Source organism: Nuphar pumila, chromosome 5 (genome assembly GCF_984573655.1).
Source record: "Nuphar pumila chromosome 5, dmNupPumi1.hap1.1, whole genome shotgun sequence".
Lineage (NCBI taxonomy): Eukaryota > Viridiplantae > Streptophyta > Magnoliopsida > Nymphaeales > Nymphaeaceae > Nuphar > Nuphar pumila.
In genome coordinates, this window is record NC_143253.1 from 41976772 (window position 1) to 42120950 (window position 144179).

At 35.9% G+C, this 144179-nt stretch overlaps 3 protein-coding genes and 1 pseudogene across 5 annotated transcripts; 1 reads left to right on the top strand and 3 right to left on the bottom strand.

Moving 5' to 3' along the window:
- Positions 1-1725: 1725 nt before the first annotated feature.
- On the bottom strand, positions 1726-34043 carry LOC149837446 (uncharacterized; annotated as a pseudogene). The gene is made up of 9 exons (XR_016431909.1): positions 33646-34043; positions 24362-24664; positions 23475-24179; positions 23108-23386; positions 22818-22979; positions 21754-22687; positions 21442-21657; positions 14211-14471; positions 1726-2275 (listed from the first exon to the last, which is right to left on the bottom strand). The product of XR_016431909.1 is annotated as an uncharacterized LOC149837446 (transcript).
- An 11384-nt stretch (positions 34044-45427) lies between these two features.
- LOC149837447 (Pentatricopeptide repeat (PPR) superfamily protein) lies at positions 45428-47887 on the bottom strand. The gene has a single exon (XM_090006050.1). It carries the CDS (start codon positions 47879-47881, stop codon positions 45485-45487), a length of 2397 nt encoding a protein of 798 aa, XP_089862176.1. The 5' UTR covers positions 47882-47887; the 3' UTR covers positions 45428-45484.
- Positions 47888-81434: 33547 nt separating this feature from the next.
- Positions 81435-101287, bottom strand: LOC149837448 (putative transporter C405.03c). 2 transcript variants are annotated; one of them, XM_090007380.1, is made up of 8 exons: positions 101059-101287; positions 99361-99762; positions 98940-99157; positions 98621-98691; positions 98418-98519; positions 82143-82260; positions 81929-82064; positions 81435-81702 (listed from the first exon to the last, which is right to left on the bottom strand). In XM_090007380.1, the coding sequence occupies exons 1-8, from the start codon at positions 101137-101139 to the stop codon at positions 81640-81642; spliced, it is 1191 nt and encodes a 396-aa protein (XP_089863506.1). In that variant the 5' UTR covers positions 101140-101287; the 3' UTR covers positions 81435-81639. The 2 variants fall into 2 exon arrangements, with proteins under 2 accessions (XP_089863506.1, XP_089863507.1); XM_090007381.1 differs by lacking the exon at positions 101059-101287 and adding an exon at positions 100475-100612.
- A 24707-nt stretch (positions 101288-125994) lies between these two features.
- On the top strand, positions 125995-132536 carry LOC149837449 (pyrophosphate-energized vacuolar membrane proton pump). The gene is made up of 8 exons (XM_090006051.1): positions 125995-126412; positions 128772-129346; positions 129469-129852; positions 129953-130035; positions 130135-130465; positions 131137-131547; positions 131623-131682; positions 132042-132536. Exons 1-8 carry the CDS (start codon positions 126163-126165, stop codon positions 132243-132245), a joined length of 2298 nt encoding a protein of 765 aa, XP_089862177.1. The 5' UTR covers positions 125995-126162; the 3' UTR covers positions 132246-132536.
- Positions 132537-144179: the final 11643 nt, after the last annotated feature.

A 144179-nucleotide genomic window follows, 5' to 3' on the forward strand; every position in this document is an offset into this window, starting at 1 on the left:
AAAAGGATATTCTCAGGAATATGGAGTAGATTATGAAGAAACCTTTGCCCCTGTTGCTAGGATGACAACTGTTAGAATCCTTGTAGCTATTGTGACTGTTAAAAATTAAAATATATTTCAAATGGAGGTTAAGAATGTCTTTCTAAATGACAACCTTAATGAAGAAGTATATATGGATGTTCCACTCGGGTTGATAATTTCTAAAAGCAAAGTGTTTCGATTAAGAAAAGCCCTGTATAAGCTCAAACAAGCACCTAAAGCCTACTTTGATACATTTAACAATGTTATTACTAAATATGGTTTCAAACCATGTTATACTGACACATCTTTGTTTGTCAAGAATTCTTCTGCAAGTATTGTAATTCTTCTTCTATACGTTGATGACATGTTGATTAAAGGAAGTGACAAAGAAAGAATTAAAAAAGTAAAACAATTTTTGAAAAACACTTTTGAAATGACTGATCTTGGTTTTCTAATATACTTTTTTGGAATAGAAGTGATATTCTAACAGAAGATATATATTGTCACAAACAAAGTTTGCTTTAGACATCATTGACATGTCAAGATTATCAGATAACAAAGTCGTTGATACTCCAGAGATTGTTGAAACGAAGATGCAAACTGAAAATGGGGTTCATTTGGACAATCCAACTGGTTAGATCTCTTATGTATCTAAGTATTACAAAACCTGATATAGCTTATGTTGTCCATATGGCCAGCTAGTTTCAGCATACTCCAACATCAGCTCATACGGGTGCAATCATGAGAATCATTAAATACATTAAAAGCACCATCATTAAGAGAGTCTTTATATTATCTTCTTCTTCCTCATTAGACCTCATCACTTACTCATATGCTAATTGGAAAGGGGATCTGAATAATAAGCGTTCAACAACTGTTTTTGTGTATTTTTAGAGGTACTTCGTGAAAGTGCAAAAAGCAACAAAAAGTGTCGTTATCATCTACAGAAACTGAGTATAGAACAATGGCCACCACCACCATGAAGATCGTGTGGCTCAAACAACTAATTTCAGTTATAAAAGTTCATCTTTAGAATCCTACGAGATTATGTTGTGACAATAAGAGTTCCATATACATTACTTGGAATCACACATTTCATGAACGGACTAAGCATATAAAAATAGGCTACCACTTTGTTCGTGAAGAATACTTAAAGAAGACTATTGATCTTCTATATGTGACATCAGAAATATCAACTTATTGATTTCTTCACCAAGGCTATGTGCTCGCCAAGATTCAACTTTCTTCTTGACACACTTTCGGTGATTGCACCATAAAGTTTGAAGGAAACTTTTAGAAATTCATGTCTTGTACTATATACATGTATGCTTGACTATATATATATATATATATATATGGATTTTCTTTTGTAATTTTTTATTTTATTTTTATTTCTTTTTTAACTTGTTGACTAGCCGTTAGGCAGCTCCCGACTGCTAATCCCCTTTCTCTTGTGTATATACATTGGGGTAAATGCCCCACTGTAAAATATGGATTTTAGTGAGGATTTCTCTTAATAAAGATTGATATTTTGTATAAGTGCCTTGGTGAATTTTGTGACATTTAAGTGCCTTGGTGCATCTCATGAGTGAATATTCTTTATCATAGTACTTAGTAGACTTTTGTGTGCTTCTTTACATTTGCAACTATTGGAAGAATGTACAAGATCATGGTTGGTTAGGTAAAAATTGCAAAAACACTCAATTTCCTTCGTTTCAAAATCTTGTATATTTCCTTATTTTATTATTTATTTGACAGTCTTCACCTGTACGATGATCAAAGCAGTTACCAACAGTTGTACGAGATATCAATACCCTCATTATATGAAAACGACCATATGAATCATGGCTTCATGTAAAACAGAGGCCTGGACAATGAAAAGAAGCCGTCACTTACATGGGACATATACAGCTGCGCTTTTCACGTGGGGGGGAACCATGGGCTTCCTAGGACACAATTTAGATGACCATTGTTGTGGATTCCAACTCCATTTGGTGGAATTGGCGGTGGTAGTCCAACAACCATTGAAGGGTCAACATATTGACTCAGGGGAGGAGGGAGTTGATAGTTGGTTGCAAGAGAATTGCAGCTTCCATTGTGTTGTTGGAGAACATGTATTTGCCAAAGCCCTTCCTCATGGATGTGTGACAATGTCTCCAGCTCTTGCATCGAAAGAGCTTCCAAGCCTGCACCATACAGAGGGGCATGGCGAGACATCTCTTCCTGTAGTGAGGCTTCAAGACTGGATATATTGCTGCATGGGCAAATTATGCAGTCAGTACCACAATCAGAAGAGAGAACAAGGACTTCCAGAGAGGCCTCCACTTTCTTCGCAATTTAATATCTGGTAAGAATAATGTAATCTCAAGCATCCCACATCTACATCACAACTCACTGGGTAAGACCCAACAGAAGTTTATGGCATTCATGTTGCAACCCAAGTCATTCAGATAAGGTAATATCAAGTTTTCATTGAACGCTACAGTAAATACTGACCAGAGCAACCTTCCAACATGTAAGGTAGAAAATATAAACATAAAAGTCTTCACTGTACAACAGAAAAGAATTCAAATCAATTTCCTTGAACAAAAGTATCAGAGAGAGAGAGAGAGAGAGGAAAAAAACATAGTGAATGAAAGAAAGCAATTATAACAATTTTCTATTCATTCCATATCCCAAAACCTTCTCTTTCTCGACCTCTAGCATATTCTTGCACGTTTGCAATGTGCATAGGCCACAACAATTTGATAGTTTCCAGAACACGGATGTATGCTATAATTAGAAATGGCAGTGGAACGGGGGATACCGGGGCCCCGCCTCGCCCCGTTGGGACCGGGGATGAAGGGCATGAAACAGGGATGGAGGCGGGGATGAAGGTTAAAATCTATCCCCGTGCGGGGATGGAGGCGGGGATGGACTTACGCTTTCCCCCGCCCCATCCCGTCCCCGTCTCAATCCCCGCCTTTCCCCGCCCCGTCCCCAATCCTTTAAGGAATGATTATAGACCGAGGGGAAATGGGGCCCCACCCCGCCTCACCCCCGTTTGGACCGGGGATGGAGGACATGAAACGGGGATGGAGGCGGGGGTGGAGGTTAAAATCCATCCCCGTGCGGGGATGGAGGTGGGGATGAAGGTTCAGATTTTGAAACGGGGCGGGGGTGGAGACCTTGTCCCCCGCCCCGGTCCACTGCCATCCCTAGCTATAATGAAGTCCATCTAGACAACAGCTAGATCATAACTTATCAATCTCCAAAAGGATTAAAGAGAAACTAAAAAAAAAGTAATGTTTAAGAAAGGCTCACAAAAAAGACAAGTATGACACTGACTGGATAGGAGAGTCAAAATTATATCTGAACGCATCACACACCGTCATAATGGCTATGATTAACTGTATGACATGTTCTTGAACTTGTCCTCAAAATCCTAAATAGATTCAATATTCGACCTTCTCAAACCAGGAATCACCTATCATGTTAATGAAGAGGGTCAAATAACGCATGACCCAATGAAGAACAAGTTGAAGCCACAAAAGATTCTTAGACACATCAATGCTCTAATGATAGACTTGCACACATGAAGAACATTCAATTTTCTTTTCTAAAGCAAAGGACCTTTCTGTTTTTGAGGTCAAACATAGAAATATGCAGCCATCATGTTGATATTACATGGATTAGGTTTTTTTTTCCATAGCAAAATGTGCAGCAAAGCAGCCTACTAGACTTTGTTGAGTGCCTCTAGCCTCCATGTCAGAAGAAAGAATAATAGAGATATATGATTGCCTCATTCACTGGAAAGATGAAGATGGAGATATTGAAGAGAATTTGTCTAGCCAATATCTTAACCGGCCTCATTCACAAGAAGATTAAAGATGGATCAAAAGCAAGAAGCCAATCATATACATCTATGCACAACTTCTCAAGAGCCTGTCAAGAAGGATATTCTAGTGACACATCTTTATCAAGTCAGCATTTAGACATTATTATGACGACACACTGACATTATGCTCGTCATCACTACAGGTTCCACGATCAGCCATTCTTTGAGCCACCATCGTTGTAACATTATAACTCTGTATTCCTACACTTCTATTGACATGCTTTCTTACCTCACACAGGTATCTAAGAAACTCATACATCTGCCTAATGTTTTAATACAAGTAAGGATGCACAACGAGCCGAGCTAGCTCCGGCTCGACCTGTTTAAGCTCGGCTCAAACTCGTTTGAAAAAATAAATGAGCTGATCATGAACAAGGGTTCAGACTCGGTACAAGTAAATGAGTCGAGCTTGAATAGGCAGTTCAGCTCGGTAAGCCCGATTAAGCTCAGCTCACATATTTATATAAAGAAATTAGATTTTATATATGTATGCACTTTGTTCATAATAGGGTCACAAAGAGAAGTCTTACCTTAGTGGGTAAGTCATTGGTCTTCTTCGGAAGTGGCATGGGTTCAAATCCCACCATCTTCCTCCCTTTCAAAAAGGCTTTTGACACAAATTTCAAAAACTTTGAAAACCATTTTAAATCAAAGGTGTTCAGCTCGAACCAAATCGAGCTCGACTCAAGCCAATCCCGGGCAATGGTTGTTTAAGCTCGGCTCGAGCAACCAGATTTTCTGATCGAGCCGAGCTGAGCTGAGCCCAAGCTCTGCTGGAACCCGGCTCATGTGCATCCCTAAATACAAGTCAATTTCTCCTTTGAATGAAAACAATTGCATCTCTCTTATACTTCCACGTAACTTTCTGTCAGTTGAAAGACCTCTATTTTGTCATCCTAGATTACAGCCATACACATCTGATATGAACAGGTAAAAGGAAAAGAAAAACAGATGTATGAGTAATCTATGGCAAGCTATGTCACACTGACACTTAATGTGTGTATCCCATGTTGACACGATATGACTCTAGCACTCTCCAAGACACTTCATGGACACAGTCAAACCAGTGCCAGACACAATCAACATGGTATCTTTAACTTTATCCATTTCCTTATGTGATCTTGATTATTTGTTTGTATTTGTTTTTTTTCCTTTAAATTTTTTTCATCAATAATATTATATTTCAATTTTAATTTAGTTTTATTATTTGATATTCTTCATTAGGGATTGTTTCATTTATTTTAGCATTAAAAAATCAGTTTTTATTTTGGTTAAAATCTGTTTTTGAAAACCGGCAGTTAGGGCAGCCAGTCCGCCCAACCTAATCTGCCGGCTAGGGCTGATCAGTCACAAACGGTTGGCCAGACTTACTTTATATCTCTCAATGCTTCCATCTGATTTATATTTAATTTTGTACACCTACTTCAACCCAACAACATTCTTATCCCTTGGATTTTTTACAATCTCTATGTTTGACACTCATTCAAGGCTCTTAATTCTTCATCCATGGCTTCCATCCATCTTGCATTCTTGCAGGCTTCGATAAAACTTCATGTTTCTCAATCTCTACAACAAATATTAGATGTTACAAATTGATTATTTTTCATAGCTCACCCATCGATCAATAGGATGGCGTGACAAAACGTGATTAGGGATTCATGACCTGATGTAGAAGATGGCGACATAGAAAGGAGAGGAGAGAGAAGGTTAGGAGGCAAAACACGTCCAGCCTTTCTATTCTTTATTGGAGTCTTATATATATTAACTTTTTAATATTACATGGAGGGTGCTACACATTTTTATTTTACACATGAGTCCTTATAACTCAAGGTACCAAACAACCCCTGCACAATATTACAAATACATTACCTTGATTAACAAATTTGGATCTGATCTCAAAGATCCAAATCCATGTATAGGTTTCAATTTGTTGAGATATCCTAGAACACTCATTGATCCTTTCTTCAAATTTTAACGCCTTCAAATACATAATCTGGGGCTCTGGCCTCTAAAATCTATGAATATGTTTGAACCAATTTATTCCATAATTCCATTGTCATGCAGTCATTTGGGATGCCTATGAGCACCTCCGGGGATTATGTGGAGGTGATGTAAGCAATCAGGGTTCACATAATTTGAATTTCTTGTATGAGTGATGGAAATGGCAACCCCTTTGTCATCATTTTCTTCATGCACAAGCTACTCGTGGGATATGAATTAACCTGTCCAAGTGTCTGACAAGATCTTGGCTCCTGATAAAAAGCATCATTTGCCACTTCCAAGTGAGATAATTAGAATTTAGAACCAATGTTGTTTGTATTGTACAGTATTGTACAATAGGTATTGTATCAATGCAAGAGATCGATACGATACACACCTATATTTCAATATGGGTGTGTATCGTACGATATGGTGCCTGCGGACTTAAAAATGGGCAAAACTATGTTTTTATGTTTTTGGGTTTTAAAGAGCTTTTGAGGGGCGAAACCCTCGCTTGTATAAAACATACGAAGAGTTTCCCACACACCCTAGGAATCGTGAGACCGTTTTGGAGGCCGATCTTTGCATCGGGGAGAGGGCTTTCGTGATTTCGTCAAGAGTGCATTTCCACCATTTTTTCACCCAAAGAAGTGGGTTAAGGTAAAAAAAGTGCATTTTCGCCATTTTCCTACTTAAGAAAATAGGTTAAGTTAAAAAATCTTTATTATAAGTAAAATTACAAAACTGCTCTCCAAAAAAAAATCTACCTCGGGGGGAGCGCTGCCCCCTACAACCCCCTATCAATTTACTGTGAAGTTGGATCCGCAAAAATTAAAGATTTATATCAAGATAGAAATCAAACTCCATACTCCAGCAAAGATGGAGTCATATGATCTGGCATGACAATGGGGCACTCAAGTAATGAGTAGAAACCGATTGAAAATTGAGTGTAACTATTGCTATAATATTTTTGCTTATGTAATATGAAAGTATGAGTCTTGTGGCATATTCTTAATTGCAAGATATTTAATATTTTGCATTGTTCTCGTGAGATAGTTGATGTTTGTTGATGTCTTATGCAACTCATAGAGACATAAATGCTTCATATGTGATTTTATGGTTTCATTTTGTGCATTTTATCATTGTTTCATGTGTTATGATTTTTTAGAATTTTTGTTATTTTTTCTAATTTTTTTAGAATTATTTATTTTTTCAAAATTTATGATTTTTTACGATAATGATATGTATCTTATTTTGGGCTCTACCGATTCGGGTTACGATACAATACTTACAACCTTGATTAGAATGATTTAATTTTTCTGAAACTAATAGAGAAAGGAAAGTGGAGGACAAAGGCGCAAGAGTATATTAGGAGAAAATAGAAGAAACAGAAAGTGACAAAGAAACAGTAATGAGAGAGCCACAAAAAGAAAACATGCACCGCAATAACACCAAAGTAATAATCAGCAAACATCGCTCGGTGGGGCAAAACAATAAATCTGATTCTTTCTTTCTTTCTTTTTGTAGATTAGACCCAACAATAGATTATGAAGGGTTGCATTTTATCCTCCTGGTTCCCACCTCAATGTGTATTATATTTGTGAGGTATAACACAAAATATGGTGCCAAAGAGCCCTAGATGATTTGTCTAGGGTATTGTGCCACACAAGGGAAACAACCAGAATAAAATATGAAGAAAGAAACTAGAAGATAAGAAACCCAAGGAGATCATGATACCTTGTATCAAGCAGCAGAAGAAAAGAAACAATATGATGAAAACGATTTTACTTTTTCCTCCTTTTTTAGTAACACAACAAGATAAGAAACAATGGAATAGATGAAGGAACAATATGCAGCCAATAAGAAACAGTATGCAGCCAAAGAAATAGATTAAGAGAGAGAGGTGTACGATGAAACAAAACAAGAAATGTGAGACACAAATTCAAAAGAAAAGAAGACTAGAAGAGGATTGAAAGAAAGGGAAAGGAACAAGAAATCTTTGGCCTTACCTGAACTCTTCAATTCGCATTTGCTCTGATACCATGTAAACCTTTGGTATCTTAGGGTTGAAATCCAATGAATCATGTGTAATGAAATAAAGTGCTCTCTACACACCTCAAACAAGAGGCCAATACAAAGCCCACGCAAGGAGCGAAAAAACAACAGTCACTTAGGGGCTTAGAGGAATACACAACACTAAAAAATATAATATTTATTTCATTCACAATGCACACAAAATGCATGGCTTTACAAGGGGACTAAGCCCCATATTTATAGGCAAAAAGAGGAGTGAGGCTCCCCAAAACATAGCTGTTGGGGCTCCCCAACTGCTAGAAATCTAGTCGTTGAGAGCTCCAACAACTATATTGATGTTATATTGTCAAGGACAAAAATACCCTTAACAATATAACATATAATAATATTAAATAAAAACAGCCCGTATTGGGCAACACCTATTACAGAAAATTATATTCATCAAAAGACCAAAATACCCCTAGATGATAATACATATTACACACACACACACACACACACACACACACACATATATATATATATATATATATATATTCAAACACCTCTCCTCAAACTCACAAAATGACAACCGAGAGTTTGCCAAGAAGAAAGTAAAATTTGAGGGATGGTAACGCCTTAGTGAAAAAGTCTGCCAGTTGATACTCTGATGGCACATATAATAGAGTGATGGTTTTAAGAACTCTAATGACAATCCATTTTGATATGCTTCGTTCGCTCATGAAATGTATGGTTGCTTGTGATATAGATGGCATTTTTGTTATGGCAACATAATCTTGAGGGTGTAGATATGAAAACCCCAAAGTCTTCAAATAACTATCGCAACCACACCAATTCAGAAGTCGCACTGGCCATTGCACGATACTCGGCTTCTGTGGAAGACAGGGACACCTTCTGTTTTTTTTTATATCTCCAAGATATCAAGGAATCACCTACAAAAATAAAAAAACTAGTGGTTGAGCGACAATCATTTATATTTTCTCCCCAATCAGAGTCAGTATATGCAATAACATCTAATGAGGAAGAAGATAAAAACAAACAATGATTGATAGTATTCTTAACATATGTAATTATTCTCATTTCAGCACTCATATGTACTGTAGTGGGAGAATGTTGAAATTGATTATCAGTATGAACAACATGAGCAATATCAGGACGAGTAGTATAAAGGAAAGTTAAGGTGCCAATCATTTGGCGATATGTTGTTGGATCTTTCAGAGGTTCTCCATCATCTTTCTTTATTTTTACATTGATGACCTCTGTCGTGTTCCCTCTCTTTTCATACATAAGACCTGACCTTTAAATTATCTCAACTGCATTGAGACAAAAAATACCCTTGGGGTGAGTAAGCAACTTCTATCTCAAGAAAATATCGAAGAAAGCCAAGATCTGTCATATCAAAATATTTTTTTAAAACATCCTTGATATGACTAATTCCCTGTTTATCACCTCTTGTGATAATCATATCGTCCACATAAAGGAGCAAAATAAATATACCTGCATCAAAGGACAAACAAGCCAGTATCAGTATAACAAGATCTAAATCCTAATTGAACCATCACATTACTAAAACGATCATACCAAGCTTTAAGAGTTTGTTTTAGACTATACAAAGTCTTTCGTAAACAAAGAACTTTTTCATATGCCAAATCTAACCCGGGTGGAGGTTTCATATAGACTTCTTCATTAAGAGTTTAATTTAAAAAGACATTTTTAACATCCATTTGAAAGATAGACTATCATCTAATAGAGGTGATGGAGAGTTCGAACTGTAGTCATCCTAACTACTGGGGCAAAGGTTTCCTCATAATTTATCCTATATTCTTGACTTTACCCTTTGGCGACTAACATAGCTTTGTATCTTTCTAATGTTCCATCACTTTTGATTTTAATTTTATAGACTCATCTACATCTTATGATTTTCCTTTCTTATAGGTAATGATTGAATCTCTCAAATTTTGGCTTTTTTTAAGGCTTTTAATTCATTATTCATGTCCTCTCCATTCATGATGATCTTTAGCCTCATTATAGGAGGAGGGTTCGATATAGGAGTGCATGGCCATAAGGCAAGCTCTATAGTGGAGTTCAAACGACTCATATGATACAAACCTACTAGGTGTTTGGGATATTCTCGTAGATCTTCTAACACTAGATTGATCTATGTCTTGACTTTGAATATGCCTTTCTAATGCACATGGTGGTTGGCCTTGTGTACGACGAGAGTATGAAGTTCATTGTGAGGTTCAACAATAGTCATATCACCTTCATGTGCATCATGAATCTTACCATCGATACTCTCATGCACATCATGAATATCATTACTTTAATTCATATTAATATCAATAATTATTACTTTCATTAATAGTATTATGCTCACGCATTAGATCAAACAAAAATGAACGCATGGTTTCTTAGACTCAATTTTTCCAAAACCATCTTCTTTTTAAAGAAAAGTTACATTCTTTGAAACATAAAGTTTGTCTTTCTCAATATTATAACATCTAAATCATTTTTGGTTTTCGGCATATCCTAAGAAAACACAAGGAATAGCCTTAGCAGAAAGCTTATCGTTTTTGTTGGAAAGAACAAAACATTTACAACCAAAAATTCTTAATCTTGAATAATTGAGAGAGATTTTAAATAATTTTTCAATGGGAGAAGTATTTTCAAGAATAGTATAAGGCATTTTATTAATTAAATAAATTGTTATAAGAGTGACTTTGGTTCTAAATTTTTTTGGATATTAGAAGAGTCTCAGTGCTTTCATTAATGTGTTGATGTTTTCTTTCGGCCAATGCATTTTGTTGTGGGGTTTAAGGGCAAGATTCTTTATGAGTAACCCTTTGTTGATCGAGAAAACCTTTAAAATCTTTTGACAAAAACTCTCTCCTCAGAATCAGATCTAAATATCTTGATGGAGGTTTTGAATTGATTTGTAATACAATTATGAAAGTTTTGAAAACACTCAAATACTTCGGATTTGTGCTTAAGAAAATAAATCCATGTGTGCCTACTATAGTCATCCACAAAAATTACATAATAAGAAATTCCTCCTTTAGACATAACCGGTGTTGGTCCCCATACATCCGAATGAATTAACTTATAAGGTTCTTTAAATATAAATTGGTTATTTCCAAAAAGTAAAGATTTCATTTTTTCGAGTATGCAATCTTCACAAATAAAACACTTTTCATTACAACTTTCAAGAAAAAGGGAATAAATACATTTTTGATATACTTGGATGTTCTAATCTCCTATGTCAATGTTCAATACTTTTCTTCTCAACAAAATTACAAAAATTTTGATTTGATAGTTTCAAATCGTCCATGTAGTAAAGGTCACCTCTTCTATAGTCTCGCCTAATAAGCTTTTCGGATTGGAGATCCTGTACCAAGCAATCATTAGATGAAAAAATGATCTTACATCCATGGTCGGTAATTTGAGAAATGGATAAAAGGTTGAGGTTAACTTTCGATACTACTACAATATTTGGGACATAAAAATTTTGATTATTTTTAGAAGAATTTTGTAAAGTACCCAAGATTTTAATTTTTAAAGATGTTCCATCGGCGGTTGAAACATAAGAATCATTAGAGTTAATGGGACATTTGGATAGTATAGACTCATTAGGAGTCATATGGAAAGAGGCACCATAATCAAAAATCCAAGAGTACTTACCGGGGTCAATGCATGTTGATACGGCCACACCAAAGAGAGAGAAAGATTGGCCTTTGATTAGTGATTGAAGGATTTCCATGAGTTGAGCAAATGAAACATTCTTGGAGCCTTCATCTACACCATCTCTTTCACTTGATGATACCATAGAGGTCGCTTTCTTTTCATTTCTCTTTTTTGGGCAAAATGGCTTGATGCGACCCGATTATATGTAAAAGTAGCATATTATCATACCACTTTTTTTGTATTCATACTCACTTGGATTTCTTTCATAGTCATTTAAGCTCTTCCCACAGTCATTTAAGCTCCTTCCATAGTCATTTTGGTCTCTTCCAAAGTGAGGAGGCCTATGTGCTTTGGTGTGATTTTTGGGTCTTGATATAGCAAGTATTGATAAATCATCTTTGGTAGAAGAGGATTTCTTTAATCTATTCAAACTCCATAGTTAGTTTTTCTAAAGTTTCTACTATGGAAGGAACACCATCTCTACGAAGGAACGGCTTTGTTCCTTTAAATTCGAGCTTAAGCCCATTTATGAAATGGTAGAAGTGCTCTGAGTTTGTTTTTCTTGAAGCTCTATGTCAAGTGGACAATGCCACTTAGGCTCTAAGAGAGCTACTTCATCCCAAAAAGAGATAGAGCATTATAATATTCTCTTATGCTCATATCTCCTTGAGTCGTCATTCTTTTTTTTTTTTATATTACATACATGAAGTATATCCTTTAAAGAATACATATCTTGGAGATATTTTCAAGCATCACTAGTAAATTCGAACTTTGCTAAGCTAGAACATTTTTTTATTTCAACACTATTAATGATCCATCCCATGATTTTGGAATGACACATCCTTCACTCTTTCCATCTCTTTTCATAGTCATCAATGACTATTTATCTCTTCTCCTTGAAGTGCAATTTCTTTATTGTTTTCACTTTTGGTGAGCGTAAGCTTTGGTTCTTTCTTGGATCCATCTACCAAACCCCATAGATCATTTTCCCAAATTTTGTGCTTCATTGTGGATGCCCACAATACATAGTTTGTCATTGAGTCTCATGGGTATAGTGACAACCACTTCTCCTTATCCTCCATAGATACAAGAAGAGAAAGAGAGAAAATGATAGACATAGAGAGAAAGAAGGAAAATATAAAAGCGGAAAACTTTTGGGCACCATGAGTCCATGATTTAACGTCCACACGAGCAAGTTTTACCACGATCAAGGTCACAATGACTCTGATACCATGTAAGAAAACAAAGTGCTCTCCACATACCTAAAACAAGAGGCCAATACAAAGTCCACACAAGGGGCAAAACCACAACAGCCATTTAGAGGCTTAGAGGAACACACAACACTAAAAAATATAATCTTTATTTCATTCACAATGCACACAAAATGCATAAGGGGTATAAGCCCCATAATTTGTAAGAAAAAAGGGGAGAGAGGCTCCCCAACGGCTAGAAATCTAGCCGTTGGGAGCGCCAACAGCTATATTGTTGTTATATTGTCAAGGACAGAAATGCCATTGAAAATATAACATATTACAATATTAAATAAAAACAACCCCTATTGGGCGACACCTATTACAGCCAAAATACCCTTGGAGGGTAATATATATTACAACCACACACACACACACACACACATATATATATATATATATATGCTTATACAACCTATATTCTAACATCATGCACTTGAGAGAAAAATAAGACAAGAAGAATAGAGGCTGCAATCCCACACGTCCCAAAGATGGAAAATGTGTGCTTTTCTATATCTTTTATAATACTTTACTTGATAAATTATAAAACTGCCCTCATGAATACAATACAACATGAGAAAATATCAAGGACAGAACAGGAACAAATAATAAAAGATAAAACGGAAATAAACAACAATACAACACGGATCTGGGTTTCAGAACCAGATCCAAACCAATATCACATCCCAACAGGTTTGAGGTTGCAATAATATTGCGAAATATTCAAGCTAAGCAAGATTTTGAAATCTTGCAAAATAATTAGAATAATCACGGCTTGTGATTATATCATGAGATTTTCAAAATCTTGGCAATATTTATGATTAGTGTAGAGAACTAATCAAATAGCTCAAGCTATTAAGTCGTAGCAACATCTTAGCAAAACATATTGATAAACATTTGGACAAAAAGAGAGTTTATAAACATCCAATTACTGGTTAGAACTGGTCACCAGAATCTCAAAGCAAGATGTAAGTGAAATGGTTACAAATTTTGCAAGACCCTGCAATATGATGCTGCATGGACATGTACATAAGCATAGTCATCCAATAAGAATGGAAGGTATCAGAAGAAGTTCTAACTTGATCCTTATTTTATTTAGGTCAAAAGCTGGAAAATGTTCTGATAACGAACTCCATGTCAACATAAGAACTGATCAAGGAATTTCATATTTTAATCAACTGTCTTAACTCAGAAACCTAAAGCATTTACAAGATTATATTAAACAGTCAGATTAGAAAGCACAGCCAATCAATTATACTGCCATCAAGGTACACCCTTGGTCCATTATTTCTTTTCTGGGGCATACTCCTAATTGCATTGTTAAGGAACTGAAGTACAAAATTTCAAGGAAAAAAAAGGAAACAAACCTGACAAGTGTTTAATTTTTTTTCCATTGCATCAATATAGGCTTCGCATCTGGCAATTTGTTCTTCCTTTTCCCTTTTTTTGCCCTCAGTTTGTCCAATAGTTTGTGTCAACCTCCGGACTTCATCTTCAAGTGACTGCTTTGCTTCCTCCCATGTGACTGTCTTTGTAGCAAAGAGCTTCAACTCCTCATCAAACCTTGTCCGTGCAGCTTCTGCAGTCTTTATCTGTTCAGCCAGTGCGTTCTTTTCCTTCACTACTCTCTGAAACATTAGAATCCAAATTTAGTTAAAATCAAAACATGCATTGATCATGCAACATATACTGCAATTAATAATATATTAAGTAATGTGGAGTTCCAAACAATGGTTAAATGAGAGCATTAAGAGCACAACCCAAAATTCCAAGAGAAAAATACTTAACATAAACTTTACATTCTAAAAGCTACAGTATGACTACTTTTTCAATAAGCCAGTGTAGTGCGACGGTCCTTCCTTACCGCCGCAAGCCTTTCTATCGCTCTGTCACGGACATAGAATGTTTCGCAAACCCGCGACGCGCCAAGCTAGCCAGCCTAACGGCCAAAGACAACATACCAACACCTTTTCATGTGCTGAATCATTTTCATTGGCCCTGCGCAATTGCCTAGTGGAAGTTGATCAAGCGCATTTCCAAATGCGCATTCCATGTAGTTCATGTCGCTTAGTGCATAGTCGTCCCATACTAGCTATCACTTCCGAAAGAGGCACAAACTTTGCCTTACCCTTGTGTGTCATGAAGCGTATTGCAACTCCATGCACACGACATAGCAAAACCTCACCACCGAAGGAACAAGACCTTGCAGCCCCCAGTCCGAAGACCAGTTGATGATTGAACACCATAGCGAAGAGCACCACCCAAACTCATTCGTTGGCGCCTAGGCATTCACTCGCCTAGCCCCGAGTCACCATACTCGTTTGAAATCACCTAATATGATCCCTGGGAAAATTAGCCCTAACCCACACGCACCCCCGTACGTCTAACCGCTATGCGTGAGACCTCTTGCAAGCTGAAAGGTCCTTAACCAAATCTCCAAAGGCAACATCCTCTGATCTGCTGGCACTGCTTAACCAAACAACGCTCCACGTCTGTGCCGCCACAGAGCGATGCACTAACGACGATATTGATGTTTATCACATGTCGTGCTACCACCGCACATTACCCATCAAGCAAACGCATACCGCGCGTTCCTACACTCGATGCATTTTTCACTCAGTAGAGCTCCACACTGCACATGTCCTATTCTGAAAGATCGGCCTGAGACATTCTCCCCCACCCAAAACCATTGTCGTCCTCAACAATGCTGGTGTAGGTAAGAACACGCCTTCAGTGATATGCCAGTTTCCCTTTGTACTTATCTATGGTTTACTATTTTTCTTCAGCCTACTCAACTTGTTCTGGATTACATCCACCATCGTGGCAACCTTTACCACGTCAAGTTTCATTCCTTAACGCATCTCTGATCACTTAGACAACAGTCTTCTGCTTTATCAACATCGAGCATTCTCTACTCGTGAGACCCCAATGCAGTCTCAAATACAAACGAGTCATCCTCACCGGCACGACAAACTTGTCGTCTTTATGCATATTGCTGGGGTGCCTTCCAACCCCAGCAAGGGCAATTCTAAACCCTTCGTGGTCCTCGCAGAGAAAGACGACCACTAATGCGAGCCTCAGGGATATCAACTCTCTTAAGCACAAACTTACGGTTTTCCAATGGTTCAAACTAGTCCTTAAGTGGGAGACACCTTCTTACGTATCACCTCAAAGTGGTCCTTCAAAGCGTCTTCCTGGGCACTCATCCTTACATAGGCACCTTTGGCCCAACGCTGAAACTCCCCTCCGGAAGCCAGCATGCAGTAACTCTCGCTTAGGGTCAGCAAAACGTTCACGTAGGAACCAACAAGCCACGAACAACAACTTTTTCCACACACAATCCATTGAGGATCTGCCAACTCAAGGGACCAACAAAACAATGAGCATTTGCTCAATGTGGGCACTCCGCTAACCCACAATCTTTGGAGAGAATCTAGAAATTTAATTGAGTCTCTCATACCCAAAGGTGCAAATCTATCCAGCCGAATCCAACGTGCATTCTCTGCATACACAAAACAAACATCACGCTCCACCTGTGAGCCTAACGCACAACTGGTAGGAATCTTTAGCTTATTTACGTTCTCTTAGCCAACTGAACAACAATCTTACACTTCTACTTATCATCGACAAGATGTCCCATACCATCCTGCCAACATCTTACTTCTGTGTTCGGCCAACCACACTTCAGCTGCGAAAATTTGCGTAACCAAGATAAACTATCATTGTCCTCTTCAGTGTCACACACAATGAACAACAAGGTCTCCGTGAATCTTTCTGCTCTGATGCCAATTTGTTACGGGCCTACTTTTTTCAATAAGCCAGTGCGGTGCGACGGTCCTTCCTTATCACCGCAAGCCTTTCTATCGCTCTGTCACGGGCATAGAATGCTTCGCAAACCCGCAACGCGCCAAGCTACCCAATCTGGCCAGCCTAACGGCCAAAGGCCGCGTACCAACACCTTTCCATGTGCTGAATCACTTTCATTGGCCCTGTGCACCACCCTGTGCGCAGCTGCATAGCGAAAGTTGATCAACCACATTTTCAAATGTGCATTCTATATAGTTCATGCCGCTTAGTGCATAGTCGTCCCATACCAGCTATCACTTCCGAAAGAGGCACAAACTTTGCCTTACCCTTACGTGCCATAAAGCGTATTCCAGCTTCATGCGCACGACATAGCAAAACTTCACCACCGAAGGAACAAGACCTTGTGACCCCCAGTTCGAAGACAAGTTGATGATTGAACACCATAGCGAAGAGCACCACTCAAACTCATTCGTCGGTGCCTAGGCATTCACTCGTCTAACCCCGACTCACCATACTCGGTTGGAATCACCTAATGTGATCCCTGGGAGAATTATCCCTAACCCACACGCACCCCTGTGCATCCAACCGCTATGCATAGAACCTCTTGCAAGCCGAGAGGTCCTTAACCAAATCTCCAAAGGCAACATCATCTGATCCGCTGGCACTGCTTAACCAAACAATGCTCCATGTCTGTGCCGCCACACAACGATGCACTAACGATGATACCGATGCCTATCGCATGTCGTGCTACCACCGCACGTTACCGATCAAGCGAACACATACCGCGCGTTCCTACACTCGATGTATTTTCCACTCAATAGAGCTCCGCACTGCACATCCTATTCTGAAAGATTGGCTCGAGACAGAACTAGTACACAGAATAAATAAAAACCATCTTAGTTTTGCATGAGTATGCAAGTTGTAAGCTCTCAAAGTTTCATATCACTTATCCACTAATCTTGCATTGGATGATAAATCAGCTTCCCTGGTCCTGGTAAGACACAGGAGTCTTCACTTCAACACTCATAAGAACCTATGTCACATGGGTGCGGGTGCGGGTGCGGGTGCGGAGATTCGGCACTTCCAAAAAACCCGGACTCGGGGGTGCGGCAGGGGCAAAAATGTCAATATATATATATAGGGGGTCGGGGTTCCCCTCCCTTACGAAAAAAAGATCAGCTGACCTGCTCGATTTGTTTTTTAAAAAAAACATCTGTCTGTCAGCAGCTGACAGACAGCTGCTTTTAAAAAAAAATCGAGCAGCTAACAGCTGCTGCTGTCAGCAGTTGTCTGTCAGCTGCTGTCAGCCAGCTGACAGAGCTGCTTTTTAAAAAAAAAATCGAGCAGCTGATAGCTGCTGTCAACAGATTTTTTTTAAAAAAAAAAAATCGCAGCATAGGTTAATTTTTTAAAAAAAAAAATCCAAAAAAAAAGGACCTAAATGATCCTGGGTGCGGTCAACGCACCCAGGATCGGGTTGACCACACCCGCACCCGCACCCTGCTAGCCGAATCCCTGTGACATAGATAAGAACACATTTAAATGTATACACGCACCTCCGCACCAGTGGTGTTATTTTTTATTGATGAGGAATAACAATTGTAGATTGTTAATTTGATTTATTGCATGAATTTATGCATGATGAATTGATGATATGATAATTGTTTTTATTTCATTAGTGTTAACTTAAAACTGCTAAAAATTATATTTATATATATATACCCTCCCCGCACCCGCACCCACACCTATGTGACATGGATCACCAGTATCGTTGTGTTGAAGTATTATGCTAGACAGTATCATTCCAATCCATGTTAAACTGAGCAACCATTGGAAGAAGCTACAAAGTCAAGCAAATAAGTGCAATCTCCCTCAGCCGTCATGCATAATATGCACATGCTGGCCAAATGGAACCCCCTTGAGCCCACTTTGCAATACATGAGAACTCCATGTGAGATCAGCAAAACAAAAAAGCATTGCCAGGTGATTTGTACATGACACCCGGATAATTTTAGCTGGGAATGGATCATTCCCAGCAGGAGAGAGAGAGAGATGATGGATAACCTACCTGAGACTGAACACCTCTAGAATGTCCAGTCTGAAAACTCCCTCAGGTTTACCTTCTTAAGTATATCCAAAAAGCTGGTCCGTTCTTGATATTCCTGCTCATAAGGATGGCATCTTGCTGTAACTTTCCAGTCATCATTGGTCCAGCGATTACGCATTTTTTGGGATTGGTACCTTGTGATGTTGAAAAGTGCCAGAAACTGCTTACTCAGAGCTGCCTCCAGCAACCATGCATCTATCCGAAAATGAAATAGATCTGCCTTCGCCACAACTTGCACTCACCCTTTCTACAAAAATATTAAGATAATCCAAATTCCGGATCTCCATCTAGTTGTTTCCTTCCATTGCCAAGGTAGGCCTTTTAAAAGTTTCACCCACCAGTCATCATAGAGGAACAATTTCCACCAGATTTAGAGATGAAAGCTGCATAGAACTCAATCATTTGTCTACAAGCACCCATTTGGAAGGCAGAAGAAATGGTCTCCGAGATTATTTCTTTCGCCTTTTGGCATGGGGCCCATGTTCCATGTGAAAATGGAGGAAATAATCTCGCTCTTGTATTGTCTTTGTATGGTTATCCTCAAAATGAAGATTAAATAGTCCGACCTCAGGGGGTCCAACTATTTATCCTGGATTTTGGCTTCCAAGATAAACAGTTATCGACTGTTTATCAATGCTTTTAAATGCACCCTAAAGTAAGAGGATTGAACTTGTGAAGGATAATCGGGCAACAAAGCTACTATTCACTCCACCAAAATTCAAGTTATCACTGCTCCTTATAGTACTTCTATCAAGCAATGCCTGACATTAGATCATATCACAGCTCGTTTTAGTTCAATTTACTGAACTGATTTTGCGGTTATTCATGGACCTAGATATATTTTTCTTATATATACATATATATATAAATACATACAGCATATATATATATATATATATATTATATGGGGGGAACAGTCTAACCAAAGGAAGGTCCAAAATCTACAATTGATGATGATTAGACACTCTCCTTTTCCGATGTTTGAGTGATTCATCGATCGGATTTTATATATTTGTTCTTTATAATTTATTTAGTAAGAAATATGCTTTACATGAAGATTTAAAATCTAGGCAAGTTTTTTGGATCGTGAAAAATGACGGCTCACAAGACATTTAAAATTTCACAATATAGAATATTGTGGGCTGTTGATTTTTAGCACTTTCAAAAACGCATTCAAATATCGAAAATTCATAATCTAAAACAGTTGATAAATAAATGATAAAAATCCAATATGTAGAGTCTGATCGAAAAAACTTGACCATTAAAGAAGGAACACCATCTGATCATTATCAGTTGTAGACTATGTCACAGGGACTCTTCAACTAGGTGCTGCACCCGCGTCGCACCTGCACCCGATGCGGTCAACCTGACCCTGGGTGCAGTCAACGCACCCAGGGTCATTTATGTCCAACTTTTGGACTTTATATATATATATATATATATATATATATATATATTTTTTTTTTTTTTTTGCCGCACCCCCACACCCAAGTTTTTTGAAAGTGCCGCACCCCCGCCCCGCACCCATGTGACATAGGTTGTAGATTTTGGACCTTCCTTTGGTTGGACGAGCCTCCCTCCCCATATATATATATATATATATATATATATATATATATATATATATATATAACAAGCCTAACAATCAAAATAAACCAAGCTAAACTGATTATCCTTTTTCATGATCGAACCGGTAACCTTCACAAGCAGATGAGCAAGCCACAAGCTGTTCATCTCATTTCCCAGCTCTAGACAGATGGCACTACTATATTGAGATAATATCCTTTTTTGAAGTAGACAAAGTGATAGAGCTTCAGATTTGGGATCACTTTTCCAAACCCTGAATTAGGTCACTTCGCTCATGCTAATAATCTATGAGAAAAAGACTATCTTTTTCCATTCTCTAAAAAACTGTATGGCTATAGAGAAGTTGATCTATATAATACCAGAGTTACCAGTCGAGGATGCGGGAGCGGAAAGCGATACGGGAAGCGAGGCACTTTCAAAATTTTAGGAAGCGGGAAGCATGGGACGACTTAGAAGCGAATCAAGAATTGTCTCGAAAGCGACCTAGGAAGCGAACCGGAAGCGACCTAGGAAGTGAGGGGGAAGCGAAAAAAGAGAAAAAAAATAAAAATAAAAATAAAAATACAAAAAAATGGAAAAAAAGGGGGAAACGTGTTTCCCATAAATGGGAAGCACGTTTCTCAAAAATGAGAAATGCGCTTCCCAAAAAAATTTCGCTTCCCAGCGCATTTCGGAAGCGCGACGTTTCGTGCTTCCAAAACATGCTTCAGGGAAGCGTGCTTCCCCAATGTCTTTGGCGTTTCTGGTAACTCTGTATAATACACAACAAGACTAATAGCATGATTAAACTGAAGCATGACCTGACTGACGAAGTAACAAATCCTCAAAAGGATATAATTCTCCAAGTGTCCTTTATCTCCAAAATGGATGTGCAAAATTTAAAATGAATAAACCATCTTATTTCAAACCATTTATCATTTTCAGGTATTCAGAGAACCAACAGGCTCTTTTTTTCAATTGCACAGTAATATGTAATAACAAATGGTCTAATTTAAAGACAGACAACTGGAAAAAAAAGATGCAAAAAAGTGAAAGATCAACCAAAAGACCAGGCTAGCATCAACAAGCTTTAAGCAATCAAAATAGATATAAAATACCTTCAACTCATCCCTCTTACGAGACTTCAACTGTGAAATCTGTGCCTCTGCATCATGAAGACGATCTTGGTGGATCTTTCGGTCAGCAGAAATCTTTGCAATTTCATCTTCTCTTTCAGATCGGATCCATTCAAGTTGGTTTTCTGCTTCCTTAATTTGCTCAGTCATTCCCTTCTTTTCTCGAGCAAAACGATCCATTTCAACTCTCTTTTCAGACTAAAATGTCCAACAAGACAAGTGAATGGTATTAAAAGAATAGCCAACCTTAAAGCCTGCAAAGTACCACCCACATTAAGAACTCAAATGTGATACCTTCAGACGATGGTTTGCCGCCTCTGATTCACTTAACATTTGAGATAAAATATTCTTCTCTCTGACAAGATTAGAAATCTCAGCTTGCCTCTCTTTGCATGTGTGAATGTTTTCCCCTTCACTTGCACATAACTGATGCCATAGTGCTGCACGATCAACATTTCCAAGTTCTGCAGCCTCACGCATCATGTTTAGAACAGGTCTTGCAATTCCTTCTTCATGAACAAGGAAAACCAAAATTTCCAGATCTACATCTGCTTCACGACAACTATCTGATGCACTTGTAGCACGCTCAACAAGTCCTTTTAGCATCCTTCCACGGCAAACCTCATTTTCATATATTTTGAATATAATTGCATAGAGCATTCTTACAAATTCTTGCACTCGAGAATTTCTAGAGAGCACTAAAGCTTCAGCTAGGCTAAGAACTGGGGAAAAATCATCATCCCCCACAGGCAATGGTTGGTTAGCTTTAGCCATCATTAGAATATCCTTGTCCTGAGAACTGACCATCGGTTGGGAGTTCACTGTTAACCTCTGAGAATACCATCTTTCCAAGACTAAAAGCATTGCTTGCTCCCCAATTTCCCCTTGAGAAACAGCCCTCTCAAAAATCTGTGATGCATCCATAGCAAAGCTAGGCATAGACAGCATTTCCAACAAGATAAAAACATCAGATATTTGATGGTATGCAGCAACAACCTGCTCTTCTGCAATGTTCAACCATTTAGCAGTATGTCCTTGTTGACCACAAGAAAAAAATTCCATGTGGATCTGTTATGTTATTATCAATCAGGATAGGGTCATAATCAATGTCCTTCAGCATAGCTTCAGCAATATCTGGCCAAGCAACAACAGTCTTTCTTATGACATCCAATACACAAGGTGACAGCTCAACACCAACACTTTTCAACCTAACACGGATTGCTCTGACCTATGACAAACAATAGACATGTCAGAAGGAAGAAGAAACAAAGAAATGAAAAAGGACTAAAGGAATTATCCATATGTGTCTTATTTATTAGGCGCTATTAGAACAATCCAATGTCCAGAATTGTGCATACTGCTTGAGGTAGACGTTGGCATTGAGAGGCAGCTTTAAACACAAAACTGATGGCCGCTGCAAGTGGTTCATCATTTGAATCTGGTAACAGTTCAAGTGCTTGTGATAACACTCTCTCCCACAATTCACTGCCAAACTCAAACTGGCTAAGATCACCAAGAACCTGAAAACCCAAGACTACAGTGTGAAGATTAGATTTTTATATCAAGGCTTTTAGCAAGTGTTCTCATCAATGAAAATGAGCAGCTTTCTAGAAGAAGCAAATCTTTGAAGTGTGCCAATGTATCTTACAGGCAGCCGGAGTGCAGGCTCAGCATCTGGCTTCTGAATGTGATCCAGCAGTGAACAAGCAGCAAGTGGGTGCTCTGAATAATCAACCAACTTAGGCACCAGAGCAACTACGTCTGGTTGGAGATGTTTTGGTGCCTTATCAAGAACAAGAGCAATTTTTTGGGCAGATTGTGGCCTTCGCCTAGGCTCTGGGCAACCTTGAGGAACAGCACCGTCTAGAGCTCTCAGTGAATTTACAATCAAAACCAAAAGCTCCTCAGATTTCTCTGGCCACTTTGTCTGAATATAAGATAGTACAGCATGTCAATGTCCTCTTTAATGGTAGAGGTAGGAATTTTACAGAAGCTTCTGAACTTTATGGCATTACCTTTGTGTTTTTGTTTGACATATCATCTGCCAGAGCATCATCTTCAGATGTTTCTAGGGGTGAGATAGACTGACCAGAAATAGTTCCATGGCAATCCATTCTTTTCATGTCAGAGCTCTGTACAGCTTGTCCATTGCTAATATCATCTAAACCAGAATCTAGGCGTTGCTGAACAAGATAATGCATAGAATCTATGGCCCCATTTATTACGTTAGGCTTCACAAGACATGTGGCTGATATGCAATCACAAGAATCATCACTTTTTCTTTCTTCCAAAGGCTGGCAGCATTCAACCATGATATCTAAGAGTAAGTCAATAATTGCTTGCTGCAGGACTTTAACCCCCATCAACAAATTCATTAGACTAGGTGGATTTTCATCATTTTTACCAGCATCTTTCTTGCCATCGGTATTACCTGATAGCTTGGTAGGAAGGAATAAACACTTTACTTTCGCTGGGTCATCAAGGTAAACACGAAGCCCAGTAAGAAAACCAGCTATGGCACCAGCATCCATAAGAAGTTTCTCTCTCAATGTGACTTGAGGCTGTGAGGGATTATCCCCATAACTGAGGTGGAAACCTGCCCTTGCAAGCAGGTTGTGGAAGATTTCTTCAACTCCACTTATTCCCTCACTACCTTCTGAATCAATACGTTCATCAGGGTCAGTTGATAAGGCATCTTGGACATCATCAGAAGCCAAAACCTGAGAGAAGTAACATTAAGCATTTGAGCGTGAGCATATAATCAGTTTACCTTACAACAGCTTAGCAAACTATGTTTTCCAAAGTAGTTCACCACATTAAATCCCATGTAACAAAAAGGTAGTGAACTGCCAAACATAATAAATGGTGCCAGAAGAGTAAATATGTAAACTTGTTGCCATACCTCCAAGTCTGCAAAGTCAAACCATGGGCAGCAATCCAAATTTTCACAGGCAAAGGCAACAGTGTCACGTACAAGAAATCCTGCATCAGCCTCAAAGATATCAGAGACCTTCATGCATTGGAGCACAGAATTGTTCCATGTTTTTGTACAGATGGAGGACTCCCTTCCATACTGTTTTTGATGGGTTTTTTTGGTTGACAACAGCCATCCGGTATCTGACCCAAAAGTTCTTGTCTAAATCACTCCCCCCAGATTGATCACTTTCTAGGTATATGCATATTGTATCAAATGATTCATAAACACCTGCAAATTCATCAGATATTGGCATGAAATTACCCTAGGGAAACTGGTAGAAAACAATTGCCCACAACTTTCCAACTAAGATTCTCTTCACCACGGTGGCCCGCATGTTGCAGTTTGTCTCATCAAACTTGATGGGAACCACGGTTACAACTTCCTTGTCAGCCATGGAAGCAAAGAGAATATAAGAGAGAAGAGAAGGAGAAAAGAAAAAGATAAAGATGGTAATGAATGCTTCCTGAAGCAACAAACCAACGCTCTTTTGATCTTCACGGTCCACCACGCTATCTTTAAATACATATCAAAAAACACCAAAGCTCTGATACCATGTAATGAGATAAGAAAAATAATACAAGGGAGTGTCTCTTTCTTATGGGCTTACAAGAACACAAAGACCATTTATGGGTCAATCCAAGATCACATGCACATAGGCCACTTAGGGGACAACAACACAAGTAAAAATATGGGAGTTATTGGGAGTAAAAATGCTTGAGAAAGCATTGAATTTACAATGAGGGAAACACCCCTATTTATACACAACAAGGCGCTCATAGAGCCATCGAGACTCTCCCCAACGGCTAGAAATAGAGCCATTAGGGAGGTCCCAAAGACTCTATGTACCTTTTACATAGATGTCCTTAACTCTAATCTAAATTACTAACATAAAAAAGTAAGAAAAAAATACAAAAGACTATTGTGCCCCTAATGGGCACAACCTATTACAATACCGTAAAAGGTTAAAATACCCCTAATGGGTATTTCCTATTACAACATTATAAAAACTATAATATATATATGAATATATATATATATATATGTACAACTTAAACAATGATTACCTTATAATGATGCTTACGGCTGAAAATTGTACTGAATTCCAATGCTTGAAAAACTTAAATTGGAATTTCTATAACATTACCTCTTTCTTTTAGCATTTTATTCCATGCTAAATCCATTTTTCTGTGATAAATAATCTATGTTCTCATGTTTGTTTTATTATTTTTTAGCATGGATGGTGTCACTTCTCATCATCATGATATAATTAGTGTGGTGTGCTGGTTTGGTTGAGCATAAGTTTTTTATGATTCAAGAATAGGTTCTTGAATCTGGGTGTTGGCGCATCTGAATCTTGGCCTAAGGTGTAGGCCCATATCGCAGCTTCAATCAGAGATGATCACATTTGTGGTGGGAAATGCTTTTCATTATCTTCCTTTAAATCGTTTCTTAAAAGTGATTTTGAGTATGTTGATGACTAGGAATTCTGAAGTTTTTCTGAATTAATATGTAAAGGAGATAGGTTTTCTTTGCTTGCTTATTGCTTATCTTTGTGGCCTACTTCACTCGAACACTGCATGGTTTCTCAACATGAATTTATGTCTGTGAAACATGGTCTAGGGCAGTGACCCAAGCTGTCCACAACTGAGGTGCTATGGATAGGCTATCACTGTCAAGAAAATGCCTTAGTGGATCAAGACACTGATGAACAATTTTGTGTAAAGTGCAGATTGCTACCAATATACTAGAATTGGTTCAATCATTAGGTATGTCCTTAACTCCAACAGCTGTTGCCTATTGAAGTTGCTTCCATTAGAAGATTTTGTTCGACTTGTTTTTTGCTGACTGGATGTGTTCTTGATGTTTTTTGTGCAGTACATCCAGTTTCTGTTTTAACCCTATCAAATTTTTTCTGAAATTTCTCGTTAATGTGGTCATTGGTTGATGTATTCCACGGTTGTGTTAGCATACTTTATTTACTTATTGAAATAGTTTCATAGCACCAAGTGATTATATCCATCGGAAAAGGGTAATGGATGTTGCAATTATAAATATTGGATGTCTATCTGGTAAAATTGGGAACTTGAATTATCTTGATGTGTGTGCTGATGCCATGCATAAGTTGTGGTGTGATCTTGAGACCACTGCTGAGCAGGTATGTCTTTACATATTTTCAATAGCAAACATAGTGGGTATCCCCAGTAAGATTTCAAACAGGGACCCTATCATTTAGGATTAACTATACATGTCCAGCTATCACATCCTACTCAAATTCTAGTCTGCATTTAATGAGAATAAAAATTGGAAACCATACCTGTTCATAAACAAAGAGTCTAAAAACCCTTATAATACTTTATCAACGAGATTATTCCCATATTCTGTTTAGCGGTCAATTTGCAAATGTGATTACGCCAACTACTTGCTGTTAAAATGTAAAACTGTACATATATGTATATATAATAATATTATATTATTATTATATATATATATAAATACATTTTTCATTTCTTTCTTTTCTGTAATTTTTTTCCTTTATTTTTATTTTTTGTCTTTATGTCATCTAGTTCAGTTTGAACTAGAATGACTGTTGCTAGTCAAGTCCTGTCCAGACTTGACTAGCAATAGAGCTGTTGGACTGACACAGTCCAACAGCTCTTAATAGAGCTGTTGGACCAACAGCTCTATTGAGTCCTCTTTCAGCTGTGTATATAAAAGGGTGCAGCCCCTCTTGTATTTTACTCCAATGCTTCTTAAGCAATTGGTTTTTCATATCAATAAAGAATACATTTTTATTTTTATTTTGTTTCCAGTTATACCCTTTTTAAGGGTTATGCTTTAGTGTCATTCTTGACACTTGCTCTTGTTAATCTAAGCTCGTGTTTCGAAGATCCCCATTTCATTTCATGGTATCAGAGCCGCGGAAGTACTAAATCTTGAGGAAAAGCTGCCTCGATTTTCGTGCCCGTTTGCAAAAGTGTTCGCCACTTGAAGAGAAGTGTTTTATCACTTCATTGGAGAAGATTTCACATCTTGTTGTATTGTTTTTTTTTCTTTCTTTTTCATTTTCCTTCTTGTTTCTCTTCTATCCCTATTCTTTCTCTCCTTGTAATCGATGGATGACAATGATAAAGTCACCATCATGCCTATGAAACTAAGCGATACGAACTATGTAACATGGGCTTCAATCATGAAGCACCATATATGGGGAAAAGGCTTATGGGGGATTGTGGATGGTTCTGATTCGGAACCTAAGCTATCTCTTACTAAAAAGGAGGAAGATAAAGAGGTCCCTCTATCGGAAGAAGAGAAAATCAAGGCTATTGCCTCATATGAGAAGAAATGGAAAGAATGGAGAATATCTCATGCGAAGATAATGTCATGGCTTATCAATAGCGTTGACATTAAAAAATGCTCAAGTCTTGCCAAATTTGATCATGCCGATAAGGCATGGGAATACCTTAAGAATATGTATTCCCTTAAAGATATTGCACACGTGTGCAACCTCCAAGAAAAAGTTCGAATGATGACACAAGGAGACAAAACTATTCATGAATATTACAATGGGTTGTCCGAACTTTGGGAAGAACTTTCCCTTTTAGAACCAAAGTGGCATTGTGCCAAAGACATAGAGCTTCGTCAGAAACAACTCGATGCTGAACATTTTTACCAGTTTATCACTGGATTAAGGTCGGAATTTGAAACCACTAAATCGGCCCTACTTCACCGAGGAAAATTTTCTTCTATTGTTGAAACTATTGAAGAGTTAACAATGGAAGAAAATCGTCTCCGTAAAGGTTCTTTAAAAATTGAAGATGATTCCGTTTTAGCCATGTCTAGACCAGGGAATCATGTTCGATCATATAGGCATCCTCACTTTAACCGACAAAATGGTGACTATGATAAGAAGAAAGTTATTTGTCATCACTGTCATGAACCGGGACACTACAGACCACAATGTCCCAAACTTAAGGAGCTGAGAGAAAAAAGAGTTGCAATTGCTGGATCGGAGCCTAAAGATCAGGATGCACCAGTTTCCCTGGCCCAACTAATGGAGATTCTTCAGCCTCTCATCAAAGGTGCCTCTTCCTCATCTGAAGCTTCAACCGGCGCAGCAGCCTCATCTTTTTCTGATCTAGGATCGTCAGTCAGGCAAGCTGATTGGGGAAGACCATAGAGAAGGAGGACTTTATTACATGGATTTTTTGGAAATGCCGAAGAAAGCTTTTTGTTATAATATTCAAAAAATAGAGTTGAAACTGTGGCATAAGAGACTTGGTCACCCACATATAGCCAAAATCCAACATTTTCCAAATCTAGGGAAATTTTGTAACTCTGAATCATTTGATTGTAAAGATTGTATTCTCGGCAAAATGAAAAGATTACCATTTCAGAACAGAACCTTTTTCTCTTCAAGACCACTTGAATTAATACACTCGGATGTTTGGGGTCCTGCACCAGTAATTTCTAAAGGAGGATTTGTTTACTATGTTATTTTTGTCGATGATTTCTCCCGACATACGTGGATGTACTTTCTCAAACATAAGTCTGAAGTATTTTCATACTTTCAAACTTTTCATAATATGGTTAAAAACAAGTTTCAAAATGATATTACTATTTTTCGCACAGATTCAGGGGTAGAGTTTTTATCCACAGATTTTCAAAATTATCTTAAATTGCATGGCATCACACATAAAAGATTTTGTCCTTATACACCTCAACAAAATGGACTGGCAGAACGAAAACATCACCATATTATAGAAACCACTAGGACTTTATTAATAGCAAATCAAGTTCCGAAAGACTTTTGAGCAGAAGCTGCCTTAACTGCCACCTATCTCATTAATAGGATGCCATCTTCTTCGTTACAAAATATCACTCCCATTGAAAAACTTATGAACATTTCTCCAGACTACTCTAGACTAAGAATATTTGGGTGCAAATGTTTCATATTTAATGACAAAAATGATAAACTTTTCCCTCGTGCGATTCCCTGTGCCTTTTTAGGATATGCTGAAAACCAGAAAGGTTATAGATGTTTTGACTTCAAAAATAATAAACTATATGTGTCTAGAAATGTTTCCTTTCTTGAAAAGGAGAGCTTCTTTGATTTTAGAAAATTAAAAGACGTCACTGAGTACTCCTTTTTGCTAGATCTAACATCAACATCTGATGAATATGACCTTGACTGTAACTTTGATGATGATCAAAGAATTATTGATCTTAATGTTGAAAATGAAGAAGTTCATAGAGATAATAGTATTCAATATTCCAGGCGACAAGAGTCTAATCCTCCATGTGCACTTGAGAAATATTCTAACATTCCAACTAGACAATCAACCCGAATCTCGAGGCCTCCAGGAAAGTTTGTATCATACGAGTCTTTCTCACCCACATATAGGGCAGTTATTTCATTAATTCACTCATATGAAGAACCATCCACATATTTTCAAGCAAAAAATGATATCAAATGGATAGAAGCCATGAAAGTTGAATTAGATGCACTTGAAAAAGCTTCTACATGGAATATTCAAGATCTTCCTCCAAGGAAGAAAACTATAGGATGTCGATGGGTTTATAAAATTAAAACCAAGAGTGATGGTACTCTTGAAAGATATAAAGCCCGTTTAGTAGCCAAAGGTTATGCCCAAGAATATGGGATTGATTATGAAGAAACCTTTGCTCCGGTGGCTCGTATGACTATTGTCCGAACCTTAATTGCCTTAGCTTCTATCAAAAAATGGTCTATTTTCAAATGAATGTCAAAAATGTTTTTTTAAATGGAAAGCTAGTTGAAGAAGTATATATGGAACCCCCTCCTGGTCTAAGTATTCCTAAGGGTAAAGTCCTTCGCTTAGAAAAAGCTCTTTATGGACTTAAACAAACACCAAAAGCTTGGTATGATAGGTTTAGTCGTGTTATGATTGATATTGGTTTTCAATTCTGTTTAACTGACACAGCTTTATTTATTAAGAATTCTGATGCAGGGATCATTGTGCTTCTTCTCTATGTGGATGATATGATCATCACCGGAAGCGATAAACAGGGAGTTGAAACAATCAAAACACTTCTTAAATCTCATTTTGAAATGACTGATTTGGGCTTGTTGAGATATTTTTTAGGCATTGAAGTTGCTTATTCTCCTAGAGAATATTTATTATCTCAGACTAAATTTGCTTTTGATATTGTTTTCAGGTCTGGTATTACTGATGATAAGAAAGTCGACACTCCAGAAGTTATTAATGTTAAAATGAAGATTGATGATGGAGAACTTCTTGCAGACCCTACTCCTTACAGACAGCTTGTCGGGGCACTTTCCTATCTATCCATTACCAGACCAGATATAGCACATGTTGTTCATACAACAAGTCAATTTCAACATGCTCCTACTTCTGTTCATATGGGAGCAGTCATGCGTATTATCAGATACATCAAGTCCTCTCTTTCACGAGGACTTTTCTTATCTTTCTCCTCTTCTCTTGATTTAATTGCATATACTGATGCTGATTGGGGAGGTGATCCCAATAACAGACACTCAACCACTGGCTTTTGTGTCTTTTTAGGGGAATCATTAATCTCGTGGAGGTGTAAAAAGCAACAGAAGGTATCTCTCTCATCCACCGAAGCTGAATACAGAGTCATGGCAACCACGACCATGGAAGTAGTTTGGCTCCGACGACTGCTTGCTGACATGGGAGTTGAAGCAACAAAAGCTTCACAAATGTGTTGTGACAACAAAAGTGCGATCTACATTGCCAGTAACAGAACATTCCACGAACGCACCAAACACATCGAAATGGATTGTCACTACGTCAAAGAGGAATATCTACACGGGATAATTGATCTGCCATATGTCACTTCAGAATATCAGTTAGCAGACTTCTTTACAAAGCCTCTCGCTGCTCCCCGATTTCACTTTCTCTTAGACAAACTTTCGCTCATTGTACCGTAAGTTTGAGGGGGAGTGTTAAAATGTAAAACTGTACATATATGTATATATAATAATATTATATTATTATATATATATATAAATACATTTTTCATTTTTTTCATTTCTTTCTTTTCTGTAATTTTTTTCCTTTATTTTTATTTTTTGTCTTTATGTCATCTAGTTCAGTTTGAACTAGAATGACTGTTGCTAGTCAAGTCCTGTCCAGACTTGACTAGCAATAGAGCTGTTGGACTGTCAGTCCAACAGCTCTTAATAGAGTTGTTGGACTGACACATTCCAACAGCTCTAAATAGAGTTGTTGGACTGTGCCCAACAGCTCTATTGAGTCATCTTTCAGCTGTGTATATAAAGGGGTGCAGCCCCTCTTGTATTTTACTCCAATGCTTCTTAAGCAATTGGTTTTTCATATCAATAAAGAATACATTTTTATTTTTATTTTGTTTCCAGTTATACCCTTTTTAAGGGTTATGCTTTAGTGTCATTCTTGACACTTGCTCTTGTTAATCTAAGCTCGTGTTTCGAAGATCCCCATTTCATTTCACTTGCTAGTTTATTGTAGAATTTCCAAGAATCATGGATAAGACTGCAAGAAAATGGAAAATTGTCTTTGATAAATGGATGATGATATGCACAGCAGGTATAACATCTACTTCAAATGCATCGGTTTTTGGATAGCTGGAAAGAGCTAGTCATACATTGGAATCATCGAGTCAACATGCATCTAATAGTTGGACATGGTATTTCCATCTATTAGACAAATAACAAAAAAAATATAATATTTATATCCATTGGACAATGGGTGATATGTATCCAAACAAGAGACTGAGAATTCTCAATACACTTCCAGGAAAACGAAACAACAAAATGAGAATTATGTTTATTAAGAATTCTTTGCACCAAGAATTCTCAATCCCATGAGACTTCTTGAGAATTTATCCAAACGCACCCTTAATTCCATATCCACATTCAATCACTTTCTTGGCATGACTGCTCTTTCATAGATTTTCAGATGTATTAGATTTTCAGCAAAGGAACACCCAAAGTGGTCATGCTTAATTTTACACCTCGGGATGTGAGGCTGTGTCAGGAGAGGAGGAAAAGAAGAAAAGAGAGAAACAAGTACTGCCGCCACCAAAAGAACGTCCTCAAGGAAAGGGATGCCCTATATTCTCTATTATATTGAAGTACAGTTAGTAAAGTACAAATACCGTTACACATTTACTACATATTACATAACATGCCTTTTATAAGACATTGGACCAAAATAACCCTGCTGGGATGTCTAATCAATTCACTGCACTATCCTTAACAGACCCCAAAAAAGATCTACATATTTTTGAGGGGGACACACATGGTTGATGGTAAAACTTAGTTACAAATTTATGTCCATCAACATTCCTTCCTTTTCTTTCCTAAAGCATTGCTTGCAAAAATACAAAAGCAAAAATTCCATTCCCAAGACCATAGGCAAGAAAATATGATTTTCACCAGTTGACAAATAATGAAGTGTGAATTATGATTAGCTTAGTGCAGACAAGTTTGACACTGTACACAAAGCAAAGCAGACAATAATCCGAACTGGCAGACTGAAATACTATGCATGTTCAGGACTACCAACTTGGAGACTAAAACACTGCATGTTCAGGAACTATCGGAACAACTAATGGTGTTGCAAATTCTTGAACAAAATAAGAAAAAAAAAGGAAGAATATGATCTTCATTAGTCCCTTGGTGGTAACACTACAACTTGACACATGCAGGAAAGTGCTGCAATTGATGCTAAATAAGACCACCACCTTCCCCAACTTGACCTGCTCCCCAAATTCATTCAACGCAGCAAGAAAGGCCCTATTATACAATTTGTAAGTCACCAAAAAGAAGATAAACAGAAAGGAAAGAAATCCCAAACCAGTACTTTACCAAGTAAAATACTTTGTGTTCTGTCCTTAAGAACAGATTTTTAGAATGTCAACGTTTTCCAAGATAGTGCAACACCTAGTCTAAATACCAAAAAAGGCAGACTGTACCTTTAATAACAAGCCAGTGCATGGACAAACCCATGAAACAGGGAAATTACATATATATTAGATGGCTAATAAGATCATTAATCAGAAAGCACTATTTTTCAAACATGCAAATCTCCCAATCAAATTAAACCGTACTATCCATAAATACAAGAATTAAACCGTATGTGATAGTGAATATTCACATTTCATAGCTATGTGAAATGAAAGCTAAATCATAGGTTATAGGTGTATACCTGCTGCAAGCTTCAATAAATCATTCTGCCATAACAGCCTCTTGGCAAGTAACTTCATCAAGGAGAGGAAACCCAAAAGTGATTCCGAAAATAAATTTCTGCTTCTAAAATAGGAATGCAACCCAAACAATCGATAATCACACCTGCAACTCATCAAATAAGGGCAAAATTAATACAAAGAAAAAAATCATAAGAACCAAAATCAACAGGTACCGACAGAATCAATAACAGGGGTTCCTTTCAAGCATATGTAGGATGATCATACAAAGGGAAAAGGAGTGTCTCATGCATAGGATGATATTCAGTTTGTTATTTAAGGAGAAACAATCATTAAGCCATTCTAAGAATGCAACTTTTTCCCAAAAAATTTAAGATGTTAAAGGAAAACGAGGAGGCATCTGGCACTAAAATGCCAACTCCCTGGAAAGACTAGAAGGAATGAGATACTTGCCACTTGGAAAAGGATATAGATAGCATAAATTTGATTTTGCTCAATTCAACTTTATACTCACTAAAAATAGAAAAGCAACTTAATACAGAACATGTTAAATATCTCACATTAATTAACAGCCGAACAGGCCATTTTTAGCTCACCAAAAAACCTTTACACACACATACATGTACACATGCATGAATTCCTGCATTTTATCTTATTGAGTATCCAAAATATCAAGTTCAAAATCAAACATCGTTCATATCAAATCAATTAAGTCAATATTTTATGGTACTTCTTAAATGAACCAACTACTTAGTAACATATAGCAGACATGCCATGAGCCAAATCACCTTTAAGCCGATTATGTAACCATTTTCGCACACACACACACACACACACACACACATATATATATATATATATATATATATATATATATATATATATATATATATATATATATATATATATATATATATTGGTGTGTAAGGAGGGGGGTAACAGTGTTATTAGTACCATATCTTACGATATGATACGGTGTATCATATTATCGCTAGCCCATGTGATACGATACACAACCTTGAATCGGAAAATGCAGTGTACCAGTCCATATCATATGATATCATACTAAACATGCCGTATCATAAGATACGACTATTTTTTCAAAAATTTTGTTGACAATTTTCAGGTCATTCATTTTGGATCCATTTTCACTTTTGGTGACAACTTTTTATATAAATAAGGCTTTAGTAGAGTCCTATTCACTTATTTCATAAGCTACGGAAACAAAAAATACAAATTTCTCTTAATTTATTGTGATTAGTAAAGACAAGAAAGAAGAGAAGTATTATTATGGAAGAGCGCATATTATTCAACTTTTGTGCTTATTGTAAGTAGTGAAAGACATTATGAAACTTCTTTGTTTTAATACTTTCTACTTATGAAATGACTTACTTTTTTTTTTTTTTTACTTTTTAATGTTTAATTTAAAACTCTTTTGATATAAGTAATGGATACATTGTTATAACCAGAGTTATCGAAAACACCTAGTTAAGTGGGGAAGCGTGAAACGTCATGCTTTCGAAATGCGTTGGGAAGCGCCAAATTTTTTTGGAACCATTTATGGAAAACGCGCTTCCCCCATTTTCATTTTTTGTATTTTTATTTTTATTTTTATTTTTTCTCTTTTTTCGCTTCCTAAGTCGCTTCCGAGACAATTCCTGATTCGCTCCTAAGCTATGTCACATAGGTGCGGGTGCGGATGCTGGTGCGGGTACGGGTGCGGATGCGGGACTTTAAAATAACTTGGGTGTGGGGGTGTGAGGAGGATATATATATAATTTTTAACAATTTTAAGTTAACACTATGTGTATTTGTGTGCATTTATGTATTTATATATAATATAGATAAAAATGGACTTGATTAAGGTTAACTAAATCTACTTTTGGATAGAAATGGACTTCAGCGTGGTTGACTTCACCTAACACAAAGGAAGTTGTGTCCAAGTGTCGCACCCGCCTGGGTGCGGGAGCGATGCGGGTGCGGTGCCCTGTTAGAAGAGTCTGTGTGACATAGCTCCTAAGTCGTCCCACGCTTCTTGCTTCCTAAAATTTTGAAAGTGCCTCGCTTTCCGGTTCCTGTATCGCTTCTCATTCCTGCTTCCTCGAGTAGCAACCATGGTTATAACCAATGTTGTAAGTATCATATAGTATGTTACAATAAGGTACAATATGTATCATTACTATAAAAAATAATGATACAATACACACTTGTATCGTGATACGCGCCCTATATCGTATGATACAACCCGGTATTATACTGTATTGTATGATACAAGGTACATCGTACAATACACCTTCGGTGCACTTTAAAAATGGCTGAATCATTTTTTTTAAAACCTCTCGAGGGCCGACTCCCTCATTTGTGTAGAGGTCATTAGAGGGATATCCACACACCTTAGGAATCGTGAGAGCGATTTGGGGGCAGATTTGTGTGCAAAGGAGATGATTGAGGGTATATTTTTAAAAAAACTTGGTTATTTAACGGTTAAGTATTCATAAACTTGGTTATTTTGTTTTTATTTATGTAATATGAAAGTAAGAGTCTTGTAGCATGTATTGCAAAATATTTAACATTTTGCATTGTTCTTGTGAGATAGTTGATGTTTGATGATGTCTTATGCAGCTCAGAGAGACATAAATGCTTCATATGTGAGTTTATGGTTGTATTTTGTAAAATTCATCATTGTTTCATGTGCTATGATTTTTTAGAATTTTTTCTAATTTTTCTTGATTTTTTAAAAAATTTTAAAAAAGTTTTATTAAAACATTATGATTTTTTATTTTTTATAATACAACAACAACAACAACAACAACTACGCCTTCATCCCAAAACAATTGGGGTCAGCGATATGAACCAAAAAAGAAATTCATTTTGGGTCTTCCACATGAATCATTTTCCTCCAATCATTTCTATCCAACGCCATGTCCTCGGTGAGGTTCAAAGCATTCATATCCTTTCCTATCATCTCCATCCAAGTCTTCCTAGGCCTACCCCGACCTCTTTTAACTAATATATTTTCCCATTTCTCCAACCTTCTAACTGGAGCATCATTAGGCCTTCGCCGAATATGTCCAAACCACCGTAAACGATTCTCTCGCATCTTATTTTCAATGGGTGCAACACCTACCTTCTTACGTATCTCTTCGTTCCGAATCTTATCTTTTATTGTATTTCCACACATCCATCTAAGCATCCGCATCTCAGCTACACTCATTTTTTGAATATGATGTCTCTTGGCAGCCCAACATTCCGTACCATATAGTAAAGCGGGTCTAATAGTCGTCCTATAAAACTTTCCCTTCAACCGCAATGGCATTCTACGATCGCACAGCACTCCAGTAGCACTTTTCCATTTCATCCACCCAACCTTTATCCTATGATTTACATCTCCATCAATTTCTCCATACTTTTGAATGATGGATCCCAAATATTTGAAATAATCATTCACCGGTATATCTTGCTCACCAAGCTTCACTACACTCCCATCCCTACTTCGTTGCTTACTAAACCGACATTCCATATATTCAGTCTTACTCTTACTCAACTTAAAACCTCTAGCTTCCAATGTCTGTCTCCATAATTCTAACTTAGCATTAACCCCAGCTCTAGACTCATCAATCAAAACAATATCATCAGCAAACAACATACACCACGGTACATTTTCTTGAATTGATCTCGTAAGCTCATCCATCACTATCGCAAATAGGAAAGGGCTTAAAGCAGATCCTTGATGTAACCCAACCGTTATCGGAAAATTGGTTGTCACCCCTCCACAAGTGCGGACATTGGTTACTACTCCTTCATACATATCTTTAATTATACTAATGTACTTGAGAGAAACACCTTTCTTCATCATTGTCCACCAGAGAACGTCCCTAGGTACTCTATCGTATGCCTTCTCTAAATCAATAAAAACCATATGCAAATCTTTGTTCCTCTCTCTATATCTTTCAATAAGTTGTCTAAGAAGATGTATAGCTTCCATAGTTGATCTTCCAGGCATAAAACCAAATTGATTCTCCGATATCATGACAACCTTCCTCAACCTAGACTCAATCACCCTCTCCCAAAGTTTCATAGTATGACTCATGAGTTTTATACCACGATAGTTTGTGCAATCTTGTATATCACCCTTATTCTTATATAAAGGCACCAAAGTACTCTTCCTCCACTCATTAGGCATCTTATTTGTTCGCCAAATCAAGTTAAAAAGATTTGTCAACCATTCTAAACCTTTCTCTCCCAAGCATTTCCAAGCCTCGATAGGTATACCATCTGGGCCAACTGCCCTTCTTGATTTCATTTTCTTCAAAGCCTCTGCAATTTCTTTCTTTTGAATCTTGCGCATGAAGTCACGATTTATCTCATGAAAAGGAATGGAGAAGTCTCCAAGATCTTGAGCATGACTATCATTAAATAGCTTATCAAAATAATCTTTCCATCTCTCCTTAATCTCCTCATCTTTGACTAAAACCCTTTGCGTTTCATCTTTGATACATCTAACCATACCCAAATCCTTCGATTTCCTATCTCTCATCTTTGCAAGCCTATAAATATCCTTCTCGCCTTCTTTGGTATCCAACTTGTCATAAACCTCCTTATATACCTTAGCCCTCGCGTTTCGAACAACTTTTTTAGCTTCCTTCTTTGCTATCATATACTTCTCCAAATTCACATTATCACGACTCTTACTTAGATTTCTATAACACTCTCTTTTAACCTTAATAGCTAATTTGACATCCTCGTCCCACCATGATGTATCCTTACCTAGTGGTGCACCGCCTTTAGACTCACCCAATACCTCCTTAGCTACTTTTCTCATACCACCCGCTATCTTATTCCACATTGATTCTGAATCCTCCTCGAGACACCAATCAACTTCCTTAACTACCTGCTCTACAAACATTCCTTGTTTAGCTCCTTTCAGTGCCCACCACTTAATTCTAGGATCTATCCTATGTCTATCCCTTTTGCGGCATTGTCTAATTCTAAGATCTAAAATTAAGACTCTATGTTGTGTAGCTACACTTTCTCCTGGTATAACCTTACAATCGATGCAACAACCCCTATCTCTCTTTCTAAGTAGGAAAAAATCTATCTGACTCGTATTAACCCCACTTTTAAATGTTACTAGGTGAGACTCCCTCTTCCTAAACCAAGTATGGGTAATGATATGATAGTTACAACCTTACTTATAACATCATAATTATGGCTTTTATGATAGTTACATATTTACTCATGCTTAATTTATTTCATTATTAAGTTTACTTAATATTGTAGTGTAATTACTTAAATTTGTTTTATTTCGCTTTATGGCTTTTAACGCCCTCAAAATTTTAACCTTAATTATTGTTTAAATATTGAAATTTCGAGACCAATCTTTTTTTTATAAGTATAAGTAAATCAAATATTATAATGCGAAAACGATTTTAAAAAACAGTTAAGACTTTGGGCGATGTTACATCAAATCAAAATGTACGGGATATACACATTTCAAACCACATACAATATATGACTGAAATATGAAGAGTTAATTTCATTTCAAATCATAGTATAAAAACAATAGTTCAGTCTCTACATGATCAAGTACTTAAAACGAAAAGATCATGTCTATCAAGATCGCAAGATAAAAGTAGACCCTCGAGAATGCAGCTCGACCAGTCCTTCGCTCCAACTACTCATCATACTTTACTTGCATTACTTGTTCCTTATAAAACAGGGCCAGACTCACTAAAGTCTGGTAAAGCAAACCAAACTCAAACTTAAAGAAAATATACCAAGAATTTAAAGGTAAAGACATGATATATTATTCATCAATCGTCAAGTGATAAACAAGGGAACAACGCCCTATGAGTCATTCAGTTTAAGCATTTGAAAGCATTTCTTCCTATGTCACATGGGTGCGGGTGCGGCTCAATTTCAAAAATTTTGGACACGAGGACACGGATATATATATAATTTAAAAAATATATCTAAAGACTGTGTTGTTGCACAATCTTTAGCAGACTGTGCTCTGCAGTCTGCTAAAGACTGTGCTTTGCACACAGTCTGCTAAAGAGTGATTCTGCTAAAGACTGTGCAGCTGCACAGTCTTTTTGCTAAAGACAGAATGTGCAGTTGCACAGTATATATATTTTTAAAAAAACATATAAAAGATAAAAAAAAATTAGTTTTTATACATTTTTTGTCCTAAAAAATGGACAAAAATAGACTCAATCAAAGTTGACAGAGTCCAAAATGTGGACGGACTCGATTCAGGTGCGTTGACCGAGTCTGACACCTGTTGACCGAGTCTGCCCAGTGTCCGAAGCCGCACCCGTGTCGGGGCATGTCGACGCGGGTGCATCGCCTCCCAAGCCGAGTCCGTGTGACATAGATTTCTTCACTTAATATTCTATTCAACCTTAACTCACATAATAAAGCATAATCTATATGCATTCAAGTCATACAATACATCACATAAATATATATATATAAGACATTCAAATCATTGCATCATTTTCATATGGATTCATAATTCTTATAAATAATAAGTCAAATCACATTTGACCATTCCAGCGTAAAACACATACACATACCTTCTAAGTAATTTAGTTAGATATTCATGATACACATCAATCATGATACATAGGTGTGATATATTCACTCATACAATCATAATGCAATCATTTGCAATGAAACTATGTAGGCATGATGTATTATTGACCTAATAAGTCAAAACTAATCATTTGTAGGCGTGATGTGTCATTCACCTATACGCTGACATAAGCGTCAAAATAATAACCTCATATTAAAATCTAAAATCAATAAGGATCTGATTCTCACATCTGAGTTCAGTATATAATTATGTTACAATAGAAAAGTTAAATATATAGATTCATAACTGGCTATCTCAATCAACTCAAAAGATCGTCACAATTCATCATAACATTTCATTTAATCATACATTGGATCGCTTAGTCTGGGAAATGTACAACCTCATAAGGAGTTACCGCGCTAGACAGATGGTCTGCCTGGTTTTGGACAATGCACTTCCTCACAGGAATATACTGTCTTCGCGGGCTATTTGCTTTTGGACAATGAACTTCCTTATAGAGACTTACTGCTCTAGCCGGATTACCTGATCCGGTTATACACACCCTCACAAAGAATCCTTTTGGGAACAATTCTTCAACGTGTACCATATCCAGTGAAAACTATTGTGATACATGCATCAATACCTAAGTCACATGGGTGCGGGTGTGGGGATGCATCACTTTAAAAAACCTTGGGTGCGGGGGTGCGGCAGGACAAAAATGTACATATATATATATAACTATATGTCTTGGACTGGTCAAAACAGGGGTACATTAACCAGGTTACATGAACATATACATGCCTGAGTGATTCAATGTAACTTCATATTTCTAACATTAAACCTTCCGCAGCATGTGTCATTAAATGAGTTATGAAACGAACTGCAGCAGAATTATGACCACGCAACAGAAACTAAAATCGAGTACAAACACATATAAGCATACACTTGTACGAAGAGCAACCAGCAAAAGAACTTGAACGAAGAGAATACCTTGTGTTTCTTGAAACAGGAAAGTGAGCAACTGCACCTTAAAATATTGACAAATCAATAACTTCTGTAACTTGGTAGATCTTATAATCCTATGAACTGAACTTAGATAATGAATCAATCCCAAAACAAATAAATTAAACCCATTACATGCCCATAACATAGCAACATATTTTAAGCAATGGTTGATAGAACGACTTTTCAAAAAAGATGAAAGTAACATTTGACCTTAAGTCATCAAGCATAAGCAACTAATAAAATAGATTGTAAACGAAATAAAAAATCAAGAAGCTCCACAAAACCCATTTTAGCATAGAATTAAAAGCCCCAAAATCAAATAGTCAAAGATCCCCAAAAAATAAATACAAATTTCATTAATTATATACCTCTATATAGCATCATCAATTCATCGAAAAATTTCGGAATGCCCAAACCCCCCAAATAACATTATTGAAAAAATTTCAGAAAGCCCAAAACCCCCAAATAATATTATTGAAAAAATTTCGAAATGTCCAAAAAGCCTATTAATAAAAAGTTAAAAACCCTAGATGCTAATGACCCACGTATAATACAATCAGAGAGAAGAGAGACATTGAGAGTGAGAGACAGTGAGAGTGACGGAGAGAAGAGAGACTATGAAAGAGACAGTGAGAGTGACAGAGAGAAGAGAGACTGTGAGAGTGACGGAGAGCAAGTGAGAGTGAGAGAGAGAGCAAGTCGGAAGGAGACATACTTGAGAACTGAGGAGGAGCGGACGGAAGGAGTCAGAGATCGTCGGCGTCAGCATCGGCTTCAGGCTTCAGACTTCAGGCTTTAGGCTTTAGGCTATAGGAGGATTTTTCCCTAATCCTCCTCTCACTCGCTTTTCATCGGGCGAAAAAAAAATTAGTCTAAAAATTGGACCTAAATGACCCTGGGTGCGTTGACCGCACCCAGGGTCATGTTGACCGCACGCGCACTCGCATCGCGTCGACACGGGTGTGACACCTGCTTTGCCGAGTCCCTGTGACTTAGATCAATACAATTGACCACTCTCAAAGTCGATAGCCACCAACATGGGCATAAGCATGTATATAATCAATATGCATCACATCATACATCACTTCATATGGCACTTAAATCATAAAATCACATATTTAACCAATAAGGTTTTATGAACCATAGTTCACTATTGAACTTAAACATTTATCATATGCATTCATAATTTCATATCATATGACATTTAAATTATATCATACAGAAGCATATTATCATACGCATCATATCATCGTCACAAGGAACATTGCATTTCGTAAATTGAACCTTGAAACATGCGTAAACAAAACATGAGTTATATGCATACATATGTGAACATGCACATTTCATAATACAAAACAATTAAACCTCAACATACGTAACTCCTATATAGCTCGAGTTATGCACACAGGATTCAAGTCATATATGCATTGTTTCACCACATAAATCAATATGCAAAGCAAGCAGTTCATGCATAATATGTCTCACACAGTATATATATATATAGCATTCACACAAATCATGATTCGTTCACGAGAGCACGGGACGTATCAATCCATGCATAACGGTATTTGCATAATCTTATCATGAACATGATTCTATCGCTCATGCTTTCGTGCATGATTACACAATTAGTATTTCACACTAGCATTCAATATGGTCATGTCAAACTCATCAATTTATTCAACATTCATTCACACAAATGCATGCACAAACATGTTTCTGCAACAAACACACTTCATATTCCGCTATCTAAAATCATGACGAGCATGATCTCCGAACTACGACAAGAAAATCACTTTTATTCTCATACGTTCAAATCATACTCAGCATGATCTTCGAACTACAATCACAACAGTCTTAGATATCCACAACGAAGTGGTGTGTGTGAGCAAGAAAGTGTTGCATATAATAAAAATAAATTTATTGGGTGATGCATTCGCACCACGTACTTACCACGGGCATTTACCCGATTTGCATTTCGCATTGCATTGCATTCAATGCCCATTAGCTTATAGATGTTTTGATACTTAGTATCACATTTTTAGTATATCCTACACTCAAATTAGTTAAATATATAGGCAACCATAGCACCCCTAGATATCTACAACTACGTGCAGTGTGTGCGCATAACTTGTATTTGCAATTCAGTAAAGTATTTAGCACAATATCATGCTTACGTAATTAGTGCCTAAACATGCTCTCTACAAGTTCAGTTAAAGAAACTTACTTTAATAATGTGAAGAACAACAAATCGAAACCCAAAAGATCGAGGGGTTTCGAAATCCGCAAAGACCGCTCAAGCAACGATGCACCGAATACTTGGTGTGCGGTCGAAAATGCCAAAAGCTCTAAAAATATGAAATCCTAAAAAATCCAGAAAGATAAGGTGAACCACCAATAAATATTAACTGCTGAGTAGAAAATGTTGCATACACCAACATCTCCATCTCACCAAATTTGGTTACTGCAAAACATAGATTAAATATTTTAAATAGTACTTTTGATTAAAATAACCAAAATGCCTCTTGGTTAAAAATTAAGATTTTTAACTTGCTAAATTCATCTAGTGAATTCCAAAATTTAATGATATCACACCAATATTTTACAAAACTCTTAAAAACATATTTTTTATCGAGAGTAATATAATTGATTGTTAAATATCTAAAATAGTTTTAAAAATACTAATTTTACCCTTGTTTGCCAAAAATAAATAATTGAACATTTAAACACCAATAAATAAGATTTAAACAATAGAAACACATTTCTAACTCGAAGATAAAGATGAATTATTTATTTATTAATAATATCCAAAATTTACAGGTTTTACCTGGCCACATTTTTTTTATAGTTATTTCAAATTTTATTTTATTTTTGAATTATGTGATTGTTACAGTTTGTTTACTCAAAACTTTTTTCTTTTGTTTGTTATCTAATGTGATTTTCTAATAGTAAACCTTTTGTTTTGTTAGTTTGTTATAATATCATTTCACATATTATAGTAGTGCATATGTTTAATTGTTCACAATGCTTAAATTTGATTTCTTTTTTCTATTTCATTCTATGATTTTTTTTTCTAAATTTTTTTATTTTTTGGATTTTTTTTAATTTTTTTTATTTTTTATGATTTTTAAATTAGGTTTTTCCGGTATCTTATGATATAATATGATACACTCGTATCGCCAGCCCTTCCGCTACGATAATTACAACATTGGGAAATGGATATATATATAAGGGGTGGGTCCTACCCCTTTTTCCTTGGGTCCCGTTAGGACTCTCCAAAAACATACTTTCAAGTTTTAATACTTCATTTGAACGGTTAGATGTGTTTATTGTTGTTTACTCAACAGAAAACATGTATTTGATTAAGATTCTTTATGCTCAGATGTGCATTTAAAGAGGTAAAATAATCAATGGTTGATATCATACCAAAATTTGATGATAAAATATTTACATTTTTACATCAAATCAATTTGAAAGAAGCTTGTTTCTTAATAATAAGCAATGATACACTTCTAAACCGTTCAGATCAAGCAAAAAATAATTGAAAGTGTGATTTTTAGAGGGTCCTGACCGGACCTAATTAAAAAAAACGGGTAGGACCATCCTCTCTCTCTCTCTCTCTCTCTCTCTCTCTCTCTCTCTATATATATATATATATATATATATATATATATATATATATATATATATATATATATATATATATAGTCTTCCCACTAAATGGCCTACTCACCTGTCCTCACGTTCAAAAATCATATTCAGAAATGTTTTTCAGCAAATATAAATCTCCATGGTTGAAAATCTATAAACAGACTTTTGGGTCAATTTTTTTTAGTGTGCAGGTAGGATGTTGATTTTCAGATCTTTGTAAAATCGTATATATACGTCAAAAAAACTTGACTCACAAGTTGGTTTTGACCATGGATATCACATTGTATAGTCAGATTTGTCAAAAAATATGATTTTTTAGGGTGAGGACAGGTGAGTGGACCATTTTGTGGGAGGACCATCCACCTATCTCCAAGAATGTTAAGTTTTTGTTTATAGCATATGTGAAAAGGCAAATTGTAGATCCTAAAACATGCATGTTCAGTTCTAACAGATGTCTTTAGAAAAAGTTTATGAAATGCCTATTATGCGTTCAACCACGTGTATTTTTGTGCAAATAAAACAAATCATCTTAATTTCTAAATAGTGCCAAATGGAAGAAAAATCAAATATAAAATACCAGCAGAGAGAAACCGTTAGGAACGTAAGAGTTAACTATAACATGTTCCCTGTAAGACACTATTTTGCTTATTTATAAGTGCATCCATCAAAGTCAAATATGTAGAGATATTTATGGTGATGCCCTTCTGCAGCATCTCTTCTAAAATGAGTTTCGCTTCTTCCAATCTTCCATCATTGCACAGTGCTTCAAGCTGAGATGAATAAATCTCAAAAGCATAATCAGCTTCAGTTTTTGCAGTTTCACAAGGTTGCACTACTAATTCATCTCTTCCTCCCTCAGATTGAACTTTTCCAGATGCACCATCAGATAAATTACTAGGTATTATTCCAGATTCGACCATCTTGGACAGCAAATCCTGCAAGTCGTTTGATTGTCCAGCTTTGGAAAGCCCAGAGTAAAGAGCAGCATATGTACAACTGTCAGGTCCCAGTTTCTTCTCTTCCATTTCTGTGAAAAGCTCCAGTGCAAGTTCAAGTTTCCCTTCTCTACATAATCCATTTATCAACGTGTTATAAGTGACACAATCCACCTTTTTCCCCTTGGACATCCACAAGTGGAAGAGTTTAAGTGCTTTATCTACCTTTCCTGCACTGCACAGCCCATGAATAAGAATATTGCATGTATAAACATCTGGCTTGAACGACTTCCCAGCCATTTGATTGTGAAACTGAAACGATTTCTCCAGATTCCCTTCCTTGCAGTACCCATGAATAAGAATATTAAAAGTGGTATCATCTGGCAGCACTTCACTCTCAACCATCTCAATGAACTTCCCAATTGCTTGTTCAGTTTGTCCTGACGTACAAAGTCCACTTATAAGAGAATTGTACGTCGACACACTGGGAAGAACATCTTTTCTTTTCATCTCATCCCAGACTTTCATAGCTTCTGCTACATTCTCTTCTTTGCAGTACCCATTTATTACAGTACTATAACTAACTTCATCAGCCACAAAGCCCCATTGGGAGGCTCTATTCAGCAACAGGTCATGAGCATCACCGATCCTTTTCTCCTTGCATAAGCATTGAAGCAATGAGTTGAATGTAAAAGTATCCATCTTCAAACCTATCGCAACCATCTCATCCATCAGCTTGAAAGATTCATAAAAGTTCCCCCGCTTACAATACGCATCAACCATTGTATTATACGCAATGCAATCTGGTGTCAACTCATCTTCTAACATCTTCCGCATGAAATCCCTTGCCTGGTCTAGCTTTCCTTCCTTACACAAACCATTCACTAATATATTGTAAGTAACAACGTTCGGCATGATGCCCTTACCTACCATCGATTCGAACTGCTCGAATGCTTGCTGCCCACTCCTCCAATGAAAGCATCCATTGATTATCGTATTATATGTCACGACATCGGGCAAAAGCTCCAATTTTTCCAACTCATCTCTAACCTTACAGGCCTCATCAATCCTACCCAAATTGCACAACCCGCTGATCAACATATTGTACGTCCAATTATCCGGAGGAACACCCCGCTGTGTCATCATTTCGACCAATTTCACCGCCTCCTTCAACTGCCCCAGCCGACAATACCCACAAACAATTATGTTATACGTCTTCCGATTTGGCTCCAGCCCGGCATCCCTCATCTCAGAGAGCAAATCCCTAGCCTCATTCAAAAGACCCTTTTTACAGAAACCATCGAGGAGGGTGTTATAAGTAACCTTATCCGGAGTGCAACCGAAACCGCTCATTTCCCGGAACACCTCCATTGCCTCCTTGAATCTACAGTTCTTGATGTATCCGTATATGATCATATTGAAGGTATCGGTGTTGGGAGAAATACCGAGTTCAATCATATCATTGAGGATTTCCTTAGCGGAAATGGAAGAAGAGGGAGACGAAGCCGAAGCCGAGGAAGAAGATGGGGTTCTTACCAAGGAATTGATGAGGGTGTTACAGGTGAGGAGCTGTGGTCGGAGGAGACGACGCTTCATCTCCTTGAAGACGAAGACGGCAAAGTGGGGGCGGCCGGAATGGACATAGGCGGTGACAGCGAGGTTGAGGAGGGGCTCAGAGGGGGAGAGCTGGATGAGGGACCGGGGAGGAAGGTGGTGGGGGACATAGCGGAGGAGGAGGGACTTGGCGGCGGAGAAGTTGCGGGGGCGGCGGAGGAGGAGGTGGAGGAGGGAGAAGAGGGGAGGGAGGGTGAGAGGATTGGAGGGGGAGAAGTCGGGGAGGTGGGATTGGCACCAAGTGAAGAAGGAGACTAGGTTGTCGGGTGGGGTCTTGTGGGAGAAGGAGGAGATGAGGTGGGGGAGGAGGGACGACGACAGGTGGGGGATGAAGGGGGCGAGGGAGCTCGGCTCCGGCGGTGTCCCAGACAGGAGGATGGTAGCGAGTTGCTGACCGAGATGAGCGACCGAGACGGTAGGAACATCTTCGTTTGTTGTTGGTGGTGGTGGTTCCATTTCTCTTGCCGGTCGACTCTGCATCTGGACCTGCGCAGGGTTCTGTCTGCTATTTGAAAGGGAGCAGCGGTTCCTGGTTGGTGAGCTTGCAGGTTGTGGTGTCAATGGGCCGAGTTTGATCCGGACCCGATCCGTACAGAACCCTATAGCGTCAAGGTCTGGCGACAAAGAAGGTAGGGTTGGTAAGCTAGTGGCTCAGCTCGGTTCAGCTGGTCATGAACTCGTTCGACTTCTATCATTGATAAGTTAACGTATAAAATTTTAATCCAAAAATACTTAAAAAAAAATTAAGTGAATAATGTAAAGTCTTATGGCTTTAAACAGAGAGGCTAGGCTCACCCAACTTTAAGTAAGAGCATATATTAGCCCATTAAAATTAAGTTTGTGAAAAAAGATAACCTTTTATCAAAGAAAAACATGAACATTCATTTTGGTTTTGGTTAGAATTTTGGACGAGTTACAGGTATTTCAACTGATTAGATTCAATTCTCGCATTGGACTTGAGTTTAGGCTCAAATCGTGATTCAATCCAAATCAAGGATATGAAATCTAAGATAGAAATAAGACAATATCATTCATGAATTAAAATTATTTAGAAACATAATTAATAACAATAACAAGTCTTAATAATTCATAAATTGTTTTCAACACAAATCTCGGATCTAGATATTTGTTTTTTTGCACCACTCGCAGCATTCCGCTATCACTCCAACTCTTTACTCGTAACCCCTATGTTTGTAATATATGGGTCAAAATCATCAAGTCTTAATAAGAACACAATAAAAATACATGAGCATGCCTAGCTAAGTATACATAAAACATATATATTTTAGAATATGTGCAATGCAAATGCAACATTATAATATGATGCATTCAATTGAACAACTATAACACTTAACTTTATGCATTCAACTAGACAATTATAGCAAATTCATGTAGTATGCCACAAAATATGGACATATTCATAATTGAACATTTGTCTTATTAAAACATGTTTTCAGTATAAGTTTTTACACAAAATGAATCTGCTCAAGTGTAAAGCGTTTGTTTCTCTTTTTACCACTTTTGTGAGCACACACAAGTCATCGAATTAGAAGAGACCATTAGAGTGTTTATTATGCTATGTATTTTAAATTTTCAAGTGATTTACTAAAACGGATCCACTGAGGACAGTACATGACCGAGAGAGAACCCATGAGTGATGACAAATATAATGCATCTTAACACTTGTGCAGAAGATATAGACATACCACATAGGACACATTAGTAGTTCGACCCTCTGATTCTAAGGAATGTGGACCAAATGAGATGCCTAGCTCTCACAAAAATCAACATGGTTCATCGAAGTTTTGTATCACCTACCCTCTCTAAGGTAGGGTTGGTCTAAATGAGTTGCTAGGTGTTTTTTTTTAAGTAATGGTTCATTGCATTTAATCATATGTGCCTTTTATTATTCAGCACACGAGAACTCAATAGCCCAAGTACTTCTCTAGGATAACTTTCCATATTTCCTTTCAAGACATGAAGATATTATACTCTTGCATCTGCTCTAAGGTAATTATATGGTTCATTTGTTTATTTATGATGATAATCATTTAAAATGTCCATGGTACGCATCTTGTATTTGCTCCAAGGTGACCTTGAGCAATTATACCCTGCATCCGCTTTGAGGTAACTTTATGTTATGTGTGTATATATATTCTTATAACTTAGTGTACTTTTAGCACCTCATTGGTTTTTTTCAACCATTTGCTCAATCATGAGCGCTCCCGTGTGCATGTATGCTTTCTATGTCTTATAACACATTACCATCACATGTCACATAACATATTTGTACACTTATGACATCATATTGGTTCTTTTAAACCACAAAGTCATTTATGAACATTCACATATATATGTATGTTTTTCATGACTTATAGCACAGCATAATTATAATATAACCTCATGTCGTATATTAATACATCATGCTTCACATTATAATATTATGACATAAATTTGTAGCATAGCATTCATAAGATGTTAACAAGTAATGATATAATTGTTAGACCCATATATTATGCATCGACATGACACATGTTCGTCTGGTTCACTTTTGGAATCATGTTATGTTTATCTAGATTACTTTTGGAACCATGATATACATTAAAACACAATTCTCTAATTCAAGATAGTTATCATAAAATTTCTCAGTCATTGAAAATTCTATCATAAATCGTACAAAATGATTTAGGCTTTGAGATTTTTACATAAGGTTCTTAAACATGTTACTTATATACAGAAAAAATCTATACCTTAACTCATTACAGAATATGAATTTAAAAAATTCATGCATAGACTATTTTTTGTTCACAAAATAGTCTTGTTTAATTTTGTTTTTTAAATAAAAAATCAATAAAAAAATCATACAAAACAAATTAAATCATAAGATTTTTATTATGGGTGACTTGATATATCTAACACAAGCCCACAAAAACCCAAATTTAAATTTGATACCAACAAAGTGTTAAAAAACACGTAGTATCTATTATTTTTGTTATTTGACAGAACATATTCTAGAAAATTACAGATTTTAGAGCAACTTTCCCGATTTTTCATTTTCAAACCATGTGTTATTCCATACACAAACTAACTCACCTTAAATTCTTAGCAACAAATCCTGAGTATTCTGAAAGATATGATTTTTTATAAATTTTTCTGTCTATACAAAATCACTATCAGAACATGATTCATGTGTCAACTTGCAAAGGACATATCTCCCAAACTACAAATCATATGAGTTTGGAATTTGAACTAGGATTGCTTTCGTGTGCATGGAACATCCTCACAATTTTATAGGATTTATGAGTTCACAGGTTTGAGAGAACCAAATTTATTATTATGATTGGTCGGATCAAAATACACAAAACAACATGAATTTTTTCATGAATCAAACAAGAACTTCATGCTTTTCAATAAAACCATCAAAAAAATATATCCAACGATTTTAATCCATCAAGAATATATTAGATTCATGCATACAAACATTTAATCATGTTGTAAATACAGGAATACAATACATATCATAAATCTATATTTGAAATCAACTATTTTACCAAAGAAAATATGTTTTTTCTTAAAACCGATTTCTGAAAAAGGATTTCAAAATTTTAAAACCTTCATACTCAAAATCATATTAATGCCTATGTAAATCCAGGCTGATATGTGTGTGGATACACACTCGGAGATTATCCCATGACATGCTCATGTATCTTAGCATTATATACACGTATAAAGTTACAGTGTACCTACCTCCAAATCAAAAAATCTATCAAAAACTCTTCTAAAATCATATTCACTGATAACTCCTTCCTACGTATCCACCACCAATGATGCAACCACTAGCAATACCTTCTTCTCCAAAGAGGGGCATGAGGGAGGAAGAAGGAAGAGGGAGAGACAGATAGAGAGTAAACAAATAAGGAACTAGGGGGCGTGTGGGAGGAGAGGGGGAGGAGATTACTTAAATAGTTTTCCTTGGTTTCCAATTTGATTAAGGAAACTCCCTCTTAATCTTATCTAAATTAAATTTTACTTGCATTTGAATGTCATTCTATGAAACCTTGTTAATTAGGATTCCTATATAATTAGAAAACAATGAAATACATTAGTTAACTAGGTCTCTTAATAAAATAATAAAATTAATTAGCTAGTTTGACTTAAACCACATTTAGGAATTTTAAAAAATAGGTGGGGACATAGTTGAATCATTCCCATATTGGATTCCAAACTCCACGAGGGCCCCACAAAGAGGGGTGTCCCATCCTATGGGTTCAACTTCCTTAATTCAATTGAAATTTCAAACCCAAATTCAAATCTCAAATTAAATTCACATTTAATTTCATTGCAAATTGGAATTCAGACCCAAATTGAAATTAAATCTCAAATTAAAATTCAAATCCAATTTGAAATTCAACTTCAAATTGAGATTAGATCCCAAATTTGAATTCAAACCAAATTTAAGACAAAAAATTTATCTTTATTTTTCATAAAATTATGAAAAAATTTCAAGTGTTACAGTTCAAATCAGCTCACCTCAAGTGAGTTTGTGTGTATATATATAGGAAAAGTGGTAGTTGCTTGATCATTGCATGCTTAACTCATACTTAATCATGTTGATTGTCCATCGCACGCGCGTGATGGATGGTCAGTGAGCAAAAATAATAAAAAAATGCAAGACATGCACAAAAGTGTTAAAAATTATCTGTTAGCATGCTTTTCCAGCACTGCTAAAGGCCCTAAGGACGTGGCTGGCATTTTTAAAAGGGATTTTAGTGATCTTTTGAAGCCCCGCTAAATCCCCCAAAATGACATTTTTCAGCATTTTTTTATACAAAAAAATGTTAAGCATTCATTGCTCGTGCGATGGACACTCAACAAAATAAAGTTTCTATCAAGTATTTATGGATCAAGTACCTACCACTCACTATATATATAGTCTATACAATACGAGAATTGAAAATGTGAGAACTAATGTGTGAACCTTGATTTTCATAGAGTTTTTTTCTTTTCTCTTGAATCTGACCATACAGATATGATCTATAAGCTTGGTTTTATAAGAACCCTCTCTTGAATCATCCAATTTTGATGCATAAATGAGATTTTTAAGGCTTTAAAATCAATGGCTCATAATCTTCATAAATATTCAAGCATTCAAAAATCACATTTTTTCATCAAAAATGCATGATCCAATTGTTGCTTCCTAGCAAATTCACCATTTCAAGCACATCCACATAGTTGGATTTGCAAAAAAAGTACTAAAAATGCTCATATTGCTAGTTCTCATATTCTAGTTCCCATATTTCAGTTCTCATATTCTAGTGACTATATATATATGGGAATGAAAACCTACCCAATAGAAAACCTCTCAAACCTATCCACTAAGAAACATTCATCAAAATTTTTGGTGTTTTTTTGAAATTTTGACCTTATACATGTGATCTAAGCACTTGTTTTTATAGAAATCAATTCTTGGAGCATTTGTTTTCGATGCATGGATATATTTTTATAAGGTTTCAAAAATCAACGACATACAATTTTGTAAATTTTTGAGACCCTAAATACCATTTTTTTATCCAAAATGCATGATCCAAGTATCGATTTCTAGTAAATAAATCATGTTAAACACATCTATAAGGTCAGAATTTTGAAAAAACATTGAAAAAGATAAATGTTTCTTAGTGGTTAGGTTTGGGAGGTTTAATATTGGGTAAACCTACCCACTAAATAACATGCCAAACCTACCTACCAGTGGTGAAGTTGTGATTTTCGAAAAAGAATTTGACCAATTTTCGTAGAATCTAAGTGAGCTAATTTTATCATACTCTAGCCCTGCATAGTTGTAGAGATCTAATTTTTGGTTGACTTGTTGTCGTTTTTCGATGTTGTCTAGCAACCTCTAGTGATGCACCAACTATCATCGGCATCCCTACCACACCGTGAGCCCAGAACCTTCGGGCACTCGTTTAATCAACCAATAGACTATCTGACAAACCCGCATAAAGTGGTGCATTTGATTGCAGGTGGGATCAAATTTTAGTGGGTAGGTTTGGCATATTTTTTAGTGGGCATGTTTTCATTCCTCCATCTCTCTCTCTCTCTCTCTCTCTCTATATATATATATACATATATATATATATGTATGTATACATATATACAACAACAACAACAACTACGCCTTCATCCCAAAACAATTGGGGTCGGCGATATGAACCAACAAAGAAAATCATTATGGGTCTTCCACATGATTTATATATATGTATATGTATATATATATATATATATATGTATACATATATATATATATATGTATATATATATGTATATATATATGTATATATATATATATGTATATATATGAGAGTAATGTGTTCCTTAGATCCCCTTTTTCGTTAGGTCTCATTAGGCCCATTAAAAAATCATAGTTTTAGGTTTCTTTCCTCACTTCTAACACCGTAGATGTGATCCATAGGTTTTGTTAGTGGGAACCAACCTTTGAATAGTCAGAATCTACCAGTATACATGCAACGCTCCAGGGTTTTGGAACCTTTAAAAATTTATTTATTTTTCTTTTCAAATAAACAACGAAAACAATTTTTGACTTTCAGTTTTAAACCTCAGGCACATCACATTTCATAAACCACAATAAGAGTAACAATAAATTTACACCAACATTATATACATAGTCTTTTCATAAGGTTCAAAAATTAAAATATTTAAGATTAAATTTAAAATAAACCCTAAATTAATCTCAGGATCTTGAGAATCTGAATTCTTTGATGTTGCTCCTGTCCAACATCCACTGTAATATAGCCTAATCCATATCTGAACCTGTAATTCCTATAAAACAAGGTCAGACTTGTAACAACCAGGTAAGTTATTAATCAAAATCAAACAATTTAATTATTAAGCATGATTTAAATAATTCAAATCGAAATACATACCTTTAAGAACAATTATGCAATTTAAAACAATTTAAAACATGGCAATTTAAAACATGATTATGCGTGATATTAACAAAGTATATTTTCATATCAAATTCTATGAAAGAAAAGGTCTTTGTTTCGATATTAAAACATCCTTCTGGTATGGTGAAGGACCTTCACATTTCCAGTCTAAGCATTTTGAGGGTATATTATTCTAATATGAACTACCCGGCTACTGAATGAAACAGACTCTCAAGCAAGCGATCAATGATCGGAAAGATTCTTGCAAATGTTGAGCATAAAGGAGAATTAAATGCATCCACTGACTTCGGCAGTCTGAGACCCATTGACCTCGGCCTCGACCTTCTCAACCCAAGTGACAGGAGGCCCAATAGAATCTATCGCTCCAAAAAATCATCATCATAACAATATCACTCCTAGCTGTACCACTATCCCTTCGAGGGTAGGCTAAACCTGAATGGGCCCGAAGGGTTCTTTTATAGGACTTTTAATATTTTCAAAGCTAGGCTCAATAGCCAAATCATTCTTTTTAAATAAACACTTGGGTCATATGTACCCAGCCCATCCAGAATTTTGCTTTGTAAAAATGAACACTCACCTGTGAAGGCAAAAATTGAGTTTGTGTGTAGACACGACTCATGAAGCAAATGGGTGTCATATTACACCTTTTTAATTTAAAAAGTCTGCACAATAAAATCTTTCAAAAATCAACATGCTACATAAAATTCTTTTTTTTTATCAAAATAAAAAATCATTGAAGTCTTGACCATAGTACTTATTAAAATTTGATTCAAAATCATAAGATTTGAAATCTTGTTATTCAGAACAGGTATTTAATGTATGCAGATATTAAAATATGCATTTGATCATAAATCAAATTTAAATAATCATGCATGCATCAAAAACATGTCTAATATAAAAATCATATGATTTTGAGAGAATAACTTACATTGATTTTTAATAGAACGAGGAAGAATAGGATAAAGCGCTCGACTTTGATTTAGTCTGATAAAATTTATTATATTAGATAATATTTTTATATTAAATTTTGGGCAGTATTTGTCCTATAAATTCAAAGAAATATATTTTTAAAGAATTATTAAAAATCTAAAAATTATTTAGAAATTATCTTAAAATTTTGTATAAAAATTTTACACAGTTTTCTCTGTAATAACTCAAATGTTCGAAAAAGGGTTTGAACTTGAATTCGAGTTATAAAAATTTGAACATGACTTTGCGTCATAAATATTTTTATAAAGGTTTTTCAAAAAATTCGACTCAGGTATTTAAAAAGGATTTTGAAAAGTTTGACAAAATTTATATTATAAAAATCAATTTTTTCTAAAATAACTATAAAAATTTTGATATAATTTCTACTAAATAAACTCAAAATTTCTGAAATATCTGAAAAACTTTTGATAAAATTCTGATTAAAATATTCAAAATTCTTAGAAATCATTTAGAAAAATTTACCAGAATTATTGTTATACTAATTCTACTTTTCAAAAATCTTTAAAATAATTTTGGTAAAACTTCTGCTATAAAAAATCTAATTTTCAAAAATTCTTGTAGATTTTTTTTGCAAGAACTACTGCTATAGTAGTTCTGAATACTTAAAAATATTTAAAAAAATTTGAACAGAACTTCTCCTGTGTAAATGTAGGGTTAGATTATTTTTTGGCAAAATAATCAAAATTTGAATCTAGAAAGAGAAGTCATAGGGTTTAGAGGAAGAATAAGAGGTCCTACAATTATGAATTGGAATCCAAAAGAAGAATTTGAGTACTAACTTGATTTAGAAAAATTGGGCAGTGCTTCCGCCGTCCAAATCTGATTTTTCTACTAAATTTAGCAGAACACCAGTAGACAACACTCCCGGGGCTAGATCTAGCTCATCATAACTCCTACGAAGGAATGCATCTTGTGTAAAGAGAGAGAGAAGACGCTAGAAGGGGTTTCTGAGAAAAAATCTGAGATTTAACAGAGGTTTGAACTTTAAAACTATAGACATAAATTCAAGGTTAGAGAAAGAAAGTAGGAGAGAGAGAGAGAGCTTAGAGAGAGAAAGGTCTTCAAAACTTAGGGAAAGAGAGGGGGTATTTATAGGGGAGAGAGGAGGTGTCGCCCTTCTGTGGGCCCCACTCAAGTGACAAATGTCACTTGAGTTGATAAAAATAATAAATTTTTTAGACACATCATTTTATTATTTTTTTTTGACATTTGTGAGAGAGAGAAGAGGGCAGGGTGTCACCTCCTCACTGTGAGGTGAAACATGTTAGCTCATGGTTTTGGAAAAACCATGGCTGTCGTTAGTTTTGGGCCAATGGTTTTCCAAAACCATGGTCTCTGAAATAAAATAATATAAAATATTATATTTTATTTGATTTCTATTATTTTTTATACCTGTTCTGCCCTAATTCAAATCATATCTTTCAAAAATGCCATATGGTAATTTAAAAGTTACTTTGGGGTGGCAAATTACCGTTTTTATCCCTGGCAAATTTATTAATTTTCTTAAAATGTTTCCAAAAGAAAATTTACTATTTTGATCATATATAGTCGATGATTTTACCAAAAAATGCCACTAGATTTGGCAAATTACTAAGCTGCCCTTGATAATTTGATTAATAACAAAAATGTCCCTGAATTTTGGTTTTTGAACAAGCCTCTACAAAATTTTATCATGATTTTAATTATAAATTTAAATATTCATTTTGATCAATACTTTTAAAAAAATCAGGATTTTAAAATTATAATTCATATCCAGAATAAATCAGAATCAAAACTTGAATTTTCTTAAGAATTTATGAATCATTAAAAATTTTTGGTATTACATTCCACCCTCCTTAAAAAAAATCATCCTCGAAATTTATTGTACAAATCAATCAAACAATTTTGGATACTTCTCCCTAATGTTGTTTTCAGGTTTTCATATACATTCTTCAATTCTGTGATGTTGCCATTTGACTTTAACCAGAGGAATAGTCTTTGTTCTCAAGATTTGATCATTTTTATCCGCGATCTCTACTGACTTTTTCTCAATAGTCATATCTTCTCAAATTGCTATATCTTGATGCTGGATAATAAGAGATGAATCATAAATGTATTTTCGCAGCATTGAAATATGAAATACATTATGAATCTGTGCATATTGAGGAGACAATTCAATTCTATATGATGTCTCACCAATTCCTTCCAGAACCTTAAAAGGTCCTGTAAATCTAGGACTTAACTTTCTTTTCTTTTCGAATCTAAATACACTTTTGGTTGGAGATACTTTGACAAAGACTATATCATCAACTTCAAAAGCGAGTTCTTTTCGTCTTTGATCAACATAACCCTTTTGTTGGCTCTGGGCATCACGTAGTCTATCTCGAATCATATTTACTTGCTGAGTATAATGTTGTAGTATTATTGGTGACTAACTTGCGTTCACCAATTGCATTCTAATAGAGTAGCGATCAACAATGTCTTTCATATAAAGCTTCGTATCATGCCATTCCAATACTAGCATGATAACTATTATTATAAGTGAATTCAGCTAGTATAATATGAATATCTCAATCTTCTTTCCATTTTAGCATACAGGCACATAGCATATCTTCTAGAGTTTGAATAGTATGCTCTAATTGTCCATCAATTTGGGGATGAAATGCATAACTAAACTTTAATTTTGTTCCCAAAGCCTGTTGAAGTTGATTTTATAATCGAGAAGTAAATATGAGATCGCGATCAGAGATAATCAAAATTGGTATTTTGTGCAATCTTATGATTTTTCGAATATATAAATGAGTCCGACTTTCTAATGATTGATTTATACGAATGGGTAGAAAATATATTGATTTAGTTAATCGGTCAATAATAACCTAAATTGCATCATGCTATTTTTGAGTCTTGGGCAAACCTACTATGAAATCCATAGTAATTTCTTCCTATTTTCATTATGAAATTTCAAATTGTTGCATCATTCCACCTAGTTTCTGATGTTCTGCCTTTATTTGTTTGTAAATCCAACACTTTAAAACATAATTTGCCACATCTTTCTTCATACCATTCCATGAGTACTTTCTTTGTAAATCTTTAAACATTTTTGTACTTCCTGGATGGATAGTATATTTGCTTTTATAGGTTTCTTCAAGTATTTCATTTTTCAATTTAGGGTTATTCGGTACCCATGTTCGATCCTTCATCAAGACGCTCACATCTTCTTTAAGTTGAAAAGAAACAACATCTTCATGTTGGGCTCTGGCTAGATGTTCTTCATATTGAGAATCTTTACTTTGTTCAACAACAATTCAGATGTGAATTTCTGGTCGAACTGTTAGGTTAGATAATTGAATTCTCCTTGGTTCTGTTATAAAAAGTTTCTAATTAATAAAGTTTTTAATAAGTTTCCACTCTTTGTCTATGAGACTAGCCAAGATACTTTTAGTTTTCGACTAAAAGCATCAACTACAATGCCTTTACAAGATGATAAGAAAGTGTGAACTCATAGTCTTTAATGAATTCTAGTCAACGTCGTTGTCTCATATTCAATTCTTTCTGTGAGAACAAATATTTGAGGCTCTTGTGATCACTAAATACTTCAAATTGTTCTCCACATAAATAATGTCTCCAGATCTTTAGTGCAAAAATAACTGCCGCAAGTTCTAAGTCATAGTGTCCATACCTTGTCCTAAAGGTCGTCTTAGAAATGTCTTCTTCTTTGATTCTAAGCTGATGATTTTCAGACCTAAGATTAACCTTCAAGAATACATTAGCCTTCTATAATTGATCAAATAAATCTTCAATTTGTGGCAACAAATATTTATTATTTATGTTAACTTGATTAAGCAATCTGTAATCTATACATAATCTTAATGACCCATCTTTCTTCTTTACAAATAATATTAGCGCTCCCTAGGGGGACATATTTGGTCTAATAAATCCTAGCTCCATTAATTCCAATAATTGCTTTTTCAATTCTGTGAGTTCTGCTAATGCCATCCTATAAGGAGCTTTAGAGATCGGTGCGGTTTCTGGTATTAACTCAATACCAAACTTGATTTCTCTATGCGGAGGAGGGCCTGATAATTGGTTAGAAAAAATATCTAGAAATTCATTGACAACATCCAGACTTTTAATGAAAATTTCTGTTGGCTTGGCAAAAGTAATGTTTTCTAAAAAGGACGTACATCCATTCTTCAAATATCTTTGAGCCTTGAATGGAGAAATAACTCAATTTTTAAGAGTAGAACTGGATAACTTAAATTCCACCTTAGAAATTCTAGGTTGAGAAAATGTAACATTTCCTTCCTGACAAAATATTCTTGCATGATGTTGATATAGCCAATTCATACCCAATATGACATCAAAATCTGACATATCCAATAAAATTGGATTGGCAGATAAATTCTGTTGTTCAATATTTACTTCTAAATTTGGCAGGTATGACCCACACAAATATTTACATCCTATTGGGTTGACCACTTTCAGTGCATAATTCAATGACTTGATAGGCATATTCAGTAAAATAGCAAACTTTTTGAAAATAAAAGAATGAGTTGAACCACAATCAAATAGAGTAAAAGCAACATATCCAGCTATGGATAAAGTACCTTGAATCAAGTCACCCTTGGATAATTGATCAACATTGGTGGTATAAATGCGACCTACTGTTCTTTTATTCTATGGTTGTTGTTGTTGTTGCTATTGTTGTGGTTGTTGTTGTTGTTGGTACATGTATTGGGGTTGTTATTGGAGGCGAGGTCTATTAAAGCCTTGAGCACATTCATCCATCTCCTTTTTGTAACAATCTTTAATAAAATGGCTAGGCTTACCACAATATAGATAGCCACCAACCATCTGGGGATAAGGCTATCCTGGATGAAATCGATAGCATCTCTGACACATTCTAGCTGATAGTTGTGGTTGCTAAGTTTGAAACTGTTGTCGTGGCCTCTTTGCTGAGGGGATGAACCTTCTTCCTTCAAAATTTCTTTTAGGCCAACTTTTTTTGCCTCTAAATTCAAAAGTCACTCTGCCAGATTGACTCTTTTGTATTTCCTCCCAATCTTCTTATAGCAATGTAGCTACTTCCACCACCTTGTCCAAGGTTTCTGGCCTACTAGTGAGAGTTTTGGTTCGTAGGGCCGGCTTCAACCCTCTAGTAAAATTTATTGCCCTTTTGTCTTCTGTATTATAGACATGAGGGAAATATTTCTCTAAATTTTTGAATTTGGTAATATATTCAGATAAAGAGAGTCCTCTTTGTTGCAATTCAAGGAATTCTCTCATCTTTCGACTTTTTTCATGTTTGGGAAAATATGCAGCATAGAAGGCCTCCATAAATTATTCTCAAGTGACAGGTTTATTGTCAAATTTAATTTCTAGGGTAGATGCCTACCACCTTTCTGCAACTTTCTTTAATTTGTATGTTGCATAATCTAGTTTACGATATTCAGGTACTGTTAGAACACAAAAAATCTTTTCTATTTCTCAGATCCAAACCTTTACAGCTTTTGGATCCGTCTTTCTTAAGAATATAGGTGGATCTGATTTAAGAAACTTCTCACAGAAGACTTCATTATGGATCAGACAAGCTTTTAAAGGTATAGCTGAATCTTGTTGCCTATACTGATTCTGATCTCTTATGGTAGCCACTAAATTATTTAATATTTTCATAACGAATTCTTGTTGATCATTTTGCTCCTTTGATCATTTCTTTTGTGCTAGACTAGGCATCCTTGATCAATTATTAAATAATAATTAGACTTAGATTAAGATAGAAAGAACATTTATTCATATAAACAATTATACACGAAGACTCATATTTACAAAAAATTACATATTCATAAGAGACTAACAAAAGAAATCCTATAGAAATTTGAGGAATTGACCCAAGTAATCCCTCTTATTTTCATTCTGCTTTGGTCGGTAAGAAAGCCCTGGAATGTCTGCATCCACAGGATGATCTTCTCTAGGAGGGTTCCTAAGTATAGGTTCTGGTTTTCCCTAGGTTTAATTGAGTTATAATTTATGGATTATAGTGGTCGAACAAAAAGGAAAAAGTCCATGGGGGTCAGGGTTGTGCAAAATTTTCAGGAGTGGGTATTATAGGTGCATGGATTCTAGGTGAATAAGAAGAAATGATTATTAATTCATTGTCTTGAGGGAGAATCCTGACATAAGATTGTCTCCCAGGTAGGTTCTCCGTTGCTCTTTGTTTCTTCACACATCCTTTCTTTATTTGACATTCTTGTTTCATATGTCCAGTCTCTTTATAAAATAAACATTCTTTCAATTTTAAAGGGCATGGTTGTGATAGATGGGATTGTGAGCACCTATGACATTTTTTAATCTTTCTTTTTCTGCTAAGAGTTGTTGAACCTGAGTATCTAAAGTTTTTATAATACTTTGTTTCGACCAAAAAGTTTTTTCTAGACCTTCTATAGTTTCTGCCATTTTTTGTATGGCTTTCATCATCTCTTCAGGAGTCATCTATAAGGAATTAAATAGTTAAATAATAATAATAAAAAATTAAAGTAAATACTTATAATGTGATGTAGGAACATGGCGGATCTCGAACCAGATTTCTTAAAACTTTGCTCTGATACCAACTGTAATTCTTCGGAGTTTTAAAACCTTTAAAAATGCATAAAAAAATTCTTTTCTTTTCAAATAAACAACGAAAACAGTTTTTTACTTCCAATTTTTAAACCTCAGGCATGTTACATTTCATAAACCACAATAAGAGTAACAATAAATTTACACCAACATTATATACATAGTCTTTTCATAAGGTTTAAAAATTAAAATATTTAGGATTAAATTTAAAATAAATCCTAAATTAATCTCTGAATCTTGGGAATCTAGATTCTTTGATGCCTCTCCATCCAACATCCACTGTAATATAGCCTAATCCATATATGAACCTGTAATTCCCATAAAACGGGGTTAGACTTATGACATCCTGGTAAGTTATTAATTAAAATCAAACAATGTAATTATTAAGCATGATTTAAGTAATTCAAATCAAAATGCATACCTTCAAGAACAATTTAAAACAATTTAAAACATGGTAATTTAAAATATGATTATGTGTGATATTAACAAGGCATATTTTCATATCAAATTCTATGAAAGAAAATGTCTTTGTTTCGATATTACAACATCCTCCTGGTACGATGAAGGACCTTCACATTTTCAGACTAAGCATTCCATGAGTATATTATTCTAATGTGAATTACCCGGATACTGAATGGAACAGACTCCCAAGCAAGCGATCAATGACCAAGAAGATTCTTATAAATGACGAGCATAAAGGAGAATCAGATGCATCCACTAATTGCAGCAGTCTAAAACCTATTGACCTCTGTCTCCTCAACCTGAGTGACAGGAGGCCCCAAGGAATCTATCGCTCTGAAAAATCATCATCATAATAGTGTCACTCCTGACTATACCACTACCCCTTCCATGGTTGGCTAAACCTGAATGGGCCCAAAGAGCTCTTTTATAGGACTTTTAACATTTTTAAAACTATGCTCAATAGTCAAATCATTCTTTTTAAATAAACAGTTGGGTCATATGTATCCAGCCCATCCAGAATTTTGCTTTGTAAAAATGAATACTCGCCCGTGAAGGCAAAAATTAAGTTTGTATATAGACATGACTCATGAAGCAAATGGGTGTCTTATTGCACCTTTTTGATTTAGAAAGTCTGCACAATAAAATCTTTTAAAAATCAACATGCTACACAAAATTCTTTTTTTTATCAAAATCGAAAATCATCGAAGTCTTGACCATAATACTTAATAAAATTTGATTCGAAATCATAAGATTTGAAATCTTGTCATTCAAAACAAGTATTTAATGTATACAGATATTAAAATATGCATTTGATCATAAATCAAATTTAAATAATCATTCATGCATCAAAAATATGTTTATTATAAAAATCATTATATCTGCATCAATATACATCCAAAAAGAGCAAAACAAGATTCTAAATTCAAGATCAAGATATATAGATGATTGTAGTGATTTTATTTAGATTTTTGGAATATATATTCATAGAGGTATCTATTTGTTTTCTGAAATTGGTCGGAAAAAATTTATCAGACATCATAGCTTTAGGTTTCTCAGAAAACAACTTTGTAAAAACCTTTTTTAAGATTATAAAACCTTTAGAATATGATTAGTTTTTGTTTGATCTAACTTAATATGGGTTAATACATGAATAACACCATAAAAAATCATATTCAAACACCAAATCCAAAACAAAACAAGATTCTAAATTCAAGATCAAGATATATAGATGATTGTAGTGATTTTATTTAGATTTTTGGAATATATATTCATAGAGGTATCTATTTGTTTTATGAAATTGGTCGGGAAAAATTTATCAGACATCATAGCTTTAGGTTTCTCAGAAAACAACTTTGTAAAAACATTTTTTAAGATTATAAAACCTTTAGAATATGATTAGTTTTTGTTTGATCTAACTTAATATGGGTTAATACATGAATAACACCATAAAAAATCATATTCAAACACCAAATCCAAAACAACATTAAATCCAACTCAGGTTTGGATCCGAACCTAATTCAATCCAAGATCCATAATACTAATGTATGAAAAAAAATGTTTATTCTCTTGTTTATGCTACATATTTTAAATTTTATAATTATTCTTGAAATATTCTTCATAACTTGAATCTTAATTTCATAATAACTCAAAATCAAGAAAATAAAAAAATTCAAGAATTTCAAGAAAAGCAAAAAATTGCATTTTTTTAAACCAACCAAAATCCAAAATTGCTTAATCAGATCTCTTATGAGATATATGGATGAGATATATGGCTCATAACAGATCTAACTAGAGTCCTAGTTCAACTTAAACTCTTGAATTTTGCCTAAATTTAACTTTATTTTAAAATGAATTTAAAAGTGAAACTATATCAAAATTGCAGGTGTTACACTCCTGCTTTTCACATATACGTATATATGTATTTGCTTAAGCATTTAAGATTATCATCGCATCGAACGATGACAAGGCTCATGTTTTCTGCAAATATATATGTATTTACTTTCTACAAGTTATTTAGTTTGCTTACCGCCTTCGAACATTAAATATGCCTTAATTTATATCATCACACTGTATCTCACGGGCAACTGCTTATATTACATATTGCTACGCATAAATGAGCATTCAAATAGAGATCAACTTCTATTGCCAAATGCAATTTCATATGTCACTCCTTGATCCAGATTTTGATTGACGAAAGAATCCCCTATTGGAAAGGTTTCGCTCTTGCAAAAAATTATTTTTTCGTAAAAACCTAAGTCACTTGCACATGGCCTAGCTAAGGCCTAAAGGTTCCAACAAACTCCGATAGATGATAAGTACACACAAGAGTGCACATCTATCCCCGAGTTAAGCGTAGTGTCTCCTCCGTCAAAGAGAGGAAGTGCTATCGATTTTTCTGAAAAGATGCTCACCGAGCTTAAAAGAATGCAACGCTTTTTCTGTCAAAGAAATAAAGTACTGCCAAATTTTTTGAAAGAAGCTCAACAAAGCTTAGAAAGAGCGTAACACACATACTCCATCACATAGAACAGGTGTTGTCAAAATTCTGACAAGTACTTTCTATAAGTGGAAAGGGTCATCATATTTCTCTGTCAAGAAGAGGAAGTGTTGTCGAAATGTTTAGAAAAAGGCTTGCCTGAACTAGTTTGAATGACATGATGATGTCCCTGTTGTTAGAATCCTGCCGAAATGGCTCATTCCACCTCTGCCTATAAGGGCACCCTACTCGTAAGGGTCGGTGTGTAAGAGTAGTTATTGCACCTTGACTAGGCCAAGTGCTCGTTGTGACTGTATACTCCGAGGAGTTGATCCGATGTGATTATAGTATATGTATGCTCATGTGAAATACTATTATATAACTAAACTTGTAAGGGCCGGAGTGCATTGTCCACCCAAAAGAGGTGAAGCGGTCATGAAGGTCGTAGATGCCGAGAGCAGAGTCATGCATGCATATAAATAAAACTTAACGATAATTCCTTAACCACACGGTTGAACCGTGCTTTGGAATAACTGAATGGGGTTGGGGTACATATTCCCTTAGTACAGAACACACTGGTTGCCTGAGTGGCATTTGAATGTCTTATAAAGAACAATTATGTCGTCGAACCCCTTCAGGACTATTGTTCACCGTGGAAGACGGTGTTGGTATATCCTGCGAGTGACACATATTTATCATGAACTAAAGAGTTAAAAGGACCTCTCATCACTCAGGAGGTTTGGAGGTCGGGTTATCCTTAAGATCTAAGGATTGAACCCCTATACTGCAGTAGAGGATGCATCTAAAACAACCTGGTGGGGTTATCCTAGTATGAGTTTACCACCCCCACCATGGACATGGTCATCAGGCCTCTGAGGTATCTAAAATACATGGAATAATAAACCCTCAGAACATCACGTTGATGTCGAAGTTCAAGCTTCTTTCATATACCAAGGGGTGAATGGTTAATATCGAAATAATACATTAGTTTTAGGTTCAATGATGTATGGATGAATGTGCATTATTCTGATAAGTCTTGCATAACCTTGTGGAAGGTGTTGAGATCAGTATACTACTAGACTAATAGAGCAAAGATCCATGTTGTATCCGCACGACTAAGCTAAGCTCGATGAGCTCTTACTTCGATTCATGGGATACGAATATGCCAACTCTTGGAGACTTGAGCTTAATGTTCTAGTTGAGGCTCTGAAGAGGCTTACACGATATATGTGAAGTATTGGAGATATGAGCGTAATATTCTAATTGTGACCCTGAGGAGGCTTTCACGATATACGCTAAGTCGTGGATACTTGAGCATCATTATTGCAACCTGCGGCCGTAAGTGGTTCGTGTATTTTCATGAGTTTATACTTGATTTGATTTGAATTATTTTCTACCAGACCAACAATGGTTCTGACTCCCATTTTATGATAAATACAAGTACTGAACCAGCGATGCGACATGTGGAGCAAGACATCATTGAGTTTTAGGGTTTCTCTAAACAATGTTGCATCGCTTCTTTTATAAAAACTAGTTTCATAGAATACTATTTTTCCAAGCAGTGATGTTTGTAATAAACAAGTTTTTTTAATAAATAGAACACCTTAGTAGTCAATGAGTACTTGACCATATACTTGTGACTTGCTCAGTGTTTTCTAAAACTGACGGCTCATTATCGTCTATTTATGCTGCTAAAAACCTTTTCTAATTCCGCTGCAAAAAAAAATCCATGAATTTTCAACCAAGTAATGTTTTGGAAATCTAGGGCATTACCCTTAGCCAACTCAGCTCGCCCCTTAGCCACCTGACTTGCCCCATAACCACCTAATTACCCTGCTTAACCTACCTGGTTCTCCTGCTTAGCTCACCTGGTTTCCCTGTTTAGCCAATCTGGTTCCCCTACTGAGCTAATTTGGTTCCCCTACTTAGTCTAATCTGGTTTCCTTGAGCTACTGGTCCCCCTTACTCACCTAGTGTTGTAGTTCTCCAAGAAATCTCATGCCGCACTATGACTTCAATCACTGTGCACATAGGCACAATGCTATTCAGTGCACACCAACGCTCTTGTAACTTAACGCATGCAGGCACAGAAAAAGCTCGCGTGCATAGGCATAATTCTCGCTTGCATACGTAGGCGTTCGTGAGGTCTGGCACATGCAGGTGCTCATTCCAAAATTGTGCACGTAGACACAGATCTTTAACGCACACACACATTGGTCTTGTGGTGCATGCAGACATGGGTGTGATAGCGCGCATAGATGCGCAAGAGATCTGTGCTATGCAATAGGCGTTTATGAGCATCATGGTAGACAAGCTTGTAGCTACAGTCAATATCCTTGGTGGTAAGATGTGTGCGTTGCACCTGTAACACACAGAAACAAACAACAACACACAGAAGATCACTTAAGTATAGTAGTTGTTCTTGTACTTAACTGTAGGATGAAATTCGACAATGTGAGCAGATGGCTCAATAGTTGTCGAAGGCCAATCGTCTTCTAATAGAAGCTTCGAACTAGCGATCTGGTGTGGCATGTTGTCACATAGAGATTTGCTTGCAGCAATTATGCTGCGATTGTGAGTTAAGAGAGAATTATGATCGGAATGTTAGAATAAAAGTTCCAGTGTGCTTGCACTCATCTGATGGAGTATGAAAGACGATCATGAGCAAGTTTGCTCATAGATGTGTCTGTCATTATGCATAGTTTGAGCATGTGCTGCATTCGGCTATAAGGTTGTGATCTGCTGCGGCAAAATGATCTGGCAATGTGAAATGTTCAGTTGAGTAGAATCATAATCCAATTACTGAAAGTCTCCTCACGGCTCACCAATCCACACTAATGACTTTGGGAAGTATAGAAGAAATGAAGAGAATGAATTGAAGTGAATTCTCTCAACTAGTTCACAGATGAACTAGAGAAAGTCTATCCTCAAATTGAGTCCTTTCCCCAAGTGGAGCCACAAAGGAAAATCAAATTTTATTTCTCAAATTCCAAATCTTACATAATGATCAAAATTTACAAACTTGATCTATTTATACTGTTGACTTAAGCAATGGTACCATGGCTTGGGCGGCCCAAGCTTCAAATCCCATGGCTGACGATCTTATTCCATGGATTGATACTGTGCCACCCGTGTATAATACTGAATGTTGTCACACATGCGTTGTGTACATGCACCAACTGCCTTGTCCACTGCACCTCTAGCACACCCACGTTGCCCGTGCAATGGCTATTCTTCACTGCACTCATCCTGACTCTATTGTGATCCTCTGCCATGCACATCAACTGGACTCTCCTACCTCGGTAGTTGGGTTTTTACTCGAGTTCGTATCACCTGGTTTCCCTTGCTGACTCGGTTTCCCTTGCTGACCCAGTTCCCTGCCATCGGTTCATTGTTCAACCAGTTCGAACTAGGCTGTGACCTCCTCCTCAATTCAGTCTGGTCTTGCTACATTCGTTCACCGCACCACATTATTTTTCAAGGTAGGTCTCTACCAAATGCTCAAAATTTTTTATGTTAAAAATATATTCTTGTTGTGCTTGTGCTTGTGCTTGTGCTTGTGCATGTGCTTGTGTATGATTAGTTATGTTCGATAATCTCGCATGTGCTTTTATTCGCATGCATTATGTTGCGTGAAAACTATATTTTAGTATTGCTTGTATTCATTGCATATTAAATGGTATTTGCATGCATTATTTTACTTGTAAAACCTATGTTTGCATGTGTCTTGTTACATGCTTCATTTTACATACATGATACACAGGATCCCATCAAAACTATAAAGTAGTGCTTGGGCAAGAGTACTATTGGGATGGGTGACCTCATGGGAAGTCTACATGTTGCACTCTTTCTCATGCCTCGTTTTATGTATATGATGCACTGGATCCCATCAAAACTTTGAAGTTAAGCATGCTTGAGCGAGAGTAATATAGGGATGGGTGACCTTTTGGAAAATCCTTGTATTGCATGGTGTAGCTTTTATAAGAGCAATTTTTAAAACAATATTTTTCAATAAAACTCTCGTGTAAACCGTACACCAAATGATAAAATAAACTAACTTATACTAGTGGTAAGACCAGGTCGAACTCAGAGAACAGAATAAAGCAATGCGCAATTCACTTAAATTATTCACTTTATTAACATCTCAAAAATAAAAGAATTACAATGTTTACAAGTACAATTTCAATGAACAACTAAAAACAGTAAAATCCTAATCTATGCTTTGGGACTCTAATGCTAACCGAAGAAGCCACCAATTGATCTTCAATACCCACCCTCCTCCATATGCACGTGAACAACCTATAAAATAACCTATTTTATGCAACTTAAATAATGATGTTATTACCTAATCTATTTAACGCTAAAACAATAATTAAATCAAATAATAAACAACTAAATGAAATAACTAACAACTACGTATCTAACTAAGGAAACAATGAGCAATGCAATTAATAGAAAGCAAATAAATTAATGATAACACTAATGAAGTTACAACTACACTACACTACACTAACTATTTACTACACTACAAAAGCTAGTAAAACAAACAATTAAGCAATTAACTAATTTAATCTAAACTAATTTATGAACTTCTGACAAAATATAAAAACCAACTCTAACTACAGATAATAAAAACAACAACAGAATTTCAAATTAAAACCTAATTCTAAAAAAAAATTACTAAACTACTCTAACTACTAGTCAAGCAGTAGATTTTGGGAGATTGGGATTTTGAAAAGGTAAAGAGAGTCAGATGGCCATGGATTTTTATAGAAGTATTCTAGAAACACTCAGAGACTAGACCCAATTTACAGAGTTTAAAAATTCTTTCGAAATTCACAGAAAATGATTTTTGAATTTACAAAATTTCCCCTTTGACAGCAATGATGCAAAACAGTAATTTATGTTGAACCAGTTTTCAAAATCAAATTAATTACCTAATCAAATCAACATAAAAAATTATGAAATTTGGTAGAAAGACAATAGACATGCTGATGAAAATAGTTGAAAAGCCTTAGATCAAAACTCGTTGAAAACATATATGAAATAATGACTTAAAATTGACTGAAAAATCAACTTCTGCAGAAATTACTATTTTGACTATATGATTAACTAAAAACATGAAAAATTTATTACTGATTAATCAAAACTTAATTACTGCTAAAAAGAACAGAAATTGAATGAATTCAAAGCTTACCTAGAACAGAGAATTGACCGAGATAATTCAGAAATAAAATGACACAATTACTTTAACTAACTATGCTACCATTACCCTAACACTTCTAGGCATTAATCACTAGGTTTTAAATGAACTAAACTACTTAACTAAACTAAAGCAAGAAGGAAATATTACAAAATATGAACACTAAGGAATGTAAATGACATAAAATCACAACCCAATTACAATGCACCGGGATAAAATAAGACTTAATCCATAAGACATGCTACACGACTAACTACAAGACATAAACAAAATTAACTTAACGTAGAATGGTAAAAGTAAACAAACCTAATGTACTTAACATAAAATAAAATACCTAACTTAACTTGAATTTAAAACTAAACTCACTTACTTAAAACAATTTAAAACTAAATAAAGTTAACTAAAGCTAATTAGGGCACAAGGGACGGTTATTGAATTGAATTAAGATGGGATGCTCATGCCCCTTAGTGGACCTCACTATGGACTAATTACTTCTTAACAAAAAAAATAAAAGTTGCTTAAACAAAGAAATAAGGAAAACAATTAAACAATTGCTAAAATTGACTCAACAAGTAAGGCAAGAATGGAAAACGTCTAACTAAGGCTACCTCTTAAATTTCCTACCAGCAAATAATTCTTACCCTAATTAAAACAATTCAAACAAAATATGGCAATTAATCTAAGCATTCAAAATAAGAAAGGAATTAAAACTTAAAGAAGGAAATGACTTAACTTGCCTAAATTGACACTACACAATTTTTAAATAAAACCTAATCACTAAACCCTAATTACTACTTAAGGCCTACCCAAAATTAATACTTAACAAAATTCAAACAAGGAGTCAAAATTTAGAAATTAATCTAGAATTCAAAATGAGCAATTTACCTAAGACTAAAGAAAGCAATCAAATGAATTACCTAAAATAATACATTACACAATTTTTAAAGGAAACCCTAATCCTAATTGCTATTTAAGACCTACCAAAAAAAATTCTTATAACCGATATACTAATTAATGACTCAATGACTTAACAAAAAAATGTTAACCTAATTCTAATTAACCTTAACCTAATTAGATTAAATACAAATTAATGACATAGTAAAATAAATAAATAAAATAAAAATAAAGGAAACTATATTACTCGACTAACTAGAAAATATAGACTATATGCTAACATACTAACTATATTTAATCTAAATATGTAAAAATTAAATAAAACCTAAGTACCTAACGATAACCTATTGTTAAAAACCAGAATTAATAAGGTTCAAATTCAATTTTGAGACTGACTATAGAATTAGTACAAACCTAACCGAATTACTAATTCTAACCGATTAACCCTAATCTAATCGGCTAACACTATGACACCGATTATTAATGGTGAGATCTAGCTTCAGCTAGATCACGACCAATCTATTAAAACTATACAAAAATCAGAATGTAATTAGTCAAAAGAAAAATAAATAAAAAAATCAAGAATAAAAATATTTACACTATATAAACTATTCAACCGATTGGATCTTAAAAATTAAAATTGTGTGATTTGACTCAATCGATTGAATAGAGGACTCCAGATTGGTTCTTGCTCATGCAAGAACTTGATCCAAATAACAATGGAGACTGTAAATAAAATAGAGAATAGACTCACAAAATAACCAAAAGACTGACCCACGACCAGACCAAGACATGACCCTTGACTTGATGCTAACTAGAAGAATGGGTAAGAAGACTTACCTCACACTTTTCCAATAAGTTGGGGGAGACACAACCGGTTAGTGGTGTAAAACCTTAAATTTTAAGGATTATTAATAAATAAAGAACTCATTTTTTTAATCTCCAAATTAGAAATGTGTTTTTAGCTTTTGAAATTTATTTATTTATTTATTACATATTCATTTGTTCATTCAAGCCAATCCGGGTATAGTTTGCATTTATAGAACTATTTTGGGCTATAAATCACTATATATATACATTATATTTAAATATATTTTTATGGAATTTGTAAATTATTGGAGTGTATTTATGTGTTATTTGGCTCTTGGTAATGATTTATGGGATAATTTGCTATTTTTTGCTAATCTTGTTATAATTAGCATTTTTTGAGTTTTTGGCATTTGTGATTACACAGAAAGGCTTTGTTGTATTGCTTGGGTAGCGGTCTTTGCGGACTTCGAAACTTCTCGATCTTTTGAGTTTCGATTCATTGTTCTTCACATTATTAAGGTAAGATACCTTAACTGAACTTGTAGAGATCATGTTTAGGCATTAATTGTGTAAGCATGATGTCGTTGCACTGAATATTTAAATGAATTGCAAATATAAGTTATGCTCACACACTACACTTAGCTATGAATATCTAGGACTCTTGTGATTGTAATTCAGAGATCATGCTTGTCATGATTGTACTTAACGGAATATGTAGTGTGTTTGTTGCAGGTACACCTGTGTGTGAGTTTGAATGCCCATGCACTTATGAATGTATAATATATACGTAATGTGTGTCATCACACTTTGGTTTGTGCATACTATCTTGCTTTGTGTGTTTGTATGAATTTGATACATGGTGTACATATAACTACTATGGATATGTATAAGTCGTGTTTGATGCACAATATGAATGTTATATATATTGTCTTGTCATATGATGAACTCATTTATTCTTGTATGGAAGAATGCATGTGAATGCTATAAATTGTTTTGAACTTGTATGTCTTGTTTGCTTGAGAAATATATGTGTATGATGTACGGTAGGATGGTCAATGAGATTTTGACCAACCCTTACACAATTATATCTAAGGTAATATATTGATTCATGTGGTGAAAAATGCATGACCTTTATCGTGTGTGCAAATCTTGAACTACGTAGGAGTTATGTATGTTGAGGTTTAGTTGCTTCGTATTATGAAATATGCATGTTCACGTATGCATGCATAGAACTCATATTTTGTTTACGCATGCTTCGAGGTTCAATTTACAAAGTGCAATGTTCTTTGTGGTGATGATATGATGCGTAGGATAATATGCTTCTGTATTATATGATTTAAATGTCACGTGAAATGAAATTATGAATGCATGCGATAAATGTTTAAGTTCAATAGTGAACTTTGGTTCATGAAGCCTTATTGGTTAAATGTGTGATTTTATAATTTTAATGTCATATGAAGTGATGTATGATGTGATGCTTTGATTGTATACATGTTTATGCCTGTATTGATGGCTATTGACCCTGAGAGTGGTCAATTGTATTGATGCATGTATCACAATAGTTTTCACTAGATAAGGTACCCGTTGAGGAACTGTTCCCAAAGGATTCTCTGTGAGGGTGTGCATGACCAGATCAGGTAATTCGATTAGAGCGGTAAGTCTCTGTGAGGAAGTGCCTTGTCCAAGAGCGGGTAGCCCGCGAAGACGGTATATTCCTGTGAGGAAGTGCATTGTTCAAGACCAGGCAGACCATCCGTCTAGGGAGGTAACTCCTTGTGAGGTTGTACATTTCCCAGACCAGGTGATTCGGTGTGGATTTTATAAATCTTTATTATGAATAAATGAAATGTTATGATGAATTGTGATGATCTTCTGAGTTGATTGAGATAGGCAGTTATGAATCTATAAATTTGGCTTTTCTATTATAGCATGATTATATATTGAACTCAGATATGATAATCAGATCCTTATTGATTTTAGATCTTGATATGAGGTTATGATTGTGACGCTTATATTAGCGTATAGGTGAATGATACATCACACCTACAAATGACTAGTTTTGACTTATTAGGTAAATGATACATCATGCCTACATAGGTTTATTGCAAATGATTGCATTATGATTGTCTGAGTAAATATATCACTCATATGTATCATGATTGATGTGTATCATGAATATCTAACTAAATTACTTATAAGGTATGTGCGTGTATTTTACGTTGGAATGGTCAAATGTGATTTGACTTATTGTTTATAAGAATTATGAATGCATATGAAAATGATGCAATGATCTGAATGTCTTAGATGCATATATATATATATATATATATATATATATATATATATATATATATATATATATATATATATTTATTTATTTATTTATGCGATGACTTGTATGACTTGAATGCATATAGATATTGCTTTATTACGTGAGTTAAGGTTGAATAAAATATTAAGTGATGAAATGCTTTTAAATGCTTTATGTTCGAATGCTTGAAATGAATGATTTATAGGACGTTGTTCCCTTGTCTATCACTTGATGATGGATGAATAATATATATTTATCTTTAAATGCTTGATATGTTTTATTTAAGTTTCAGTTTAGGTTGCTTTACCAGACTGTAGCGAGTCTGACCCCATTTTATGGGGGATAGGTAATGCAGGTAAAGTATGATGAGTAGTTGGAGCGAAGGGTTGGTCGAGCTGCATCCTCGAGGGTCCACTCTTACCTTATGATCTTGGTATTCTTGATCTTTTCGTTTGAAGTACTTGATCATGTAGAGACTGAAGTATTGTTTCCATACTCTGATTTGAAATAAAATTAAAACTCTTCATATTTTAGTCTTATATTGTATGTGGTTTGAAATGTGTATATATCGTACAGTTTGATTTGATTGTTACCTTTAGTGTAACCGCGCTCAAAGTCTTAACCATTTTTAAAAATCGTTTCCGCATTATAAAATTTGATTTACTTATAAAAAAAATAGTCTCGAAATTTCAATATTTAAACCATAATTAAGGTTAAAATTTTTGGGGCATTACAAATGGGATTTGGAAACACGCCCTTCACGCCTTGGAGGTCTGCAACTTGTCTTCGAACTGCTGCACTCTTCTGGGAATCGAATTGCGGAGAGTAAGGTTGGTGTTGGAAGCATAGAAGAAGACCTTGTTAAAGAGAGGACACAGTTGGATCCTCGATGTTGGTAGTCAGCACACCGACTCCGAGTTGGAAGCTCCCACGAAATGTACAACACCTGCAAAAGAAAAATTATAGCACACACACCAAGAAATAACAGCTATAAGAAAATACCAAAAAGGAGGAGAAGAAGAAGAATACATGATTTTTGAAGGAGGGAAGAAGAAGAAATCATAGAATGAAAAAGGGAGAGAAAGAAAGAGAGAGAAAGAGAGAGAAGAGAGGGGACAAGGGGGTGGCGATTTTTCAAGACTCCCAAAAATGTTGAATTAGGGTTTCCTAAGCTATTTAACTTACTAAAATTCATTCTTAATTCTAAAACCTACCTTAAATAAAATTTAATTCTAGCTCAAAGTCAACACTATTTACTATTTGCAACTAACTACCTAAATGCTTGATAAGGAGGGGGTTTTAGTAAAAGATCATGAAGTACACCTTGGATCACATGAGTTTATGGATATTTTGAGTTTAAATCTAGTCCAAGATCCAATATTTTACCTTTGGATCATGTCTGGATCCAATTTACCCTAAAAATGCTCTATTTTCTTTATTTTAGCTCAAATTCGAGTGAATTTCGAACCATGGCTTTCTTGCACCTAAATCCACAATTAGATGGGTTTTTATCCTTCAAAATGCACCTAAATGCATGAATACTATATTTAAATGATATGAATTTCATGCATCATCATTGCACTATTTTTCATGCCTCATTTTACATACATAATTCACATATGTTTTTAATATCCTAAATTATATGAAATTGGTGTAGACTTATCAGATTGTCAGAAGTCTGACTCATTAATGGTTACAAGTGATAAGTAGCTGTGGAGCAGATGTGAGATGCTACGACAATGCCGATGAGCCAATCATTTTCCTTTCTTGAGCACTGAATTGGATTAATGTTTGATTTAGTTTTGTAATATTTTGTTGAAGTATTTTATAAAGAGTAATATTATTCGCTTTTAAATTCAGTATAATCATTTTTTTGTGCAACGTAACCCACCCAAGGTTTTTTAATCCAAGATTTAATTTTACAGTATTTTCTAAAATTGAAAATCTTGGGACTGTAATGCCCTAGATTTCCAAAACAAAGCTAAGTTAAAAATTTCATGATTTTTTTTTTCTTTGCAACAAAACTTAGAAAAGGTTTTAGCAGTGGAAATGGACGATAATGAGTCATCAATTTTAGAAAACTCTGGGCAAGTCAAAGGTATGTGGCCAAGCACTCATTGACCACCAAGGTATTTCATTTATCAAAATAACTTGTTTATTACAAATATCACTGCTTGGAAAAGCAATATTCAGTTTTATAAAGAAAACAATACAACATTATCTGAATAAACCATGGAACTCGATGCCGCCTTGCTTCGTATATCACATCATAGGTTCAACACCTAAAATCTCCATTAAACGGTGTCAAAACCACTGCTGGTCTGGTAAGCAAGCATTCATCCACATATTCAATCAAGTATCAACTCAGACAAAGACCACTCAGGGTCACAATTCGCAACAACGATGCTCAAGTCTCCATGACTTAGCGTATATCGCAAGAGCTTCCTCAAGACTACAAATTGAACATTTTGCTCAAGTCTCCATGACTTAGCATGAGCCTCTTTCAGGCCTCAATTGAACTCTTCTGGGTCTCAATTGGAATATTAATCTCAAGTCTCTAAGACTTGGCACATCTGCATCTCACGAAATCAAGCGCGAGCTCCTTGAGCTTAGCTTAGTTGTGCGGATACCACATGGGTCTTTGCCCTATCGATCCAGTAGTATACCGATCATGACACATTTTTCAAGGTTATGCAGGACTTGACAGAACAACATTCATTTACTCATACATTCATTCATCACTGAACCTAGAACTAATATATTTTTTCGATATTAACTCGTTCACCCCCTGGTCCATGATAGAGTGGTAGAACTCATGCCGGGATAACCCTAACAGGCCAGTTCGGATGCATCCTCTACTGTAGTAGTTGGGTTCAATCCTTAGATATTTAAGGATAACCACGACTTCCAAGCCTCCTGAGTGACGGGAGGTCCCTTGAACTCTTTGGTTCATGATCAAATACATGTCACTTGCGGTTGTACCATCACTATCTACCATAGTGAGCAATAGTCCTGAAGGGGTCTGCCGGTTTAACCATTACTTATCGGATATTCGAATGTCATTTGAGAAAGCTAGTGCATCCCGCACTGAGAAGATATGTACTCGATCCCATTCAGTATTCCCCAACACAGTCAAAATCGTGGGGTCCTGCGACCTTAAGTTTTATGCATATGTATGCTTGACTCTGCTCTCGGCATCTACGATCATCATGAACACCTCACCACTTTTGGGTGTACATAGAACTCTGGCTCTCCGACCCTTACGAGTCTAGTTGTGCAATAATATTTTTCATGAGCATGCATATAACACGATCTCAACGGATCAACTGCTTAGCGTATATCGCCGTAATGAGCACCTGGCTTAGTCAAGGCGTAACCACTACTCCGACTCTTCGACCCTTACGAGTAAAGTGCCCTTACAGGCGAACATGGGAATGAGCCATTCTGGCAGCGTTCCGACAACAGGGCATCCTCGTGTCATTCAACCAGTTTAGGAAATTCTTTTGTCAACCATTTCGACAACACTTCTCCTGCTTTGATGACAGAAGTGTGATGACCCTTTCTACTTTGTAGAAAGTATTTGACATAATTTTGGCAGCACCTCCTCTATATGATGGAGTAACATGTTACGTTGTTTCTGAGCTTTATTGAGCTTCTTTAGAAATTTTGGCAGTACTTTCTCTCTTTGACGGAGAAAGTATGCATTTCTTTTAAGCTCAGTGCGCATCTTTTTAAAAATTTCAGCAGCATTTCTCAGCTTTAACAGAGAAATCGCTACGCTTAACTTAGGGATGAATGCACACCGTTATGCATACTTCGCATCCATCGAGGTTCATTGGAACCTTGGGTTATAGCCAAGTCATACACAAGTGACTTAGGTTTTTACGAAAAAACAGTTTTGTGCAAAAGCAAAGCCTTTTCAATAGAGGTTTCATTCGTCAAGCAGAATCTTGATCGAAGAGCGGCAATGAAATCACATTGATGATTAAGAGTTGATCTCTATTTGAACGTTCATTTATGTGCAGCTATATATAATATAAGCAAAAACATGTGCTTTATAATGCAGTGACGTAAATGAGGGCATATTTAATGTTCAATGGGAGAAATCAAATTAAATAACTTGCAGAAAGCAGAAGCCTTGGCATTGTTCGACGTAACAATAATCTTAAATATATAATTTAAATTATAGAAAGTAGGAATCTTGACATCGTTCGATGCAACGACAATCTTAAAAGCATAATTTAAATTACAGAAAGCAAGCGCCTTGGCATCATTCGATATGATGACAATCTAAAATGCATAATTTAAATTACAGAAAGCAGGAGCTTTGGCATCGTTCGACGCAACGACAATCTTAAAAGCATAAGCAAATACATATATATGTAATATGCAGAAAGCAGAAGCCTTAGCATCGTTCGATGCGACGTAACCTCAAATACATATATACTACAATATGCAAGAGCTTTTATCATAAATATCCAACAATAGTCCCAAGGAGACACGCGTGAACACCGAAGTGTCTTAGAGGGCGTAAACCAAGGACTAGGGTCAGATACTACTTCAGAACATATACGATATATATCACAACACAAATCATCAAATACTTGAGAGAGAGTGATAGGCGAATCAAACTTACTCTCTAATCGGTGAAGAAGGGCTTTATTACGCTCTATCTGCTTCAAGCTGGGTTCAAACCTTCCTTTGAGAGGTCAAACTAGGTCAGATGAGTTTGACCTAGTTTAAAAAAAAAAAGAGTCGGTGAAGCTGCTAAACCCAAGTGGTTTGAAAAAAACTGAATTCGATCCAAGTCAATTGTGTCAGGCAGGATCAGACTTAGCCCAAGTAGGCTAGGTCTAGGTCAAGTGAATCAAACCTAGGTTTAGGACCAAAAGTGACTTTGACTTTTGACTAGACCCAGCTGAGCTCAAGCCTAGTCAAGTGAGTTCAGACCAGGTCAGGCAGGATCAGACCAGGTCAAACTAGGTCAGATGAGTTTGACCTAGTTAAAAAAAAAAGAGTCGGTCAAGCTGCTAAACCCAAGTGGTTTGAACAAGACTGAGTTCAATCCAAGTCAATTGTGTTAGGCTGGTTCAAACTTAGCCCAAGTAGGCTAGGTCTAGGTCAAGTGAATCAAACCTAGGTTTAAGACCAGAAGTGACTTTGACTTTTGACTAGACCCAGTTGGGCTCAAGCTTAGTCAAGTGATTTCAGACCAAGTCAGGCAAGATCATACCAGGTCAGGTAGGTTCAGACCAGGTGAGCTAGGTAGGGGACCAAGTCAGGTAGGTTCAGACCAGGTGAGCTAGGTAGGGGAGGTTTTAGAAAGAGAAGGAGAGCAAGAGAGAGAGGGGGGCAATTTTTATGAGAGAGAGAGAGAGAGGATGCCTATTTATAGGTAAAGAAAACCCCTTGTTAAAGTTTCCTCCTTATCATTTTGCCCTTAGCTTTCTGGATAAAGACTGAAGTTTTTTTTGGTATGGGGCCCACATGAAATCTTTCATAAAGTATTCTGTGGGTCTCACAAGATATTTTTTGAGGAATATTTTCATGAGTTCCACCAATATTCTTGTGGGTCTCGCAAAATTTTTAAGATTTTGATAATTTTTTTTTGAAAAATTTTAAGTACGTCATTCTCTTTGTATCGACAAAACTAAGAAAGTTGGCTTGTACAAATCTCCTAATTTTACTTAGGGAAGAAGTTATGTCTCCCTAACTGTTTGAGCATATATTTATGAAGATATGAATATCTTATAACGGGTTCGTTGAAATCGATTTGATTTGCATTTTGAGTTTATATGTTATTTTTACATAAAAATGCCTCATGAATTTATTCAAAACTTTTGCTAAAAAAATACGGGTTTTACGAAAACGCTACAACTGGTATCAGAGCGAAATGAAAATGGTGACTTATGGCACGTTAGCGACCAACATCGCTGTATAAGTATTTTTTGATTAATTTATTATTATTTTTATATCATTAATAGCATACGATACTGGTAAATTTAGTATAACCTAAAAAGGTATGCTAAAGGGATATAATATTAATCTGACTCGTGGATAATCAAAGATGACTCATCGAATAAGAGCAAATTAGGTGAACAAGTGAACAGAACCTCAAGAGTTTATAATGGAGACCCTCAATAATTTAGCTAAGACCTGACTCAAGCCAAACAAGGGACAGCGGTTCCTGCAGAGGTGCACCGGAACCAAGGAGAGAGCACATACAAAAATTTTCTTAAGTTTGATCCCCTGACTTTTTTTAGGAAGACAGATCCCGAGGCAGCCAAAGCATGGATCCGAAAGATCGAGAAGGCCTTCCATGATGTCATTTCCACGAAAAGTGAAATGTAAAATTTGTGTGTAACATAGAGCTCAACGAAGCATCCTTTTCAGGGGAATTACATATATCAAAACGACTGGAGTTTTGCTCTTAACCATGGAGTGATTACACGTAGCATAATCCTTCCCTTTTTTCAAAAAAAAAATAAAAAAATCTTCCCTTTTATTGTCAATATCTTAACAGTTTGTTTGGCATCTACTCCGTGAGGGAACATCATAAATGTAGCAGATTTGCTCTGCAAATTTGCAATCTTTGTCAGGCTTCAGTTTTCTCAATGGGCTATTCAAAATGCTGGAGACGTTCCTCAATATGTGGTTAAGCCCTTCATTAGCGGTTAGTTTCGTGCATTTTATATGATCTTACTACAGCTTGTCTGCAGTGATTAACGTATTTTTTAGGTAGGCAAACTGGGGTTAGGCAGACCCCCACCAGATGTAAAATCATACGATTGGGATTTGAACTGGCGACATCCCAATACAAGGTGACATGAACTCACGGCTCCTACCAGTCGGTGCAAAAGATGTGTATAGAGGGATCTACTCAAGTTCTCCGCATCACATACCTTCATCCGACGTGAACGAATGAGGAATTCTGTCATGGATCCATGATATCTCTCATCGTCCAGGATGAGCCTATCCGATATAGTTCTTGGCAAGTTTTTATATCCTGTCCAAATTTCTAGGATCCTAAAAACACCTTAAATGATAGACCTACGACTAACCAGTGAAGCCAATTTTTTGCTGCACCATCACAATCTCATTCTCACTTTCTATTCTTGCACCACTAAATTTTACGGGTTCAGTGCTATCTACTTCATCAAAAAAAAAATGGTGATAGGAAGGCCAATTAATTAAACAAGCTAATACTTTCGTATAAATCATATCTGGCTTTTTAACCCGTTCCAGATGGAAGTCCCAGAGATGAGTTGGATGGAGGATTCCCATGGTTATTTCTGAGGCACAATAGCATATAAAAACAAAGCTTTTTACTGGATTATGTTATCCCCTCCTATGAGGGAGAAAAAATTGAATTATGATGCCTTTCTGAAATAAAATTAATCACAAATGCGTTTCTTGAGGCCTGTACAAGTGGGAAGTACCATTTAGACTTCCACTCACGATGACAAGCTAGAGAAAGAATGCAAGGCTGACATTCAACCAAAATGGGTGTCTCTATAATCCCATCTTACGGGAACAACGGTCTGAAACATTGGCAATTACAAAACCGGCGAACACCTGAAAAGGAAAAAGTATAAGGCCAATATAATTGTGAGCACAAATCAAGTCCCATCCCCACCCTTGAAAATGTGTGCACAAGCACACACACACAAGCAGTATACTCAATTTCAAAATTTTTAACTGCTCTCTCTCTCTCTCTTGGTTACATACCCACAGACGCACACAAAAGAATGCAAATATGATTAGGCTCACGCAACAATCAGCAATTTCAGGAAAAAATTACCTGAGCTGAACCGAGAATATACACTGCTGAAAAGTGGCGTCCATGAATAAACATGTCTGCGATCATTGCCAGAGGTATTGTAAGAGACATGCCTAAGGTGGCAACTAAGGGTGTCGTCCAAACTACAGATAGTGCCCTGCATACAGAGACAGACATTGTAAGATCACCTAATTCTAGGACAAATGCTAAACTTGCACAATCTACTTTCACATACCAGAAATAATCTGAGAGAACACTTCCAATAAAACCATTAGCAAGCACCACTTCATCCAACTTAGCAGAGTGAGGCATGCTGAACTTTGGTTCAATCCCTAAAGCAGTCAATGGCCATACTGCAAAATCGAAAAGCACATGAAGATGCGATCATGATTGGCAAATATAAGTATTCCAAAGAAAAAATTGGCAATGATCCATTACACAGCCAACAGTGTTTTATGCAGTTTTCCATGCATCCTCAAATAGAGAGAAAATTTCTATCATATTCATGTAATATATATATATAGTAGGGTGTATCTTCATACACCTAAAAAATCTGATCTTAATAGGATTAATTTGCGCAGGTTACGGTTTCTAGCAGGACAGCCACTATAGCGTCCAAAATGCAAAAAAGGATGCATGCTCATTGCGCGGGCACCCGATTTCGACTGACAAAAGGGGGATCCGATGATACCCCTTTCGTATATATATATATATATATATATATATATATATATATATATATATATATATATATATATATATATATATATATGCTAAATGGGTTTTTCGGCTTTTCCGGTGTTTTTTTCGCGGTTCTGACCCCATAAATATGTTGGGCATGGTCGATTTACTAGGAATCCACACTTGGAGCATGTGTTTCCGATGAAAAAAAAGATATTTGGAGCCTCAAAAATTTACAAAGATTTTGAACCATTGATTTTTCGAACCTTATAAAAACCCACCCATGTGTCAGAATCGAATGCTTCAAGAGCTGATCCCTATAAAATCAAGTACATGGGTCACATATGTACGTTCAAAATTTAAAAATAAAACGAAAAAAGCCCGAAAAAACCATTTAACATGTTTCATTTAGCATATTTCTTTTAGCACAGATGTATCACACACTATATATATAGAGAGAAAGAGAGCACACACACACACACACACACACACACACACACACATATATATATATATATATATATATATATATATATACAAAGAGAGAGAGGGAGAGAGAGAGAGAGAGAGCTTCTGTGCTGGTACTGTATCACCATAGCTTATGGAGGTACACACTTTATTTACATAGATTTAAGCTCCAAACACAAAATTTAACCATTGGATCTTGTTTAGCATGTTATATTTATTATGTTCATGTGTTAAAGTTGACTGAAGTCTGATGTTTTATGCCACTTTTAAACCACCAATGTTTTCATGAATTGTGAGCCATTGATTTTCACTGTCTCAAAAATGGAATCATATGGTAAATTAGATATGATAAAACCATCTAATTTAGCCATGTTAAACACATCTGTACAGTTATATTTATCATTTGGTGGCTAGATTTATACAAACAACAATGTGCACCACATTATAGTGTCATGGTAAAGAATGACTATATATATATATGCTACAGTCATTTGTACGTTTAATGTAGTAGAACGCAGTTTTTCACTTTTTTTGTAGATATAACGTTATAGATGTGATCTACATTGTTTCATTAGTAGAAAACATGTTTTTGCAACATGCAAGTTGGCTTTTTAAGGGCTTCAAAGATCAATGGCCCACAATATACTAAAATTTCATGAAACAAAAAAAAATCATATTTTTACATAAAAAAGGATGATCCAAAGTGTAATCCCTAGCAAATAAATGATGCTGAATGCATCTATGAGGTCAGACTGAGCGGGCGCAACTTGCACCTATGATTTTCCAACTAGATTGCACTATATATATATATAGGGGAATGTTACAATGCACAACCATTTGTGCACTGTAATATCATGCACACAAAAATGATTAGACAAACCCCTTCAAAACCGTTTCTCTTCATTCTTAAGTTGGGTTTTTTTCATCATTTTCTAAATTTCATTATTTAATTCTTAAAAACTACATTCTTCCCTGCCCTATCCCCCTCTTGCTAACCTGTCTACTACTAATTGGAAAACTGACCAGAATCTCTCTCATGAAGGCCATTGTCTATCTGTGCTGCTCATTACTAGTCCACTGCCCCCATTCTTATTCACCCACCCATCATTCTGACATACTATGTTAAAATGTATATATATATATATATAGTTTTTGTAATCAGGGGTATATCTATCTTTTTGCCTCTTGGTATTAGAACAGTCCACTAGGGACTGTTGTAATTTTTCCTTTTTTTCTCTTTTATTTAATTAAAAGACCAAGGGCTCTATGGTCATTAAACCATAGAGTCGTTGGGACCTCTCCAATGGTCCATTTGGTGTATAAATAGGGGCTGTTATCCCCTTTCATTGTAATGCTTTTTAAAGCATTTTATCATTAATAAAATCATTATTTTTTAATATTTTTGTTCCTCTTTGTGAGCATTGGCTCTCTGTATCATTAATAAAATCATTATTATGGTTGTACACTCTTCATAGGCCTTTATGGCATCTCTCTTGTACACTTAAGGTTTCATTACAATGTATTAGAGCCCTTGGGTTCTTTTGATCTTGGAGGCTTTGTTCGTGGTGGTCAAAGATCGTGTCTGTGATAAAAGTTTTTTTGCTCTCTCTCCTTTTATTGTTCGTCATGAAGCATAAATCAAGAGTTTAGCTCTCCTTCGAACTCAATGGATCTAACTACATGATGTGGGCTTTGCCAAAGGAAAATCACCTCAAAGGCAAGAAACTTTGGGGATTTGTGATGGGCACTACTCTCGAACCATCTTTGAAGCTCACCAAAGTCAAAGAAAGTGTTGAAAAAGCCCTTGAAGGAAATGATCACACTAAGGTCATCCATGAGCATCAATTTAAGGTAAAAGATTGGGAAAGCAACCATGCTAAGATTTTATCATGGTTACCAACGGAGGCTCTCTCAATGCATGTTTCCTTGTGGTAGGATATTGCATGTTCAAACCCCAATGGTACATTGAATAATAACTGGTGGAGATCTACTTAACCGTAACTTACAATTTAAAAAAAAGAAAGAAAAGTAGCATGGTTCATGAACAATAAAACAACAACAACAACAACAACTACGCCTTCATCCCAAAACAATTGGGGTCAGCGATATGAACCAAAAAAGAAATTCATTTTGGGTCTTCCACATGAATCCTTTTCCTCCAATCATTTCTATCCAACGCCATGTCCTCGGTGAGGTTCAAAGCATTCATATCCTTTCCTATCATCTCCATCCAAGTCTTCCTAGGCCTACCCCGACCTCTTTTAACTAATATATTTTCTCATTTCTCCAACCTTCTAACTGGAGCATCATTAGGCCTTCGCCGAATATGTCCAAACCACCGTAAACGATTCTCTCGCATCTTATTTTCAATGGGTGCAACACCTACCTTCTTACGTATCTCTTCGTTCCGAATCTTATCTTTTATTGTATTTCCACACATCCATCTAAGCATCCGCATCTCATCTACACTCATTTTTTGAATATGATGTCTCTTGGCAGCCCAGCATTCCGTACCATATAGTAAAGCGGGTCTAATAGTCGTCCTATAAAACTTTCCCTTCAACCGCAATGGCATTCTACGATCGCACAGCACTCCAGTAGCACTTTTCCATTTCATCCACCCAACCTTTATCCTATGATTTACTATATGGTTCATGAACAATATTGACATAAAAATATGTGCCAACATTGTTAGGTTTAGAAGATCCAATGAAGCATGGTTCTTTCTTAAGGATATATACACCTAAAAAGATCTTGCTAAACAATATTTTTGTCAAGACAACATTAGAGCCACTAACCAAGGGGACATGAATATTCATGATTATTTTAATAATTTGTCTCTCCTTGGGACGAATTAGCACTTCTTGAGCCAAAATTGGTAGCTCCAAAAGATATTGAACTTAGAAGAGAGATAATTAAAAAAGAACACTTCTTTCACTTCCTTCTTAGTCTAAGACAAGAATTTGAATAAGTGAGGTCTTTTTTTATAGGACTTCGGCTATGCCTCTTGAAGATGCTCTTGCAAAGGTATGTTAAGAAGAAACTCGTCTTGGCATGATTACTAAAGGTGAAGATGTTTTGGCCATTACTAGGTCAGGTTTAAATGTAAGGGCTTATAAGCCCACTCACTTTGTAAGACAAAATAACCATAATAGTGGATATAGAAAGGGTGTTATTTGTCATTTTTGCAATGAACCGGAACATATTAAACCAGTTTGCCCAAAGCTTAAGGAATTTAAAGGCAAAGTCGCTTTCGTTGGAGAAACCACAACCAATAAGAAGAATCTAGCAAGAATGGAGGAGATATTAAAGACACTCTTAGTCAAATATTGGTGACATAATAACAACTACTCAAATCATCCTACTTTGGGTGCCGTCATTGCATCCTCGTCATCTCCTCCAAGTATGTGGAAAATTCCTTTTGGCCCTAGAACTTTTATCTCAACCAAACCTTTTGAACTTGTGCATTCGGATGTATGGGGACCGGCTCCGGTCATGTCAAAAGGAGGGCTCTCCTATTATCTTGTATTCATTGACGATTATACTAGGTATACTTCGATCTATTTTCTTAGGCAAAAATCTGATGTATTCTCTTGTTTCAAAGAATTTCACAAAATTGTACAAAATCAATTTCGAAGTAATATTATCATCTTTCGACCAGACTCAAGGGGAGAATATTTGTCCAATGATTTCAAAAATTATTTGAAATATAGTGGGATTTCACATAAAAAATCCTGTCCAAATACCCCTCAACAAAATGGTTTGGCTAAGAGAAACCATTGTCATATCATTGAAACTATGATAACTTGGTTTATCTCAAAAAATGTTTGGGCTTAAGGTGTCTTAACCGTGGTATATCTTATCAACTGAATGCCTTCATCCTCTTTACAAAACATTTCCCTTATTGAAAAACTTTATCAAACGTGTTCAGATTTAAAACTTCTAAGAATTTTTTTATGTAAGTGTTACGTACTTATAGAAAAAAGAAAAATTATCCCGCAAAATCATCGAATGTGTGTTTCTTGGTTATGCAATAAATCAAAAAGGGTACACATGTTATGATAAGAAAAATGAAAAACTATATGTTTCAAGAAATGTTAACTTTCTCAAAAATGAAAATGGTTTTGATAAGGCTAAGGATGATCTTGAGTATTCCTTTTCATTTGATTTGTCATCAAACAAAGCTTCTGATGAAGTTATTTATGTTGATAATGATCTTGATGATATGTATGTTGATGACTGGGTTTCTATAGGAAGATACCCAGAATCAAGATATTCAAAGTTAATGTAGAAGAACTGTTGAACACCCTCCATGTGCACTAGATAAGTATTCTCAAAACCAAAATCTAGGAGAAACTAGCACTAGAAAATCTAGTAGAACTTCTAGACATCCTAAAAGATTTGTGTCATATGAAAACTTTTCACCTAGATATAGAGTTTGTTTTATGTCTATTCAATCCTTCTATAAACCCTCAACCTACAAAGAGGCTAAAAAAAATTCTGAATAAATTGATGCCATGAACCTAGAGTTAGGGGTATTCAAGAGAGCCCAGACCTGGGAAATTCAACCATTACCTATAAGGAAAAAGGCTATAGGATGTAGGTGGGTATACAAAGTCAAAACCAAAGGGGATGGATCATTAGAAAGATATAAGGCTAAGTTAGTGGCCAAAGGTTATTCTCAAGAATACGGGATAAACTATGAAAAGACCTTTGCTCTCATAGCTCGCATGACTAGTGTTAGAACACTTGTTGCTTTAGCATCCATTAGAAAATGACCTATTTACCAGCTTGATGTTAAGAATGCCTTTTTGAATGGGTGACTTAAATGAAATAGTGTACATGGATCCCCCTCCCGATCTTGATGTTGAGAGAGGAAAAGTTTTTCGGTTAAAGAAAGCTCTATATGGGCTTAAGCAAGCTCACAAAGCTTGGTATGATAGGTTTAGCTATGTTATGTTAAACTTGGGATATAAGTCATATTATATTGATACTACTCTTTATGTTAATGATAGAAGTACAACTATTTTCATACTTATGTTATATGTTGATGATATGATCATCACAGGGAATGAAAAAAGGGAATTAGTGATATTAAAAATATTCTTACAAAACATTTTGATATGTCTGACCTTGGTTTTCTAAGATATTTTGAATTATCCCTATCAATATCAAGAGAAACACTCTCATCACCACATTCAATATTATTGAAATTAATAAAAACATCAAAATTGTTCCTAGGTAATAACTCAAAGAGAAAAAAGTATTTGACTTTCCCCTTAGGTTCATTGTGTTCAAACCCATTTTGATCTTCCAAAAAATCATATTTCTTAAAATATATAACTTGTTTTTACAATCATAACATCTATATCCCTTTTGATTTTCTTTGTAACCTACGAAAGCACATTCAAGCACTTTAGGAGAAAGTTTATCTTCTCCTTGCAAGAGAACAAAACATTTACACCCAAAAACCTTTTTTTTTAGATTTATATCTCGAAGAAATTGCACCCAACACACTACGATCGCCATGCTAGCAACGTAAAACTATGAGGCTAGGACCCCTGCCTCAGGGCCTATGCTATGCTTTGGCTTGCGCAGAGGGGCGACGCCCATGAGAATCAAACCTTGACTGCCCGTCTAGCATCCAAGGCCCAACCCCACTACGCCAATCCCCCTTGGGGCATACCCAAAGACCCTTAATCTTTTGAAATCTGGAGATATTTTGAATAATTTTTCAATGGTTGAAATATTTTTTAAAGAAGAGGAAAGCATTCTATTGATAAGATATATAGATGTAAGAGCGGCTTCAACCCAAAAACTTTTAGAAATATTTTTTTTAAATGAGTCCTAGTTGTTTCAATAATCTGCCTATGTTTGCTTTCCGCATGTTCATTTTGTTGGGAAGTTTTTGGGCAAGATCTTTGGTGAATAATCCTAGTTTGTTTAAAATAATGTTGAAATTCATGACATATATTCATCACCCAAATCGGATCTAAAAATAGATAAGTTTGTTTGAAATTGGTTTTTGATAAGGTTATGAAATTCTTTAAATATGGAAAAGATATCGGATCTGAACCTAAGGAATTACAACCAAGTATACCTATTATTATCATCAATAAAAATGATGTAGTAAGAAAAATCACCTTTAGATAATGACCAGAGCCGGTCTTCATACATCCGAATGCACCAACTCAAAGGATCTTTTAGAAACAATATTACTATTAGGAAAAAGAAAAAAATGCATTTTTCATGAATACAATCATTGCAAGTAAGTTCCTTTTCATTACAAAATTTTTCCAAAAAAGGAAAGCAATACAATTTAGAGGCACTTGGATGACCATGTCTTTGTACCAAGTGATAACATCCTTAGATTGGACATGATTACAAAAAGATTTGAATGGTAAAGACAAAAAATCTATATAGGGAGATTACCTCTCCTGAGGCCTTGCCCAATCAGTTTTCCGGATTGGAGATCCTGCATAGAGCAATCCGTAGGTAAAAAAGAGATTCTACAACTATTATCAGATATTTGAGAAACTGAAAAAGATTTAAATTTAGTTTTTGAATGATTCTAATTTTTTGAACAAAGAACTATTTTGATTAGTTTAAAACATTTTTAAGATTTTCAATACCATTAACATCTAAGGACGTACCATCGATGGTAGAAACAAAAGATTTAAAAAAGTTAGTGTTTTTTCATATAGAAGAGAGGTATTCGGAGTCATATAAAAAGAAACACCGGAGTCAAGTATCCAAGAAGACATACCAGGAGGTGATAAGACCACACTTCCGAAAGTGGATGGAGTAGAAGAGTGACTCTTCATAAATTGTTGGAGAGTTTTCGTAAGTTGAGAAATGAAGTCTTTGATGTCTCCGTTCCTCTTTGATTCTTCATTTGCTTTTGAATGGCTTCTCTCCAACAAAAGTCACTTTCCTTTTAAACTTAGGATATTCAGGCTTAATATGTTCCGGCTCATTACAAAAGTAGCATATAATATTTCTCCCTCCATTTAGTTATTTCTCCCAAAATGAGGAGGCTTATATGCTTTCATGTTGTTCCTCAGTTTGGACACTGCATGTACTTCATCAATTTCCTTGTTCATGGATAGACGAGTCTCCTCTTGGCATAACTCGGCAAGTACTTCATTAAGACGAAGAGAGGAAGTCCTATAGAGTAAGGATCCTCTCAACTATTCAAACTTCGAACAAAGGCCATGTAGAAAGCTAAAGAAGTTTTCTCCCTCAATTTGGCGTTGTCTCATTTCAATGGCTCCTCCTTCCCATCGGGGTTTAAGAAGAGCAAGTTCATCTCTCAAAGAAGATAAGGTACTATAATAATCTCGAATACACATATCACCTTGCCTCGTAGATCTAATTTTTTTTTGTAAAATGAAATGCCTAGCATGGTCTTTTTGTGTATACATACCTTTCATGAATATCCATGCTTTGTTGGCCCTTCTAAACTTTGCAAGATTAATGCATATCTTTAGGCATTGTTGATAACACCATGCTAGAATTTTAGAAAGCTCACTTTTCCAATCCTCCATTTTGGATTGATAATCTTGTATAGTTTTTTCTTTCTCCTATTTATTTAGAGCCTTTTCTAGTCCTTAATTGTGGTTCGGGAATCGAACCACTAATATATCTCGAAAGTTTCTTTCTCTTGAGGTTATTCTCGATAATGGCTGCCCACATTATGTTATTGGTTCCATTTAACTTGAAGGCATCTTTGTCAGCCTAGATGAAAGAGGAAAGAGAGAAAAAGAAAAGAAATGTAGTTTGAAGCTCACCCTTCAATGTGTGTGACACACAAAAGCAATGCTACAAACCAATAGTGGTTTACAAACAATAAGGCCCAAGAGTGAGGACACCTAGGGGCTCTGATACCATGTAATAAAAACACAAGTGCATAAGAACAATGCTACTAAGGGCTAGCATGTGTGCACACACACACAAGCCTCTAATGGGCAAAACACAATAAGCCACAAAGGGTCAATACATCACACTCACAAAAAGAGCAAGAGAGCACAATAAAATAAATAGAATTTGTATTCAAAATGCTTAAGAAAAGCATCAACAAGAGAGGGGCTGAAACCCTCTTTAAAAAAATAAAGAAAGATTGCAATGCTGCCCTTAATGGGCAGCTCCTATTACATAAGGAGAAAATGATGAAAATGCCCCTCATGGGCATTACTAATTTATAATCATAAGAACATAATATATATACATATAAATTGTTAGAAAGTATGCGAAAATGAATAATAAGAATACTTAATGCATTCACACGGTTCAATAATGGACAAGCAAGAACCCACAATGGGAAATATCAAAATAGTCCACTAAGGGACAACACAAAAAGCCTTCAAAGAGACAACACTTAAAAAATATATGGATCTTTATTGAGTGAGAGCTTCAAAAGCCATAGTTTACAAGAGAGAGAGAGCCCTCTAATTTATAGAGGAAAAGAAAAGTGAGAGAGGGACCACATGGGGCTCCCTTCTCATATTAATGATCGTTAATGACCGTTGGGGCCCCAACGACTAGATGGGTGGGGTCTCATATGGTCCTATTACAACTTTAAATAAAAAAGAAAAAAAAAAGAAAAGAAAAACCTAAAATAAAATGATACAAAAAAATTACCAAAATACCCCTATCGAGTTTTTGGATGTACAATAAAGAAAAGAAAAGTATATATGTATATATATACGAATGTGTGTGTGTATATATATATATATATATATATATTTTAATATTCTCCCTCAAGCTTTATGTGTAGATAACAAAAAGTTTAAAGATACAAAGGAATGATTCCAAGTCTTCAATGGAAGTCATCATCTTTATAGCACATGAAAGAATTTTGCAAATGTCAGCCTTCAATTATCTTTAATGATCATTTTCAAGCACCTTCCATGATGTATCATAGGTACTTCTTTCATCTCATCTTCAAGATTCTGTGGAACAAACCAAAGAGCTTCAAGTAAAAAATATCTTTGCATTTCAATCAAGTAGAATATTTCAAACAAGATGAATCAAGAAACCATAACATTGATTAAGATGAACATATGATTCATCAAGACAATAATGCAAAAGTTATTTTACGTATTTCAATCGAGCACTATGTGAAAATATCATTAAGAGGATGAAACTCAAACACACTTTGATAAACTCACTATATTCTTAAAGAAAAATATATGTATAAAGGCACAAGAAATACTCACAAAAAAGTTCAATATGCACAAAGGCATAAAAAATATCTTTTTGTATTTAGTCAACACTAAAGAGCTTTAAGAAAAGCTTCATGCATTAGAAATGTCTTCAAAGAGACAATGTTTATTCAAGAACTAATTCCTCATAAAGGGATGTGCACAAGGGCACACGAAAGAAAACATGTTTAATACACATAAATCAATAATGAAGAGAATTAATTTTATCAACAAAAGATGATTTTAATAATTTCTCACACTCCTTAGAATGAAAAGAAATCAACGCCAACAAATGTCATGTATGAACTTGCAAGAACACACTCAAATCAAATATAACACTTGATTGAATAAACCAAAACACCCACCCAGGAGTCAAGAATGAATGTTATTTTAAATAAAGAATCTCACACATTGAAGGATGAAATATTTGAAAAATACATAAGCCCACTAGAAGGCCAAACACCACAAGGCCTTAATGTGTAAAATACACACATCCATTATAGGGTAAATGCCAAAAAAGTAAAATCAAGTGATTTCCAAATATGCATATATATATATATATATTATCAATGATATGAACTTTTATCGACAAATATTTTTCTATGCAAGAGAAAAAAACAAGTAGTAAGGATCAAAAAATCATTACCGAATTAAAAGGAAATCTCTTATGATAAAATGCAAATCAAAACCAAATTATAAATTCTCATAAATATAGGAATTTTCATCCATTACAAGCAGTCACCCCATTAGACCTCCAAAACCCACAAATCAAGTGTATAAACGACTAGAACAAGAACATAAATATAATGTCACTAAAGGGCCAAATACACACACGAAGGTGTGTATAAACACCTCTTGTCTACATATAATGATACTCAAAGCGAGTGTATCAGCGACTAGAACAGAAGTACAATAGCCAACAATGGGCTAAAAGTCACACACAAAGGTGTGAACAAACATCTCTTGTCTACATATAATGATACTCAAAATCAAGTATGTTCAGCGACTAAAACAAGAGTACAAAGTCAACCATGAGCTAAAAATATACACGAAGATGTGACAAAACATCTCTTGTCTACATATAATGACACTTAAAACAAGTGTATCAGCTACTAGAGCAAGAGCACAAAGCCAACAATGGGCTAAAAACACACACGAAGGTATGACAAAACATCTCTTGTCTACATATAATGACACTTAAAACAAGTGTATCAGCTACTAGAGCATGAGCACAAAGTCAACAATGGGCTAAAAACACACACGAAGGTGTGAACAACATTTCTTATCTACATATGATAACACTTAGATAAGAGGTATAAAAGGAAAAAAACACTTGAGGCAATAAAGCTTGTAATGAAAGTACAATTAAAAATATCAACTTTTCAATATATCTAGAAACACTATAGTTTCAAAAAGTATACATAATTAAGAGCATTCATAACAAAGTCAATGGCCAAAGAACAAACGAGTGATGCCACACACTCATAATCAGAGATCACATAACATGTCATTTAGAGTCAAACTACAAGTTGACAATCTAACGTGGTATAACATGAGGTGCACATAACTCACCCCAACAAACATCTCTGTAATAATAACAAGGCCAAGAAAATTGATGCATCAAATAAATTTTATGATGAAAAATACAAATGCCATAAGAAGGCAATAAACACTTACGGAAATTATTTTCCAAATAAGTGATTTTATAAAGAGAGTCGATTTGAAAAATCAAATCAAAGATCCAATAATGTTAGATAATCAATCTCAGAAAAAAAAAGTGCAATCATATGCACAACAATATGACAACAATTTTGCATAACCATAGATCATAATCAATTCTTCAAAATGAAGTCATTTACATCAAAAAGTTTATTATGCAACAAACACAACATGAAATATTAAGCAAATAATGCATATGAAGTTTTTATATTATGTAAGAAGAGAAAGCTCACAAAAGATCTTTCTTAATTCACACAATGGTTCATACAACACACCCTCAACAACCAAAATACTCAAAATACTTCTTCACAAATAATCTCTCACAAGAACCATAAATGTTTAAACAAAATACTCAAAAAGGGTATACAAAATGAAAAAGAATAATAACTTTCATTCAAGTGGGAGAAACCCACACTCAAAAAAGTTTATAAATTTGCTAGAATTGCACAACCAAAATATAAATAAAAAGTGTACTAAGACACAAATCTAAAGAATTAGCTTACCAATCTCATTAACGAAAAATACATATGACTTGAGAACTAATTCATAATTCAAAATATGCATTTTACAATGAGAATCATTCAAAGACAATCAAATTAGAGATTCTAAAAAATATCAAAATGAGAAAGATAACCATATTTCATATGATAACAAGACTACGCCTTTTAAAAAAAACTAATCTTAATTCAACATGCGCCATAGAAAATTTTTTCCAAACAAATATTGCTCATATGAAATGATGCATTAAGTAAGCCTTGTTATAGGAATTAAATCTTAATAAGGAATCTTGACTATATAAAAAATTTCATAGATGATACATGTGAAGGATACATATAAGACTTTTGAGTGGATAAGCATACCTTCAATACCCACAATACAAAACAACAAGAATGATGAGAGTGTAGAAGGGTATGAGAACAATAGTTTTACACTACATATGTCACAAAAAAATTTAATCTCAACATAACTTTCTTTAAAGACTTATCCTTCATGCTTACAAACAAAGTTAAGCATAAGATATAAATTAAAAGCTCCAACGATCATAAACACAAGTTCAAGTGAGATGAACATCAAGTTATGCTTGAAAACATGATTAACGACTCATTAAAGCAAGTTTTGAGCAATTTTAAGATACATATATCTAGTTTTTCGAAAAGCAACACCAATTAACAAATTATCATTTTTAAAAAATTTCAAAACATGCGAACAAGTAAATGTGATATGAAAAAGTAAGGGTTCAATGAAGACCCAAATAACGCAAGCACTAAATGTGCAAAATACATTTTAATTCAAAAAACATAATGATAAAGGAAACACATGCATATAAATGATCAAGAAAGTAGCTTCATAATGAATGATACTTTTAAAAAAGAATACATACCGAATAACTTTAAGAAAGAGAAGATAAACAACAATTACTTCACCATTTTTCTTGAAGTTTCTTGAGTGACACGCTTTCCGATGCACCGAAGAACAACTTGATCATAACCTCGCTCTGATACCATGTTAGAAAGTATGGGGGAAATGTATAATAAAAATGCTTAATGCATTCACACGGTCCAATAATGGACAAGCAAGAACCCACAATGGGGAATATCAAAATAGTCCACTAAGAGACAACACAAAAAGCCTTCAAAGAGGCAACACTTAAAAAATATATAAATCTTTATTCAGTGAGGGCTTCAAAAGCCATAGTTTACAAGAGGGAGAACCCTCTAATTTATAAAGGAAAAGAAGAGTGAGAGAGGGACCACATGGGGCTCCCTTCTAGCCGTTGGGAGCCCCAACAACTAGATGGGTGGGGCCCCATGTGGTCCTATTACAACTTTAAATAAAAAGGAAAAAGAGAAAAATAAAATAAAAGAAAAACCTAAAAATAAAATGATACAGAAAAATTACCAAAATACCCCTATCGAGTTTTTGGATGTACAATAAAGAAAAGAGAAGTATATATATATATATATATATATATATATATATATATTAACATAAATGTATATATATACATGTAAATGTATATATATATATAAACAAATATATACACATGAATATATGTATATATTTTAACATCGGGTCTGTCCAGATCTTATTTAACCTGGTTCCAAATGAAAAAATGATTAGAATGAGGCTGAAAAACAAGATCTGTTGAAGGTGACTAAGATCCAAGCAGATCTGACCACCCAGCAAAGATCAAACAGAAAGTCCTAACAAGAAGGGTTAAAGGAAGGAAGATGTTGAATATCAGTTAGATCCCATCAGACCTAACTATTCAACAAAGGTAAGAAGACTAAAAGACAATAAAAGAGGGACAAAGAAAAGAAGAGTTAAATCTGAGTTGCATCCGAGCAGATGTAAGATTTAGAAAGGAAGAAAGAAGGGAAGAAAAAGGAGGAATGACATGGCAAACATAGAAGGGAAGAAAAGGAAGGAATGAAGAAGAAAGAAAGAGGAATGATGATGAAAAGAAAAGGAAAAATGAAAGAGGAAAAGAAAAGAAAGAATGACCAATTAAGCAAAAAGGGAAATAAAGGGAAAACATGATGAGGAAGAGATAGATAATACCTTTAATGGCTTCTGAGCTCTGGTACCGTATAGGTGTTTTAGGAAGAAGCTTGACGCAGGCAGGGAAGCCCTCATGTAACTATTATTTATAATGTAACCGTAATTATGGTTAATAATAACTACAATTCATTTACAGGCAAATTACAACATACCAGTGATAAAGAAGAACCCAAATGTTGGTAGATATCATAATGCATGCCACCACCTAATGATTTCTAACTATTTACAAATCTGTCGCTTAAAGGTGGCGTGAATCCATCATATACTCAACCATTAAATTCTATCCTATCGAGGGGATTCTCACACAAGTAATTGGCATCATTTGGCTCTCGACTTATAGGGGGGGTAAACAATTCATATGCTCAAGTTTGTCAAGCCAATCTCATGCATCTTAAAAATCTATGCTCAAGTTTCCCAAGCTAATCTCATGCATGGTTAGAAATCAATTGAGCAAAGATAGAAAGAAAGATAAACCGATGTCCGAATATCTAGTTGAGATCAAGTATATATATGATAAATTGAATTTGGTTCAATGAGATCAATTGAATATGCGATCAATTGGCTTTGATTCAACAACTATGTCACAGGGATTCGGCTAGCAGGGTGCCGCACCCGCGTCGACGCGGGTGCGGTCAACCCAACCCTGGGTGCGTTGACCGCACCCAGGGTCATTTTTGTCCATTTGTTTGATTTTTTTTTTAAAAAAAAATTGCCCTATGAATTGGGCTGCGGAATTTAAAAAAAAAATCTTTTGGGGGGGGGGGGGGGGGGGGGGGCGCGCTGCCCCACTATAACCCCCCGCCAGGGGCGGCCCTCCCTTGGACCCCCGCCCGCTGACCGCGCAACGGGACCCGCGCCGGGGGGGAGCCCCCGGACCCCCCTTCCTGCAAGGGCAAAAACAATGAATCAGGCTCCACAACTCATCACTTTCATCTTTGGGGACAACCATATAAGATAAAAAAAATGGTAAAAAGTAAGTTGGGCATAAATGTCATGGACCTTAACAGCTACCATACATTCATACATATACACTATACATGATATATATATATATATATATATTTACATTTTTGCCCCTGCCACACCCCCGCACCCAGGTTTTTGGAAGTGCCGAATCCCCGCACCTGCACCCGCACCCGCGCCCGCATCCGCACCCATGTGACATAGTTCAACAGCCAATACAGAATTCTAATGAAATTTATTAGTGTTTCATGATTTGGAATATAATTATGATAGTTTCATTACTAGTGTTACCACAAATTTTCCATATCCTACATTTGCCGAGTTGAACATATGCTTTTGCAATAGGAGTCATTGTTCCCAAGAAAAAGAAAGGATTGAGATGCTTTCAGTAATGATCATGAGGTGTTGGTTGTTAATAACAATAAAAATATTTATGATCAAGGTGGTCGAGGAAGGAGGAGACGAGATCACCTTGCAAATGGTTGAGGCTGTTTTGGAAATAATTAAAATAACAGGGGAAGCCATGGATATCATGAGCAGTTTCCTAATACTGGACATAGATTTTGGGACAACAGACATGGCTTTGGGCATGGCAACAGTAACAATTGTGATGGGTCAAAATGCCGGTTGTGGTCTTCTACCTACTCTGGGAAGATATGTTTGCCAATGTTGTGGATCCACACACTTTATTCAACTCAAGCAACTCCAAGATACTAGTATCCAATCCTGAAAGGAGAAAAAGATGAAGAAGGAACTCCATTTATACGAATTGGCAAGAACAAAGACATCTGGACCCATAGGGTCACAGCATTTTAAGCAACAGATCACAAGTTCAGATTTAGGCTATCTCCTACCTTTGCTATCAAAAAACCAAAAATTAAAGGAAAAAAAAAAGAAGACACACCAACTCTTACCAAGCCACCAGAGTGCAACAAGTGTGAACAAGCCAATATACCCAAAGAACTTTTGCACATCAATCTTCTCTCCTTCAGCTCCCGAAAACTTCTTGAGAAGCACTGGAAAATACATTTTCAAAAATCAATCATTTAAAGCTGCAACTAAATAGATTTACTTCAGAAATGTAGTGCAATGCTAGAAGATGACAATCATATCTGACCAGTGAATATGCCATAAGTCACAGCAGAAAGAAGGCCAAACAGATCCCCTACTAAAGAACGCTTTGTATTTCTGCACTTAAAAATAATTTGAGCTTGAATTACACAATTGTCCAATGAGAAATATCAAAAATAATAACTTGAGCTAAATAGAAAAAGTCAAATAGCAGTTTAGAGTTAACATCCTTGCAGAGACAACTTGTTTAAAAATCATGATAAGACCAAGTTGGGCATGACTTTTGATTAAGGAAAAAGGAACTTCCCAGGCATTCTGCAATTAGTGGTGAAATAAGCATGTCATAATTAAATACAGAGAAATACCCTGAAGCACTGGTCTGCGACTCATCAGTGGCCCACGTCTTCCCAAGTGTTGTCATAACAACTCCACCCATGCTGACAAAAACTGCAACCACTTTTGCTACATTTAAGGAGTCTTGTCCCAAAAAGACGCCAAAAAAGAGTGTGAAGAGGCCTGAAGTAGATGACAAGACTGTTGTACTAGCAACACTTGTGCGAGCAAGGGCAGCATTTGACAGATACTGCATTCAGAAGTATATGTCAGTATCCATAAATACATTTCATCTATAATTCTAGTCAACTAGAACGGAATTCAGAAATAAAAGCAAAGGGCACGTATGCTGGATAAAATCAAATGCACTATGATAGATGAACCAGAGTAATTTAGCAATAAAATCCAGTTAACAGGTTGCATAGCAACATGCACACTACAGCATATACTAACCTCAGTTGCAAACCAAACAGGGGCAATATAAAAGCTATATCTGGCAATTTCCCTATCCGTGAGCTCTTTGTTTTGCCCCATCATGTCCAAGTCCTCTTTATGCCTTGGGATCAAAAGGGTTCCTTCTTCCTGTCCAGAGAGGTCCATCTCGCTATCCTTTCTAGTTAGAGCGTTTGACATCTCCATGTCCAAGCTTTTTGGCAGAACATTGTATTTCAAACGAGAATCAAGCCCAGTGGAGGAGTTATCAACAGATTCTTGATCTCTTCTCCTCTTTGATGAACACTTTTTAATTGAATTACATATCAAGTCCTTGATTGCAGATATAGGTAGATAAACAACCATAAGAGATGCTCCCAAATAGGTGAGAGCAAATGGCTGTTTATAGTCTCTAAATATTCTCTGCAAAGATGAATTTAAATAAGTTAAGCGTTTATGTAGAGGTAGCAGTTAATTGCATCTTGCATTTCATAGGGTGGAATTAAGATATAGAGGAAGGTGAGTGCATGTGCATGTATGTGCAGGGGTTTGGAGAGAGAGAGAGAAAATTGTTTTGATACCAAACGTTATCCCATCAGAATATCACATCATAATGTCGAAGACTAGAAACTACTGGTATTCTCAGTACAATTACTTCAAAAATTTCAAATAATCTTCAATCAGTCACCAAAAAGAGTTTCCAAAATCCATATGTACATATTTGTCCTGAATAACTTTTCCCATCCATTCAACGGCAAATATTTCAGACATTCATGTGTATCTAGAGATGACCCTTAACCGGGATTTCTTAAGGCCCATTTCAGATGTTTTATTTCTTTCCTGGATGTGAAACTCAACCAACTAACCCGCTACTGTTACCAAAGACTTTGTTCTATCTATAGCAAGACAATTTTAATAAAGGAATAAACTCTCATGTTTGCCAAGATAAACTTGTACCATAATAAAGAAGAAACAGATTTACCTAAGTAGTGCTTAAACATGAAATAATATGTCAACATGCACTGCAAGCACTGCAAAGATCAATGAATTATACAGAAAAGTGTCATCAACATTGTGTCAGTTTTGCTATTCTTCATTTTACTTATTTGATATCAAGTGTTAATGCCAGTCTCACCATGTGGGCTGTACACATCTGGCTAGAGGGTGGCTCGCTTTGTCCTGAGATGAAGGGACATCTTGAGTTTGAAACCCGGGGCAGTGCGTCCCATGCGCAAGCTGAAGCATAAGGGAAGCTTTCCCGGTAGGCAGGGGGGAGTATCCGTGGAGTTTTACACAGAGCGGGTCAGAACAGGGGACAGACAACGTTGCACCTCTCGGCAACCCAAAAAATTGGTGGTTTCTCCCCGACATAAAAAAAATGCTAATGCTAGCCTATAACCTCCACCTTAGTATCACTTATTTCCAAGTTCAATTTTTATGTTTGTTGTTCTACAATTCAGTGGATAAGAAAAAGGGGCAATTTTATTCCATAGTTATCACAGGAGAAGTTTCTTCGTTGACTTTTCTTGGCCGCCAGAGTTCTAGGATCAACACTCACAGGGCATCGATTGGTAAGCTTCTGGCCATTTGTTTGACTCCATCGATTAAAATTTGATGGCCAATACCCCCATCAAGACAACAGCCAACAGATTCTCAAACCAAAAAGACAAAAGAAAACGCTAAAAACAAATGAAGAAGAAATAGGAAAGAGAGACATACCTGAGTAACCTCTGCAGAAGTGACCCATATGAAGACAACCGTGGCAATCAGGAACAATCCAGCATTGTACCTCCAACCCATCGATCTCTCAGCATACAAATCTTTTACCCAAATTTCTCTTCTCCCTCTTTTTTCGACAAAAGAAAATTGAAGAAAAACTATCAGATCCTTAACCGACCACCGTCTCTCTCTCTCTCTCTCTCTCTAGGATCTCGTCTGAAGGATCCCATTTGCTGATCCGAGAGTTCCAACTAAGAAAAAGAATCTTGCCATCATCAAAAGATTCAAAACCAAAAGATTTCTAAGATTTCTCTCTCTCTCTCTCTCATTATTCTCAATTCTGATTAAGGAGTCATAATCAACTCCCTCGTTTAAGCAAACGAGAGAAGCGGCAGGTTGGCTTAGCTCCTCACGGGATTTTGGTGTTTATGATCATTAACACTAACCACGCTCCCTGTGTATGGTAACCACCAATCAAAGAGAGAGAGAGAGAGAGAGAGAGAGAGAGAGAGAGAGAGAGAGAGAGAGAGAAACTCAGTATCGGTATGGGCTCTGAATCGTTTGGCCACCTGTATCGGCCCCGATACCGATACTCAAGTGAATCCTCTGAATCGGTCAAAAATAATAAAAACAATCATAACGTGACATGTGTTAAAAACATTAAAATAATATTAAAAAGAATTTTTAGTGTTTTTTTTACATTTATTAAAAATAGCCGCGTGAAGTGTTACCAAATTTCTGTTGATACTGTGTGTATCGGCCGATATGCCCCGATACTGATAACATTAAGAGAGAGAGAGAGAGAGAGAGATGATGCGGTTTCTTTTCTTACAAAAGTAATTTTTTTAGTTCAAACTTTCCTTTCCTACATTCCATATGTTTCCTTACACGCGGGGGTCGCACGTTCTGCAGTTCCTATTTTCATGGTGTTGACAGCTTGGCTGACGAATGGAGGGATCCAATCAGAAACCGGGCGTTTGAAATGGTCTCAATGTTGTCGGTATCGGTAACCCCCTTGGTTTGGCCACCGATTCAGCTGTATGGCAGATACCGATACTCAAGTGAATTGTATCAGCCACAAAATAATAAAAAATATTACTTGTCAATGACATGTGTTTAAATTATTAAAATAATATTAAAAAATACTTTTTAATATTTTTACATTTGTTAAAAATAGTTGATTCAGGAGTGAACCGTATCGGTTTTCTGTCTATACGATGTGTACGTGTATCGGCCAATACGCACAGATACTGATAACATTGGTCTCCCTGGATATTGTCAAAATCGGTATCGGCCCTGAATAGATTTACAAAATGATTCACAGAATCGACAGATTTCGATTGTAAACTCAATTGGCTAATTTTTAACTAGCATATAACGCCTGTTACAAAAATATTAAAATTACTAGAAAACATTTAATTATTTTTTTTTAAATATTTAAGAATAAATTGAACCAGCTTGGTTTTGTAACGATTTTCGACTGATATGATACAAACCTGTCAGATGGGTTGTTGACGATAGCGTCTTTTGTGACCGTTCTTCTTACCTGCAAGCAATGGTACTCTCTCTCCAATGCTTTGTCGGTGAGGGACCAACTCCTTTTCTGACAGGCTCCTTTGTCTTACCAGAGAAGAGAAGGAAGGGGCAAACCCCCTCTTCAATGACCTCCATCTTTGTCTTGGTTAGAAAAGGGGCCAGCACATTATATAACACTATGGATTTTCAAAGCAAAGTTAACTTAAAAACTTCATGATCTTATTTTCTTTGTAGTGAAACATAGAAAAACAGTGAAAATGAATGATAATGAGTCATTGATTTTAGAATACTCTGAGCAAGTCACAGGTATGTAGTCAAGCACTCATTGACCACCAAGGTGTTTTATTTATCAAAATAACTTGTTTATTACAAATATCACTGCTTGAAAAAACAGTATTTAATTTTATAAATAAAGTAGTACAATATTTTCTTGAGAAACCCTGAAACTTAATGTCATCTTGCTCTGCATATCGCATCACAGGTTCAACATCTGTAATCCCCATCAAATGGGGTCAGAACCATTGCCGGTATAGTAAGAAAGCATTCAATCAACTCAAGAAAATGTGCAGACCACTCAGGGTCACAATTTGCAACAACGATGCTCAAGTCTCCACGACTTAGCGTATATCGCGAAAGTCACCTCAGGGCTACGAGTTGAATATTTCGCCGCTCAAGTCTCCATGACTTAGCATGAGCCTCTTCCGGGCCTCAATTGAACTCTTCCGAATCTCAATTGAACATCGAGCTCAAGTCTCCAAGACTTGGCATATTTGTATCCCACGAAACCAAGCGCGAGCTCCTCGATCTTAGCTTAGTCGTGCGGATACCACATGAGTATTTGCCCTATTGGTCTAGTAGTATATCGATCTTGACACTTTTCTCAAGGTTATGCAGGACTTGACAGAACGATGTTCATTTATTCATACATTCGTACATCGCTAAACCTGAATCTAATGCATTGTTTCGATATTAATCGTTCACCCTCTAGTACATGAGAGAAGCTAGAATTTTGGCATCAATACAGCATTATGGGAGTTGATTATTCTATATATTTTAGATATCTCAAAGACTTGTTGACCATGTCCATGATATGGTGGTAGATTTCATACCGAGATAACCCTAATAAGCCGGTTCAGATGTATCATCTACTGCAATAGTTGAGTTCAATCCTTAGATATTTAAGGATAACCACGACCTACAAGCCTCCTGAGTGATGAGAAGTCTCTTGAACATTTTAGTTAATAATCAAATACATGTTACTTGCGGATGTACTATCACCATCTGCCATAGTGAGCAATAGTCCTGAAGGGGTCTGTCGGTCTAACCATTACTTGTCGGATATTCAAAATATGTACTTGACCCCATTCAGTATTCTCTGGCATGGCCAAACTGCGGGGTTTCTACGTTCTTAAGTTTTATTCATATGCATGCTTGATTATGCTCTTGATATCTACAACCATCATGAGCACTTCATCTCTTTCGGGTAGATATACAACTCTGACTCTCCAACCCTTATGAGTCTAATTGTGCAACAATATTTTTTATGAGCATGCATATGACACAATCTCAACGAATCTACTACTCGACGTACAACACTGCAATAATCACTTGGCCTAGTCAAGGCGTAATAACTACTTTGGCTCTTCGGCCTTTACGAGTGAAGTGCTATTACAGGCGAACATAAGAATGAGCCACAATGGTAGCGTTATGACAACAGGGCATCATCGTGTCATTCAACAGATTGAGGCAATTCTTTTGCCAACCATTTCGACAGCACTTTCTCTGCTTTAACGTCAGAAGTGTGATAACCCTTTCTACTTTATAGAAAGTATTTGACAACACATCCACTGTTTGATGGAGTAACATGCTACATTTTTTCTGAGCTTGGTTAAGCTTCTACATAAATTTCGCAGCACTTCCTCTCTTTGACGGAGAAAGTGTATGTTTCTTTTAAGCTCGGTGAGCATTTTTTCTAAAATTTTAGTAGCATTTCTTTGCTTTGACGAAGAAATCGCTACGCTTAAATAAGGGATGAATGTGCACTGTTATGCATACTTTGCATCCATCGAGGCTTGTTGGAACCTTAGGCCTTAGCTAGGTCATACGCAAGTGACTTAGGTTTTTACGAAAAAGCGAATTGTGCAAAAGCAAAACCTTTTCAATAGAAATTTTATTCATCAAGCATAATTTTGACCGAGGAGCAGCAATGAAATTGCATTAGCATTTTGGAGTTGATCTCTATTTGAACACTCATTTGTGCGCAACTATATGTAATATAAGCAAGAGAATGTGCTTTATAATGCGGTGGCATAAATGAGTACATATTTAATATTCGGTGGGAGAAACCAAACTAAATAACTTGCATAAAGCAAATATATATATATATATATTACAGAAAGTAGGAGCCTTGGCATTGTTCGATGCGATGACAATCTTAAATGCATAATTTAAATTGCAGAAAGTCAGAACCTTAGCATCGTTCGACATGACAAAAATCTTAAATACATATATACTGCCTTAAGCAAGAGCTTTTATCATAAAATATCTAACGATAGTCGTAAGGAGACATGCGTGAACACTGAAGTGTTTCAGAGGATGTAAACTTACATTCTGATCGATGAAGAACGACTTTGATGTGCTCTGTCTGCTTCGAATTGGGTTTGAACCTCCTTTCGAAAGGCTAAACTAGGTAAGATGAGTTTGATCTAGTCGAGAAAGAAGAAGAGCAGGTTAAGTTGCTAAACCCAAGTGGTTTGGACAAAACTGGGTTAGGTCCAAGTCAACTGGGTCAGGTAGGTTCAAACTTAGTCCAAGTAGGCTAGGTCTAGGTTAAGTAAATCAAACATGAGTTTAGGACCAAATGGGACTTTGACTTTGACTAGACCCAGTTGGGTTTAAGCCAAGTCAAGTGGGTTTGGACCAGGTCAGGCGGGTTCAGACTAAGTCAGGCAGGCTCAGACCAAGTGGGCTAGGTAGGGAAGGTTTTAGAGAGAGGAGAGCAAGAGAGGGGGGGGGTCAAAAATTATGAGAAGAGAGAGAGAGAGAAGGGGGCTATTTATAGCCCACCTCCTTTCTAGAATTTTCTATAAAATTCTTTTCAGAAAAGCCCCTTGGCTTTCTGGATAATGACTGGAGGTTCCTTTGATGTGGGGCTCACATGAAATATTCGGCGGGTCTCATAAGATATTTTTTGAGAAATATTTTTATGGGTCTCACCAATATTTTTGTGGGTTCTGCAAAAAATTCTGATTTTTGATGATTTTTTTTTTTCAAAATTTTTTGAATATGCCATTCTCTTCGTTTCGACGTAACTAAGCAAGTCGGCTCATACAAATCTCCTAATTTTACTTAGGGAGAAAGTTATTGCTCTCTGACTGTTTGAGCATATATTTGCAAAGATACGAATATCTTAAGTATAATTGGTTCGTTAAAATTGATTTGATTCACATTTTAGGTTCATATGTTATTTTTATATGAAAATGTCTCATGAATTTATTCAGAAGTTTTACTGAAAATTATGGGTCTTACATCATTACCCCTTAAAATAATTTTGTTCTCAAAATTTTGCTACTATTACTAAGTTAATAGCTTAGAATACTTATTCCGCATGTTGAATTCGGGTTTCCAAGTGCAATCATCGATGCCGTGATGTTGTCATCTCACTTTAATAAGTGGAATAACCTTAGTTCTAAGCACTTGTTCCCACGGTCCATGATTTCTACAGGTCTTTCTTCCACCATCATATCTTCTCGAATATCGATATCTTCATATTTGATGACATAGGAAGGGTCGTGAATGTACTTTCTAAGCATTGACACATGAAATACATTGTGTATCTGTGCATACTGTGGTGACAATGCTACTATATATGTTGTCTCGTTGATCTGGTTCAAAACCTCGAAAAGACCAACGAATCTGGGGTTGAGCTTCTCTTTCTTACCAAAATGGAACACACTCTTGGTTGGGGAGACCTTGACAAAAACCTTGTCTCCAATCAAAAAAGTGAGTTCCCTACGTTGTTGATCTGTATAGCTTTTCTGTCGGATCTGATCAGTCAGTAGCTTCTTTCTGATCATATGGACTTGCTCAGTGTAATATTGTAGAACAATAGGCGAGTCCAAGGTTCTCTCACCCACTTCGCCCCAATGGATTGGTGATCGACAGGGTCTTTCATACAGGGCTTCGTACGGTGCCATCCCAATGCTAGCGTGATGGCTATTGTTGTAAGCAAATTCAGCTAATGCTAAGTGAGAATATGTGATCATTGAAAAAAAATTCATTTCTTTTTAGGAAGGAAAAACTCTCGCAAGGTCTACTTGACCTTTTGAAAAGATTTTGAAAAGATTACTCACTTCCATTTTTTAGAAAATGCGAGAAAATGGGGAGATGAGACTCACTCGTCGGCACGAGGTTCAACCATTCCTGGCGCCTTTACCAGGGGTAATTGAGCCAATGATCGAATGTTATGCCTTTACTTTGCCTAAGTTTGTCTGAGAAATTATTCTTTTAAGTCCTAAATGCACAGAGAATCATGCTTGTGTTATGATTTTGAACTTGAAAAATCTGTATGCTTTTGGAAAAATTTAAGAGATCTGACTTTTCCAAGTGATTTTGAATTGAATTTGAAAATATCCTTTAGGAAATGGAAAAATTCGAACTTGAATTGAAAAATTGAAATTGAGTTTGAATTGAAAACTTGAAGTTGGATTTGATATTGAATTAAAAAATCGAATGTTATGCCTTTACTTTGCCTAAATTTGTCTGAGAAATTATTCTAAGTCCTAAATGCACAGAGAATCATGCTTGTGTTATGATTTTGAACTTGAAAAATATGTATGCTTTTGGAAAGATTTTAGAGATCTCACCTTTCCAAGTGATTTTGAAATGAATTTGAAAATATCCGTTAGGAAATGAAAAAATTTGAACTTGAATTGAAAAATTGAAATTGAGTTTGAATTGAAAACTTGAAGTTGGATTTGATATTGAATTAAAAACTTGAAGTTTGAATTGAAAACTTGAAGTTGAAATTGAAATTTGAGTTTGGAAATTGAATTCGATTTTGAAATGGAATTTGAAATTGAATTTTGAATTGGAAATTAGAGTTTGAAAATAACAAAATGAAATTGAAGGTTTGAAATTGAATTTATAATTAAGTTTCAAAATTTGAAATATGAATTGATTGAAATTAAAAATCAAAATTGGAATTGGTTTTTGAATTTAGAAAATAAAATTTGGAATTTTGAAATCGTATTTAAAATTTTAGAATTGAAATTGAAGATTTAGAATTAGATTTGAAATTCGAAATTGAAATTTGATTTGAAATTGAAGAATTGAAATCTGAAATTGAAAATGTAATTGAATTTGAAAATTAAATTGAATACTAAAAATCGAAATTGAAATTTTGGAAATGAAATTGGAATTTAGAATTGAAAATTCAGATGAAATTCAAAATTCAATTTGGAATAAAAATCAAGAATTGAAATGAAATTCAAAATTAAGAATTGAAATTTGAAAATGAAAATTTTGAAATTGATATTTGAATTTGAAATGAAAATAAAATTAGAAATTTGGAATTTGAAAGAAATAGAAAATTGAAATTGATATTTGAAATTGAAATTAAATTCAAAGTTGAAATTTGAAATTTGAAAATGTAAAGTGAGAATTGATATATTAAAATTGAAATAAAAAATTAAAATTTGAAATTTGAATAAGAAATTAAAATTAATATTTGAAATAGAATTTTAAGAATTGAAATTTAGCCTTTTGGGGGGGAAATGTTTTGAAAAGTAAATTGGAAAATAATTGAAAATGCTTGGAACTTGAAAATGATTTTGAAAATACTTGGAATTTATAAATGGTTTTGAATTTCGAAAATGAATTTGGAAAATAACTTTGAATTTGAGAATAGAAATCGAAAATGACTTTGAATTTTGAAATGATTTTTTTTTGAAAATCATTTGGAAATTTGAAAATATTTTTAATAATTAAAAAAATGATGCAATTCTATCTTAAATGATGAATATGCTATTTTTTTGAAAATTTATTTAAATTTTAAGAAAAATTTTATACTTTATAGAATCAAAACAAGATTAATTTTTATATATTCATGACTAGGGCCACAAATATACTTTAAATTAATCTTTATTTAAAATTGTAATAAAAAAAGAAAAAAAACTGTGCTTTTATAGAATTAAAATAAAATTAATTTTTAATATATTCATGATTAGGGCTACAAATATATTTTGAATTAATCTTTATTTTAATTCAATTAAAGGAAGAAGAGAGAATAACTTTTGAAAGAAATAATGATTTTTTAAAATGACCTAAAAGTGTAGGTCAAATTTTTATTTAATAAAGAATAGTAACTCTAAATATTATTCGTATTCTGACTAGGGTCATAAATATGAATTTTACTTAGCTTTATTTATCTTTTATTAAATAGTACACATGTCATTCGTGTTTTCCATAATGTATTAAAAATTAAATAAAAATAAAATGCAACACATTAATATGGAATTAATCTATATACTCATTCATTCTAAACTAAGCATAAAATAAAAATTCTCATTAATGTAATTATTACAACCCTTGAATAAATTACAGTAATTAAAAAGAAAAATAAAAAACCTGGAAATGAGAAAACATGTTTGAAATATAGGCATTTATGGATTTTCTTTAATTATTGAAAAATTAAAGAAAATCCAAAATTTAGCTTTTTTATGCCCCAAAAATAAGAAAAAAAATCTAAAAATTTATAAAATTTGATGTGAAGGTTCCTAATAACTTTAAAAGGGCTCTAGAATAAAAAAATACAGGAAACGATTGGAGAAAAACCAAAATTTAAGCTTTTTATCTAATCAAAACATAATTTTTCAAAATCAGGATATGCAAACCGACCCTATCAGAGTATTTCGAGTGAATGAAGGCCTAAAACAACTCAAATTGAGATAAAAATGAATCCATGGATTCCTAACTCATCAGGAAAACATTTTCCTTTTACAGATCTTCATTTCTTGAAATGTTTGCTTATATGTCACATTCACACGATTTAAAACCCATTAGCTATTTAAAGAAACATGTAGATCGACTGTAGGGTCTGACCTACACAAAGATAAGAAGATCCATAAAATATGAAAAAGGTTGTTTCTATTCAATATTTTCATACCTTCATTAGTATCAAAATTTTCTCATATATATATACATCTTTTTAAATAGAAAATGGGTTTTGAATCATATGAATGTGTGTGTGTTGAATATGTATGTCAGATTTTTTAAGGGTTGAAAATTCAATAGGGCACAAGGTATTGCATTTTTAACCCTCAAAAAATTATATTTCTATTTCAAAAAAATATATAATCTAACATATCTAAGGGGACATATTTGGTCAAAACAACCTCCCCATATGAGTTCTTTACCCACCAGAGCAGCAAATATTATGCTCCATATATATAGTTAAAGCTCATAAGGAGATGTTGTTTGACCCATATATATAGGTAAAAGATCAAAAAATTTCACTAAGGGATTCCTTAGCAGACAAGTTTCTATAATTTTAGTGTTTCAGAAGCTAAACCGACTCAATTTCTTCCAAATTTATGAGAAAAGTTGCTCAATTCAACCAAGAAACAACTTCAATTTACAGAAATGAAAAATCAATTTTGGTTTGGAAATGGTGACTTCGGGAAGTCATTGTTCCATCTCAGAAAATAGTCTTGTTACAGAACTTAAAGTTCTGTAACTAGTCCCATTTTTTGGTAGAATTAGAATATCAAATTAGCATAAAAGTTTATAAAATTTAACATGGATAAACTAAACACAAAATAGAAGAAATCTCTTTTTACAGATTTTGAAAATGAGTTTTCATTAGAGAGAACTAATCTAAATAAGTTGAGATAAAATTTAAGTAAGTCTTAATGAGGCAAAATGATAGGGTTTTGATTTTTTATCAGAATCAAATATGAAAATTCCATAGAAGTTGCTGAAGATTTTTAGAGATAAATTAAACATTCAAAGGAAAAATATCTAATTTACAGATTTAGAAAATGATCTTCCATTAGGGATATCCAATCCAAACAAGTCGGGTTAAAACCTCAGAAAAACCTATCAAAGAAAATCGACAGGGTTCTAGTCCTTTATCTGAATGACATATGAAAAGAAAATTAAAGTTTATGAAAATTGGCATGCATAAACTAGACATTTTAAGGAAGAAACTCTTTTTACAGATTTGAAAAATGATCTCCCATTGGAGAGATGAATGCAACAAATTGATTATGGGTCTGAGCAACGCCTGAGATTACAAACAGACAGAGTTTCAATTTAAAATACAAAAAAAATAGAAATCCTATATAGAAATTATTGAACATTTACAGAAATGAAATAGACATTCAAATGAAAAAAATTCTATTTACAGATCTCAAAAATGATCTTTCATTAGAAAGATATGATTCTGATAAAATGGGCTAAAAACAAGACCATTAAAATGATATAGTATAATAGGGTGATAGTTTCTGGCTAACATCAGGCATGAAAACACTATAAAAATTAGCATGGACAAACTAAATTTAATGTTGAAGACAACACTTTTTACAGATTGGAAAGATCATCTTTGGTTAGGGAGAAATCACTCCAGCAAGTTAGTCTAGTTTCAGGAAAAATCTGGGCGGCCTAGAATGATAGGGTCCGAATCCCAAATTTTTTGGTAGACTAAATCAACTCAGAATGATTTGATTTTTGGTCGAGATTTTGAAAACACATAAATGAAAATGTAGTAAAAAATACAGATTAAAATGATGCCTAATTATATGCGAATTGATAAAATAAAAAATATATCAGAATGAAAAATATCATCTAAACATGATTGAATTGAATGGAACCTCATTAATGAATTGATCGAATGATCAAGCATGAGATCCATCATTTTAATTCATGGATGATGATATAAATGATGCAAAAACAGAATTAAAACATCTAAAAATGAAATTAAAAGCATTGGGGCATAAGTTAAAATCGATTTAGCCAATTGAAAATGAGATTTGATCTATTGAAAATCAAATCTCATAATCTTAATGGCTAGAATGAAAATGAACAAAGTAAATAGAAATTTGAATGTATCAAAAGGCATAAAAATAATATTGATACATAAATAATGTAAATCTACATTGCTATTTATGGAATTAAAAGTAAATTGAAAAAAAAAGAAGAGAATAGGGGGTGGCACTTAGAGAATTGAAAAATAAAAGAAAAAAAAGGATTAGAAGAGAGGAGAGAGAGAGAGAGAGAAAGGACCTACCTTGAAGGTTGGAGGAGGAGTCCTTCTTCTTCACTTCAGCCATCAAACAAGATTAGAATGGAAAGAGGAGGAGGGGAGGTTGATTTTCTTCTTAGAAAACTTGCCCCCTAGATCTATTTATAGTTAGATCTAGGGGCATTATGGGCAATCAAGTTTTTAGATATTTTAAGCCCTAGGGATGAGGTGGCAAGGGAGGCTCACATGGGAGGGTGGCACCAACCCCAATGTGGGTATTTTAAGATTTTTCAAATGGGCAAAATTGCTCTTTTACAAAAAAATTGACACATGGCACCCCTTTGCAAGTGGGTGCCCATGTGTGTCTTTTTCAAGTTTTGTAAATGGGCAAAATGGGTACTTAGTTAAAATTTTGACACATGGCATCACTTTGCAAATGATGCCCATGTGTGTTTTTAAAAGCAAAATGGTTTTTTTAAAAGTAGGTTTTAAAAACAAATTTGAAAAAATGCCAAGTGGCGCCCTCTCTTTGAAAATGTATTTTTTTCCTTTTAATTTTAAAAGGTTTAAAAATACAAGTGAAATAAAAGATGAAAAAAGGAAAATTTGAAAATAACGGATTTCAATCAGATCCAATTTGATTTTTAAAACCCGAATTAAGTTAAAATCAAATCTAGATTGAATTTTGAGAAATTTTGTGAAAATATTGAATTTGTTTTGAAATTCAAAGATTATTTTTGAAATTGGGATAAAATTTGGATTTTGAATTTGAACGTGAAATAAAAAAATTGATTTTGAATAAAAATTGGATTTTGAATTTGGATTTGGATCCATTTTGATATTTCAAAATCCAAATTGAATTATGAATTAGATCTAGGGTATTTTTTAAAAGATTTTTACAAAATGATGGATTTGAATTTTGAAATTCGAGAATTGATTTTGAAATCAGGATAAAAGTTGATCTGGATCCAAGGTTTTGAATAAAAACTGCATTTGGATCGCGACTGAAGAAAATTGGTCTGAAATGGCAATCAAACCCTGAATATAGATTTCTGAAATTTGAAATGAAAAACCGAAATTCATGATGAAAATTGAGATTTGGATTTGGATCTTTGATCTAGCTCAAACAATAGAATTTGGATATTATATCTGGATCAGAATCCAAGAAGTGAAATTGGATCTCAGATGTTAGATGATTCTGACTTCATAAATTGATTCAATTATCCTTCTGAACGGATAAGAAGGTGGATCCATATGGAAATGGATCTGAAATGATTAATTGGATCATGGATATCCGATGGGATATTCCAAGTTTAAAGAATAATTTAGACTCTAGATATGGATCATAAAGTGATTTAGATGAAAAATCTAGGTTCTGGATAAAAATTGGACACCAGATCCAGCATTGGATCCAATATCCGAATTGAAATGTATTGGATCTCGGACATTGATAAAATATTAGATGAAGGAATTGATCTGAGTTCAAATTGAAACTTATTCCAGTTTAGGAAAATATCAGAAATAGTATCCTAAACAAATTTTATTTTATTTTTGTTTTCGCCCTGCAGGGGTGGAAACACAGTACTGAACTGGTCTGAACTAACTTGAACTGGACAAAATTGGAATGAACTGAATTGAAAGTTATTTATACTATTATGAACTAAAACCGAAGCTAGAACACTAGCTCAACTGGTTGGGGGTAGCTCAATTTGGACTGAATTGAGCTAAAACGAGCTAAAACGAGCTGAAATGAGCTAAAACAAAGGTCCGAGTGTGTAAAAAGTGACTTTGAACTGGAACTTGATTTAAGCTAAAGGTGAGCTTATTTTGCCAGAAATGAGTTAGCTGAAATGGTTAGAAATGATAAAGATTCACTCATCGTAAGCTCAGGGGAGCTAGAAATGACAGACATTCTAACTGTTCTGAACTTAAAATGAGCATGGCTAGGTCTGTCTGACAAAAAGGTTAAGGGCAACTCAAGGGCAAAATAGTAATTTTATTATTAAAATAGGGTAAACTGGCCTCTAGACTGGGATAAACCTAGGGGTGAGACTCTACACTGCCCTGTAGGGGTTTGACATCTATGAAAAGAGATGTCCGGAATGGACCTAAAAAATTTGAGGTGTTTACAGTAATCCATCCCGTAATTCATCGAGAAAGACTTCACTAAATTCCTCTAACAGGGTGTGATTCTAGAGTCTACGATGTCAGACTTTGACTCACCATGAGATGAATTAGAATCATCTGAAAACAGAAAATAACACATGTTAGATTGACTCAGAGCCTCTTGGAGCTCATGTCTGACAATAAAAGCACTTGAAAGTTTAACCTTTGAAGTAGCTGGTTTGGGTAAAGTGGGGTGGGAGATTTGGGTGGTAGTTGGAGTACGAGATGATGATGCAGATAAAGATAATGAAGACAAAGGTAGTAAATCCTTGAATGACTTTAAATGAATCTTTTATCCTTCGAATGTGAATGAGTATGAGTTAGACTGACCATTATGAATAACAGAACGATCATACTGCCACAGGCTTCCGAGAATGATATGATTCACATCCATAGAGAGCACATCACACCAGACTTGATCAAAATAAATATTTCCAATAGAAAATTTGATCAAGCATTGCCGGTCAACATGGACATCAACTTTTTTTTTGGAGCCAAGACATCTGATAGGGACGGGGATGAGCCTTACAACTCAAACTTAACTTGGTCATGGCTTCAACCGAAATCGCATTCTCACAACAACCGGAGTCTATAATAAATTTGCATACTTTCCCACTGATAGTACAAGCAAACTCAAAGATGCGAGTTCTTAGCCAACGATCATTCGTTTCTTGTCGCGGGGCTAAAAAAATCCGCCTAGTGATGAGTGCTTCGCCTCTATCAGGCAGCAACACTTCCTCATCCACGCATTCCTCTTCATGTTCTTTTTCAAAGGATTTAATCTCAGGATCATAAATAGGACCGAACTCGGGATCGAATTGAGCATCCTCTTCTTTATAAGTTTCATCAACGAATAAGGCTTTGCCATGACATTCTATGGACTTATGACCGGGTTTTCCATAAGTATAGCACTTGATGGGAGTACTCAAGCTAGTGGTTCTCATCTGATTTTCTATTGTGCCATTCTGGTTCGTAACCCTAGGTGTGTTGGACACATTAGGGTGACAGTAGGGTGGGTTAGCTTTCGCAGTAGGGACCGCTGAGACCCATGCTATTGGTCTAGTCACTGGACCAGATCTAGCTAAGGTCTTCCTCTAGGTAGACCTTTCCCATTGACATGCCTTTTGATGTGTCTCAGACACAATCCAACACTCCACAAAGTTGAGCATATCTTGTAACTAGAAGTTTAGTCCTCTAATATACTTCAATATAAGTTGTTCTTCACTTTCACAGATGTCATTTTGTGCAACAAGATCATAAAATTTTTTGGTGTATTGGTCCACTGAACGGGTTCCTTGTTTCAGGCTTTGGTATTTCTAATATAGTTCTTGGTGATAGTTCAATGGCAGGAAATGAGTATGGAGTTTCTGCTCCATGTGCTCCCAATGCTCAATTGGGGCACGATTGTGATGTCTACGTGTTTGCTTGAGCTGATGCCACCAGGCTGCAACTCTACCCTTCAATTTAAGGGATATCAATCCTACACGACGATCCTTCAGGACTTCCTTAAATTCAAGGATTTCGTGAACTTCGCTAATCCAATCTAAGAATTCTTTGGGAGTTCCAGTCCCCTTGAATTTTGGGATATCAAATCGTAAGCCGAAATTCCAATGAGATCTCCTTGGCTGTCAGTGATCTCTTCTCTCCAGACTTCATCGGTGTGACTCGAAGTCATCATCAGAATCATACGATTGAGTCTCACGAGTTCCTTAAGAACTGTGTGGACTTCGTTTAGCTGGACGATCTTGAACTCTAGCATTTTCAGCCATCTGGCGAGTTAATTCTTTAACTCGACGATTAGCCTCGATGAGTTGTCTTCATAAATCTTGCACCTCATATCGATGATCATGATCATCGTTTCCTCTATTAAAGTTATTTTGACCTTGATTGCCCATTCGACTCGCCATAGTGAATGGTACCTATTTTTTTTTTTTGGACTTCCCACTACACCGAGAATCATGTCAGATTGAGAAGTCTAACAACCCTCACTTTGATACCAAAATGATGTGGACTCGGTAAGCACTGATCCATGATCCAAGATCCAAACAAATCTTGACACGTGCGAAAGCTTTTTATGAAAATGAGTCCGAACAGGACTCTGAGAAAATAAGATTTTGGAACCCATGTGCTTTGTTTCGACAGATACAACTCAAAGGAGTTTTCTGCATGACTCACATGACTTTCTAACGAATTTTAAATCACCGGATTCAGGTCAGAGGTGTCTGTTCCATGGACTCAGAACTAGGACTGCTAGACAAGTCTGCGATAGACTTCTGGGCTCCATGGATAGTCCGTTCAAAGGGGTTTTAGACCTTTGAGATGGTAGAGTTTGCAAAAACCACCAACCGAGAAAATCTAGGTTAGATCCAGACCTTTCCAACGAGCTATGATTTAGATTTTTCTAAGTTTCTTACAAGTCTCTACAAATTTTTGAACTCTCAAAATGGTATGTGATATTCGTTGTAAAATGTAATTCAGGATTCGTAACATGAATTCACATCAACATAAATTTCAGACATCCAACGTAAGAATGAGATGAAACTCATAATGGTAACTAGGTTCAATAGTATATCAACTAACTAATTCAAGTTTCAGATGCTCAAGTCTTGCAAGAGATATCAAGAAAACTGGAAAACTCAAAAATATAAAATCAGGATATTAACACATGCTTTAACTTCATGACTTTTCAACAATAGCAGAAAGATTGATATCTTTGAGACACCTAGACGAGGATTCAACCACAACTTTAAACATAAAAGTTTTAGAGATATGTCCTAGCTTTCCATAGAATCAAACAAATAAATTTTTTATGTAAGGAATCTCAAAATAATTAAAAAATACAAAACACTACTAGGTTTGTCCTATAACAGACAGGGGACAATTGAATTTTGTCTGTCTGAAACTTTATCAGCACTTTTCAAGGGTACAAACGATTGATTCACGCAATGGCCTTAACTACAAAGTTGTAGAAGAGCGTCTTAGCTTTCCATAAAACTAAAGAATGTCAAAATCTGACCAGTATCTAGGCTGATACAATCGATTCTTTAAAGTTATTCCAGACAACTCGGTACAGGTTATCTCGATTCTTGATAGAAAACGAGTTACGTAATAACAAATCGAACTGGAATCACTTGTGAGCAGCAGAATCATTTAGTGACATGAGTACTTTGAAAGATTTATTCCAACAACAACAAATAGTTTACTTGCAACTTTTCAACAGTAATCTTTAAGAAAAAAACTCAGGAAATAACAATGGAGCATAACAAAATGGAACCAACAATGTTATCTAGAAGATGACAACAATGGAAAGTTGCTGGGAAGCAGTAGACGTCAAATGAAAAATCATGAATAGTAGGTTGAACAATCCTCTTTAAAGATCAACATTCACGAACTAATTAGCTTACACAACAACCTCTAGGTTGATCTTCTCAAAGATCACCTTCCACACTAAAATGAGATTTGATCCTTCTTTCACCTAAAGGAGTTTCTCAAAACCAGCCACACAAAAATAATTTTTGATAGAGCAAAAGAACCTCCTTCACCTTGGTCAACCTCCATCTCATAAAGGGCTTGGGGAAGAGCCACCATAAAGATGGAATGGCCTTCCCAAACCAAGCTTCAAAATTCGAAATTGACTAGGCTAATTTTGGCTAAGGACCATTAAGAGGTCCAACAATCATATTGACTTGAAATAGTCATGGCTAAATTTGAATGAAGGCTATATTGGTTCATACCAAGTGGCGCCAACTAGTGCCCCTTAGAAATGAATCGTGATCCAGATCCAAAACATACAACCAACTGGATCCTGCACAAAAATGCATTAGAAATAATGTAATTAAAAAAAAGCAAAAACTATCCGCATTCCCCATACACCCTCTAGTGCCACAAAAGAATCTTACAGGGCACCAGAACTATCCGGATCCATAGAATTCAGCTCCTAAAAAAATAAAAATAAAGGATTACATGAAATAAGGACTGCAGACAAAATATCTAAAAATATGATTCCATGAAGACGCAATGGAATCAAAGCATCTAGTGAAGGCGCATGATGAGCATCGACTAAACTACAAATCCACTAGGACAAGAGACGTCTTGCAAGCGTGTGGATCGCCTTGGGTAGCGATGCCCAGATCGGGTCTGAAGAGTTGGATTGGGATTCAACTCTGCTTCTGAACTCTGAATCTCTAGATGCTCTACATCAGAGAGTAATCCATGTTTTATACATGTTTTAGAATAGTGATTTGGGATAGATATGGACATGTGTATTTGTACATTGATATAATATCTCTCATTTACCTTATGCTAACTTGGATTTTGCAGGAATTAGGAAAAAATGTTGCTTTTCCTTCTTAACTTAGAAATTGCAGTATCGAATTCAAATCAAGTTGTAATAGCTAGGTATTAATGAAAATATTTATATTTCTTGCATTAGGTTAGAATGTATGAATATGCATATTTTCTAGAAATACTTGTTTTATATCATTTTTTTCTTTTATTTCAAAATCCACCATGGTGAAACACGAATGGCACATGCACCATTCTAATGAGAGGTAATTAATCCTAAGCAAATGACTCATATTTATGGCCATAGTCAAAATGTGGGCAATGCTTAGGATTTTTATCTTTTATGGAATAACATTGAATCCACACTGAGTCTCTTTTTTTAAAAATCATCATATTTCTCTAAATATTTTCTTCTTTTATCAGAGTTTAACTTAAAATTAACTCAAAATATATATCAATGACCATAGTCAGGATATATTGAGGGCTAATTTCATTTTAAACTCTATAAAAAGCACCAAAATGTATTTTATTCTTTATGAGAATTTAAATACAGATTATTATATAATACATTCAATGACCATAGTGAGGAATGTATTATATCTTCAATCTTATTTCAATTCTCCTAAAGAATGAAATATGCTTTTCAATATCCAATTTTCAAATTCTTGAATTCATTTCATCATTTAGGATAGAATTACATCATATTTTCAAAATTCTTTTTTTTCAAAATCCAAGTGATTTTGAGATAATTTCTCAAATACCTTCTTCATTTCTCAAATCAACTCTTATTTATAAATTCAAATTCATCTTTCTATTCTCAATTCTATCTCATTTTAAAATTCAGACTTCGATTTTAAAGTCCCATTTGACTTTGAAATTCCGAATTCATCTCTAAAATTCAATTTTAAATTTCAGAGTTCAATTCAACTTTGAAAATTCCAAAATCATTTCCAGATTCAAGATTCAAGTTCAAATTCAATTTAATTTCAAAGTTCAATTCAACTTTGAAATTTCCAGATTCATCACCTGATTTCAAATTTTAAGTTACATTCTCTATCCTTCTTTCCAAATTTTAAGAATCAATCTAGGATCTCCAAAATCTAATTCTAAATCCCATCTTGGATTTTAGACTTTGGATCCAACTCCATTTAGTATTCCCGATTTCGGATTCAAATCCATTCTGAAATCCAAACCTAAAATCCAATTCTGTTTTTAAATTTCTCCTAGATCCAAGTTCCATCTGGATTTCTTAAAATCCAAAATTCTATTTCAAAAATCCCTTCGGACCTCTTAAATCCATTCTATTTCCAAATTCCTCTGATCTTAACACCTAAAATCCAGAATTCAGTTCCATTTTCATAATTCATCTAGATTTCCACCTTTCAAATTTCAAAGTCTAAATCCAATTCCAAAGTTTCTGTTTCAATCTCCATTTCAAATTCCATTCTCAAATTTTCCAATTTTTCTATTTTCAATAATTGAATCTTCCTTCTTTCAAAACAAACCTGAAGTCATTTCAAGTCTTTTGATCTTAGATATGAGGCCAACTTCTGAACTTTGAAGTTGTCTTTCTCAAAACTCAAGTTGATTCTAAACTTTGAGTTTATATCCATTTCAAGTCATCTTCAACTTTAAAAAACCATTTCTTCACAAATATTCTCAAATTCATTTCAAAATCATTTGGAAAAATCTCAAAATTTCTAAACTATTTTTCTTTAGAAGCATACATTTCTTCATTTGCATTGCACAAGCATGATTCTTTGTGCATTTTAGACTTAAAATAAATTCTTAGACAATATTTAGGCAAAGCAAAAAGGCATAAATCCGATCCTTGGTTTGATTACCTCTGGTAATGGTGCCAGGAACGGTCGAACCTCGTATCGACGAACAAATCCCGTCTCTCCCTTTTTCTCGCAAATATTTCAAAACGAAGGCGAGTAATTTTCAAAATCTCTTTAAAATTAAGGTATAGTGAGACCTTCGCAAAAGAGTTTCTCTCTCTCTTCTTTTCTGTCTTTTATTCTCCTTAAAAAAGGAAAATAGAGGTTAGAAAGGAAAAGAGAAGGAATACCAGAGAAAAAATTTTGCAATGATCACAGTGGCCTGATACGGTAATGCTGCTAAAAAAAATAGTGTGTTCAACAAAGAAAGGAATACAAAATTTTTATAAAGAAACTACTGCTAAATCTTGCAAACAATAGAAGAAAAATTATGCAATGAAGATCAAAGTTTCTGTTTATGCAAATCGATAAGACAAATTTCTAACTATATTATGAATAGGAACTGCAAACCTTTAACAACTAACTATAATACGAAAAGAAATAAATCATATGTTGCCCTATATGTGAGGAAGGAGCATGCGATTGAATATGTTGTAGACAATAAAAAAACACACATGATGATGTACTAATGCAACTAAAAAAAACTAAACTAAATACCTAAATATAAAGAGACGAGAAAGAAGAAACAAACCTCTTGGTCCATTTTTGATGGAGGGATTGAGAAGAAGAAGTGTTTTTTACCTTCGATCGGTGCGTGCCTCCGTCGAGTAAGGCAAGAAGAACCGACGACAGAGATACGTTAGAAGCAAGACGAATCCGAGGGGAAAAAGAAGAGAACGAGGGAGAACTGGTTGTGATTGAGAAGGAGGAAGAGAAGAGAGAGGGGAGAAGAAGCTGTGTTTTTCTCAAGAGGCAAAACCAACTTCCATGGCTGAAAAAGTTCTATTTATAAACAAAATTAGTTTAAAACACATTTTTATGAAAGTCTAAAATATTTTTAAAAATTCCAAAACAGGTCTTCCTCAAAAACATATTTTTCAAAAGGAGTTTTTTCTAAACTAATTAAAAATTAGTAAAACACTCCTAATCTAATTAAACTATGAATTAGAAAAAAATTCTATACTAATAAAAATACTAAAAAACGTAGGGCCAAACCAGAAAATAAAATTTTTCTCGAAAATTCAATTTGAAGCAAAACCTCAAAAGCAATGATAAAGATGAATTTTTAATATGATTTTATCATGGATCATACATAAATAGATATGAATAAAATGCAAATATTATGCATGATCACTCTATCAAAGAGAGGAAGTGTTGGCAAATTTTCTTAAAAGATGCTCATCGAGCTTAAAAGAGTGCGACACTTTCTCAGTTAAAGAGATAAGGTGCTGCCAAATTTTCTAAAAGATGATCATCGAGCTTGAAAAGAGTGTAGCACTTTCTCCGTCAAACAGAGAAGGTTTTGCCAAAATTTTGACAAGTTACTTTCTATAAGTAAAAAGGATTGTCATGCTTCATCCGTCAAACAAAAGAAGTGCTACCAAAATTTCTGGCAAAATACTTGCATGAGGTAGTTTGAATAGCACGATGATGCCCCTGTTGTCGGAACCCTACCTTAATGGCTAGTTCTACCTCCACCTGCAAGGGCACCATACTCGTAAAGGCTGATGCATCAGAGTAGCCATTGCGCCTTGACTAGGCTAGTGCTTGTTGCGGCTACATACGCCGAGCAGTCGATCCAAGGTGATCGTTGTCTATGCATGTCCATGTGAAACATTGTTATACAAGAAGACTCGTAAGGGCCATTACGCCGGAGTTGGTTGTCCACCCGAAAGGGGTGAAGCACTCGTGAATGCCGTAGATGCTGAGAGTGGGGTTTGCATGCATATAAATAAAACTTAACAGTATTCTCTGGACTACACAGGTGGCCCATGGTTCAAAATACTGAATGGGGTTGGGGTACATATTTTTCTTAGTGTAGAATGCATTGGTTTGCCTAAGTGGCATTCAAAGTCTTATAAGAAAGATTATGCTGCTGAACCCGTTCAGAATCTTATGTTCGTCATGGCAGCCGTGAGTGACATGAATTATTTATGAACCAAAGAGTTCAAGGGACCTCTTGTTACTCAGGAGGTTTAGAGGTTGGGTTATCCTTAAGATCTAAAGATTGAACCCCATTACTATAGTAGAAGGATGCATCTGAAACGGCTTGGTGGGTTTATTCCGGTATGAGCTCTGACTACCGCCCACCATGGACATGGTCATCAGGTTTCTGGGGTATATAAAATACATAGCATAATAAACCCCCAAAACGTCATGTTGATGTCAAAGTTCAAGCTCCTTTCACGTACTAGGAGGTGAACGGTTTATATTGAAACAATGCATTAGTTATAGGTTTAACGATGAATGAATGTGCATTGTTCTGATTATTTATGCATAACCTTGTGAAAGGGGTTGAGATTAGTACACTGTTGGACCGATAGGGCAAAGGTCCCGTGTTATATCCGCATGACTAAGCTAAGCTCAAAGAGCGCTTGATTGGATTCGTGGGATACCGATATGCCAAGTCATGTAGACTTGAGCTTTGATATTTCAACTGTGACCCTGAGGAGGCTTTCATGATATACGCTAAGTCGTGGAGGCTTGATCAACATCGTTCTAAACTATGATCCTAAGTGGCTCCTTGTATTTTCATAGTTTATACTTGCTTTGAATTTGAATGATTTCCTACCAGACTAACAATGGTTCTAACCTTATTTTATGGGGGATACAAGTATTGAACCTGCGATGTGATATGCAGAGCAAGGCGATATCGAGTTTCAGGGTTTCTCCAAACAGTATTGAACATTTTTATTTATAAAACCAGTTTCATAGAATACTATTATTCTAAGTAGTGATGTTTGTAATAAACAACTCATTTTGATAAATGGAACACTTTGGTGGTTAATGAGTGTTTGACCACATACTTGTGACTTACATAGAATTTTCTAAAACTAACGACTCATTATTGTCTATTTTCACTGCTAAAAACCTTTTCTAAATTTCGTTGTAAAGAAAAAAAAAACATGAATTTTTGACCAAGTTTTGTTTTGAAAATCTGGGCATTATAATAACTCTGGTTCATTTTTGTTTGAAAAAAAAAATAGATTCATTGTTCACTAATGTGTCCAAAACTTTAAGCTTAGGGTGATCCAACCTATACTGCCATACTTCATTAGAATATCTAAACTTATTTGAACTAACAGTAGCAAAATTGACTTTGGGAGACCGATTTTGCTATCCTTGTAGACCTTCTGGCCATGGTTAAAGACCTCCTTTACTCAGTCTTCTTAGGAGAGTAGTCTTGCTCCATATATCTAACATAAAAGCCATTAATATCAAACTGAAATAGACAATGATTATCTTGAGAAAACATAGCTATAGATAATAGATTTCACTTAATAGAAAGGATATCTGTTAACTTAAAACACTTGTTTCCATATCATAGAGATATATTACCTGAATTGAAAATAGGGAATTGCGAACCACTTTCTACCATGACACCATCTGACCCATGATGTTTACTCTTGATTGTCATGCTCTGGTCTTCTTATATAACATGGTGTGTATCCCTAGTATAGGGGTACCATGCAGAGTCTTGCATATTGTTGAGTATCAAGGCAACAAACACTTTTGCAATATCATAGAAGGTGCTGGCCATATGACTTTTACAACCATAAAATTGACAAATTACCTGACCATCCTTCTGGTCATGTTGAGATGCCCTGAAATGCCCTTAATTATCTATATTTTTAAGGTTTTGAAAATTCTAGAAGAAGGAATTAAAATGTCCCCTCTTTCACTACCACCGCAACTGTTACGACCTCAACCACACACCTTTTGAGAGAAGAAGGTGATTGCTGATGATTCAACTGACTGGAGAGACTTTACATTCAACATTTGAAGTCACTTTTCTTGGTTAAGTAGGAAGTCAAAAAACTTAGACAACTTATTGAGAGAGGAAGTAGTAACGGTTGTTATAAAACATTTATATTCTTGGGAGAGGCCATTTAGGGTGAATTGAACCTGGTCTCTATCAGAGACAAGTTCATTATCTGTGCAAAAGAAATCCATAAGAAACTTGACATGATTTAATTGAAGGATACAAATACTTGAATGAGACACATAAGATTGTTTTAATGCAATCCATGCTTCCTTGGCAAATGCGATTCAAATAATTTGTCCCAATACAAATTATGTATTTGTAGCCTTAATCCAACTCAATGCAAGTTGATCAACCCGTTTCATGAAATAAATTATGAGTTTGGTTTCAACTGCTCGCCTTCTTTGATATACGGACTTTACGGAGAGAAGGACATCACGAACTTAATCTAGAAATGCCACAACAAGTAATTGTCTCTATCCAGCTTGATGGATATCAAAGAGGAAAACATGTTCCATTGAATTGCTGGGTTGGGATTCAAAGAAGATGAGCTTGACACCATATCAAACGACAACATGGAGAGCACACTACAACCACAACTTCATAAGAGAAAACCTATGCTCTGATACCATGTAAAGATCCAAGCTTGCGTTAATCGACACACACAAAGACATTTTTTTACGTGGTTCGGTCTAACACAACGTACGTCCACGGGAAAGCTCTATTTCTCTCTCTACTTGACACAGAGAGGGAGGAGATGATCTTTATTTACATAGGCACATACAAGAGAGAGTTTCTTTATGTGATCAGAGACCTCTTTGATCAAACTTGGGAATGACTATAATTTATGATCTTCTTGGAGCCCATACTGGGCTGGCTTCCCCTGATAGAGAGAAGTCCTGCTGGGCGTCCAACCAGGGGGTGGCGTCTTCTGGTCAAAAGTCTAAATGAGAGGAATCATCATGCTGCACAGAATGTTTGTCTAGCTGAGATGCATCATGTGGGACGCTGAGATGGTCATCACGTTGGACTCTGAACATGGATCATTTGGATCAGGAGCAGCTTAATGCAGGCCAGGATCCATCATCTTAACAACTTAATGGGACCTCTTCTGTGAAGTAAAACTCCAGGTTAAGGACATGACAATCCAGCCTTAGGTGCCTCAAAGCAATGACCCCACGAACCAGCAGGATTCGATCCTGGGTGGTCAGCTTGATACGAACAAACGCACTGTCATGTTGATGTGTTTTGAAAGCGAATAGCACGAATCCATCTGGCCTCCCCATGCAAATAGCTGGTCCGTTTGGCTTCATTCCGTCACACATTAGGGTTTTAACTTTAACCACAGCGTTCTTCTTTGGATTTGTTAGCAACTCGAACAAATGAGGGTTCATGACCAAATCAAAAGGCAGACTGCCTGCCTAACTAAAGTTGTTGGTAACGAATCTGACGCCTCAGTGGATCCGTGCTGGATCTGGTTGGGTCATTCCAGACTCAAGAGTCGGACGGATCGTCACAGCCCACCTACGCTGTTCATCGTTATCCAGATGAAAGGGGTATTTTGGTACATTAGCCCTCCAGATAACGACCCTGTGAAAAAATAGACTGAAGGCAGGTTAACCCTGAACTAAATTACCAAAGGGTACTTAACAGCTAGGGTTGGGCGTTTGCTTCTCATTCAAAGCTACCGCGACGCATCTATTCAGTACCAAACAAACAAAACCAATAAATATCTACCCAATAAGAAAAAAGAAAGAAAGAGTGAGAAAATAAGGCTGGAAAATGAAGGATAATTTTGAAAAAACAGGCTAATTATCTCATCTCAAATGAATGCACGCCATCCAACAAACGGTTTTCCAGATCAACACAACTTCGCCACCACCCATTTGCCCTTCGCAAATATCCGTTACCCGGAAATTTCAAAAAAAGAAAAAATAAGAAAAAAAAAAAACAAAAATATTCGTACACCAAACGCCTCTCAAATACGCCCTAAAGAAAACGAATAAGCACGCGACTGTCTCTCACTTGCTACCCCTGCCCCTGCCCCCCTCTTTCTCTACAAAAGCACAAGACTGGAGGCGTTCAAGTTTCACTCGAACGCTTCCTCCTAGCGCCGACGCCTCCTTCTCTTTTCGAGCTGCTGTTTTCGACCGGAATCCGGAGAGGAAAGGAAAATGGGTGCGACCATAGTGTCGGATACCCTGACGGAGATACTGATCCCGGTGGCGGCCGTAGTGGGGATCGCTTTCGCGCTGGTGCAGTGGGTGCTGGTGTCGCGGGTGAAGCTGTCTCCGGAGAGGCACTCCCCTTCCTCCAACAACGACAAGAACGGCCTCTCCGACTACCTGATCGAGGAGGAGGAGGGCCTCAACGACCACAATGTCGTCCTCAAGTGCGCTGAGATCCAGACCGCCATCTCTGAAGGTATATTCGTCTCTCTCTCTCTCTCTTTCTGTGAGTGAGTGAGAGTGCGCGAATAGACCATCGTTCGTTCCTAGTGAATCTTGTGGACGTTGATTTAAAATTTGCTTTTTGAGGGAGATTTGCTTTTGGGGTTTGTTGTTGGGCTGATATTGTTATTGTTATTATTGTTTCTTGTGATCGTTGGTGGCTTAGGGTTAGGGTTTTGGGCAGAAGAATGTGGTGGGTCTTTTGAGAATCGCTCCACGATATCTGCAGCTCACTCACCAGTGGCTGTTCCTTTCCCTTTTCCAATAATAACAATGTTATTGGTGCTGACGACGAAAGGGAAAATGACGTATTATTTTTTCCCAAATCTCTTTTTCTCGCAGCCTTCGTCTGTCTGATTGTATATGCCTTTAATTATTTATTAATTTTGTGCACCCATATTGTCAAAGTTACCTCTTTTAAGAGGTTCGTTGTCTTTAGTATGTCAGGGACTCTCGGGTCATTTGGATGCCATTCGTCCATGTGTCTGATGAACGGTGCCCTGGAAACCATTTTTTCCCTATTTTGTTTTCAACCGTGCATTATATTGAATTTGGATTCCGTTTATCTAAACGATGAATGGCTCTGAAGTAACTCGTGGTAGGGGTGGTGGTTATCATCACCATCTTGTCGTCGCCCTGATTTTATCTTTCTCTCGTGTGTTGTGTGGTGGTTATCATCACCATCTTGCCGTCATCATCATTACCATCATGTGGTTGTGGCCCTGGGGCCTGGTTTTCGTGAGTATAGTGACCATTGAGTGGGTGTCGGTGCTATTTGCGTCGTTAGGAGGGGGAATGAATGTGTTGTTCACCGACCCCTCTAATGCCCTGAGAGTTGGGTGGGATTCTGAAACTAACTCTGGTGGGGTTCTAGGTCCCACCACATGGTGAGGCATTTGCTGTTGGCCGCTGATGATTGATGGTATTGGTGGGTAAAGTGTGTTGTGCCCCATCGCAGGATCTCTCATGATTGTTGTGAACAAAGCTTCCCTTTTGTTAGGTGACCGTGTATAGAGTCGTATCTAAAGCGAGGTGGCCATCTCTACTACGTTTAGTGGTGACTTCCTAAATCTTGGCGTTCTTTTTTATTGGATAATCTAAAGGAAAAACTGTCTCATCACTGACCATACAATGGTTGACCTCAGGTTGTTAAAACCCTTGAGGTCCCCTGCCCACCGGGGGGAGTACACCCAGCTTCGACCTTTGCAGCAAGAGATCGCTTAAATGTGAAATATATGGCTCTTCTTCCTTATTAAGGAGCACTAGGGTTTGAAGCTTTGAGTTCTGTGGGGTAGAGAAAAATGGAATCCCTAACCCGTCCCAAGTAAATTAGAGTATTTACAATATACTTTTTTAACACTATGTAAGACAACACTTGGGCTAGCTGGATCAGAGGCTATCCAGCAAATATAATAATAGCCCAACAAAGCCAACCCACAATGTTACTTGGATCGGGTTTGGGCCAACCAGTCACTAATTTTTATGTGCTACGTCGATACTAGGCTTCAGACCGGGTAACTGAGACAAACCCGGCCTGTTCCTAGTGTTAAAAAAAAAGAAAACATTGGTGTCATGTCACTTTTAAAACATATATTCTGTTTACTCAGTAATGTCATGTTTTCATAAGACGCCTCACTCACTTTTCTGTTATTATATTCAAACCGGTATTATAATCCACGAGTGTGTGGCCACCCTCCTTGTCCAGAGATTGTTTTCATTGATGCGTCTCATTTTATGTGCTCCCTCCTATTTGTGTTTAATGAAAAAGATGTAAAATCATTGCTGTTTATTATAGAGTATAGTATTTATGATTGATATGTCCCTACCAATGTTAGAAGTTGTTGGGTTGAATGCAATAGCTGGTCCATCGGGGCTCTATTTCTCGTCAAGTGTTATTTCCCTAGCTTCCTTGTCCAAAGAAGAGGAAAATGAAGAGTTTTTTCTTTTCCTTTTTGTAAATTTCATCATAGTTCTCCTCTAGATGGAATCAAAATTACCTGTTTTGTCTCGCTTGTCGCTTGTGGTGCTTATGATGCTTGCTTTCCTACAACAACGGACCCATCATCCCATGGACTTTTGGATCAGTCGTTAACAACTATATTCTAGTTGTGGCTAAGATTGCTTCTTGTGATTTTAGTGGGTTCATAGATTAATTTATTAAAAACCAGCTGCTTAATTTCTGAAATCTGTTCTGCCTTTTCTCTTGATTTTATTGACCAAATTTCACCCTCTTTTCTTGCCTTGTGTTGATCGCATGCTTCTTCATGCATGAAAGATCCACCCAACACCGTATCTGCGTTAATCAATAACGTTTTTGTGCATACTCGTTGCAGGTGCCACTTCATTCCTCTTCACTGAATATCAGTATGTGGGTGTTTTCATGGTTGCCTTTGCTATCTTGATATTTCTCTTCCTTGGTTCCGTGGAGGGGTTCAGTACGAAAAGCCAGCCATGTACCTACAACAAGGACAAGATATGCAAACCTGCTCTTGCCAATGCTATTTTCAGTACTGTATCCTTCTTGCTGGGTGCAGTCACCTCTGTGGTGTCTGGTTTCCTTGGAATGAAAATTGCCACATTTGCAAATGCACGAACAACTCTGGAGGCAAGGAAAGGTGTTGGGAAAGCTTTTATTACCGCATTCAGGTCCGGTTCAGTTATGGGATTTCTTCTTGCTGCAAATGGGCTTCTTGTGCTCTATATAACCATCAACCTCTTCAAGTTATACTATGGTGATGACTGGGAGGGGCTCTTTGAAGCCATTACTGGTTATGGCCTTGGTGGTTCTTCCATGGCTCTCTTTGGAAGAGTTGGTGGAGGAATCTATACTAAGGCTGCCGATGTTGGTGCAGATCTTGTAGGAAAAGTTGAGAGGAACATTCCTGAGGATGACCCACGTAACCCAGCTGTAAGAATTTTGGAATCTTTTCATTGTTGTTATTGCTACAATCATGATCCTGCTGTTGTATTGATTTCTCTATTGTCGTTTTTCTCTCGTATCCTACTCATGTAAGCATATGTTTGGTTCAGGTGATTGCTGATAATGTGGGTGACAACGTTGGAGATATTGCAGGAATGGGATCTGATCTTTTTGGTTCATATGCTGAGGCGTCTTGTGCAGCACTTGTCGTTGCTTCAATTTCCTCATTTGGAATCAATCATGAGCTGACATCTATGTGTTTTCCACTGCTTGTTAGCTCTATGGGTATTTTGGTATGCTTGATTACCACACTTTTTGCAACCGATTTCTTTGAGATCAAGGCAGTGAAGGAAATCGAACCGGCACTGAAGAAGCAGCTTATCATCTCCACTGCTTTGATGACTGCTGGAATTGCGATTGTTGCCTGGCTTGCTCTCCCACCATCCTTCACAATTTTCAATTTCGGAGTTCAGAAGTCTGTGAAGAACTGGCAAGTGATATTTTGTTTTACTGCTGACAGAACAGAGTAGAATGATCTCTTTATGTTGTTAATTGCTCATTTCTTATTTTAAATGCTTTGTGTGTGACAGGGAGCTCTTCTTTTGTGTTGCCATTGGTTTATGGGCTGGGCTTGTTATTGGATTTGTAACTGAATATTACACCAGCAATGCTTATAGGTACTTGATATCATTGTTATTATTTTTATTATGAATCTGGTGCTTTTACATGTTCAGAGAGACTGAATCAAAGTTCACATCAACCTGCTTCCTTTGCAGTCCTGTGCAAGATGTCGCAGATTCTTGCAGGACCGGAGCTGCAACAAATGTTATTTTTGGCCTTGCCTTGGGATACAAGTCTGTCATTATCCCAATTTTTGCTATTGCTGTGAGCATCTTTGTGAGTTTTAGCCTTGCTGCCATGTACGGGATTGCCGTAGCTGCACTCGGAATGCTCAGCACAATTGCCACTGGGTTGGCCATTGATGCTTATGGTCCTATCAGTGACAATGCTGGTGGTATTGCTGAGATGGCTGGAATGAGCCACAGGATCCGTGAAAGAACTGATGCCCTTGATGCTGCTGGAAACACCACCGCTGCAATTGGCAAGGTATGATCACTTTCATGATCCAGTATTTCCTCGGGATGTGATTTTGTCATGATACTTAATTTGAACTGATTGTTCTTTCCCATGCAAGAAGCCCTGAAAATTGCATCAATACCTTCCATTTGCTGAATGAGATGAATAATTGGTAGGCGTGCAGATGTTTTTTATTGCATCATAAAAACTTGAAATTTGTGTTTCTAACGTACAAAATAAGGTGCTTTTAGATATTCTTGATATATTTGTTCAATTTTATAGCAGTATGATGTTCTCATACTATGAGCAACCTTTGACTTCAAAGCTCAAAGGATATCAGAGAGGATCTTTTTTCAGTCATAGCACATTGCGTTAATGCTGCTTGTAGGCTTATTAATTTTTACAGTAGTCATAGCACACATTTCATTAATGCTGCTTGTAGGCTTATTAAGTTCCAAAGCTGTTAGGCATATCATCATGCACAAGGGACCTTATTAAGCACTCTAATACATTGAGGTTTTTAACATACGTTTTGCCTGCATAGTTTCATGTCTTTGAATGTAAGCACAGTTTGGATCATGACATGCCAGGTATGCTAGGTTGTGCAACCAATTGTCCCTGTTATTGTACTAGAGTGCTTACATTGATGTACAATACCTTCTTGAGGGTTTACTTGGTTGTTGCTGCTGTTCGCACTCTAGGGTTTTGCAATTGGATCTGCTGCTCTGGTTTCACTTGCCCTCTTTGGAGCTTTTGTCAGCCGGGCAGCAATTTCCACTGTAGATGTCCTGACCCCAAAGGTTTTCATTGGGTTGATCGTGGGCGCCATGCTTCCTTACTGGTTTTCAGCCATGACAATGAAGAGTGTCGGCAGCGCAGCCCTCAAAATGGTTGAGGAAGTTCGGAGGCAGTTCAATACCATTCCAGGTCTCATGGAGGGTATTGCGAAACCAGACTACGCAACCTGTGTCAAGATATCCACGGATGCATCTATCAGGGAGATGATCCCTCCTGGTGCGCTCGTTATGCTCACTCCCCTCATTGTGGGGACCCTCTTTGGCGTGGAGACTCTGTCTGGAGTACTCGCTGGTGCCCTTGTTTCTGGTGTACAGGTATGACAGTTTATTGATTGACGTTTTCCATCCTCAGCTGTTTTTTATTCACTTCTTTTCTCTTATTTTGGACAGATTGCCATATCAGCATCCAATACTGGTGGTGCATGGGACAACGCCAAGAAGTATATTGAGGTACCAATGTGAACTGCCTGCTTGTTTTTCCTTGTTCTGTCAGGATTTTGTGCGTACTATACTGTCCGCCTTCCTGTTGATGCTTTGCATCTCGTTATATTCCTTGAATGGTTAGCTTCTTGGGTAATCAGTCAAAAATATGGTCGTCTAGTCTGTCCTTGAGGGGATGCAACGGCCATAATATGTTAGATTGGGGGTTCAAAAGCATGTGAAAGGAGGGCTCAGATGATTGTTTGGGTTTATTTAATTCAGTGGGTTTTCCTTGATGTTTTCTTCCTTTTTATAATTTAGATAGGTGGTTCTTCCTCCTAGAAATGGTACTAACATACGGATGGGACAAAATTGTATGATACTGACAGGCTGGCGTCTCAGAGCATGCAAGGTCTCTTGGCCCCAAAGGATCAGACGCACACAAGGCTGCCGTGATAGGTGACACGATTGGAGACCCGCTCAAGGACACATCTGGCCCATCCCTCAACATATTGATCAAGCTGATGGCTGTTGAATCGCTTGTTTTCGCCCCATTCTTTGCCAGACACGGTGGTATTCTCTTCAAGATCTAAAAGCTCGAAGAGGACGGGTGATGGTTGCTGCGGTCCCATGGATCTCTCTTTCTTTTATCCCCCTATTTTTCCTAGTGATAATTTACTTGTTCTGGCCCATGTCTTCCGGATCACCCACAATGTGTGAGTTCTCGTTATCTTTTACTCATAAAATGAAAGTGGTAGCCTGTTCCCATCGTTTTTCTGTTCTTGCTTTTGCGGCTTGTTGGGCTTAATATTATGCCATCCGTGTAACATCAACAATTTTCCTTGGGAATACAGAGAAGGAACTAAAATGGGGTTGGAAGATAACACTTTATGCTCCTTGATTATAGCCATTATTAGTTTGAAATGTTTAAAGTCTGGATTTGAAATGAAGGATCATCAGGTGATTAATGCACAAATGTTCGTGCAATCATATTGCACCTGCACCTGATCTTTTCACTACCCCTGGCTTTACTTGGCGATGGTACCGTGTCCTCTGGGCCTAGAGGCACATGCTCGTTCCAGAGTTGACCTCCATTCTCATTCTTTCTCCAACTGTGTTGGATTTTTCCGGCAATTGCCTGTTTTAAAAAGAATGCGGTTCGTGGTCAAGGGGTCAGAGGACAAAGGACTTAACCCACAAAAAATGACAGCTTGTCAAGCTCTAGATCAACCGGAGCGATATGGTCATGGTGGTTGGATGCCGTTCACCTCTTTGAATGATTAAGGGGATCCAGGTGACCTAACCAGGACCAGGAGCCATCACATGGCACACTTTGAGTGTGCCTCTGTACCTGGCTGCCTTTCATCTGTTTTTGAGTCTCACAACTGATAGACCGGTGGAGCATAAAATCAGATGAAAGTCTGCCAGGTGCAGAGGCCATGTGATGGCACCTGATCTTTGCTCCAGGTGACCTGGGTACCCCTGATCTGATCTTCAGTCCTTCCCAGTCTTTCATCGTTGGAACCAAATGAGGAACCTCCATTCAGTCAGGGGTGCCAGGCTTTTTATAGCATTATTTTCGAGAACATCTTTTTACCACCCAATCCTTCTCCTGCTAGAGAGAGATGTTGTAGCCTTGCTGCCAGTGGCTAGAATGCCATCCCCTATTTCACTGGAATCAAGCTTTCTCTCTCTCCTATGCCTTTGTGTTTTAAGTCTTTACCCTCTCAAACTGTCAAAAAAGTCAAAGCAGCCTGATGCTATTGCCACGTTTCATTAGGTAAATGTTTCTAGGTGGAAGCCTTTTAACTTGAGCTGTCATCTTCTTCTACCAATGCAGACACTTGTCAATTTGAAAAAAAAAAATCAAGAGCAGTTTTCATGATTCAGACTCACCTTGTAGTTGATATTTTATGTCAGGATCCAACCTTTCTTAAATTCCAAATCTATACCTAAAGAAGTGGATATAGAAAAATTGTTTCTAGTTTTCTAAAAAATATTGAATATGATCTTGGTTTAACCCCTCCCTACCAATAAAATTGTTCCTTTGTGACTTATATTGCAAAATTGCATCTAGAGTCTGTTTTGCTTTCATTGAGTTTGATGTAAGCTATTCGGTTCAGGTTAATCAATACCCCGAAGGGACAACCCGTATACTTGAACTGTAAGAGGCCTACGGGCTAAATTGTGAATGAATTAAATGCATTGAGCTTTTTTTTATTCACCCTTGTTGTGATTGCTTTTTGTGATTACAATTCTTCTCCCTCTATTCTCTCTTACACTCTGATTACAAGCTTTCGCAACTGGCAAGCAAGCGATAAGAAGACTTGCGATGGTAAGAAAGGATCGTCGCACCGCACTGGCTTATTGAAAAAAATAAGCCTGTGACAAGTGGTATCAGATCCCCTTCTCGTGCTGAAGAAGGAACTCCAGAGTCGGTGTCGACAGACACGCCAACATGCTACAATTTGTGAGCAAGACATCGTGGTGCCCTATCAAAACTTATGTAACACCAAAGGTAAGACAGTTGCCGAACCTGAGGAGATGGGTTCATCTCGGGGCCAAGTGCAAATAGCTGCAAGTGTCAACAAGCTGGTGGAAGATGTGATTTCATGCAAAGAAGTGATTTTACGCGCAATTGAATCATTCGGTGGACTGAATGATGTGGTAGCGAACCTACAAGAGCAGGTGATCTTACTGATGGGACAAGTCACTTCGTTAACAACAACAATGGCTAACTTGCATACTGAAGTAGGAAAGCTTCAGTTGAAGAATTGCACATTGCAGCGGATAGTGACCCTAAATGGGAGAAATGATGAGAGGCAATCAAGGATTGACGTGTCAAGACCAACAAAGTTTAATGGTTCTCGCGATAGCAAAGCTATTAAGAACTTCTTGTTCAAAGTAGAAGACTACTTGGATATTCAGAACGTGATAGTTGAAGATCTCAGGATTAAGGCTGTAGTAGCTCTACTGGATGAAGATGTCATCGCTTGGTGGAGGCGGAAGTGCAGTGACATGGAGAGGGGTTAATGTGTGATAGACACCTTTGACGACTTCAAAATGAAACTGCACAACTACTTTATGCTGATGAATGCGCAAAGACAGGCTTATAGGATGGTGTCAGATCTTAAACATAATGGTTTGTTGCAAGACTATGTAAGGAACTCATGTATCTGAAAATCATTACGAATAAAAAGTCTACTTCAACAATGGTAGACTCTGGGGCCACACACAATTTTGTCTCACGAGAAGAGGCAGAGCGGTTAGGCATGAAGCCTGGGCCAAAACAAAAGACCATCAAGGCAGTGAACTCTGAGGCCAAGCTCATCCTTGATGAAGCAAGAGATGTGGCTATCCAAATTAGGAGTTGGGTCGACAAGGCCAACTTCTCTGTGGTGCCCCTAGATGATTTTAAGATAATTTTGGATATAGAGTTTCTGCGCAACCAGAATGTGATGCTGCTGCCAAAGTTTAACTCGTTGACAATTTTAGGGCCAAACCTATCACACATAGCTCAGTGCCTTACTAAGAAAAATAAGACTTCAATGTTATCGTCAATGCAATTGAAGAAGGGTGTCAAGCGTGGAGAGAAGACAGTTTTAGTTGTCGTGCACGTAGAAGAAGGGAAGGTGCAAGCAACATTGTCGCTGACCCTAGCCCCATTGTTAGTGGAGTTTCGGGGGGTGATGCCTCCGAAATTGTCAAAGCGTCTACCACCAAGACGCGAGGTCGACCATAAGATTGAGTTATTCCTAGGAGCGAAGCCTCCCGTAATAGTTCCATACTGTATGGTGCCAGCTGAGCTGAAGGAGCTGCACAGGCAACTGGATGAGATGTTAGATGCAGGCATCGTTTATCCATCAAAAGCACCAATTGACATCCCAGTCCTATTTCAGATGAAACATGATGGCTCCAAGCTGTTGTGTGTGGACTATTGTGCACTAAAAAAGGTCATGGTAAAGAACAAGTACCTGTTACCACTAATAACGGACTTGTTCGATCAGTTGGGCAATGCTCGAGTCTTTTCAAAGCTAGACTTGAGATCGAGTTATTGGCAGGTGAGGATTGCAGATGGTGATAAACCGAAGATAACTCGTGTCACCCGCTATGGTGCTTATGAATTCTTAGTAATGCCATTCGGGTTGACGAATGCTCAAGCCACATTCATGACCCTAATGAATAAGATTTTCTACCTTCACTTAAACAAATTCGTGGTAGTCTACTTGGATGACATCGTGATCTATAACAACAATATGGAGGAACATGTCGGGCACTTATGAACAGTGTTTCGGGTACTAAAGGTGAATGACCTATGTTAAACAAGAGAAGTGACTCTTCGGTCAGGAGGAGATCAGCTTCCTCGGCCATGTTGTGGGGTGTGGTGTGCTGCACATGGATGGGCAAAAGATAAGAGCCATACAAGAATGGGTTTCGCCATGCAAAGTGCTAGAGTTGCGGTCATTCCTTGGTTTGACTAATTACTATCGACGATTCATTGAAGGTTACTCCCTTATTACTGCACCCCTCATTGACCTGTTAAAGAAGAATTGGTTATGGCTCTCAACCGGAGCATGCCAAGATGCCTTTGACAGCTTGAAGAAAGCATTACTGAGAGAGTCAGTGTTGCTACTGCTTGATCACTCGAGACACTTTAAAGTCCACACAGACGTCTCAGACTTTGCCATCGGCAGAGTTATTATGCAGGACGACCATCCAATCACATATGAGAGTCGTAAGCTAAAAGATGCAGAGAGGTGTTACACGGTGCATGAACATGAGATAACAACCATCGTGTATTGCCTCAGGACCTGGCAAGACTATCTTTTGGGTGCCCAGTTCATCGTCAAGACAGATAATTTTGCCACGAGCTATTTTCAGACATAGAAGAAGCTGACGCCAAAGCAAGCTCGGTGGCAGATGTTTTTGGCTGAATTTGACTTTGCTTTATAGTACAAGATTGGGAAGACCAATGTAGTTGCAGATGCCTTGAGCCACAAGGCTAAACTGGCTGCTGCACGTGGAGAACCCTTTAAAGTGCATTTGGAGGGCACTTTGGTGAGTTGCATCTACGAAGGTACGCGGTAGGATCCGACAGCGCAACACATTGTTTCTCTAGCGCAGACAAAGAAGACTCGACGATTTTGGCTATAGGATGGTCTCCTCGTGACAAAAGGGGGCGCATCTTTGTGCCATAGTGGGGAAGCCTCCATCGAGAATTGCTTAAGGAGTGTCATGATACATTATAGACCGACCATCGTAGTTAGAAGCGGATCCTAACACTCCTTGAGCACGACTACTATTGGCTGCAAATGAGAGACGACGTGGAGGGGTATGTGTGAACGTGCCTTATCTGCCAGCAAGACAAGGAGACCAACCAAAAGACAGTCGGTCTCCTTGAGCCTCTATCGATTCCAGAACGTCCTTGGAAAAGCATCTCCATAGACTTTATTATTAGTTTGTCGAAGATAGATGACACCAGCTCCATCCTAGTGGTGGTTGATCATTTCTCAAAGTATGCCACCTTTATCCTAGCTTCTAAGGAGTGCCCTGCAGAGTTGTTTGTAAAGCATGTGGTGAAATATTATGGCATACCAAAGAGCATTGTGAGTGATCGCGATGCTCGCTTCACGGGCAAGTTCTAGCGTAAAGTATTTTGGCTACTTGGTTATGATTTGCTATTTTCAATAAGCTTTCATCCGCAGACCGATGTGCAAACAGAGCACATCAATAAAATACTTGAGCAGTACCTTAGGTACTTTGTTAGTGTCAATCAGAAAAATTGGGTAAAGCTCCTTGACATGGCATAATTCTATTACAATCTAAAGAAGAGCGAGTCTTCAGGCCACAACCTGTTTGAAATAGTCATGGGGCAGCAGCGGCTGACTCCGCACACTCATGCCTCACAAGAAAAAGGAAGGTCATCCTTCGCCTATCAATTTGTTCGAGACTGGCACGAGCAAAATGAGTTGACGAATATATTCCTACACAAGGCAAGAAAAAGAATGAAGAAGTGGGTGGACAAGCATCGTCGGTCCGCTGGGTTCCAAGTTGGGGACCAAGTGTTGGTGAAGCTTTATCCTGGTCGCACATGCATCTTCTGCGGGCGGCACTGCGAACTGATCAGAAAGCATGAAGGACCATTCACCATCACAAAGAAGGTGGGCAAACTGGCGTACAAGCTGGAGTTGCCCCCAGATTTTAAGATGTACCTGGTGTTTCACGTGTGCAACCTCAAACAGTTCTATACAAATGACGGAGATCCGAAACGTAGCGTGCCACAATGCGCTTTCATCATGCAGAGAGCCCCGACAACACAACGAGCCGAGAAGCACCTCAGTCAGATCCTTCGCCACAATATCAATTATTTGAGCGAAGCGAAGAAATACCTAGTGTGCAGTGGAAGGAAACAACGAAACCTACGTGGGAGCCAGCTTTCCGGATGAACAATCGCTACTCGGTTGAAGTCCATGGCTTACCATGAAGTAGATGGCATGGAGGATGACACATGATTTGAAGGGGAGAGCATGTTTTCTTGTGACTTACATTGTAAAGTTGTGTCTAGAGTCTGTTTTTCTTTCGTTAAGTCTGATGTAAGGTACTTGGTTTAGGTTAATCAATACCCCGAAGGGGCAACCCGTATACTTGAACTGTAAGAGGCCTACGAGCTAAATTGTGAATGAATTAAATGTGTTGAGCTTTCTTTTATTCACCTTCGTTGTGATTGCTTCTTGTGATTGTAATTCTTCTCACTCTATTTTTTCTTGCTCTATTGCAATCTGATTACAAGCTTTCGTGACTGGCAAGCGAGCGATAAAAATGCTTACGGTGGTAAGGAAAGATCGTCGCATCGCGCTGGCCTATTGAAGAAAATAGGCCTATGACAAAAATAGTGGAAAACTTAGAGTTTCGTAAAGTTCCTACTTTACTTTTTCTAAAAGCATACCATTGCCTTTTCAAACGTAGAAAATTTACAAAATCACACACAACCTTTGACATATTTACAAAGACATGCTTAACATTGGAGAAATTACATTGAACCGCCAGATTTAAGAAACATATTCTCAAACAACGGCCTACCCTCATTCTAGTCATCTTACCCTAGTTGAATTGGGGTTAGCCATGACAAGAGTACCATTTTCCCCTTACATTCAGTGTGACTGTCTGCTATGTGTTTGTTGCCTTGGGTTAGACGATGGTTTGTAGGGTTGCCCCACTCATCGCCTGAACCTTGTTGTCATGAGAACACTGACGCCTGAATCAAGCTACTGAGAGAAACATACATCTGTCGGGGACTATGGCTGCCTGAACTACGCTTGAGGAACATCATCAACCCATTCATTAAATCAACTTGGAACTGATTAGGTGAATTAACCAAACTTCCTGATCTGGCAAAATTCAATCAAGTTCTTCAGTGGATACAAACAAATTCTTTGATTTTTCAGTTTCTTTATTGATTTAGTACCTTTCTAATTTCTTTTCTTTGACAACAAAAAACAAATTATCCCACTCTCTAAACCCACAATCACACACTCCCTACCCATTAACAACAAACTCCACGTCAACAAAAAATCGAACAAGTATGAAAAGATAATTTTAACCACATAAATAGTATCAACCCATGGCTCCATGATTCTCCATCAAAATCAGGAAAACAAAAGAACCCCAATCTCCAATCTCGAAGCAAACCAATGCCTAAAATTCAGGTATATATATATATATATATATATATATATATATATATATATATATATATATATATATATATATATATATATATATATATATATATATATATATATATATATATATATATAGAGAGAGAGAGAGAGAGAGAGAGAGAGAGAGAGAGAGATGGTATAGCTGATGATATTGGGTGCCATAGAAAGGAGTGGCTGGTAGTCTCCAACAGCAAGTTTGTCCAGTAAAAGCAGGGCTCCAATAACCCCTAAGATGGGGGCAATGATAAAGGGAGAGGGAAAAAACGTCTTTTTACTTAATTAACCGTAGATAAACTATTTTAGTTACAGTAGGAGGTTGTTTGAGCATATGTTTCTTAATCCAAGTGGTCTTTTGTAATTTCTCACAGATGATGCCTTTGTAAATACGTCAAAGGTTGAGCGTGTTTTTGTAAAGTTTTCTTAAATGCATGATGTGAAGAAAACAAAAGAGATTGGTATTTTCATTATTTTAGAACACTTAATTTAACTCTAGTTAAGTGGATGAGGGTAATGATAGGTTACTCAGATCCTCGTTTTGCCAATTGTCGGAAAAACATAGATATTGTAGAAAATTCAGAAAAATAAAGACGTATCTATTTGAAATTCTAGGCAATAAGTACGTCTGTAAATGAAAATGGGAAGATGTGGTATATGCCAAAAATGATGCGTTCCTGAAATGTCCTATCATTTTTTAAATCTGCACCATGTCCAAATTTAAAAATTGTTTTACTGTAAAAAGACTATTTTTTACTGGGTATAAGATTTTTTTTAGATATGCAAACTTCCTCACAAATATCTAAATATCCAAATTTCTTCGCATATATGATTTTTTTTAAAATATAAGAATTTCTTTTCAAATATGCGATTTTTCTCTTAATTATAAAAATATGCAAATTTTCTTCTAAATATGTACATTTTTACCTAAATATGCAATTTTTTTCTTAAAAACTTTAACAACACTTTTGCAAATACTAGGCCTGAGACCCTTTGCTTGACTTGTCTTGACATTCACAAATACAATACCACATTCATAACCATGATTTGCAAATATTTCAAAAATATGCAATTTCCTTTTTACTAAAATTGCATAAGGGGCACATGCTGAAAGACATTCTTAAATATGTGACCACATTAGTGTGTGAAGGTCACATTCACAAATGTGAGATTATTTTATTAAAAAAAAATGCACAATTTGAGGACCTTCGTAACTCATGGTTGCTAATATTTTAGAAACGTGATAGCCTCATTTTAATAAAATTGCATAATGGGCATAGACCTTTGTGTGAGAGAAAATTCACATATTTAAGAAAAAAATTATATATTTAGATATTTAGGAGGAAGTTCGCATATCAAGAAAAAATTAGTTTGTTTGAAAGGTAGAAAGGTCCTTTTATAATCAAAATTTTATGAATTTAGACATCAAGCAAATTTTGAAAATTATAGGATATTTCAAAAAACACATTATTTTTGTTGTACATTACAATCATTTTTCAATAAATATTTACCAATATTTGATTTTGACCAAAAACATGCCCTTGGACTTTGATGCGAGTCAGGCCATTGTGTCATACCAAAAGGGCGTATGCCACATTGCACATCACACACGAAATGTATGTTCACGTCACAGGGGGGGACAGATAGCAGTGAGCTGGTGCTATCCACCAAATCAAGTGTGTTCGAGAATGTGGTTGGCAGCTACCACATTACACACATATATATATATATGCACTTTTATGATGGTAATGTACCACCATAACTTATTGAGGTATACAATTGATTTACAATAATCCAAGATCCAAATACAAAATCTAATTGTTGGATTATGTTTAGCATATGAAATTTATTACTTTCACGTATTAAATTTGACTCAAATATAATGTTTTATATTATTTTTAAATCACCTTTATTTTTATGAATAGTGAGCCGTTGATTGTCAGAGTCTCTATGAAGTATTAAACATGACCAAACCTTTTTATACAGTAAATAAATCATGCTAAATACATTTGCACGATTAAATTTTACCATTTAGTGGTTAGATCTACACAAACAAGACTGTGTACCACTCTATGCTATCATAGTCTAGAATCACCATATATATATATATATATATATATATATATAGTGCATGGTAGCTGTGCAATTCTTAGGTGCACAACTACTTGTGCAACTTTGTGGGCCGTCCATCTTGCCTGCGATGTACTACCACAAAAAAAGAAAGAAAAAAGCTAAAAAATGTGCATTTTTCCATTTTTTTAATTTTTAGCGCGGTTAGAAGTCAGTCACTAAAGGCCCCAGCAGAAACTAGGGCTTTTAGTGATGGTGTTTTGACCGTCGCTAAAGGTCCCAATTTTCACTGGGACCTTTAGTGGCGGTGAAAAACTGTGCTAAAAGGCAAAAATGCTTGCGTTGGACTATCTATCAAGGCTGCGATAGATAACCCATCTGTTTGTGCTGGTAGCTGCGTACCTAAGGGTTGCACAACTACCACTATATATATATATATATATATATATATATATATATATATATATATATATATATATATATATATATATATATATATATATATATATATGGTGTAATACCACCATAACTTATGGAGGTATACACTTGATTTACATTGACCCATGCTCCAAACACAAAACCTAATAGTTGGATTATGTTTAGCATATTCAATTTATTACTTTCATGTGTTAAATTTGACTCAAATATGATGTTTTATATAATTTTTAAACCACCCTTATTTTTAAGAATTATGAGCCATTAATTGTCACCCTCTCAAAAATGAAATATTATGAAGTATTAAGCACCACAAAACCTTTTTAAATAGTAAATAAATCACACTAAATACATTTGTACAATTAGGGTTATCATTTAGTGGCTAGATCTACATAAACAAGAGTGTGTATCACCTGATGGTATCATAGTACGAAACCTTATGGTGCTATTGAAGGCACATAATGTAACGTCTCTAAAAATTCTAACCTTTCACAACTTTTCTCAAAACCCAAAATTTTGAGAAAATTTAAATTTTTTTATTTGTTATAAAGTTTTACATGATTCCCAAAAGTAATGTGTCAACGAGTTCATCTAGGGCCACATTCCAACCATTCTAAATATATAATCATCTTGAACGCAAGCACGAGCATATATTAACCCCCTAGTATCAGATATAATATATAACCATCCGTAGACTAAACCTGATTAAGGTTATTACTATAAGAGAAATCACATATAAAAATGAGAAATATAAAATTTATTTAAGGGTTAAAGATAATTGAGAAGTTATATAAAAGTTGAGATTTGTAATCATATTTTAATTATTGCATAAAAAGAAAGATAGCATTTATAAGTTTATCTCATTCCAAAATATCTATAAGTCATCAAAATGGTACTGATCTAGAACAAAAATTTAATGTTTACAAGTCTGAAAAAGAAATAAAGTCTGGATACCCCTCAGGGATCGTAATGGGTAATAATATTCTTCTGAGTATGCAACAACTCGTTTTTCACTCTAATCTTCAAGGATGATATTTGTAATGTGCTATGACATTAACAACATGCCTGATGCAACTTTTTCAATAAAGTATTTTAAAAATATATTTTCAATAAAAATGTTTGTGCAAACCTTATATCAAATCATAAAAACCGGTTCACACTAGTGGTGAAGTCTGGGTCGAACTTAGGGAACGAGAAATACTTTGTATTCAAGCACATAACTAAACTACTCTTTATTGCCAAAAATTAAAAAAATAATTAAATAAATAAACTAAGAGTGTTGCTCCTGCAGAGGGCTTAAACAAATAAAAATAAATGATTTGATTACATACCCAATGAATTAATAATTAAAATTTTAATCTAAAAATAAAAGAAAAAGTCTTCAGTGCTTGAGTCTTTTGTCCTCTTGATCTTCTTCTAGGTTGAGCACTTTTGCATGGTTTGATCAAGGGCTCCCTGAGGGCCTGAAGAGACCTCAAATGGTACTTTTGAGGGCTCAAAAAGGAGCTGACCGCACGTTCGATCGCTTCCTTGCAGAGATCAAAACACAGAACATGAAAACGAGAAAGAAAACTACACAAAAATTGAAGGTTATTATGAATAAAAATCACAAAAGCATGAATTGACTAACATAAAATAACAAGTCGCTACAAGACAAAATAGTAAAACTACCAAGAACTAAGTTATGAAATAAATTAACTAGAAGAAAAATTAGCATAACTAATGAATTAACTAACTAAAAAGCAAGAAAACTAAAACTAAAAGAATTTAATAAACTAAGTGATGTATGAATTTTCAAAATAAACAAATAAAAAATGAAATAAACTAATAACCTAAACTAATTAATGACTAAATAAAATATGAAAAGCAAAACAATCAGCTATTTGTATTTCTAAAGAAAATGATGATCCAATTCTAAACTAATGAATAACATAAATCACATAATAGAAACCGACGTGAATCTAATTTTTAAAATGAACTAACTAATAAACTAAACTAAACTAAACTAAAAGATTTATCTACAACAAAATATGATTGCATAAAATAATTAATTTTAGCTAACGATTAAAAGAAAATGATGATTAGAGAAAGGAAATAATTCGGCTAAATCTATTCTAGCTAAGCTAATTTCTAGTTAATCTAACTATTCTAATGACATAAAACCAAACATGTACTAATTTAATTTCTGATAAAAAAATAGATTTAACGTTGCACTAAAATTAACTAAAAAAATTTAAATAACATTACTTCTACCTAAATCGGCTAAAACAATAATTCTATTTAAAACGATAATCAATGATTTTAAAC

Bases quoted from the DNA above. Each gene is read 5' to 3' on its own strand.
- LOC149837447 (XM_090006050.1), bottom strand. From the start codon at position 47,881: ATGGAACCACCACCACCAACAACAAACGAAGATGTTCCTACCGTCTCG.
- LOC149837448 (XM_090007380.1), bottom strand. From the start codon at position 101,139: ATGGGTTGGAGGTACAATGCTGGATTGTTCCTGATTGCCACGGTTGTC. The intron at 98,692-98,939 runs GTATTTCTCTGT...TTTTAAGTGCAG, and splicing joins TCGCAGACCAGTGCTTCAGG to AAATACAAAGCGTTCTTTAG. The intron at 82,261-98,417 runs GTAAGAGTTGGT...TCGATTTTGCAG, and splicing joins TGTTGCACTCTGGTGGCTTG to TATGGCCATTGACTGCTTTA.
- LOC149837449 (XM_090006051.1), top strand. From the start codon at position 126,163: ATGGGTGCGACCATAGTGTCGGATACCCTGACGGAGATACTGATCCCG. The intron at 126,413-128,771 runs GTATATTCGTCT...TACTCGTTGCAG, and splicing joins CCAGACCGCCATCTCTGAAG to GTGCCACTTCATTCCTCTTC. The intron at 130,036-130,134 runs GTACTTGATATC...CTTCCTTTGCAG, and splicing joins TACACCAGCAATGCTTATAG to TCCTGTGCAAGATGTCGCAG.